This window comes from Crinia signifera, chromosome 11, assembly GCF_055691185.1.
Source record: "Crinia signifera chromosome 11, ASM5569118v1, whole genome shotgun sequence".
In the NCBI taxonomy this organism is placed as follows: Eukaryota; Metazoa; Chordata; class Amphibia; order Anura; family Myobatrachidae; genus Crinia; species Crinia signifera.
Window position 1 is genome coordinate 35,454,445 of NC_139227.1, and position 144,179 is coordinate 35,598,623.

General features: G+C 45.8%; 3 protein-coding genes and 1 non-coding gene across 7 annotated transcripts in view; 1 reads left to right on the forward strand and 3 right to left on the reverse strand.

The window, feature by feature from the left end:
- Positions 1-9,827: 9,827 nt before the first annotated feature.
- On the reverse strand, positions 9,828-76,461 carry KIAA0513 (KIAA0513 ortholog). 3 transcript variants are annotated; one of them, XM_083165007.1, is made up of 13 exons: positions 76,305-76,461; positions 34,459-35,006; positions 30,331-30,430; positions 30,179-30,252; positions 30,020-30,090; positions 29,488-29,701; positions 28,607-28,644; positions 28,413-28,488; positions 27,576-27,653; positions 23,953-23,982; positions 20,756-20,836; positions 19,183-19,277; positions 9,828-12,737 (listed from the first exon to the last, which is right to left on the reverse strand). In XM_083165007.1, exons 2-13 carry the CDS (start codon positions 34,803-34,805, stop codon positions 12,688-12,690), a joined length of 1,254 nt encoding a protein of 417 aa, XP_083021133.1. In that variant the 5' UTR covers positions 34,806-35,006; positions 76,305-76,461; the 3' UTR covers positions 9,828-12,687. The 3 variants fall into 3 exon arrangements, with proteins under 3 accessions (XP_083021133.1, XP_083021134.1, XP_083021135.1); XM_083165008.1 differs by lacking the exon at positions 76,305-76,461 and adding an exon at positions 64,282-64,398; XM_083165009.1 differs by lacking the exon at positions 23,953-23,982.
- A 17,180-nt stretch (positions 76,462-93,641) lies between these two features.
- On the reverse strand, positions 93,642-120,212 carry FBXO31 (F-box protein 31). 2 transcript variants are annotated; one of them, XM_083165375.1, is made up of 10 exons: positions 119,857-120,212; positions 109,016-109,087; positions 108,395-108,481; positions 105,303-105,379; positions 99,996-100,163; positions 98,822-98,896; positions 98,628-98,737; positions 96,206-96,359; positions 95,299-95,639; positions 93,642-94,162 (listed from the first exon to the last, which is right to left on the reverse strand). In XM_083165375.1, exons 1-10 carry the CDS (start codon positions 120,155-120,157, stop codon positions 93,940-93,942), a joined length of 1,608 nt encoding a protein of 535 aa, XP_083021501.1. In that variant the 5' UTR covers positions 120,158-120,212; the 3' UTR covers positions 93,642-93,939. The 2 variants fall into 2 exon arrangements, with proteins under 2 accessions (XP_083021501.1, XP_083021502.1); XM_083165376.1 differs by lacking the exon at positions 108,395-108,481.
- Positions 120,213-120,420: 208 nt separating this feature from the next.
- TRNAM-CAU (transfer RNA methionine (anticodon CAU)) lies at positions 120,421-120,493 on the reverse strand. Its single transcript has one exon. It is a non-coding gene; the product is annotated as a tRNA-Met (tRNA).
- Positions 120,494-136,980: 16,487 nt separating this feature from the next.
- The window catches only part of MAP1LC3B (microtubule associated protein 1 light chain 3 beta), a 15,880-nt gene continuing 8,681 nt past the window's right edge, over positions 136,981-144,179 (forward strand). Inside the window, exon 1 of the mRNA XM_083163873.1 lies at positions 136,981-137,139. Coding sequence (XP_083019999.1) covers positions 137,100-137,139 — 40 coding nt within the window. The 5' untranslated portion in view covers positions 136,981-137,099. The remainder of the gene's footprint in view (positions 137,140-144,179) is intronic.

Here is a 144,179-nt window from a genome sequence, read left to right on the forward strand (position 1 = left end):
GAAGAATATACCTTTGGGAAGAAGACATATATGTTTGATATGCGCTTATACTCCAAACCTTTGTGAGTGGAATGTCAAAAATAAAAAAATCCACCCTTTCTGTATAGTATTGCACTGTGTCTCTTCTTGTTTGAGTTTCAGAGAAAAATAAAGAATTACAAATTTTCCAATCAGAATTGTGCCATATTTAACGACCTTATTGTGCGAGTGGCGGATTCAGGGGGGGGGGGGGAGGGGGTCACCCAGGCACGTGCCCCCCCTGTCATTTTATTTTGTAGCTGAGGACCAGGGCTTTCCAACGAGCCCAGCCCCATGTCTCTAGCCCCCAGGGAACCAGAGATATCGCCTTGCAAAGCTGTAACGTTTTTTTCCCCATAGGATAATATGGGACCCGTCAATTCTGACCCCCACCCGGCTGCCAGTTCCCCCCCTGGCATCACAGAAGCTTGTGGTTGATCTCATTCAATTCCAAATCGCTGGGCCTTCAATATGATACCAGGCAGGTCCATATCGGTCAATCGGTTCCAGAAATATTTAGTGTAAACTAATTTTTTTATTTTTGAAATGTAATTTCATGGCTGTTCATGTTCTTTGAGGGCAGATTACTCTGGAACCAAACGTTCCAGTTTCACTAGACCAAAATCATTCAAAGCCCACTCAAAAGTTCTTTAAATATGATACTTGTCTCATGTAAATGGATCAGTTGGTTCCGAAGATATAGCCGGTTAAATAAGATAACTGGTTAAAGGGGGGGAGGGGTGGTTTTCTCTCCCCCTCACACCAGAAAATGCAGGGACTAGGCTGGTGTAAAAGGGACCGACCTGGGAATGCATTTTCTGGTGTGAAAGGGGTATTATTTCAAATAGCCGGGACCTGCAGTGCTCTGAATACAGCCAGGCTCTGCCACTGTCAGTGGCTATCACTTCTGCCTGGCGGCGGCTGTCCCCCATTTACTGCGAGCATGTATTCCCCTTGGCAAGGAGCATGTAATCCCACATGGCAATGAGCATGGAACCTCTGGCAATGAGCATGAAACCCTTGTCAATGAGCATGTAGATAAGCAGCACTTATGTAGCATAATTTTTAATAGGCATTATGGTGTTTGACATAATACATAATGGACATAATGGCGTGTAACTTAACGTGTAATGGACATTATGGTGTAAATGTTTACTGCGCGCCTTTGGTGGATAATGTTCCTGTTTATGAAACATATTGCGAATTTTGGCTTAATCTGTGTGGCATTATGTGAATTCTGGCTCAATCCGTGTGGCATTATGTGAATTTTGGCTCAATCCGTGTGGCATTATGTGAATTTTGGCTCAATCCGTGTGGCATTATGTGAATTTTGTCACAATCCGTGTGGCATTATGTGAATTTTGGCTCAATACGTGTGGCATTATGTGAATTTTGACACAATCCATGTGGCACTATTTGAATTTTGGCTCAATCCATGTGGCATTATGTGAATTTTGACACAATCCATGTGGCACTATTTGAATTTTGGCTCAATCCATGTGGCATTATGTGAATTTTGACACAATCCATGTGGCATTATGTGAATTTTGGCTCATTCCATTTGGCATCATGTGTAAGGGGCAAGTATAATGGGGTCTAGTATTTTGTTGCATAATGTGTAGAAGTTGTATATGGTGTTGTACACTACACTCAAGGACACGCCCCCTGTTGAGTGGCCACACCCCATTTTCCGGAGTGCGCCTTCGGCGCGCGCACAACTACATCCTTCCCTTTTGTCGCCATGGTGGGCCTGCATACTTTAAATGCCAGGGCCTATTTTTAATCCCATTCCCACCCTCTCTCTCTCTGCCGCTCTCTCAGCATGTACACTGGCACCACTAACACCGCCCCTCCCCCACCTAAACCCTCTTTTATCATGGTGCCACCCCTGTCATTTTATCCTGGATCCGCCCCTGCGAGTGGTTGCATGTTTCATGAAATTTCGCCAGTGGGTGTCACCATTTTTTTTTTTCTATATAGTTGAATTGAAGTTTTTTTGTGAAGGCTCTCGTGTGTCACCCTGGGCTGAATATATATATATATATATATATATATATATATATATATATATATATATATATATATATATATATATATATATATATATATAGCGCTGAGGTATCAGTTAAATTCTTGTTTTTTTGTAGATAAAGTACCAACCAATAAGATCCTCCCACCAAGCTTTTATAAATCTGCCACTATGCCCAATATTACACAAAAGCCACAATCTGTTCATAGACCTCAGCTGTATGTCAAAAAGAAAATACTTTTTTTGTACAAAAAAAAATACTGGGATTTTGTACTTACCGTTAAATCCTTTTCTCCGATTCCAAAGGTGGCACTGGAGCTTACAGTGGGGAATAGAGGGCGACTACTAGGAGCTTGGGCACTTTAAGAAATTAGAAGTGTGTCTGGCTCCTCCCCTCTACTTCCCCCAGCCAGGCAGTTCGGTATTGTGCCCGGAGGGAGCTGGAAGAGAGAAAAAACACACTTCCGAGAGGAGGTTACGCATCTCATGTCCATATCATACAACAGATAAGAGAACAGGAGAAAATTAGAAATTCAAACAGAAACAACCACACATATAAAATGGCAAGTGAGTTCCCACAAAACGATTCTGGAAAGAGCCCAACCAGGTAACATAACAACTGAAAATAGCAGTAACACATCTGGATAGGAGAAAAGGATTTAACGGTAAGTACAAAATCCCATTTTCTCCTTCATCCACTAGATGGCACTGGAGCTTACAGTGGGGATGTCCCAGAGCTCCCCAAATGGGAGGGATGGCGCTGAGAGCCTTCCAACACTGCCCTGCGAAGCTGGGACTGTAAAGGTATCAAACCTGTAGAATTTGATAAAGGTTCACTGTCCGGACCAAGTAGTGTCCCTACATAGTTGCTGAACCGAAACCCCTTGGGCAGCCACCCAAGAGGGACCCACAGACCATGTGGAGTGGGCCGTAATGAAGGGAGGAGGCACCTGTGATGCCGCCACGTAAGCCTGTTTAATTGTAAGATGAAGCCATCTGGCTAACGTCTGTTTGGAGGCCGGCCAACCTGGCTTGGCCAAGTCGTACAGGCTAAATAACACATCAGATTTGCGTAAGGAAGCCCTCCTTGAGATGTAGATCTTGAGGACGTGTACTACATCCAGAGTCTTGGATTCACTGGAGTCCTCAGTGAAAGCAGGCACAATTGGCTGATTGACGTGGAACAAGGACACGACCTTAGGAAGGAAGGACGCTTTTGTTCTCAATTCCTCAAATCCTCATGAAATATAAAAAAAAGGAGGTAGGCAGGACAGTGCACTGAGGTCAGAAACCCTTCTGGCTGAGGCTAGTGCTAAAAGCAGATCCATCTTCCAAGTAAGGTATTTGAGCTCGACTGACTCCAAAGGCTCGAATAGAGGAGACTGTAAGGAGAGACACAAATTTAGGTCCCACGGAGACGTGAGAGTGCGGAATGGGAGGTTGAATTGGCAAAACCCTCTGAAAAAAGGTCTTTACCTGAGGCAGTAAAGCCATTTTTCTTTGAAAGAAGACCGAAAGGGCAGATACTTGAACCTTTAAGGATCCAAGAGGAAGACCAGCAGAGAGGCCTGTTTGGAGGAAAAGGAGAATATGAGGCAACTTGAAAGCCCTGAGTGAAACTTGGCGACCTTCACAATATACCCTCCATATTCTATAGTATTGGACGGAGGTCACTTCCTTTCTAGCCCGTAGCATAGTAGGTATTACTGCCGCTGGTATTCCTGCCCTTCGGAGGGTCAACCTCTCAGTAGCCAGGCCATTAAATGAAGCTGCCCTAAGTCTGGATGGACAAAGGGGCCTTAAGACAGTAGGTCGGACTGAAGAGGAAGAGGCCAGGGTTCATCTACTAGGAGGGACGTTAGAATGGTGTACCTGCGAGGCCAGTCTGGAGCTATAAGAAACACAGTCACTGGCTCCCTGCGAATGCGTTGTAGATCCGTGGTAACATTGGGAACGGAGGAAAGAGGTAGACAAACTAGGGATTGTGAGAGCATCTACTCCTAGTGCTGCTGGATCTCTTGTCCGAGCACAGTAAAGAGGAAGTTGATGGTTGTTTCGAGATGCCATCAAGGTCGATTGGGGGCATCCCCATCGATGAACAAGCCTCTGAAACACCTGAGGGTGAAGACACCACTCTCCCTGATGGACCTCTTGGCGACCGAGGTAGTCAGCTTCCCAGTTTTCTACCCCTGGTATGAATACCGTTGAGATCACTTGTAGATGATCCTGAGCCCAGAGTAGGATTCGGCTGTCCTCTTTCATTGCCGCATAGCTGCGAGTTCCTCCTTGTTTGTTGATATATGCCACTATTGTGGCATTGTCTTACTGGACTGACTGCTTTTTTCCTGTAAGTAGATGGATAGCCTCCTGTAGCGCATTGTATACCGCTCGGAGCTCCAGGATGTTGATCGGGAGACGTTACTCCTGTGGAGACCACAGGCCCTGAAATTGACACCCTGACGTGACCGCTCCCCAACCTCTGAGACTGGCGTCTGTGGTTAGAAGAGTCCAGTCCCAGACCCTGAATAACTTTCCCTGGAGGAGGTTGCAGGTGTTCAGCCACCAAGCCAGAGACAGGCGGGCTGGTGGACAAAGAGTTACTCTCCGATGAAGGGTGAGGTGAGAGCCCGACCATTGTTGCAGGAGACAGAGCTGAAATGGGTCTTGATCTGAAGCGACCATATTGAACAGCCTCGAAGGTAGCCACCATTTTCCCCAGGAGGCGTATGCACAGGTATATGGTCACCTGTCTGTGCTGGAGAACTAACCGAACCAAGAGTTAGAGAGAGTCGATCTTGTCCTGCGGTAAGAAGATCCTGCGCTGTACCGTGTCCAATAACATTAAAAACAGTAACCGCTGACAGGGTTGAAGCTGGGATTTTTGATCATTTAGAATCCAGCTATGCTGTAGAAGAATGGTCTGGGTCTGTTGCAAGTTGGAGACCAGCAGTTCCGGAGCAGCTGCCTTCAACAGAAGGTCACCCAAGTATGGTACCACTGTGATTCCCTGTGATCTGAGTAGCTGCATCATCGCAGCCATGATCTTTGTGAAGATCCTGGGAGCTGATGACAGGCCGAACGGTAGAGCCTGAAATTGAAAGTGCTGGTCTCTGATGGCAAATCACAGGAACGCCTGATGAGCTGGCCATATTGGGACATGAAGATGTCCAGGGACACCAAGAATTCCTTAGGCTCTAATCCTGCTATCACAAATTGTAAAGATCCAGTTTGAACTTTACAACTCTCAGATAGGGATTGATGTCCTTTAAATTGAGAATGGGGCGTGATGAGGGGTCCAGCTTTGGCACGAGAAATCAGGTGGACTAAAAACCCTGTGTCCTTTGTTCTGGAGGCACAGGAATGACCACCCCCATCTGTAGCAGCTTGTGGACCGCAGTCATCAAGGCAGTTCCTTAGGCTTCTTTTGGAAGTCTATTTTACAGCCGAAGGCTATAGAGTCTATGACCCAGGCATCATGACAGGATAGGGACCATGTTTCTTTGAATAGGTGCAGACGTGCCCTTACCCTGGGATCTCCCAAGTAGGTAGCATGCATGTCAAGAAGAGGGTTTTGTGGCAGCCTTGGGATCCAGTTGCGAGTCCCCGGCCCCGACCTCTGTAACCACGTCCTGCAGAAGAACCAGCTCTGGAACGTCGGTGGTATCTAGCCGTAGGGTGAAAGAATGGCCTCTGAAAGGAGCGTCTGGGTGGAGGAGGTGGGGCTGCAGAGGGAAGAAAAGGAGGAGATTTTCCTCTCGTTGCCTGTGAGATGAGTTTGTCCAATTCTGGAACGAAAAAAAATTATGGTATTTGTGTATTATAGCGGCGCCCCCGATGTGCATCGCGCAATGTTTTCATCGCATGGCATGCTATGCGATGCGACGTTTGCCCCCTATGCGATGAAAGATCGTATAAGCACCCTAATGGGTGCTTACAATGTGAAATGCACCCCCACGCCACCCCCCCCCCCATATATATATATAAACGTGAACCCGAAGCGTGGCGAGCGCATCGAGCTCGCGAAGGGCGGCGGTACGCATCCTCCGAACTTTTCATACCCCCACTATCCACGTCGGCGTGGAGTAGAGAATAGAAAGTGTGGCAAGCGCAGCGAGCCACCGAGCCCGAAGCGTGGCGAGCCCCGCTAGGGGACGCGTATACCGTCACAGGTATCGGAGTCCCCTCGCGGGCTTCACAGGTATCCGGGTGCGCTCGCCACGCTTCGGGCACTTTCTATTCTCAACTCCACGCCGACGTGGATAGTGGGGGTATGAAAAGGTCGTAGGACGCGTACCACTGCGCTCGCCACGCTTCGGGTTCACGTTTATAGTGGAGGGGTGGCGTGGGGGTGCATTTCACATTGTAAGCACCCATTAGGGTGCTTATACAATGTTTAATCGCATCGCATTGTATGCCATTGTACAGTATCGCACGATATCGCGTCACATCGCATGCCTTATGGTATGCGATGCGATGGGCGCCGCCAAAATACACAAGTACCAAAATTATCCCTGGAAGGGGACTGCCTCCACTGCCCTTTTGGATTCTGTGTCTGCCTGCCATTGATGCAGCCATAGAGCCCTGCGCGCTGATACAGATAGCGCGGAGATGCGCAAAGCTTATTCTACAATGTCGGTATAAGAGAGAGATAAAGTAGCGGCTTCTTTAATGTGGCCTGCCAAAACCACTAACTCACCTGCCTTTGGATCTGCACTGAGTTCTCTTGAGATCTGTGCAGCCCAGGTCTCCATGGCCTTGTTCACCCAACATCCCACTTGGACGGGGCGGCCTAACATGCCTGCAGCTGTGTAGATAGTTTTAAACGCAGCTTCCAGCTTCTGGTCGGAGAAGTCCTTTAGCGAGGAGGCTCCTGGAATGGGCAGTACTGTCTTTTTGGAGAGGCGGCATACCGACGGAAGTGGTCTACAGTCATTAGGTCGACCCCAGAAGGTCGACTGTCCCCAAGGTCAATAGGGTTAAAGGTCGACATGGCTCAAGGTCGACATGACTTAAGGTCGACATGGGCCAATGTCGACAGTCATTAGGTCGACATGAGTTTTTCACAGGTTTTTTTACCCGAATGTCGACACAGTCGACATGGACACAGTTGGAGTTGAACCGCAGTCGCTCGCCATGCTTCGGGCACTATTTTATTCTCCCACCACGCCCTAGTGGATGGTAGGGCATGAAATACCGCCTGTTGGCACGTCAGCTCAAAAAACAGTGAAAAACTCATGTCGACCTAATGACTGTCCACCTAAAACCATGTCGACCTTGGCCCATGTCGACCTTAAGTCAAGTCGACCTTCCGGGGTCGACCTAATGACTGTCGACCTAAGTCTGGTCTGACAGATGACCGTTTCCCATACCGACGGATCCACAGAGGGTGGAGTTTTGCATGCTTTTTTACTATCTGTAGGAAAGGTGTATGCTGTTAAACGTTTGCTTGACACCTGAAACCGTTTATCTGGGTGAAGCTAGGCTTCCCTCAGAAGATGGTCTAATTCATCGGACACTGGAAAAGCCGCAGTTTGTCTGCAGCGTTTTGCATACTTTTTTGTGGAGAATGTAGCGATGAATCCTCATCTACCTTTAAGGTAGTTTTGACCATAGTAATGAGGTCTTCCAACCCCTGTGCAGCTGGTTCAGGAGTTAGAACTACCTCCCCTAACTCTTTAAGTTCATCAAATTCACCCTCTTCCAATGGAGGCATGTCATCATCTGACCCATATTCCTGTCTGTCTGTTATCAGACCTCTTGAGTTAATTAAAAGAGGGGGCGCTATGGGCTCCGGTTCTGCCGGGGCAATCGCCCTGGTAAGAGATTGTACAGCCAACGATAAGGAGGCTTTCTGGGTCCTAGAGTCCTCTCTGTCTTTTTGAAAGGCTGACATTTCAGAGGATAATTTGGTAATAACCTGTTAACTGAGAAGCCCCAGCAGGAGTTACCTGTTGCAGAGGCAACGCCGGGGACACTGTACAGTTTAAGCAATTAACTGAGCCCTTTGAATGAGGAATAAATTTAGCATTACATCTTCTACAAGCAACCTTCTGAGGCGCCCTGGAGGTACCCCCAGCCATAGTAAAAACTTCTCCCCACTCACACTTATGCACACAAAAGAGCAGAAGGTAGGGGATGACACAAGAGAGAGACTAGTCAGGAGAGTAAAGAAATAGAGCTGCCACTAATCTGTACTGCGCTATGGACTACAGTCAGGAGTGATATGACTATACTTTATGCACAGCCCAGACTCTCCTAGCATGACTTCCACATCCCCACTGTATAACTCACAGAGCCTGGGGAAGGTTGAAATCAGTGGTGCAGCAGCAGGACCCTTGAATGCGGCAGGAGAGGTCCCACTCAGTAAGATGGCGCCGCTGTGAAGAGTGCAGAGGAAGCCAGGAACCTGACCTCAGTGCTAAGCCCCACCCCCGTGAGGAAGGCATGCTTTATGGTCTCTCTGTACCGCCAAATACCCGGTCTTCCCTGCTAACAGGGAGCCTGGATTATACTCACTGAAGCCCGTTGGCCGGTGGCAGTAAGTCTCTGAGGGCTGGGATGCAAACTGCAGGCAGTGGCGTCCAGCTTCTCTGGGGCAGTGGTCCCAGGAGCCGGGGACCCTGGCGCAGACCGCAAGCAGTGGCACTGGGGTCCCCCCAGCAGCTCCCACGGCGCAGCCAGCAGTTGGCTAGACTGCTGGCTGTCCTCAAGTTGTAATAAAAAAAATAAAAGTTTAAATTTCGATATTTTGCCCTGACTGAGCACAAAGCACCCAGCTCCTGTAGGGCACAATTGAAGACTGCCTGGCTGGGGGAAGTAAAGGGGAGGAGCCAGCCACACTTCTAATTTCTTACAGTGCCCAAGCTCCTAGTAGTCGCCCTCTATTCCCCACTGTAAGCTCCAGTGCCACCTAGTGGATGAAGGAGAAAAGGAAAGACTGATGACTAAGCTCTCACGAGCAGGGCCCTCTATCCTCTTCTGCGGTTTCTTCATCATACTTCTACTACGTTCTGGGCACAATGTTAGCACCAAACATCACACTGCAGGATGCGATTTTATCAATGCTATTAAGTGGCACACACAGGGACTGGGGCTCTTCATTTGTGCAATACCTTACAGCAGCGGTTCCCAACCTTTTTTCTTTCCCATACCCCTTGGATTAGGCTTTTCATTCAGGAGTACCACGCCTCTCAATTTGAAATCACCACAGTACTTACGAGTGGAGTGGCAGCGGTATGCGTGACCTTATATTAAGGAGTAGTGTGCGGTCAGGAATCGGGTCACTTTGTGTCTGGCCGTTGGCTGTGTACGGTCTCCAGGGTTCCCGCTAACGCCTGTAGGACTAATGCCGCTGCTTCCGCCACCTGTGCCAGTGCAGGGCAGATGATCGTTGATGTCTGAGTGCATTGCGTGTATCTCCCAATGGATTGCTGGTCAGGTAAAAGCATGAAGAGACTGATGATGGTGCAAACTCTACGGAAGTGACGCAACGTGGTTCATCTTCACAGCCACGGGAAACTACTTCCTGCATTGGCAGACTTCTACTGTTACCAATATTATTTTCAAGTACCCCAACAGGTCTGCAGTGTACCCCCAGGGGTACAAGTACCACAGGTTGGGAACCAGTGACTTTATGTATTGTGTATTTGCTGCTTTAAATTCTGCTGCAATGCTGCCAATTGCTAACACCGGTAATACAATCTACCCAACAGTAAGATTCACGTATGTGCAGGTGTATCGTAACCAATAATTCAACACCACAGTCGAGTCTGGACAAGAATTTATTACTCAACATGATTTTATTACTCAAGCCACAGCTAATACAGTGATACAATCCTCTCATTTTGCACACATACAACGTACCCATTGGGCACATGTATCAGGCCGTGCAGAGAGAGAGATAAAGTAGCAATCGTGATGTCAGTTAGGAGCCAATTGATTGGTACTTTACCTTTCTCCAAGATTTGATACATTTGCCCCAGAGTCTCTGCAGACAATAGCTTTTCCTTCTCATACAACACTGGGACTTCAGTAAGGGAGGTGATGGAAGGAGATGACCACACCACCTCCACAACAATCCTATATGGCTTCTGATGACTCCGGTTCATGCAAAAAACACAATAGAACAATTATTCCACCTTTATAATGAGAAATTTGACAAGAGAACCCTATTGCACTTTCTTCCGCTAACCCCAATGACAGCAGTTCCTCATACGGGGCTAAAACTTAAATATAAGGAGCAAAACAAGAGGGCACTAGTTTTCAATATAAATGTTAAATTATTCTTTAAAAATCAATTAACTATCAGTACAGGAGATGACGACACCAAACTACATTGTGAGACACTTTTTCCAGGCTGACAGGGGGCAGATGTAGGGTCAACCAGGAAAAGAATAGTTGCCACGGCAATGGTTGTCTGGACCAATCAGCAAAGCTTGCAACCAATGTAAGTCTTGAGTTATACTCCCACCCCTGGCATGGGGAGCGTGCCCACAGCAGTACCAGTGAGGACGAGATCTCCTGAACTATAGGGGGTACAAAATCTCCATGGCTCTAGTAGCGTGGGGAAAAGAATTAAGGGGAACATATTATATTTAAGTTCAAATAGAATATTATATTTATATATTCTATTTTAACATCCCCTTTAACAAGCTCAGATCTCAAGAGTAACGCCTCGGTCTATAAAATCTCAGAAATAAAGGATGTTGCATACAATAATGTACTAACACACTAGAATTATACGTATTTATGATCAGCCACAAAATTATTTAGCCCAAATAATTCAGAATTATTGCTTTTTCCTGCTTATTAAAGATGCAAGTTTGACAGAGAGTTCTCCAATCAAGAGCAGTGAACCAGAAGACTAAATATTGCACACACATCTACCAGCAATACAACACAAATGGTCACTCACCACCGTACTCACAGATCACTGCTATAACACAGACAAGTAATGTAACAGATACAAAATAACACAAACACAACAATGCACAAAGTGAATTACTCAATAATACTTAAAATGTCACATTTCACGCAAGTTAAACTTGGCCCCGAACACCAGTAGCAATGTATGAAAAGTAAATACAGAAAAAAAAACCAATGAACTAAAAATACACAACGCACAGGAACACAGCAGTAATAAACCAATACAAAAGCCCCTGTGTAGTTAACGTTCACCTTTACCCAGAAGGGGCAGCCTGTTTGTGGTCTCAACCAATGAAGTTACCAAGGCATAACCCGAGACCTCGTGCCTCACCAAAACCTCCAATTCACAGTAAACAGAGCATCAGTGTGATCATTGGTTCAGATCACAAAACAAAAGTTGCCCGCATTGTATGTAGTAAAAGGTGCACTTAAAGTTCCTATCAATGTAACAGGCAGTGTTACAGCGAGATTGGCTGTCACCTTGAATAAAGGTCCCAGATACAGTGTTCGCTTGGTTAGGGGTCGGAGAAAAGACTTTTAGAAAGATGCTGCTTTAGAACAGGTGATATAAAATGCTTCTCTCACTGCCTTTGCTGAAATACCTCACATTGCTGGGAGCTTGGCTATAAATTTCTGATTAGTACAAGTTATTCTTGTCCAGTACAATCCTATGGGTCATAGAACAAGACAAAATATATCAGGGGAAGCTCGCGGAACACTGGGTACAGAACACCATGAACACTCTGTATTCATGGTGTCACCAACTATATATTATATAGACTCATTTCCTATAGGGTATAAATTAAAAGGATGCTACCATACTTCAGAGGCCGGCTGAGCGCTTAATACACAGGTGATTTAAAAAGCCATATAAACTACAGCAGCAGCACTGGAATGATCATTGGCTACTTATACATACAATATATAAAGGGGTTCAGACATATATATATTATATATATATATATATATATATATATATATATATATATATATATAGTCACTGTTGTATTATAAATATATAATGTTTGATCTGAAGTCATCCCAAAAAAAACAGCTTAATGTAAAGATCCAGTGTTCCCTCTATTACATCTCCACCTGCTTTAAAAATATATATATATACACATTTATTTATATTCTCTAACAGCTTTATAACGCACAGAGGGCCAAGTATCTATAATAAATATACATCTCTAACACATTCAAACAAATGTATACATTATATATATATATATATATATCTTTCGGAAATAGATTCACTGCGGTAGGTATTGTCCGGAAATATCTACACATGACCCACACTGCACTTTCCTATTATAGTAGGAAATAAACACAAGAACCGTATTCCCAGCCAGAAACGGTAACGACGTGCAGCGCTGGGAGGCAAAGGGTTACACATTGGAACCCATTTCCTGCTTGTAAAAAATATGTAATCTAGAAATGAGAATATCTTGTACACGAATACTGTGGTTTCCCATCCACTAGGTATACAGACAACACGCTCATTAAATACTCGGAATTCCATAAGTAGACAATAGACTCCTTTACAAAATATATACTCTGCAGTTTTTCCTCCACATTTCCGTCGGTTACCCCAAGTGGTCACAGAGGTCATCATAAAGGTCAGCGACAGAAGCGGCGGGTAGATTTGCAAATCTTACGGCGCTCTTTATCCAATAATGGGATATAGGGCAGGTTTGCGCTTGCCTTCCCGGCCTTTATTCCAAGGCCATTTGCTCAATGTGGTCTGTCAGCTGCTTGAATTTATCTGAAAGACACAATGTGCAGGACATTAATGACAACATTAGAACAATCACGGACGGTGTAATGGTTAGCATTACTGCCTCACACCACTGAGGTCAGGGGTTTGATTCCCACCATGGCCTTAACTGTGCGGAGTTTGTATATTCGCCCCGTACACGCGTGGGATTACTCCGGGTACTCCAAAAATATACTGGTAGGCTAATTGGCTCCCAACAAATTAACCCTAGAATGTTTGCTTGTGGTACGGAATATATCCACTGGGGCAGGGACTGATGTGAACGTTCAAATATTGTGTGATGCGGAATATGTGTGCGCTATATAAGAAACGGTTAATAAATCAAATTCTTGTTCAAGCACATTAAAATGACCCATAGTATTTGGGTGTGGTCGTTAATAGTTCAACCCCAAAGGTCAAAATGCTATAGGTCAACAGGGTGAAAAGGTCAATATGGGAAAGGTTGACAGGGTCAAAAGGTCAACATTTACAATGTAATCACATGAAAAGATCAACAGAATGGAGGGTGTCCTGTACTGTATATTAGCTACCAGGTATGGAGAACGTCCTGCACTGTACTGTATACTAGCCACCAGGAATGGAGGTCGTCCTGTACATTATCTACCAGGTATGGAGGGCGTCCTGTACTGTATATTAGCCACCAGGTATGGAAGGCGTCCTGTACATTATCTACCAGGTATGGAGGGTGTCCTGTACTGTATATTAGCCACCAGGTATGGAAGGCGTCCTGTACATTATCTACCAGGTATGGAGGGTGTCCTGTACTGTATATTAGCTACCAGGTATGGAGGGCATCCTGTACCGTATATTATCTACCAGGTATGGAGAACGTCCTGCACTGTACTGTATACTAGCCACCAGGAATGGAGGTCGTCCTGTACATTATCTACCAGGTATGGAGGGCGTCCTGTACTGTATATTATCTACCAGGTATGGAAGGCGTCCTGTACATTATCTACCAGGTATGGAGGGTGTCCTGTACTGTATATTAGTTACCAGGTATGGAGGGCGTCCTGCACTGTATATTATATACCAGGTATGGAGGGCGTCCTGTACTGTATATTATATACCAGGTATGGAGGGCGTCCTGTACTGTATATTATATACCAGGTATGGAGGGCGTCCTGTACTGTATATTAGTTACCAGGTATGGAGGGCATCCTGTACCGTATATTAGCCACCAGGTATGGAGGGCGTCCTGTACCGTATATTATCTACCAGGTATGGAGGGCATCCTGTACCGTATATTATATACCAGGTATGGAGAACTTCCTGCACTGTACTGTATACTAGCCACCAGGAATGGAGGTCGTCCTGTACATTATCTACCAGGTATGGAGGGCATCCTGTACTGTATATTATCTACCAGGTATGGAGGGCATCGTGTACCGTATATTAGCCACCAGGAATGGAGGTCGTCCTGTACTGTATATTAGCTACCAGGTATGGAGGGCGTCCTGCACTGTACTGTATACTAGCCACCAGGAATGAAGGTCGTCCTGTACATTATCTACCAGGTATGGAGGGCGTCCTGTACTGTATATTATCTACCAGGTATGGAAGGCGTCCTGTACTGTATATTAGTTACCAGGTATGGAGGGCGTCCTGTACTGTATATTAGTTACCAGGTATGGAGGGCGTCCTGCACTGTATATTATATACCAGGTATGGAGGGCGTCCTGTACTGTATATTATATACCAGGTATGGAGGGCGTCCTGTACTGTATATTATATACCAGGTATGGAGGGCGTCCTGTACTGTATATTAGTTACCAGGTATAGAGGGCGTCCTGTACTGTATATTAGCCACCAGGTATGGAAGGCGTCCTGTACATTATCTACCAGGTATGGAGGGTGTCCTGTACTGTATATTAGCTACCAGGTATGGAGGGCATCCTGTACCGTATATTATCTACCAGGTATGGAGAACGTCCTGCACTGTACTGTATACTAGCCACCAGGAATGGAGGTCGTCCTGTACATTATCTACCAGGTATGGAGGGCGTCCTGTACTGTATATTATCTACCAGGTATGGAAGGCGTCCTGTACATTATCTACCAGGTATGGAGGGCGTCCTGTACTGTATATTAGTTACCAGGTATGGAGGGCATCCTGTACTGTATATTATATACCAGGTATGGAGGGCGTCCTGTACTGTATATTAGTTACCAGGTATGGAGGGCATCCTGTACCGTATATTAGCCACCAGGTATGGAGGGCGTCCTGTACCGTATATTATCTACCAGGTATGGAGGGCATCCTGTACCGTATATTATATACCAGGTATGGAGAACTTCCTGCACTGTACTGTATACTAGCCACCAGGAATGAAGGTCGTCCTGTACATTATCTACCAGGTATGGAGGGCGTCCTGTACTGTATATTATCTACCAGGTATGGAAGGCGTCCTGTACTGTATATTAGTTACCAGGTATGGAGGGCGTCCTGTACATTATCTACCAGGTATGGAGGGCGTCCTGTACTGTATATTAGTTACCAGGTATGGAGGGCGTCCTGCACTGTATATTATATACCAGGTATGGAGGGCGTCCTGTACTGTATATTATATACCAGGTATGGAGGGTGTCCTGTACTGTATATTATATACCAGGTATGGAGGGCGTCCTGTACTGTATATTAGTTACCAGGTATAGAGGGCGTCCTGTACTGTATATTAGCCACCAGGTATGGAGGGCATCCTGTACCGTATATTATATACCAGGTATGGAGGGCGTCCTGCACTGTATATTATCTACCAGGTATGGAGGGCGTCCTGCACTGTATATTATATACCAGGTATGGAGAACGTCCTGCACTGTACTGTATACTAGCCACCAGGAATGGAGGTCGTCCTGTACATTATCTACCAGGTATGGAGGGCGTCCTGTACTGTATATTAGCTACCAGGTATGGAGGGCGTCCTGCACTGTATATTAGCTACCAGGTATGGAGGGCATCCTGTACCGTATATTATATACCAGGTATGGAGAACGTCCTGCACTGTACTGTATACTAGCCACCAGGAATGGAGGTCGTCCTGTACATTATCTACCAGGTATGGAGTGCGTCCTGTACCGTATATTAGCTACCAGGTATGGAGGGCATCCTGTACCGTATATTATATACCAGGTATGGAGAACGTCCTGCACTGTACTGTATACTAGCCACCAGGAAATGAGGTCGTCCTGTACATTATCTACCAGGTATGGAGGGCGTCCTGTACTGTATATTAGCTACCAGGAATGGAGGTCGTCCTGTACATTATCTACCAGGTATGGAGGGTGTCCTGTACTGTATATTAGTTACCAGGTATGGAGGGCGTCCTGCACTGTATATTATATACCAGGTATGGAGGGCGTCCTGTACTGTATATTATATACCAGGTATGGAGGGAGTCCTGTACTGTATATTATATACCAGGTATGGAGGGCGTCCTGTACTGTATATTAGTTACCAGGTATGGAGGGCATCCTGTACCGTATATTAGCCACCAGGTATGGAGGGCGTCCTGTACCGTATATTAGCTACCAGGTATGGAGGGCATCCTGTACCGTATATTATATACCAGGTATGGAGAACTTCCTGCACTGTACTGTATACTAGCCACCAGGAATGGAGGTCGTCCTGTACATTATCTACCAGGTATGGAGGGCGTCCTGTACTGTATATTAGCCACCAGGTATGGAAGGCGTCCTGTACTGTATATTAGTTACCAGGTATGGAGGGCGTCCTGCACTGTATATTATATACCAGGTATGGAGGGCGTCCTGTACTGTATATTATATACCAGGTATGGAGGGCGTCCTGTACTGTATATTAGTTACCAGGTATGGAGGGCGTCCTGTACTGTATATTAGCCACCAGGTATGGAGGGCATCCTGTACCGTATATTATATACCAGGTATGGAGGGCGTCCTGCACTGTATATTATCTACCAGGTATGGAGGGCGTCCTGCACTGTATATTATATACCATGTATGGAGGGCGTCCTGCACTGTATATTATATACCAGGTATGGAGAACGTCCTGCACTGTACTGTATACTAGCCACCAGGAATGGAGGTCGTCCTGTACATTATCTACCAGGTATGGAGGGTGTCCTGTACTGTATATTATCTACCAGGTATGGAGGGCATCCTGTACCGTATATTATATACCAGGTATGGAGAACGTCCTGCACTGTACTGTATACTAGCCACCAGGAAATGAGGTCGTCCTGTACTTTATCTACCAGGTATGGAGGGCGTCCTGTACTGTATATTAGCCACCAGGTATGGAAGGCGTCTTGCACTGTATATTAGCCACCAGGAATGGAGAGTGTCCTGTACTGTATATTAGCCACCAGGAATGGAGGTCATCCTGTACATTATCTACCAGGTATGGAGGGCGTCCTGTACCGTATATTAGCTACCAGGTATGGAGGGCATCCTGTACCGTATATTATATACCAGGTATGGAGAACGTCCTGCACTGTACTGTATACTAGCCACCAGGAATGGAGGTCGTCCTGTACATTATCTACCAGGTATGGAGGGTGTCCTGTACTGTATATTATCTACCAGGTATGGAGGGCATCCTGTACCGTATATTATATACCAGGTATGGAGAACGTCCTGCACTGTACTGTATACTAGCCACCAGGAAATGAGGTCGTCCTGTACTTTATCTACCAGGTATGGAGGGCGTCCTGTACTGTATATTAGCCACCAGGTATGGAAGGCGTCTTGCACTGTATATTAGCCACCAGGAATGGAGAGTGTCCTGTACTGTATATTAGCCACCAGGAATGGAGGTCATCCTGTACATTATCTACCAGGTATGGAGGGCGTCCTGTACCGTATATTAGCTACCAGGTATGGAGGGCATCCTGTACCGTATATTATATACCAGGTATGGAGAACGTCCTGCACTGTACTGTATACTAGCCACCAGGAATGGAGGTCGTCCTGTACATTATCTACCAGGTATGGAGGGCGTCCTGTACTGTATATTAGCCACCAGGTATGGAGGGTGTCCTGTACTGTATATTAGCCACCAGGAATGGAGGTCGTCCTGTACATTATCTACCAGGTATGGAGGGTGTCCTGTACTGTATATTAGCCACCAGGTATGGAGGGTGTCCTGTACTGTATATTAGCCACCAGGAATGGAGGTCGTCCTGTACATTATCTACCAGGTATGGAGGGCGTCCTGTACTGTATATTAGCCACCAGGAATGGAGGGCGTCCTGCACTGTATATTAGCCACCAGGAATGGAGGTCGTCCTGCACTGTATATTAGCCACCAGGAATGGAGGGCGTCCTGCACTGTATATTAGCCACCAGGAATGGAGGGCGTCCTGCACTGTATAGTAGCCACCAGGAATGGAGGGCGTCCTGCACTGTATATTAGCCACCAGGTATGGAGGGCGTCCTGTACTGTACATTAGCCACCAGGTATGGAGGGCGTCCTGCACTGTACATTAGCCACCAGGAATGGAGGGCGTCCTGCACTGTATATTAGCCACCAGGAATGGAGGGCGTCCTGCACTGTATATTAGCCACCAGGAATGGAGGGCGTCCTGCACTGTATATTAGCCACCAGGTATGGAGGGCGTCCTGTACTGTATATTATCTACCAGGTATGGAGGGCGTCCTGCACTGTACATTAGCCACCAGGTATGGAGGGCGTCCTGCACTGTATATTAGCCACCAGGAATGGAGGGCGTCCTGTACTGTATATTAGCTACCAGGTATGGAGGGCATCTTGCACTGTATATTAGCCACCAGGAATGGAGGTCGTCCTGTACTGTATATTAGCTACCAGGTATGGAGGGCGTCCTGTACTGTATATTAGCCACCAGGTATGGAAGGCGTCCTGTACATTATCTACCAGGTATGGAGGGCGTCCTGTACTGTATATTAGCCACCAGGAATGGAGAGTGTCCTGTACTGTATATTAGTTACCAGGTATGGAGGGCATCCTGTACTGTATATTAGTTACCAGGTATGGAGGGCATCCTGTACTGTATATTAGTTACCAGGTATGGAGGGCATCCTGTACTGTATATTAGTTACCAGGTATGGAGGGCATCCTGTACTGTATATTAGCAACCAGGAATGGCGAGTGTCCTGTACTGTATATTAGCCACCAGGAATGGAGGGCATTCTGAACTGATTAACCCTTTGAGTGCGAAGGGAATTTGTTAAAACAGGTGTGAAAATTGCTTTATTACCCCTTTGAGTGCCAACGTTGCCGTGAGCAATCCTCAAAATATCTGCTAAAAACGCCCGCGTCGCTCACAGCGACTGTTCTTTCTTTTCTTTGGGTGCAATATTTAGCTAAACCCTCAATGAATTGACTTGGCTGTATTTGTATTTATTTTAATTTCATTGTATTTGTACTAATCTCTTCAACAAAGTAACATTTGAAAAATTCTGTTGAAGATCTCACCATCGTCCAGGCTCCCGATCACCGCCTGCTTCTTCAGGAAGTCGCTGCATAGTTTCTTACTCAGCCCAAACGCCACCATGTTGTGTGTGAACGTCCTATATAAAAGAGACCGTGATGTGTGAGAGAGACAGACAGACAGACAAGTGAGAGTGCATCTATCTATATCTGTTACCAAAAACACAGGCAGAAGTGTAATAGAAACTGAGCATCGGGGTGGAAAAGACCTAACTACTACTGTAGAATATACGCTGTATATAGTAATAGAAAGCATATTACTGTATATACTTCACTATTTCAAAGACGGACCCCTATTTACAGTGACCAGCCGGGAAGCATATCTGGTACACTTACCCTAGGTATTCAATGTTCATGGAATTACTTACTGTGCTACCCATGGTTATCTTGCGCAAAACATCAGTACTCCCAAAAGGTGTGGAAAACCAGTTTGACAATCATAATGCTGACATTTGCTATGTCGACACAAGAATGACGGCATGGTCTAAAAGTCGACATGGTTCTATCTCGACAGGGGCTAAAAATCAGCATTTTCCATATCGACACGGACATAACTTCGCCCTTAATTGTGTGAACAGTGAGAATCTTTGCCCCAGTACGTAATCCTAGCCCTAATCTCTTATATATTTAGCCAGATCTGTCACTTATCCCCTGTGTGTTTAACGCTGAGCGGGGTTACAAGAGTGATTGACAGCGTTATACACACATAGTTTGTGCCTTAGCCCCTGCCCCCCCGCCCAGCGTTATACACAAACCCGCCCCCCTAGGGAAAAGACCAACATTATACACATCCCCACCCCCTTGACATCACCTCCCCCCCGCCCAGCCAGGGCTACACTACACGCCCAGCATCCACCATTACTCCACAGCCACCAGGTGAGCAGTGGGTCTGCCCGCACACCAACAACCCACCCCCACCCCCGCGAGCGGGTCAGACCTGCCGCTCCGGGGGAGGACGGGCATATCCGCAGCTCCAGCGAGGGGGGGTGTGTGTGTGCAGACCTGCAGCTCTGGGGGAGGGGGAAGGGTGCGGTCAGACCCTCATAGCCCCTTACGACAGTGTGAAGTGCGCCCGGAGGGCGCGATGAATCACCTAGTATTTATTTATTAGCAGTTTGTTATACAGCGCAGCAGGTTCCGATGTACTTTACAATTAGAAACAGGGATAAAATAACCTGGGTAGTTACAGAAAGTCAAATGGCAGGAGGGTCCTGCTCGCAAGCTTACAATCTATAGAATCATAATGTAGAGGCGCATAACATCAATCATTTTGAATGTACTGACATTTTGTCAATGTTGACATGTCAGTATTCGAGATTGTGAACAAAATGGTCGACTTTTAGAACCACCGCACATTGCAATGACGACAATAACACTGCATACGCTTAATAAGTGGTGTTCAGACATGGCCACTTTACATTCTATAGAGCTTTCCCTTGAACAGAACAAATGCTGCCCATAAACTTTACTAAACACTTGCACAAAAATAAAATAAGAACAATTTCTGTAGGTAATTACATACGAGTTTCCTTAGTGTAAGCGTAACAAGAGAACCTACCCAAGCTGCCCAAATGTGATGTTCTCATTAAACTGCAGGCTGTCGTCCCGCTCCTCCTGGGTCATGTGATACCAGCGGTCTCTGCCGAGTTGTAAAACATATTACAGTTATAGAACAAGCAGATGCTGGACAAGGGCAGGTATAGACAGGCTGGCTCTGGCTGTTGTTACACCACAACTCCTATCAGGCTGAAGCAGCTTGTTGGGGATAGTAGTACGCTGAAACATGTAGGCAACTCAAATAGCAAAATACACTTGTAATAGAAAGGTGGACGCAATGTAACTGATGTGGAACGTGCCAGACAGATCAATACTAGAGCTAAAAATGGTTTGTAGTTCCCAAACTCTTTCCTCAAGGCACCAACACTCAAAGTTTTAAAAATATCCATGCCAGAACTCAGGTGGCTTATGGGGCTGTGTTTGAAAAATGACAGTTAGGAGCAGATTGTCTGGTACTTTGATGTAACCTGTTATAGTGCCTTGAGGACTGAGTTGGGGAACCACTGGCTTAGGGGTAATGAGGAGAAAGTTGAAGCATTGGGTTGTACAGTTAATATGGGGACACTGAGGCAGAAAGGGCGATATCGGACAACATGAGGTTATGCAGTTACCCCAATATATTATCTGCTGTAAAGATGGCAAAAACAATGTGAGATAAAAAGAAGATAATCTCCCTGTGCTTTGCGGGGAGGTGTAATTAGCGAGCAGCGCTGATGAAGGGCACTCATTACCATTGCTGCAGGCGGGCTCACATGCAGCTGTGTCACACTCTATAGGGGCTGTCACCGGCGATGTGGGTTTGTGTGGGGGGATAAATGGGAGAGGGGCCGACTGCTTGGAAACTGGCATTTATCCTCTCAGGGCCGTCTATTCTGCTGTATGAGTCACCCGGTGGCTTCGGTTAACCCTTCCGCAGTTGTAACAAGTTTCCGGAAACTAAAGTACAGTATATTCTATGATATCGTCAATACAACACCAGCGCAGTAAAATGAGTTCTAGATTAGGAGGTGGCCCTGGTATAGCTGAGGCCAGAACAAGCCTCATTACCTCACATAGGCAGGGAATGCAGAATTTACTTGTACAATGGTGTCTATCCTTACATGTGAAGTGCCTGACTTTTTAATTGGATCGTAACTTAGAGCAGGTGTGGCCTACAGTACAGTATATATCAATACATGGTTGCAGGTCCGGATTAAGGGGGGGGGTAGGTCAGTACCCCTGGTACTTCACCTACCTGCCAATGTGATGATGATTAATGGTGCTGAGCATTGGGGGCCAAGGCACACTGACTGCACAAGTGTGCAGTGCATTACTGGGGGTTGACTAAGTCCCATGAGAGGATTAGCTACTATAAACATAGGTTGAACTAGATGGACACAAGTCTTTATTCAGCCTCACCTACTATGTAACTACGTAACTTTGCACAAGAGGTCAGAGGCTGAGAGGCTTGTGATGAGCTCTGCTTGGTGGAGCTCATCATATGCTTCTCAGGCCCATGGAGGACCGCAGCAGCAGAGGCCTCGTCATGGGAGGGTTTTTAATTAGAGGCAGTGCTGAGCCTGTCAGGGCTCCTACAGAGTAAGGTACAGAGGGACAAACACAGGCTTTTCATGTGGTATTTTATATGTATATATATTTAGGTTTATTTTAATCCCCTCCCCCCCCCCTGCAGTTACCCATTGACCAAGTTCATACTGCCTTTACTCTGTGCTTTGACAATGTAATATTATCCCGTGCAGTTTGCGGCCACTAATGACAAGTGGGAGGGGGCCCCCTGTCTAAAGTGATCCCAGCCCCCCTGAAGGAATAATCCGGCCCTGCATGGCTGGGTTAAGGGTCTGCAATTATAATGTAACAAGTCAGTGACTAAACCTCTAGGGTATAGGGTCCCAGACACAGTCTTCAAGGCACCTCATCAGTCCAGGTTTAAAGTATAACCGCGACTCAGCACAGATGGTAAAATCAAATTAACTGTGCTACTAATTAAGTCACCTGTAGCCTGGGCTGTTGGGGTGCCTTGAGGACCGCATTTGGGAACCTCTAACCCAGGCATGGTCAAACTATGTCCCTCCAGCTGTAACTACTATTCCCATCATGGCTTGCCACAGTTTTGCTAGAACTATGGCATGGCATGCTGGGATGTGTAATTTCACAACAGCTGGAGGGCCACAGTTTGGCCATACCTGCTCTAACCATTCAGATTCGGTCTATGATTTCTGCATTGCATACTAGAAAAAAATTATAGCAAGAACCTGATTGGTTACTATGGGCAACATCACTTATTTTTAGAACCATTAATACACTTACTCCCTAGTGAGAGGCGGCAATGTTAGGCTATAGCAAACAATATGGCTGCCTCCAGCGTATACTGGCAGGAACACTAAGTATTGGAAAGCCAGAGTAAGGGATGCCTGTCTAAAAGGGAAATTAGTGCAGAATCCAAAATCCTTGTTATTTTAAGCCGTCACTGAAATGGTGTCATTGCTTTAACGGTTACTAACCCAAATCATTACTATTTACCTCAGAATATAGGGCACTACAAGTAAGCACAGGGATCTGCTGTCTGAAGGCATACCATATGCAATAAAAACTGTCTGCACACTTCAAACAGATTAATGACACATACAATAATAAGTATGACATTTAACATTACTAATATCATCGCCAACAACATTATAGACAATAAATTATAAATGATAGAAGTCAAACTACTTCACAAAATAATATACTGAGTAGACAGATGGACTTGAAATCAGAAAACAAATTCAAGTGCAATAGTTACCTACACTTAACAGAGGCAAACATTTATTGAGCTGAAATAATCTGTAAAAAAATGCAGCTTATCCAGTCACTAGGAACCAATGACATCACTGAGAGTGCATCCTATCCAGTCATTAGGAACCAGTGATATCACTGAGAAAGCAGCCTGTACATAAACCAGGAAGCAGTGACATCACTGGAATGCAGCCTATACAGTGACATAATGAGAACTAGTGACATAATGGAAACACTTTTTGCCTGAGTGATATCACTAGCTCCCAGTGAACTGATAGGCTAAATTATTAGAACAGTTTATTCAGCCCATAATATGGCAGCTTCCAATGTAAGTGCAGTTTAAACAAAAGCCTGTGTAAGGTGGGAAAATGTGTTGCACATATAAATGCAGTTAGCACGGCTGATAAACATAGGACAACCAACCTCTCGTCCTCTTCCTCCCCAGCATTTCCTCTGGTAGCAGCAGCAAAAACAGGGTCAGCAAAGGGCAAAAGTTAGAGGTCATGCCAACAATGAGCAGAAATAAAGAATGACATCACTGGCAAGAGAGAATGTAAGCTCTGACATCACTAGTGTTAAAGCGGTATGGGGCGACCTTCATATATTGGTCTATGTGTTATCTTTATTTCAGAAAGGGAGCAGTTTCCATTGGTGCGATCCATAGGCTTGAAGCACTACAGATACTTTCCAACCATAAACCACCACCACCACCACCACCCCTTACCACACACACACACACACACACACACACACACGTGCACTTGCAACCACCACTTGCAATTTCTTTTAATGACCGCAAAATCTAAAAAAATATATATACACATTGCCTTATATGAAATAAATAGCTGATAGTGACTGTCACATATACCTATGTTTTGTGGTACCATGGCACAGTCAGCACACCTTATTTATTTATTTACAGTTTCTTATATAGCGCAGCATATTCCATTGCACTTTACAATTGGAAACAACAGTGATAAAACAAACTGGGTAGTAGCAAACTGACATAAAGGTAGGAGGGCCCTGCTCGTAAGCTTACATTCTAGGATAATAGGAGGGACACATAAGGATAGAATTCCATAGCATGGCGGTCCCATCAGATTACAAGACGGTCCTGATGGGATGCAATTAGATATAAATGCTACTGAAGGTTGTGTGGGTGTTCCTGGATATGATAGGCTTGCCTGAAGAGGTGAGTTTTCAGGGAACGCTTGAAAGTTTGGAGGCTAGAGGAGAGTCTTATTGTACGTGTAAGGGCATTCCATAGGGTGGGTGCTGCTCGACAAAAATCCTGCAAGTGTAAGTAGGAGTGAGTAATGAGTGTGGAAGAGAGACGCAGATCTTGGGCAGAGTGGAGAGGTCGGGTGGGGATATATTTTGAAATAAGCAAAGAGATATAAGTCGGTGTCAGAGTAATGAACTATTTTTTATTGAATGCGGTAATACAGATGGAGCGCCTGTCAGCCAGCCTGAAAAATTGCCAGATCTCCTGAGCTGGTGCAAGCTGGCGGACAAGAGCTCCATCTGATGGTGATGCAACAGCGTCTCACACGCTCACGCGTCCCTCTCAGCACGGCAGCAGGGAGAGGATTCCCTGCCCAGCTCCATTGCGAGCTTATCCATCTGTATACAGGCAAACAATTGAGGGACTTGGCAGAGCGGATCATCAGACATTGAACGTCTAGCCAGGAAGATCGGACTAGCAGCAAAATTCTAAATGGATTGCAGTGGTGAGTCTTTTCTTAGGAAGACCAGTAAGGAGGCTATTGCAATGATCAATGTGTGATATAAGGAGTGCATGGATAAGAGCATTACGATAGGAGTGGTAGGTAGTCTTAAATGTGATGAAGTCACTTGGATTTCGAGATTTACACCACTGACGTTCAAATCTAGATGATAGTTTTTTCAGGTGTCTTGTTAATTTAGAGTGCCACGGTTGGCATCTAAGCCTACGTGGATTGTGAGGAGTAGCTGGAGCAGCTTCATCAAGGGCAGTTTGTAGAGTGTGGATCAGGTGGGTTACAGCTGTCTCAGGACAGGCAAGTGTAGAAATGGGAGAGAGCAGTTGTTGCAGAGAGGTAGAAATTTGTTGAAAACCATTAGCGTTAGTGTTTCTGCAGGTTAGAGGAGGCTTGCATGATTTAGGTATTATAGAGATTACCACCACTGGGCAGCAGTAAATCTCCAATATTCCACCATACCATGAACAAATAAGAAATACCTACGCAAATGATTCAGGCATGTTTGAGGGCTAAATACTCAAGGATTCCAGGAGGAGAATGTATCTGCCCCATTACTATGTAGAAAGTATTCCGGCATCAACATCCTGATCTATTTGGAGTACCGAAGCCAGTCTTCTGAGGGCAGCTGGGATGCCAGTGTCGTTATACTGAATGCTGGCATACTAACCGGTGCCATACACTATGATAATAACCACTTCCCGGTATTATCCTCTATTAGTCAGAAGGGCTCCACGTTGCACAAAACGAGTGTCTTACAGAGAAGTGCGGTCCCCTCACCATAATTCTCCTGAAACCTCTCTATATACTGTATTGTCTTATATGGTTGGGTTCCGCTAATATGACTATAGTCAATGATATACATGTTTATTACTTCTGGCAAAAGTTCCATTCTTTCTTCTTTTTTCCCTGGTCCGACGCACTTAACATGACGCGAGAGAAGGGCGCCATCTACAGAACAGCACTGTTTTACTTTAAATACCAATACCCAGCTCATCAATTCATCGGGGACTCGTTCCTAATGGTAGGCAGAATGCTGGCGATTAGAATGGTTTCAGCTCTGATGACGCCTCTATGACGCTCTTCTGCAACAATTAAGCTGGCAGTTAAGCACCTGCCAAGACGCAGCGGAACAGATGCGATCTCAAAGGATGGCAAGAGGCTAATTAGAAAAAGAATGTCAACAACTTTACAGAAGAGGATTATATTGCGGTGATTAAAGTCTCATCATCCATTTTCTGGCTGTAGGAAAGGTCAGACTGGTGAGGAGACCACACAGAATCTTCTAATGGGGCTTCAGAGTGTAAATCTCCACAGCTTTTCTATCTATCGCCTGCAGGAACATAACTTCCTTTCATTAACATATCACTAAGCAGTGACCATTTCCCAGAGGATGAGACGTTCTGACAGTCCCAGGGCAAATGATCAAAGCTGGGGGTTTAACGGGTAACACTTACGGGTTCTCTTCCACTACATAACCTTGTCACCACTCACAACACCAAGTCCACATCCACATATGCGTACCCTTCCACTACGTAACCTTGTCACCAAATTACTGACCCCACCAAGTCCCATCTACATACACATACCTCCTGTACTCAGTCTTATCTCTCTCCTAGATTGTAAGCTCCTGGGTGCAGGGTCCTCCTACCTCTCACTGTTCTCACAGACAGCCGCCTTCTCTCGCTCGTCACGGACACCCTTCATATACTCAGTGGCCATTTAGCCCAGAATTCCTCTCACTCATAGCCACTTGTGGCTCTACTGCTGCTAATCATGTGGTCATCATAGGAGTAGGTCTCAGCCTTCGATGATTACTCACTCACCTTACGTCCCAGCTGTATTGTGCACTGAGAATAGTGGGTGCTAGCTGTACTCTATGGTTTTGCTTACTGTAATGTAATCTTCTGCGCACCCTGCATTATCCTAATGTTACTTACTGTATGGTGATATGGACCATTGTGGCACCTAATCAATAAATTGTAATAATAATATTAACACTGGATCTCTGGGCTAAACAACTTAATAGACAGCGACCAAATGTTTCAACCTGTATGGGCTTATGCACCCCCTGCTGGATTTCAGTACGTACTGCAGCTCTGCTGTGAAAAGTGGATTCTGGGTTACCCCCCAAAAAAATTTACATTTGCCTGGAAAGGAATTTCCTATTAAACCAGTGGAAGTACTGAAATGTAAACCTTTCCGATACGATGATGTGGGATTTTTTACACTGAAGAACCTCCGAGCTTACATCAGTCTCTTGCCAGTTTTAGTTCTGTGCCTGCTCATTTTGTAGTGTGTTCTCACCTGGTTGTGGGTGACCGCTTCCTCCTCTCGCAGTGCACGGCATCGAAAAACGCAGCGTTCCAGAACCGCAGCGTGTGCCTGCAAAGAGACTGGTGGTAAGTGTGTGACATCAAGAAGAGATTGCGTTCGTTCCAGTTACAGACCGCCTAAAAATGTGCTTTTGTAATCGGTTTTAACAATTATTTTTAGATGGCTGAGCTAAATCATAATAATAATAATAAACAGCATCTTATACTTTGGTAAGGGAATTAAGGGCAGATTTATTAAGCTTGGTGAAGTAATAAAGTGTCTGGTTTTTATCACCGGCCAATCAGTTCCTAACTGTGAAGTTACAGGCTTGGTTTGAAAAATGACAGGTAGGAGCTGATTGGCCGGTGATAAAAACCAGACACTTCACCGAGCTTAATAAATCTACCCCTTACTTACAAAGCACTCCCCAAAAAATATCTAGATAAATTAATTTGTTGGGACTTGGCTAAAACAATATATATATATATATATTTAACAATGCGTGCTCCTGCGGATAGTTAATGATATGCCTGGTCCTCTGAACATGCAGTCCAATCTGACGATATCGCCAGTGACTGCATGTTCGGCGGGGGTCCTGGTGAAGCCACGGTTAACGATATCGTTCAGTGTTTAGACACGGGTCATTTGTTTCGATATCGGCGTGGTGCGCATATAGCACATTGTGTATGGGCCTTTAAATTATAGAATACCAGACTGGTAATAAGGAATTGCAGATCACGTGTAATGAGCTGATTAAATGGTCTCGTTTGCACCTACATTAGTAAATACCCCTGTCTGGTGCACTTTCAGGGCTTTCCCCTGTCTCACCATATAGGCTGCTGCTTTAGGTGTGTGTACAGATAGATCTTCTCTCCCTTCTTCTCATCCGGACTCTGTAGAGGGACTGCACGGAGATAGGAGATGGAACCATGAGACAGGAAGGAATAGAATCAGCATAGAACGTAACATACAGAGATGATCCCGGCAGAAGGTATAACAATAGGGACATGAGGCCCACTCACTGTCATTTGATGGCTCCCGCGAGGCGTCCTCGCTCTGCCTGTAGAGAATAAATCGCATGTATTAGCCACTGGCAGAATATTTGGGGCAGGGAACAGGTGACGCCACATACAGCGCAGTGTTACGTTATATACAGCAACACACATTCTCAGTACATGTACACTGATACAATGAGAACATGCATATTGCATATTCTAGCTACATCATCTAATTCTGAGCCCAATTCAGACCGGTTTGCTAGGTGGCGTATACTCTCCGCACCACCGAAACCCCCCACCACCGCCAGCGCCACCCAGATCCCCTCGCTAGCAGAACACATCCCCTCGCATGTGGTCAAAGGTAATAAAAGTCAGTCTAAACAGACTTCCGCCGCAGATCGCCAAAAAGGGGGCAGGCACTGACATCATCTGCCCGCCCCAAGCAGGCATCGTCCCATGGGGAATGTGCAGCATTTTCATGGGGACTCCCATAAAACATTGGGTGTTCCCTAGCTGCCGCCCCTTTCCCTCCTGTGCGAAACATCCCAGCAAGTGTGATACTCGACGAAGGCGTTTGCACATACGCATGTTCACGGATGCACAGACCCCCCTATCGAATACGGGGACAAATTTGGACATGTACGAACATGTCTGAATCGGTCCCTTAGAGTAAATGATGGCTCTCCAAATATTGTGCAACTCCCATTAATCTTAGCCAGCCAGAGGCAATTAGTGAGGTTAGAGACTGACATGGCATGCTGAGACTTGCAGTTCCACAGCCACTGGAGGGCTTTGGGTTTTATGAAATACTCTGTAAATCTGAAATGCTTGATGCCTGGGCAACAACGTAACAGGAACTGTGGGACGCGGTATGTACTAACCACTCAGCCCCAAGTGCTACTCACTCATTTCTCTTCGATAGGGGCCCCTTCAGCTTGCTCTCCAGACCCCCAAAGAAACCCTTCATGTTCTCCGTTGTGACCGACGTCGTCCTCAGCAGTCGCTCAACGTTGTCCTTCTTCTCGGACAGCCAGGAGTTGGCCGATTTCAGGTAGCCATCGATGCTGCCGGTGCTCACAGGCTTCTCCCGGGAGTCAGTGGGGGAGACGTGTGGCTTGCCTGTAAGGAGAGGGACATGAGAGCGGGCACCACGGCGGTACGATTCCCACTTTTTACACATAAAAAGGAATTGGAAAGATACAGAGAGCATTAAAGTGTTCATAATGGAGTGACAATAGCGTGGCTGGCCTGTTACCAGCTGCGGACACTTATACTGGTGCGGGAACCGAGCTGGGAACAGGCGTAAGGCTCATCTGTCCTGAGATGGGAGACTGGCAGGACAAATACAGATGGGAGTCACCGTCAGCAGAGGGCATGCTGCCAGCCCTAACCAGGGTACACAGAGGGGAAGCCCAGCAACATGTCTAGGTATCTCACCGATATAATAATAGGTGAAGCACATGGTCATCAGGTTCTTAGCAGGGCCAAAGTCATCCATCTGGTAGCACCTGGAGAAAGCAGAAGAGAAATGAAGCAGACGGCGGAGGAGTAGTCCACATACATTGGCCGTAATCAGCCCAGGAGGAGGGGACGTACTCAAACAGGACGACGGCGAAAGACTGCACCAGCCGGTAGAACGTCTGTTCCGAGACACATTTAGAATTGCATCGCTGCGGGGAGACAGATGAAATGGGTTAGAGAACTCTGTCGCCGTCCGAACTCTCCTCGCTCGCCAAATATACACTTACCTGAGCGCTGACAAACCGTGCAAACCATTCCCGGCCTTTGCCGTTCTCCATGCTGCAGAGCTCACCAAACTTGGCCTTCTCCTCCTGGTCCATTTCCTCCCTGCAGGAGGAACCACATAAACCATTAGGATCGTAAGTGACATCTATAGCAATAGGGATAGAATTTGGGATGTTGCTGTGGGCAACCAATCAGATCAATCTATTATCTTCTATCTAGAAAGTGCTAAATAAATAAGTAGATTCTGATTGGTTGCCTATAGCAAAATCCCATGTGAAATGGAACTCCCACCGTATTCAATTTGGACATAAATATCCCTTTATAAAGAAGGGTTATTTGGCCAAAATAAAGTGGAAAATTATTTAACTTTATTAGTAGTATATTAGTAAATTAAAGTATATTCCAACTTGTGGGACCAGCATTGTTCACATAATAATAATAATAATAATAATAATAATAATAATAATAATAATAATAAACAACAATAAACAGAACAATCATGTAATGTTTTACTGTTAATTGTAACATTACTAGAGACAGGATTATATGCATTTGCATGTTTGCATATGCATTTGCATATGTTGCCCATTCTCAATGGTTATTGCATATTTTACCTAAAATCTAGTGATGGTACATATTTTAGGCCCTGCCCCCTTTCCACCCGCGAGTCATAGCATTTCCCTGCTGCTGCTGGCCAGGTAGTGGTAGAGTGTGCAGGCTGGGGCAATATGTGCGCAATGTGGGGAACCTTGAATGTACACTATGTCTGACACTGCTCTAGGCTGCCAATCCATGTTGATAAAAGTCATTACGAAGCTCCTGAACCTTTGCCTGCCCCTGACCTGGGACTTTACACCAAGAGACAGACTTCTGCAGCAGAGGAGACGGGCAGAAGGGTTGTGACATCACGCGGCGCAGAGGAGATGCCGTGTCACAGTGAGTATGTGGCGCAGGGAGGAAGCCTTCCACTGCGCCGCCCTCAAACGCTATGCTGACATTTGATCCATCGGCGCTGGAGATGAGGGTCCGTGTAGTTGATGCAAGAAGAGCTTTGGACACTGCAGTCTGCTGTAGCAGCCAGGAAGAAAAAAAGTCCTGTGTACAGCACTAGACATCTGCAGATGCTGTGGGCCTATTTTTGAGGTTTATTTGCAACTAATTGTATGCTGATTTTTAAATAAATAAGTTAAAAATTACTTTTTTTATTATTTAATATAGCATATTTTAACACTTTTCATGCATATTTTAAATATGTTTTATGCATTTTGCATGCACATTTCAAGCTTTTTATGTTGCATATGATCCTGTCTCTAAACATTACATTAGTTTCTACTGCCATTGCAATTGACCACTAGGGGCGCTGTCCCATTAGAATCTGCCATTAACTTTGTTTGGACTAGATAAATCTTTACATATCACATAACAGATCCAGAATAAGGGGCTGCGCAGAATGATATACATCCAAAGGTTGTTTTTATTTATCTAGAATATGGTCTCTATAAAATTCATCTAGTCCACAGAAAGTTACTGTCAGATAAAGACTAATCTAGCCAGTTTATTCCCATAGCCCGCCCCCCCCCTTCCTGCTCCCTTTGCAAATCAAACCCCCACATAAAGATTGGGAGAGAGCTATCTGAATCCCCCCAGCGTCTGTAGGGCCCTAGGCATAAGCCTCGGCTGCATAATGGATGATCTGGCTCAGATACTCCGGTGATCATTACAGGCATTTGAACAGTTTGTGCATTGTTGTCGCAATTCCCGGACCCCCTAGTTGATCAATAATTCAGGATGTTACAGAACGTCCTCATATTCGTGTCTATGGCGGATTCTGGCCTTAGCGGAGGATTATGTGTCTGGCTTAGGATCCCTCTCCCCCCCCCCCCCCCCACACCCCCCACCCTTGAGCTTGTTCTGCTTCGTTTGAAGTTATTAGTTGTGGATGAGCGGATTCAGCGCTGAGTTTCAACAACACAGAAATGGCCCATATAGCCATTGCTGTGCCAGCCGGCTGTTCTCGCTGCTGCAAATATATACATATATTCATGTACAACAATTACTGGACATGCTGGTGGAAATGCCAAGTGAATGCGGCTTTATTACGCACAATTAACATTCCCATCAAATAAAAGCAGTCACCCGCGTAATAAATGTCCGTATCTTTTACAGGTGCTCGTTTTATGAGCTCTACTGTGGTGTAATTATATTAATCTGCGCAGACAACACCGTAGTAAGCGCTAAGACATTATCGCACCACGGACAAGTGTTTTATTAATAATTGAATGAAGCCCTTGTATCTGAAACTTTGTCACGCATACACAACAGGCACATTTTGGGCCTTATTCTCAATCGGATAAGTGTAAAAGCGGAGACACTGCGATTATTAGCAGAGTACGCATGCGCCGTGACATGCGTGCCTTGTTGGATCTCATCAGCCAGGTGACTCTCGTCAACGAACATGAAAGATCCATAAGTGTCTCATCGCCGTGTAGCCAGAATTTCGTGTGTACAGAGAAAGGACGCCGGTTTCTGACAGATCTTTTTTTCCCACCCAATGTGGGGTTGGTGTGAGGTCAGTTACGGATGATGACTGCTGTGAATGCAAAAACAATGGGTGCTCCGACCATATGCTAGTGATGACCATTGGCCATTGATGATTTGAAATACTTTTGCCATCAATGGGTGAGAACCAGATGGTTTCCTTCCATCAATCCCACTGCAGAACCTATGTTTTTACCAAGCTGCCGGGACACAGAGCATAGCTCCGCCCCCCAACAACCCTGAAGCCTCGCCTCCATGTTCTGATTGGTCCACGATCCAGTCAGTCAAAGAAAAGGATTCTTAACACCAGTCCTAGAGTTCCACCAACAGGTCATGTTTTCTGGATTTCAATCACTACACAGGTGAATTAATCAATTTTGCTGGGTCAGTACTTTCATCCACAGACAGAAATCCTGAAAACATGATCTGCTGGGAAAAATTGGAGAGTTCAGATTGAGAGCCACCTAAATATTTATTCGTAGATTAAAAGAATATTTAAAAAGTGACTGCATAAATATATGTATAAATATATGTATATAGAAATAGACCTGGACAAGTAGCACACGTTGGCTCATACAGGTCAATGTTAGCTGTATGGCTTGCTGTGAAGAACTGGGAAGCTGCCACACCATGTGCTACCTCTTCCTGGCAATGAATGGGTGAATCTGCTGCCACATTGGTCACCCAGTGTTTCCCCTCAGTGGTAGGGATACACATTTTACATACACTACACTGGAGTCCCTGAAGGAGCGGAGGCTTCAGTGACGGCACATGGCGGCAGTAAGAATGCTGGCTCGGCACATTTTGTGCCGTGACAGGAGAACTCAGGGATCTGCTTTATAATGTGATGCGCTTTGGCAGTCAGCAAACACACAGCCGGCCCCCTGAGGGAATCACTCTGCCGAGGTTTAGGATCCGGCCCCTTAATCATCCGGGCACGTTACTGCACTAAACAGGAACGTGTGTCCCTAGGTCACTGGGATATACCATTATTTCATCTAAACACCTGCTGACCTGTATGACCTGGCAATCCAAAGAGGCTGGCAAAGGGCAAAAAAGCACATGTGGTCCAATGCTATGCCAGCTATGTGCTAAAGATATTGCTGGCACCTGTAGTTCCAACAGCAGCCTTGTATGCTTAGCGCGGCAACACAAAAACACAGGACTATTCTCATTCCTGTGCACCACACGTCTCATGTCTGTATAACCCTGTGCTATCTGCTCACTCACATGTATGCCCGTCTCCGTGCTCACTGGCCCATATTTACTAAGATGGGGGCTTCTAGTTCACATGGGATGTTGCTATGGGCAACCAATCAGAATCTAATTCTTATTCAATTTAGCACCTTCTAGAAGATAATATAGATAGTATCTGATTGGTTGCCCATAGTGGAACAGAACTCCCATCTTAGAAAACTTCCCCCGCAGTATCCGCCTGTTCACAATAACCCAACTCGGCCCATTATTTTCATGTCTCTGGTTTGATATCTGTATTTGTTACTATATAGTTATAACGGGTGGGGATTGGACCAACTTAAAATGTGTGTACATCCTGCACCCAAACCCCCATCCCATCCCATCGCACTGCTTACCCCCCAGTGAAGATCTTCTCAACATATTGCCTGATAAACTCTTTCTGTTCAGACATTTGCTCATCCCGGGCAGACTCTGTGCTCTGATTGGAGGAGAAGGACTCTGAGGATGATCTCTGCGATAGGTTCCAGCGGTGGCGGTTGGGCGACGCATTCTCATTCTCACTGTCTGCCGATTCTGTGGCATCACTCTCAATCTCCTCCTCCCTCTCACCATTTTCCGGGGGGGCCTCTTCCAGCAGCAGGAGCCCGTCTGTATCTTGTTGGGTTGGGAATTCTGGTACCACCACCAGAGGTTCACTATCTAGATCTATCAGGTTCCCCACTGGAACATCGGGGGTCTCCATAGCGAATCCACCCACCGACTCCCCTTTCTGTGCAGTACTGGGTGACACAAGGAAGGACTGGGTCCAGGTTGCTGGCTGCACGATATATACCAGAGGATAAAACGGGTTCCGGGGCAATCTCTTCGGATAGCGATCAATCAGAATTACAGATGGTCACTTCTTAGTGCTGATGGCAGCCACATCTCAGACAAACTGAAGCACCTGAAAGAAGTAGACAATATTGTAGTCATAGAGATTGAAAACTTAACTCCTCCACTGAGAGTTGTATTGTCACTTATCAATGTCAATTAATATATTCTGTCCAATCTGCTGTGCCATCAATACCCCCCCCCCCCCCTCAATTCTTCAGAGACATAGATCTACTTTGTATAACAAACTAGAATATAATACAAGCTTTCAATGTTGACTTACAGCCGATGCAGTTGTATCAAATTAAGGTTTTAGGTCTACATTACAGTCCACATTCACCCAGATAGAGAAGGTCTCCAACATTATAGTCAAGACGGCTCAAACTACCACTATGTAGCCCCTCCCCTTCATTAGTATTTAGTGACTGGCTCATTTCAATTACTCATCTGGATCGGCAAACTGTAATACAGTATCCAAAGAAGGTGTTGCCTACCAAGGTCAACTCATATAGGCCAAATCTGTCGTCAATCTGACCTAAGCAAACCTGTTATTGGTTAGGATCCACTAGAACAGCAGCCACTGACTCAGAGGGAGCTTCAGTAAAATGGCGGAGGTGAGCAAGGGTCTACTTCATGTACATCAAAAAAGAAAAATTGCAGTGGAACCCACAAATGTTTAGCTACAACCCCGATTGAGGCCCACTATGGTAGCAAGTTAATGGGTTGAGCAGGATGACAGAACAAGTGTATTAATTCCTTAGAAACCAGAAGCATATTGAGGCTCAGTGATGTCACTAGTTGTTTGCTCTTATGTCACTACTTCGCAGTGAATGGATAGGCATGCCTTCCTCTGCCATACGCTGAACATAAGGCGGCTTGTGTCACATATATTTGTAGTCATTGCCATTGTAATCTTCCTAAACTCATTTGCCTAATATAAAAGACACAGCAATACAAAACTCCAGAATCCTTCCCAGAACCTCCGCCCACGCAGACAGATTAAATCGCTGTTACTGTGTGCACGTCAGAGCCATCGCCGTCTGTCTGGCTCCCCGTTACCAGAACTGATGAGCTGCAGAGTACGGGGATGGTCTCATTATCAGCACATGCTGACAGAGACACAGGGGGCTCTAATTATCCATCCTGAACCTAATCATCACCTGCAAGAAACTAACCCTCTGTCTTCAACCTCCATTTATCATGGCTTCACTATGTATAGAAGCAGTTTGTTTGCCCTGTGGAGCTCTATTTTCAAGGTTTGGCAATGAACTGGAGTCATGGGTTCCGATCCAGCCATGAGCAAAACTGTATGGAGTTTGTATGTTTACGCTGTGCTTGCGTAGGTTCCCTCTGGATGCTGCCACCCTCTAAAAACATACTGATAGGTTTACTGGCTACTGAAAAAAATGGACCTCAGTGTGTGCAAGCTAGGGAATTTAGATTGTAAGCTCCTTGGAGACCGGGACTGATAAGTTTGTAATAATTATTTTATTTGGTACTTGTGTATTATCACGGCGCCCGTTAAGTAGTTTACGTACTGTCCTATTCAGCGTAGTATGGCGGCACTGGGATCGCATCGCATGCAATTTGCGTGCGACGCGATGGTACTTGTGCAGTTTCACGCCACCCCTGCCTGCGTATCGCATCGCACATAAATCACATGCGATGCGATTTAGCACACCCCCACTATCCATGGCACCCCGAAGTATGGCAAGGGCAGCGAGCAACGCGAGGGGACGCGGGACGCGTCCTCCTGACCTGTTAATACCCTCACTATCAACATCGGTGTGGAGTTGATTTTATAAAGTGTGGCGAGCCTGAAGTGTGGCAAGCGCAGCGAGACCCACGAGAGGACGTGGATTATTTGACGTGTATTCCGCGTGCTCTCGCCATGCTTCGGGCTCGCCACACTTTATAAAATCAACTCCATAGTAGGGGGTGTGAACAGGTCAGGAGAACGCATACCGCGTCCGCTCGTCACGCTTGGGGGGTGCCGTGGATAGTGGGGGTGTGCTAAATCGCATCGCATGCGATTTGCGTGCAATGCGATCCGCGGGCAGGGGTGCCGTGAAACTGCACAAGTACCATTGCATGTGTTGCGATCCCAGTGCCGCCGTACTACGCTGAGTAGGACAGTACTCAAACTACTACGGGCGCCGTGATAATACACAAATACCTTTTATTTATATAGCACTCTTTCTCCAATAGGAGTCACTGGGGCAGATGTATTAAGCCTTAACAAGAGATAAATGCAAGGGGGATAAGGAGAGATAAACGTCCAGCCAATCAGATCCTTACTGACTTTTTTCAAACACAGCCTGTAACATGGCAGTTGGCAGGTGATTGGCTGGACGTTTATCTCTCCTTATCACCCTTGGATTTATCTCTTGTTAAAGCTTAATACATCTGCCCCATTGTGCTTAACAGATAGAATGAATGTAATACAGTACAGGAACAGTGAAGTACAGAAAAGCTTTTCATAAACAATACTTAAGGGAATGGAGGAAATGCTTGAGTAAACAGGAAAGTCTTGAGTATGTTTTTGAAGGATTCTAGAGTGGGGGCCTCTCAAACTGTGCGGGGAAGTGAGTTCTATAGAGTCGGAGCCGCTAGCATAAGATTGGTGCTATAACAACAACAATAGATCTGAATAAGCTCACAAATTACATTCCTTAAATTATATTATACACTGTATAAAACGAACACCGTAAAAGAGGACTAGATATAAATTATATGCGTGTAAGTTAAGGGACATGAGCAAATACTATGGTTTGCGTCCTGCAAACACCCCCCACAAGCCCATCTATCTCCAGAGCTGCTCAGCCCCGTTGTCAGGATCAGGAAGATTCTTGGCGCTTCACATGCTCAAATCTGCCGTTCCCAATTACTGTCTTTGTGCAAACGATCCCCGGAAGCAGAGAGAGAGAGAGCGAGCGCGGGAGTCCATGCCCCCTCTCCCTAGTGCCACGGCTGACAGTATCCGATCAGCACAGAGAGAGAGAGAAATGTCTGAAGAAATTGGTTAGTGAATAGGACAGGAGTGGCGGCTGCTGAGAGGAACGGGGTGGACTTGCCTCATTAGGCTACCACTGGCTTCAGTACATCAATATCCATCTCAAAGCGAGATCGGTCACTGTCTACAGGATCTCTCCGTATAGGGGTGTCCGCTGACCCCTGTTCTACTGGACAGTGGACAGGATGCATCAAGCCAACACACACATCAACACACTCTGGGGGGTATTCTGGTTGATTCGCAGCCGTGCGATTCCACCGAACCCTACCTCGCAGCGTGTGTTCCCACGCACATGTTTATGTTAAATATCCATTCGCATGCTGCCGGGAACGTCTACATCTTTCGGTGGTTACTTACATATGCGTGCACGTTGGGACGGAAATGGGCGGGCAGATGACATCTGGTGATGTCAGCTGCCCGCCCCCTGCGTCACAGCCTCATTGCCATGAGAAAACCCAGCATTCTCATGGGAACACCCATGAAATTCTGGGCGTTCCCATATGGTAATTGGGCTGACCGGTGCCCAACGCCCCTCTCCGCCCTCCACCCGCTATGTTGGGTGCGTGCACCTGGATAACAGAATGTTCAACGTGGGTGCATGCCCCTGCGTATGAAGTGCACTTCTTAGTTTTTAATATATGTATGATGTCTTCATGAATTTCTTTTAATACATTTTTTTATGATTAAAAATCAATTGTTTTCTTATTAAGCTGAGAATCACTGCGCCCCTTGGGAGTACATATTAGCATAAGCTATATGTCCTCTGTCCTCTTTTCTTCTTGTTTAGCTAGAGGTACACAACCTCTTGCAAGGGGCAGCAATAGTGCACAGCATTGTGGTAATCTTTTAGATACATATGACCAGCGCTCCTAGTAGTAGTAGTAGTACGTTTATTTATAAGGCACCTTGGGTTACAATTTCTTGGGTTTCCACACTTAAAAACCATCGGTCCCCCAAGGGCAAATTTATTAAGCCAAATGAAGTGATAAAGTGGAAGGTGATAACGCAGCAGCCAATCCGTTCCTGTGATTTTTCAAACCCAGCTTGACAGTTGGGAGCCTGATTGGCTAGTGCAATATCACTGGCCAGTTTATCACTTCATCGGGCTTAATAAAATCTGCCCATCAATGCCACATGGGGGCATTATTCCTTCCTTCAAACGTTAGCAAGGGAGGAAGCGGCCATTTTAAATCTTCAGTTGAGGTAACCTGAGGTATCAGAGAAAGTCCCCTGCTTCACATTTTATACTGGATCTAGCAGACTTTGGCTCTGTGCATACTGGCAAAAAGCGGGCCTAATTCATGTCCCAATGCCAAAAAATAAATCACAAAAAAGTATCGAAGTACTGACTCAGGCCCAGTGACGGCATCTACAGGTGGGTTCTGAGTCATACGCATCACCATTTGCTGCTGAAAGGGGCATAACTGGGTCGCAGTTGGGTGTTCACGCCTTTGCAAGGCTTAGAGAGGGCGTGTAAATGGAACTGCGGCCTGTGCAGCCTTGTGGGTAAAGCAGACATATGTATGTAGTGGTCTGATACATCTTATGCACTATGTACGGTGCTAGTGCAAGTGCGTCCTCAGATAATATTGGCAGAACCAAGGGTACAGCTGAGGAGATGCATAAAGGCCTGCTGCAGCTCCACATATAGCACAATATCCACATTCAGTTTCCTGCACACAATGCCAGTGTAATTGCAGCACCAGTAACCTAATACATCAGTACCTGCTGGGTGGTAGCTACTGTAGTACAGGGGAATGAGAGTGTAACGTTAAGTACTAGCTCGGTATACCAGATAGGCAGTACCAGCTCTGACGGCCTTCCTACAGGACAGAGACAGTTGCACTTCACCATTCTTGTCTACTTTTGAAAACTAGTTTCAGGGAGATTATAGTCGAGGGGGCATGTCATGCTCCACCCAAGAGGCGTGTCTAGTTCCTTATATGGAGAGATTGTGAAAAGAGATTGTGAACGTGGCACCTAGAAGCGTGGCCGTGTACTGCTACATCTGAGAGGAATCTTGTAAACTTACTTATGTACAACTGTAGATGAGCCCCATAGCAGTTAGTAAGAGCTACTATACTTGGTAAAGTGCAGGGAAATGACGCTGATGATTTAATGTAAATGTATCCGTCTCATTCCTTTTTCCCTAAAAATGTGTAATGTGGGCTAGGTGAAATGAGGGAGATTGCTAGACTAATGAGGGAGAGAGGGAGTCTCCTGCAGGAGGGTAGGCAACTATGGTGCAGGTTTTCCATTTTTAGCCTATGAGAAGTTTGTCCAGGCTTTGGGGATGAGGAGGGCGGCATAACTGTAAGGCATGGAGTAGGCACACTAGCATACATTTTTAGAACAATACGGAAAAGGAAATTAGTTTTGCACTGTACGTTCTTTTTGGTAATGTGATGACTGGAAGGAACAGAATGTTCCTTATGCCATGTCCATTCAGCAAACGGACCTTCACACCAGCTGAAAGCTCAGCGTCTTTAACTAGTTACTGGCTCATCAAAATGACAGAACATCATAATAATGATGTCAGCGCAGGAGACTGTGCAGGGATGAACGGAGCAACACTTGTATTGAGCCGTTGGGCGCCATCTAGTAGACGTTGACACTCAAAGCACTTGAGGTGAGGAGCAGCAACAATGTTTAATTATATAGGATGGGACCACTGTGCAGCCTCTGTAGATAGATAGATAGATACATACATACATACATACACTAATTGGGTTCCGGATTAAAACAAAAGGTCTACAGCAGGCATGTCCAACGTTGGCCCTCCAGATGTTGTGAAACTACACATCCCATCATGCATTGCCACAGTTTTGCTATTAAAGAATGCTAAAACTATTGCAAAGCATGCTGGGATGTGTAGTTTCAAAACATCTGGAGGGCCAACGTTGGACATGCCTGGTCTACAGTGTCTAGATAGACAGTCAATAGGTCGACCACTATTGAAAAGGTCGGCACAAGGAGTAGTTCAACATGGCAATGGACGACAAGTTTTTCACTTTTTTTGTCTATGTCGACATGGACACCATATTAGTGTATCCCATCTGCAAGTCATCTTTGGGAGTGGTACCCTGCGCTCGGCACACTATTATATTCTCTCTCTATGCCATGCATGTCCAAACTATGTCCCTCCAGCTGTTGTGAAACTACAAGTCCCATCATGCCTTGCCACAGTTTTGCTATTAGTGAATGCTAAAACTATGGCAAGGCATGCTGGGACGTGTAGTTTCACAACAGCTTGAGGGCCACAGTTTGGACATGCATACTGGGATCGTGAAGTAAGAACAATCTGGTTTATAATTTATTTTTCAATCATATAAACATATGTTGACCTTTTCCTGTGTCAACCATTGACATGTCGATCTTTTTTCAACGTCAACCTATTGCCGGTCATCTTAGACACTATCGACCCAATCAATGGATACCAAATAATTGGGGGTCCACATGCTCAGGTGTCGACATTGGCACAATTATTTATTTTTTTAAATGATGTCAACATTTTGCTTGGGTCAACCTTTTGACAATTTCGACTTTGTGCAGGTTTACCTTTTGCGGTTGACCTTATGACGGTCGTCCTAGACATTGTCTGACAACTATACCGCAGAAAGGGGAAAAAAAGTCAATGACATTTCCCCAGATTATTGTTACTATTACTGTCCGTTATTTTAAAAAAATGCAGCAGCAGAGTTTACTGCATCTGTCTGTGGAGGAGGTCCACTGGTAGGGTCACCGGAACGGGACAGCATCATTATAAAAGAACCTCAATGCACAGAACTCCTTTCTTGTGGATGTTATTATGTAAGCATTTATTGGATCACTAATGGGGGTTATTCAGACCGGATTGCTGGGCTACTAATTTACAGAGCCCTGCGATCAGGTAATCGCCACCCAGACAGAGTGAAATGCGGCCCTGTTCTAACCTGCAAACTGCTGTGCACGGCTTGCATTAGTTTGATCGGCAATTAGCTGCAAATCCATTTGAAACCTGCTCACAACGTGCCCATACACTCATCCGATTTGGGATGATTTCACCCGATCCCGATGGATTGGGCCAAGAAAATCGGCCCAAATCAGATGAGTTTGACATCCCATCTGACCCAATCCGCAGTCACGAGTGCATCGGGTTGAACCTTACAGTTTGAACCTGCTGCAGGTTCAATCTGTTGGATCGGACCCATCAGTGGTACATCGCGGGGGCTTTTTAGATCTGTATGTGCAGCTTTGGGATCTGAGCAGCTGGTAGCGGCATTTGCCTGGAAGTGGCTTCTGAATTTAAAAAAATATTTTGAAAAGACTGGGCAGATGCTGACTGGCTGAGAGAATTCTCTCAGCCAATCAGATGGGAGGCTGCTGCTTGGCTGAGAGAATTCTCTCAGCCAATAACCGTCCGGCCAAACTTTTCAAAATATTTTTTCAAATTCAGTAGCCACTTCCTGCTCCAACTCCGACGCCCACCCCAAGCTCCCCGGGAGTTCTTTACATGCAATAAATCGCATGCACAATCTATCGATTATAACCAGGCCTGCTAATTCACAGCCTTGCAATCAGGTCCGAATAACCCCAATGTTTGGAAATCTCAGTGATGTCACTGTTTCCTTGTGAATGGAGAGGCTGTGTTTTCAGTGATGTCACTGGTTCCTTGTGGTTGGAAAGGCTGCTGCATTCTCAGTGATGTCACTGATCCCTAATGTATGTATAGACTGCATTCTCAGTGATGTCACTGGCTCCTTGGGAACATACAGACTGAAATTTCAGTGATTTCACTGGTTCCTAGTGTAAGTATAGACTGCATACTGAGTGATGTCACTGGTTCGTTGTGAACGAACAGACTGAAATCTCAGTGACGTCACTGGTCCCTAGTGTAAGTATAGGCTGCATTCTAAATTATGTCACTGGCTCGTGAATGAACAAGCTGAAATCTCAGTGATGTCACTGGTCCCTAGTGTAAGTATAGGCTGCTTTCTCATATAGCATATCTGCCTCCACTGGGTATAGTTGACGTGCACTTTAAAAACAAAGGATAGAGGCTGAACACAACTGATCCTCCTACACAAAGTAGTGAGCTACACAATGCAGATAAATCATTTCACAGGAGGATTTCATTGTGTAAGAGGATTTTACACCCACGGATGACTTTGCTTCAAAAGAGAAGCGCTGGTCTAGGACAGAAAGACTGAGAAACCACAAGGAGGACGCCATGAAATGCCAACAAGTACTGTGCGCTGTTTGCTACATTAATTATTCAGTTTTTTGTTTGATTTTTTTCCTTATGTGAGGGAATACATGTTTATTACATCTGGTGTATAGAAAAACATGATCTAGCCATTTATTACTACACATATAGTATTATTAGAGCATTACCAATACTTAAAAACAAGTTGATCCTTAAAGTTCCACCTAATAAGAGGGTGTACAAGAATAATGCTGCTTTCCTACTGCCTAAATGGGTAATGACCCGGTATTTGTAAATGGGTCTTTAAACGGGTAAGAGCCATAAAGACCCTTTCCCACTACAGCTCTTAAACGGTGAATTGCCGTTTAAATACCGTTTTGTCACATTCACTTTGTACCTGGTAAAACCACAAAGCAACCCGTTTAAAGCCATTGTAAACATGGGCTGTCATAAAAATAGACTTTTCTTGCCCCACTGTACAGTCATCACATGCAGGAAGCCAATCATGTCCTTAACCTTTATTATTATTACTAAATACCATTTAAGAGCCTTTCCCACTGGCAAAAAATAGCTCTTAAACGGGTAAAACACTGCTTTTTACCCGTTAAACAAATACCGGTATTTGTTAAATGGGTAAAGCAACCTGGAGCTTTCCCACTGCAGCTCTACCCGTTTAAAAAGGCCAAAAAAAAACTGCAATTTACCGTTTAAGAGCTGCATTGGGAAAGGGGTATAAGCTGATAATGGCCTTTATTCTGGTTCCTTCTCAAATGGACAAAACCATGTTCACTGCAGAGGGGGGGAAGGGGGGGGGGGGGGGGAGAGAGAGAGAGAGAGAGAGAGAGAGAGAGAGAGAGAGAGAGAGAGAGAGAGAGAGAGAGAGAGAGAGAGAATTAGATTTGGGTGGGGTTTTACTTCAAAGTGAGATCTATATTGCAGTGTAAAAATAAAGCAGCCAGTATTTTCCCTACATAGAAACAAAATAACTCACCCAAATCTAACTCTCTGCACATGTTATATCTGCCCCATCTGCAGTGCACATGGATTTGTCAATTTGAGAAGGAATTTGCCTTTGTGAGTGTACCAGAATAAGTGCCAATGTCAGTAAGTGAATACTAGTAATTTTTATTTTGTCAATTTATCATTCAAAGCCGGCAGCCTATAATGTAATTTCATTTGGTACTTATAATTTTTGGTTGAAAGTATATGTTCTATGAAGGGGACTTTTTACGGTACCATGAAAAAAATGAGGATAATAACGGAGCGCACTGTTGGTGCGGAACCGGGATAATCAAATCCTGTGACCTGGTCGCAGAGAAAGAGGAAAGAAATTGATAGACAAATAAAATGGCCATAAAAACTACAATCAGCTGATCTCTACGGGGTTAATTTACCAAGATGGGAGTTCTTTTGAAGATGGGAATTTGCCCATAGCAACCAGTCAGATTGAACTTATTTATTATTTCTAGAAGATAATAGATTGAGTCTGATTGGTTGCCCATAGCAACATCCCATCTTCTATAGAACTCGCATCTTAGCTCTCCTCTGCTGCTGCCTGTTTGACAGACAGCGGCATTGTAGAGGGGGCAATAACGGAAATGGGGGCACGAGGACACCATTTTCTGGGAGGGGGGCACCTTGGTTCTGCACATTACCACACAGGCTTGCCTTTGTGCAGCTTAATATGAAGAAGCTTAATCAGCTGGCCGCCTGCAGGAACATCACCCCAATGGTCTGTAAGGATGATCCCAAATTGGGACGTCGCAGTTACATGCAGAAGGCATCTCTTCCACTGAGACATCTCCTGCATGTTCTGCCTTAAAAAGAGAGATGAATGGGTTTCCGGCTTGGTTTCGATCATGCCAGTGGCTGGCTAGTTAAATGAAATACCCAACTTACATGTGACATCACATTGAGGGGGAGACCCGGACATAAAACTTACATGTGACATCACATTGAGGGGGAGTCCCTGAGATAAAACTTACATGTGACATCACATTGAGGGGGAGTCCCTGACATAAAACTTACATGTGACATCACATTGAGGGGGAGTCCCTGACATAAAACTTACATGTTTGGAAAGCTTCCCAATGTAACATATAAACAGCACTACATTTCCTCTACTTGGTTGGCGCACAGCAAAACATAAGATCACAGGGACAGATGGATCGCTCTGACATGAAACGCGTTGAGTATTTGTGACAGAGCGTGGCCAGAAATAACTGCATGAAAAGTTCCTGCACCCTATTAGGAGTATAATTTCCCCCCCCCTGGCTCTTTCAGCTACTTGCTAATGTAAGCTGGGCCGTGGGCCGCAATATCTTCAATTAAAGAGTGGAACCAAGCTGAAAAGCTGCAGCACAGGAAAAATACAGCAGCACCAATATACTATGGGTTTGGGATGAGCAGTCAAGAGTGCAAACATTAGACAAACCGTGAAACATTCCCGATCAGTCCAAAATGTCAGTACTGCCAGGTAAGGGGGTGATGCAATTTGTCACGTCAAACAAAAGACACGGAATAAAAGTACTCCTGTCACCCACACATTGTAGCACCTTGCACCTGTAACAACCTGGGCAGTTCCTCTTTCCTGTCTGGGATGCCGCTCTCTGCTGCAGTGCTCCTAGCACACTCTGGGGCAGATTTATTAGGCTTGGAGAAGAGATAAACTGGAGAAAACGCGGAGAAAAGGTAAAAGGAGATAAAGCACCAGCCAATCAGCTGTGTTTGAAAAAGACAGTTGGGAGTTGATTGGCTGGTGCTTTATCTCCTTTTACCTTTTCTCCAGTTATCTCTTCTCCAAGCTTAATAAATCTGCCCCTCTGGCCTGTATCTCAGCACTGATACTGATATACAGACCAAACTGTGCTAAAAGCTCCACACCAAGCAGGGAAGAGGAACTGCATGGTAATTGAAAGGTGCAGGGTGCTAGAGTGAACACTATACACACACACACAGTCAATGTAATAGGTAAAACCAATGCTAGTGGCTTCCAATCCTAAAATATGTGGACAAACAGAAGTGAATCTTGTCTCTCCTCACATAATTAAAACAAAGGATGATAAATAAAAACAATCTACTTCATTTATACTGCTTTCACATTGCAGAAATGGGTAATGACACAGTATTCTTAAATGGGACTTTAAAACGGGTCTGAGCCTTGAGACCTTTCACATTGCAGGTGAAAACCGTTTTAAAAATCATTTAACACCATTCAAAATTCAACCCGTTTAACCCCCAAGGGACACGTTTCAAGCCATTGAAATAGAGCCATTCACACTGCCTAAAAAACGGCTTTAAAACGTGTAGGACTCTGCTTTTTAACCGTGTTGAAATACCGGTTATCTTGAACCGGTAAATCAACTTTGGCACTTTCACATTGCAGCCTTAAACGTTTTAAAATGGGAAAAAAACGTCAATATACCGTTTTAAAAGTGCAATGTGAAAGGGGTATTAATTATATATATGTTTAAATAAAAAAATAATAATTATGGCGTAGGAGTGCCGTGAAAGAAATTCTGATACCTTGGGGTACCACAGTTTAAAAAAAAGTTTGGAAGCCACTGCACTAGGAATTTGAGACATCACAAGCATGAACAATATGCTTCAGTCATTTGCTCCTCGTCACTAGATAGGCTGAACACTGGTTCGGTACACAAAACGTCTGCTTCTGATGCATTATACTGTCGGACCCCCCTCCCTGAGATAGCAGGTTCCTGAGCTATGTATCTGGCTACAGACATAGCTGGCACAGGGGCTGACCATCTGCACTGATTAAACCGGTCAGCAAACGCCTCAGGCATGATACAAAGATCTGGACACTCGACATTCGCTCAACTCTGATGCCAGAACACCTGCGCTGCAAGATGGCGGCTGGGTAACAGCAACCCCATATACCAATAAGAATATTTTTTTTTTCATTATACTTGTCCCTTAGGAGCCCGTTTATTGTTAAATATTTGCGGCTATAACCTCAAAAACACCCGTTTTCTGGGGGGTGACCACAAAAGTTTTGTATTGCACTAATGTATTACTGAGGGACTGCAGCAGGTATTATTATTATAATTGGTACTTGTTTCCTAGCACGGCCACAACGATCCTGATCGTGGGCATCGTGAGGTAAAATCGGGGGCATCGCATGCACTAAAAAAATCGGGTGCGATGGTACCGACGCGATGCCCGCGATTTCCCCATAGGGAACAATGTTAAATGCCTCAATTTACCCGCGATGCCCCTGATTTCCCATAGGAATCAATGTTAAATGGCTCAATTTACCCAAATCATCATAGGGAACAATGGTAAATGGGCCAGAAAACCCAAAAAACACTGCTGAACAGTGAAATGTCCCCCCAAAAGTCGTTTACGCGTCCTCCGACCTTTTCATACCCCCACTATCCACGTCGGCGTGGAGTTGAGAATAGAATAGTGTGGCGAGCGCAGCGAGCCCCGCGAGGGGACGCGGATACCTGTGAAGCCCGCGAAGGGACGCGTTTACCTGTGAAGATATCCGCGTCCGCTCGCCACGCTTTGGGCTCGGTGGCTCGCTGCGCTCGCCACACTATTCTATTCTCAACTCCACGCCGACGTGGATAGTGGGGGTATGAAAAGGTCGGAGGACGCGTACCGCTGCGCTCGCCACGCTTCGGGTTCGCGTTGATCGTGGGGTGGCATCAACTACTTTTGTGGGGACATTTCACTGTTCAGGGGTGTTTTTTGGGTTTTCTGGCCCATTTACCATTGTTCCCTATGATGATTTGGGTAAATTGAGCCATTTAACATTGATTCCTATGGGAAATCGGGGGCATCGCGGCTAAATTGAGGCATTTAACATTGTTCCCTATGGGGAAATCGGGGGCATCGCATCTGGACCATTTAAGCTTTTTTTAGCCGCATACGACGCGACCGACGCGATATTGACTTTTTTCAATGCATTTCAATGGGAAAAATCGGGGGCATCGCGTCGGTCACGTCGCAGACCACTAAAAATGACACCCCATGCCCGCGATTGTGGCCGTGCTAGGAAACAAGTACCTTATAATTATAGTTATAAGGAGCCACAAGTGTTTTGCAGCGCAACAGTGCAGGGAGAAAAACTTAGCATTACAGTAAATAAATAACAGAGTATAGGAAAAAAAGAGCACCACAACTCAATACACATTACAGATTAGGTGTAAGTAGTGAGGATGTGATCAACGTACTACAAGGGGCTGGTGGCCAAAGATGGAGATGAGGATGGTCGCTGAGTGTTTGAGTATGGGAGAGCTGTGAGTTGAATGTGAAGAGAAGAGAGCTTTGACAACAGGAGGGAAGAGGGCCCTGCTCGGAGGAGCGTAAAATCAAAGCATGAAGCTACAGGTGGTTTCCATGGAGGGAGGAAAAATTCCACTTTCATATGTAACAGCTGCAGTGGAGTCAAGGTAACACTAAACAGCGCATTTTTAGTCTCACAGGTGACCATTTACAGTATTGGGTTACGTTCAGTTCTATGTTAGGAGAAAGTCTTGTGTATGCATTGGAAAAACAGAGAAGTGGTGCAGAACTGCATCCGGTCCTTCAGCAGAGACTGATCACCTCCCCTGTGCATAAATAGACATTCTGAGGGGTACATTTACTAAGACGGGAGTTCTATTGAAGATAGAAATAATAAGTAGATAAAAAAATAAATAAGTAGATTTAGATTGGTTGCTATGGGCAACATCCCATCTTCAATAGAAAAGTACATCTTACTAAATTTACCCCTGAGAATCTTAAACCCAACTACTGTGTAATATTAATAGTAAATATTTTCCTTGACACTTGGAGCTGTAGCAATGCTGCCACGCAGAGGTGTGTGACCGTGATTCCTGATAGGCGGTACGGAACTCATAGTTGCTGGCGATAGCTACCGGGGCTGACACATGACTGCAGTCCGTATTTACCAGCTTAGATCTGGATTTTACACTTGCCTTGTGCAGCTACCAATGTCTTATTCTGAGCTCAGCTATCCTATAACGCAGGGTGCCTTAACCCTTTGAGTGCCAACATTTCTGTGAGATGTACAAAATATCTGCTAAAAATGCCAGCATCGCTCAGCTCACATTTGGGTACTTGTGTAGTGTCACGGCGCCAGCATGGCCGCGCGCTACTTCCGGGTTCTGCGCTCGCCAAACTTTCTAAAATAAACTAAATAAACTCCATGCCAACATGGATAGTTCATGCCACCACTATCCACGTTGGCATGGAGTTGATTTTTTAGCGAGCCACCGAGCCCATAGCGTGGGCGAGCGCAGCGAGCCCTGCAAGGGGACAGACGCACGGCCATGCTGCCGCCGTGAAACTACACAAGTACCCACATTTGTTATATAAATTCAAATAAAAAATGTTCCATACATCTTTGTCTTCTCCCTTGTCTTGTCTGTCCCCTCTGAGGGCCCCCTGGAGGATGTGACCCTGATAATAGCTGATGAAGGGGACTTGCTCCCCGAAATATTATTAAATGCACTAGGGTCTGTCTCAGTGCAAAGTCTTTGAGTGCCACCACCCCACCAGACAGATATTTTTTATATAATATTTCCTATATAAGGCAAACATTACAGGTCATTCTGATGCATACAAACAGTTGGTACTTGTGTAGTTTCACGGTGCCACGTTACGCTACGCTGTCAGCGTAGGCCAAGGGCAACCTAGCGTAGTCAGCGTAGTGTCTCCGGCGTCCCTGGCGAGCCTAGTGAGTGCCTCTCATACAGCGCCGCAACCGCCAGATCCCTGGCAGACACCGGCAGAGAGGCGCTCCATCGAGCGCCTCATACACAAGTTTGTCTAAGTCATTTGTACGGCAACCCTGCCCGTCTCCACTTCAGGGAGACGGTCAGGGTTAGAGGTTTGGTCGCGCGTTCATCACTTGCACAAAGGGGATGCGGGTGCAGGTGCGTCTCATGCACAATAAAGGACGCATTTTACAGTGCTCCATGTTACATACTGGCAATTGCCTCCATTTCAAACCCCCACTATCCACGCCAGCCCAGAGTGTGGCGAGCGCAGCGTGCCCTGTGAGTGGACACGGTACGCATCCTCCCGACCTGTTCATACCCCCACTATCCACGCCGTCGTGGAGTTTATTTCATAAAGTGTGTCGAGTGCAGCGAGCCACTGAGCCCGAAGCGTGCCGAGCGCAGCGTGCCCCGTGAGTGGACACGGTACGCATCCTGCCGACCTGTTCATACCCCAACTATCCACGTCATCCCGAAGCGTGCCGAGCGCAGCGTGCCCCGTGAGTGGACACGGTACGCATCCTGCCGACCTGTTCATACCCCAACTATCCACGCCGTCGTGGAGTTTATTTCATAAAGTGTGTCGAGTGCAGCGAGCCACTGAGCCCGAAGCGTGGCCAGCGCTGCAAGCCCCGCTGGGGGACATGGAATACATGTAAAGTAATCCGCGTCCACTCACCATGCTTTGGGCTCATTTTCCGCTACGCTTCCGGCTCAGTGGTTCGCTGCGCTCGCCACACTTTATAAAATCAACCCCACGCCGACGTGGATAGTGGGGGTATGAACAGGTCAAGAGGACGCGTACCGCTTACGCTCGCCACGTTTTGGGCCGACGTGGATAGTGGGGGTGTTTCAGGAACACATTCACACCTGTCATGTCAGGCAGGTTAATGATGGTCAATGGTTCCCACACAATGTAATAAGCTGTGACACAACGTTGACTGACTGCACTAACTGCATAAGCTCTGGTTAGCTGCGAACGTACACACAGACGCAGATACAAGCTGACTACGCTGGCCGCGGGGACAGGACGCTGATGCTGACAGGGACACTACGCAAGTGGCACCGTGAAACTACACAAATGTTGCTTGCCAATTTCTACACCTATTTTTACAAATTTAGCACTCAAAGGACTGAGCTTGTGAAACTCTAAAGCTAAGTCCACATTAATAGCTATATCTGCAGATCAACTGATCTGCAGATATAGCTACAGACGGATTGGGCAGTGTGTTCTCCATACACGCTGCTCGATCCATCGTGACTGAAAATACAAGTGGGCAGGTGCATTTGCCTGCACCCACCCACTGAGCTGTCAATCAGCGGCAGCTCCTGGCACGGCTGTTCACAGATATATCGTTCGTACACACTATCCTATGGTGTATCAATATATCGGCCAGTTTGTACACACGTTTACAGTCCAGTGGATAAACATATCCGTGCCAGTGCACAGATGGTATAAATCAAACTGACTGAGGTACTAAGGGGCAGATTTATTAAGCTTGGAGAAGAGATAAACTGGAGATAAAGCGGAGAAAAGGTGAAAGGAGATAAAGCACCAGCCAATCAGCTCCCAACTGTCTTTTTCAAACACAGCTGATTGGCTGGTGCTTTATCTCCTTTTACCTTTTCTCCGCTTTATCTCCAGTTTATCTCTTCTCCAAGCTTAATAAATCTGCCCCTAAGTCACCTGTGCTTTAGAATGGATATCCTTAAAACCCGGATGAACGTTTGACAATCCGTTCATGGTGTTCATTCACCTTCTCCATGCAACAGCGTCATTGTCTGAGGATTGGCGTCCTGGTGAGTATTCAAATAGATACCCCCAGACCATGCTGTCAATGAAATGCGCACTGCACTCCGCGCCAGACAGGACCTCAGACATGGAGATTGGGGAGGAAGCATAAATGCTGGGTTAGCTCTAGGTCTTGCGGATGATACTCAAATCTATCTATCAACACCAGAGTTGTCAACAGTGGTTTTGGCCGAGTCTCTGAATGCCTCTCATCTTGGATGTCTTCTCGCCACCTCAAACTCAATATTTCCAAAATGGAATTACTTATATTCCCACCAGCTAAGAACAGTTACCATCCTGACATCTCCATCGCGGTTGACAACTCGACAATCTACCCTACCCCACAGGATCGTTGCCTAGTGGTCATCCTCGACCCACATTACATGCATCTAAAAAACATATCTAAAATACGACTATCTCACACAAGACACTACTAAATCTCTTATCTGTGAACTCATATCCCACATTGATTATTGCAATAGTCTCCTAACTGGTCTTCCCAAGAACAGACTCTCTGCAATCCATTTTAAATGCTGCTGCTAGGCTGATCTTCCTAGCAAGACACTCTTCATATGCTGATCCGCTCTGCCAGTCCCTCCATTGGTTGCCTGTATTTTACAGTATTCAATATAAAACCCTTCTGCATATAAAACTATTAACCATACTGCACCAGCGTATATCTCTCTACTTATCACAAAATATCTCCCAACTCGACCACTCTGCTCTGCACAAGATCTGCGTCTCTCTTCTGCACGGATCACTAGCTCCCATTCACTATTACAGGACTTTCATCGGGCTGCTCCTATCCTATGGAATGCCCTTCCACGCACAAGAAGACTCTCCACCAGCCTCCAAACTTTCACCTCCAAACTCCCCTCTACAGGCAAGCCTATCTGAGGCACTTATGTATTATATAGCTTCCCTTCTTGACCTACAAGCTATGCTATTACTGGTGCCTGTCCTTGTGTTTCCCTCCTATATCCCTATAGAGTGTAAGCTTGCAGCAGGGCCCTCTTACCTCCAAGTCTGTCTGTTGTTACCCATGCTGCTTTCCCACTGCAGACCAGTTTAAAGTACTGGTAATCTTAAATGGTATTTAAAACGGTATTAGCATCCCCACTGCAGCAGATTACCGTTTTAAATACCATTTAAGTACCACCCCCCCCCCCCCCAGTGTAAAGAGTGCCTAATCCCTCCCCCCCCCCAAGTGTAAAGAGTGCCTAACCCCCCGTACCTGCCCTGTGCCCCCACCTCCCCTCCCCTTGTACTTACCTGCACGGGGATGCAGGGCAGTGGGGGTCCATGCAGGGTACAGGCAGTCCCAGTGCCTGATGAGAACTAGTAGTTCTCACTTTGCGCATATGTAATGAGTGCACGTGCATAATAATGAGCCGCTCATTACATATGCGGGTACTCTTTACCTAGCACGGCGGCCATCGCGGGCATTGAATGCACTAAAAAATCGGGTGCGACGCGACCGACGCCCGCGATTTCCCATAGGGATCAATGTTAAATTTCTCAATTGACCCGATTTTTCTGTTCAATGCCTCAATTGACCCGATTTTTCCATAGGAAACTATGTTAAATGGCCCACAGAGGCCAAATAGGCACCCTAAAGTGAGAAATTGCCCCCACAATTGTTAACGCCACACCACGATTAACGTCAACCCGAAGCGTGGCGAGCGCAGCGTTACGCTTCCTACGACCTTTTCATTCCCCCACTATCCACGTCGGCGTGGAGTTGAGAATAGAATAGTGTGGCGAGCGCAGCGAGCCACCGAGCCCGAAGCGTGGCGAACGCAGCGAGCCCCGCGAGGGGACGCGGATACCTGTGAAGCCCGCGAAGGGACGCGTTTACCTGTGAAGGTATCCGCGTGCGCTCGCCACACTTCGGGCTCGGTGGCTCGCTGCGCTCGCCACACTATTCTATTCTCAACTCCACGCCGACGTGGATAGTGGGGGTATGAAAAGGTCGTAGGACGCGTGGGGTGGCGTTAACAATTGTGGGGGCCATTTCACACTTCAGGGTGGCTATTTGGCCTCTGTGGGCCATTTAACATAATCGGGTCAATTGAAGCATTGAACAGTAAAATCGGGTCAATTGAGAAATTTAACATTGTTCCCTATGGGAAATCGCGGGCATCGCGTTGCACCGGATTTTTAGTGCATTCAATGGCCGCGATGCCCGCGATTTTTTTACCTGCGATGCCCACGATCAAAATCGTGGGCGCCGTGCTAGGTAAAGAGTACCTATATGCGCATATGTAATGAGCGGCTCTTTATTATGCACGTGCACTCAGTGAGAACTACTAGGTCTCATCAGGCACTGGGACTGCCTGGAGGCTAAATAACGTTTAAGAGGCATTCCCACTGCCTCTTAAACGTTATTTTAACGTGTAGGACTCTGCTTTAAAAACGGGTTGAAATACCATTTAGCTTTAAACGGTATTTCAACTCTGGCACTTTCCCACTGCAGCCTTAAAACGGTAAATTGCTCTGAAAATCTGCAATTTACCGTTTTAAGGCTGCAGTGGGAAAGGGGCACCAGTTTGTTTTATCTCTGTTTACAATTGTAAAGCGCAACAGAATCTTTTGCGCTATATAAGAAACTGTAAATAAATAAATAATAAAATTCTCAGTTTTCCTTTCTCCCCCCCTTCCCTGGTTCTTTAGATTCTGCCACAACACCCATGGCCCTAATACCCTTCCCAGAGGCCGAGGGACTTTCAATGATCTCTCACACAAGACTGATGCACCTACACTTACAGCCATTATTCTGCGGCTTCCAACATATTTCCAGACGTTACCCGCAGGTTTTGCTTAGAAAGCCGACCACAACCAAGCAAATGAGTAGCAATCCTTCTAGACAAACATTCAATTAGCGCAGCAATCCAGACATATTGATCCCAATGGTGGCTACTGCCGGCGGCCGCCTCCCGTCAGCCTGCACTCCGCACCCCACCTGGTTGTCCAATCCAGCACAAGCATTTCTCACCGCGCAACGAATGACAAAACAAACGCTGTCATTGCTGCAGGTAAAGTCATTCCTCTAACACACAGTACTTTAAGCAAACATCATCCCCACCAATACTACTCTATCACACAGGTTTCAGCAGTCTCGAAGGCTGCTAAATCATACAGCAATTGCCTTAGCAGTTACCAAGCACACACCGCCGTCCGCTGGGCATTGACTTAATTTGGTTTGCAAACACCACCAGACCTACTGCAGAGCAGAATTTATTGCTGCAGACATAAAGCTTATAGATGACATTAGACGCTGTCGTCATTTGTCCAGACCGTTCCCAGATACACATTACCTTCGCATACTGGCATGAGAGATATCAGGTTATTAGAAATGCAGAGATTCACTGAATTTTGTCACGTAACTTGTGTGTATGCAAAGTAAAGCAGGTATTACACGTGAGTACAGGTGCGTGTACATATCATGTATCATACCTCAGTATAGGATATATATTCTTGTGCCCGTGCTTTGTAAGGTATTGTACTTACCATCACAGACAAGCGCTTTCTGCGTTGTGGGAGGACAGGATGATTTCTAAGCATTGGATGAAAATAACATTAATATAATGTAAGGGGACAAAGCGCAGTCACCCCCTTCCAGCTTCTAAAACGCCCTCAGAGGCTTAGAGTCACCGGACGAGACACAAACATCTAACACACATTACGTGCAAATATTACTTATTCCCATTGGCGACATAAAAACGGTTTTGTTAGTAAAAACTGTAGGTCCAGCTCCAAAGTGCGCAGCGCTGCTTATATTCTGCAAGGGATTCATCAGGGAACGCTGTAACTTTTAGTCCTGCAACACGTAACACGCCACAGCCTGCCACATCTGCTCCCAGGGCAAGTGGGCATTAGTACCAGGCGCATAAATCATTTGCTGCGTGTGTGTCCTAGCAGGACTGCATAACATGGAAAAAAGAAAGCACACCTGCGGTCACTTTGGCAGCATCACAACTAAGACAACAAAACTACTTGAGGACATCTGCTTGGGGGAGTAGTTTTATGTGCTGGGAAGGACGCGGCCGATTCCTGCTGCTTCTCACAGCATAGAACGTTACCCACTGGCAAATGAAATTGTGCTTTCATTAGCAAGTACAGTGGTTCCCAAACTGGGTGCCTCGGGGCACTTGCAGGACTGCTCTGGGTTGGTGGTAAAAAGACCAACTGAAATTATTTATGGACAATGTAATAAGCCAAGCCTGTGCTTGTGGCTGCCAACGATAAAATATGTGGGCCAAACAGAAGCGAATCCTGTCCCTCACCACATAACTAGACCCTGGTGCAGCAACTAGTCCTCTCTACTGAAGAAGCGGGCGGACTTGGAGGCGGGGCCAGGGACATCACACAGGGAAGCGTGTTCTAGACAAAGGCCTGACGCTCTGCACTGCGTCAGGTCCTGGTATACTACAGTACTGTAACACACACAGCCGGGCATGCATATAGAATCTATATATAGATTCTATATGCAATGGAATGAAATTGATGGGGGTAATGGACGGTCGCGCTGCAGAGACACAGCCGGGCATGCATATAGATTCATATGCATGCCCGGCTTTGTCCCGGCAGCGCAAGCATCTACTACCCACAGGAATTTCATTTTTACCCCAATTGGGCTAATTTACCCCTGTTCCCTGACCACTGCACTAGACTATATACCTGCTGTGTCATTCCGATTCACAGGATCGGTCTGAATCCAGTCTAGTGTGTACCCAGCTGAAAATGCCTCAAAAAGAGAATACGGGAGGGGGTACTGTGCAGTTTTTGTACATAGATAATAGGAACAGATCTAAGGGGGGTATGCAATATGTGATCACGGCTGTCGATCCCCGCCGACAGCCGTGATCCAGTCCCATTTGCGGTCAGATCGACCGCAGAACGACAGACGGGATTCAATGTCCTGCCTGCCGATGGGCGCAAAGGGGGCGTGGCTGCAGAAACGGCCGTGGATTTCCATCTGCGGCCTGAATCAGGACAATCCACGGCCGTTATCGGCAGAACGGGCCCGTTCTGCCGTGATCCCGCATCAATGCTGTCGTTAATGACGGTATTGAATAGGGAGCCGCCGCTATTTCCCACGTCGGAAATAGCGGCGGCAGATTGCATACCCCCCTAAGAATTCCGTGAAGTAAACAGAACAATGGAAATGGCACTATGCAGCCGTTTCTACACATACAAGTAATAATAATGAAATCTGGTATAAAGACCAGTGAATTGTGCAACAGAATATGCATACATAATAGCAACAGATACTGGGAACCCCATACCGTAAACCAAACAACAACAAAAAAACATACATAGAATTGCATCCAGTATGTGAGCAGCTCATTATACACAGTCCATACTGACTGACGGGCATAATTAGAACATATACTGTACAGAGGTGTGGGTGTATGTGTGCACATAAATATACTGGGAATTGCATCCAGCATACAGGGTACTGGTTCTGTACACAGGTGTGGGTGTATGTGTGTGCACATAAATATACTGGGAATTGCATCCAGCATACAGGGTACTGGTTCTGTACACAGGTGTGGGTGTATGTGTGTGCACATAAATATACTGGGAATTGCATCCAGCATACAGGGTACTGGTTCTGTACACAGGTGTGGGTGTATGTGTGTGCACATAAATACACTGGGAATTGCATCCAGCATACAGGGCAGTGGTTCTGTACAGAGGTGTGGGTGTATGTGTGTGCGCACATAAATATGCTGGGAATTGCATCCAGCATACAGGGCAGTGGTTCTGTACAGAGGTGTGGGTGTATGTGTGTGCGCACATAAATATACTGGGAATTGCATCCAGCATACAGGGCAGTGGTTCTGTACAGAGGTGTGGGTGTATGTGTGTGCGCACATAAATATGCTGGGAATTGCATCCAGCATACAGGGCAGTGGTTCTGTACAGAGGTGTGGGTGTATGTGTGTGCGCACATAAATATACTGGGAATTGCATCCAGCATACAGGGTACTGGTTCTGTACAGAGGTGTGGGTGTATGTGTGTGTGCACATAAATATACTGGGAATTGCATCCAGCATACAGGGTACTGGTTCTGTACACAGGTGTGGGTGTATGTGTGTGCACATAAATATACTGGGAATTGCATCCAGCATACAGGGTACTGGTTCTGTACACAGGTGTGGGTGTATGTGTGTGCACATAAATACACTGGGAATTGCATCCAGCATACAGGGCAGTGGTTCTGTACAGAGGTGTGGGTGTATGTGTGTGCGCACATAAATATACTGGGAATTGCATCCAGCATACAGGGTACTGGTTCTGTACAGAGGTGTGGGTGTATGTGTGTGCACATAAATATACTGGGAATTGCATCCAGCATACAGGGCAGTGGTTCTGTACAGAGGTGTGGGTGTATGTGTGTGCGCACATAAATATACTGGGAATTGCATCCAGCATACAGGGTAGTGGTTCTGTACACAGGTGTGGGTGTATGTGTGTGTGCACATAAATATACTGGGAATTGCATCCAGCATACAGGGCAGTGGTTCTGTACAGAGGTGTGGGTGTATGTGTGTGCGCACATAAATATACTGGGAATTGCATCCAGCATACAGGGTACTGGTTCTGTACAGAGGTGTGGGTGTATGTGTGTGCACATAAATATACTGGGAATTGCATCCAGCATACAGGGCAGTGGTTCTGTACAGAGGTGTGGGTGTATGTGTGTGCGCACATAAATATACTGGGAATTGCATCCAGCATACAGGGTAGTGGTTCTGTACACAGGTGTGGGTGTATGTGTGTGTGCACATAAATATACTGGGAATTGCATCCTGTTGTCAGAGCACTGGGACTGTCCATACAGATAAAGGGATCTTGGCAGCTCCATGCCAGCGTGACGGATGCGGCCTGTACAGAAGTTCCTGGTGCTCCCATCAGGCATCTGTCTCCAGTCAGATTAGGAGAATGAGTCATGGTGTAAATGGAGCTCAGGCCGGAAGTAACAAGATGATAACATGAAATAGAGCAGCAGCTATCGGGAGCTGTTGTGTGGCAATGAACAGATGCCCGTATGCACAACATAAGTGGGCGGGAGCGTACACAGTACCCATGCCTGCCAACACGCCTGGAGAGCCACACTATGGAGTGTGAACAAACGCACGTTCTGCAAATGCCTTCCACATCTTGCAATTACTATTATAGTCCATGCTATTATTTATTACCAGTTATTTACATAGCGCATACATATTCTGCAGCGCTGTACAGAGAATATTTGGCCATTCGCATCAGTCCCTGCCCCAGTGGAGCTTACAATCTATATTCCCTACCACATGTACACGCACACACAGACATTCTAGGGTTAATTTTGTTGGGAGCCAATTAACCTACCAGTATATTTTTTGGATTGTGGGAGGAAACCGGAGTACCCGGAGGAAACCCACAGGGAGAATATACAAACTCTGCACAGTTAGAGCCATGGTGGGAATGGAACCCATGACCTCAGTGCTGTGAGGCAGTAATGCTAACCATTACACCATCTGTGCTGCCCACAATATATCTATCTATATTAAAAAGGATGCCAAAATATTGGAGATACTCCAAAGTACCGAGGGGGGATGTAGCTTTCTGCGCACATCAGGGAGCAGATTGGATCCTTGCACATGTGATTATAAATAGCAATCAGATATGTGCGATTTCCATACCCGTATTGTAACTCTGTAATTGATGGCATATGAGTGGTCAATAGATGTGCTTAGAAACCACTCGGATCACACAGTTGCAACGGAGGAGGCAACCGCAATGCACATGGCTGGGTCCATTGCCATCAGATGTCGGAGAACATCATTCTTACACATTCAGCTACCATCTCCATGATCGAGCAGATAGAATGCAGAAGGCGTCTTATATTCTCCAATGGATCATATGATGCAAAATAACCGTCAGCTTCTACAGTGGGAGAAAGTCTCAGAGTTCCAGTGCGTCACCCAAGCGTCATATGTCAGCCTCACCTCCGCACAAATCGTATTATTCTGGAGCAGGCAGCCCATCTGCATTCTCATACATATACTTCAATGCACGGTTACAGCCCCAGGGAGAACCAAGGCTAATAATACAGCCAGGGACAATGCCTCGAAAATTAGGGCCATATCCTTTTTTGGGGCTCTGTTCTATTCCTGTAAATGAGCGCACATCTCCCTGGCTCCTTACAAGACAGTGCTGTCTGGTGCATCGGATAATTGGCTTCGATACCTTCATTAAAACAAGCCACTGAGACAGGAGGACGGGCGCTGTTGGCCTCTATCAGATTTGAACACAAATGGGTTTTAGAGATGTGACGTGCGAGTCCTCACACTGCATCACGCAACCCAACGCAAATCAGAGAGCTGCGCGTTTCACTCACATCTCCACTTGCGGGTGAATGGGTGTATCAGAACAGCTGAGGAGCCTTTACACCAAAGCAAAGTATGTATGTGTGTGTGTGTGTGTGTGTGTGTGTGTGTGTGTGTGTGTGTGTGTGTGTGTGTGTGTGTGCGCATAGGCGTGCGCAGCTCATTTTATTAGGGGGTGCACCGTCAAAGGGGTGTGCCTAGCACCACCTACTGGGTGTGTCTTACACAGCCAATCAGGCCTGTCTACCATCATCTATTTGCTCTCCCTACAAAATAAAACATCTTTCAGACACACCGTAATCTCCTGCCTATTTCAGTTTTAAATTTATAATTACTCTGTGTAACAGTACATGCAAATAAAGTCAAAAACATAAATGGATGACGCAGGTGTGTAGTGATATGACAATGGTCTAGTACAAGTAACAATGCATAATTGATTGATGGGCGCTTCTTTTAACGGAATACAGTTCTAAAAAGCAAAATACATTGGTAAAAAGGTATTGCTGATTGCTATCGGCAGGGAGGTGTTTATAAAAAGGTGCCCACATACTAGAACGATTTTTGGGCCGATTTCCGATAAATCGGCCGTGGATCTTTAGCTGAATCTTCTGATCTTACGTGCTGCACAAAAGATCAGAAGATTTAACAAAAGATCCATAGGAACGCACATGGGATCTTAAGAAAAATCTTTGGTAAAGATGTGCGCTTGCCTGAAATCTTGTCCAGGACGGAAAAAAGATTTCAAGGCTAATGTGGAGTACACACCACGACGACCCGCTCACGATGCACATTGTGAGCGGTCGTCAGTGTTTCTTCAGACCCGCTCACGATGATGCGGGGGGGCACGACCCACTCACGATGTGCACCGTGAGCGGGTCCGATCCGGTGGCGACCCGCACCCGGCAGTATGGTCATTATTCAGATCCTACCTGCAGCAGGTAGGATCTGAATAATGACCGACCCGCGGGACCGCGCATCGGATCGGTCTCAGTCCACACTAGGACAGAAAAGGGCCCAATCACCACACAATCTACATCCAATTGGTCGGAATTGGATCTAGATTGAGGGGATCGGGCCCTAGTCGTCCTGGTGTGTACCAGGCATAGTTTATGCGCACATCTTACGATCGCAGATCTTTCTAGTGTGTGGGCACCATAAATCTCAATGTGCGCATGCCTATCAGTGTGTGTGTGTGTTCGTTCGGCACTCTGGAAGATTCAATGCCCAGGTGCCATCCAAAAAATCAATATCAACCGGCCCGTGGTTGCTGGCAGGCTTCCTTAGGGATGTAAGGTAGTGTCTTAGCACTGTATTTGACCTGATGAAAAGGCCGACACTGGCCTTGAAAGGTCGTCTTGTATTTATGATGCACCAAGATGCACTATAAATATTTATTGAAGACCCTTTGAGTGCTGCCTCTTTATCCTGAAGGAAGCCTGCCAGCAACCACGGCTGATTGAGATATATATATATATACCAGGGAAATTCGGTGGCACTCGCTCCAACAATAACTGACTCCAAAGAATCAATAGTATTCAGTATGACATGTTTCGGTTTTAATACCGTCCTCAGATGGTATCTGAGGACAGTATTAAAACCGAAACATGTCATACTGAATACTATTGATTCTTTGGAGTCAGTTATTGTTGGAGCGAGTGCCACCGAATTTCCCTGGTATATTACTGCGTTTGCACTGCGGAGGGCACCGCACTTGTTGTCTTGTGACTGAAAATTGGAGAGTGCCGGTTATTTACACGTGACATATATATATATATATATATATATATACACACACACACACACACATACACACACACAGTTGAATTCCCACAGACAGAGTGCCAGGCTGCGAGAGAGCGCGAGCGAGGAAAAATAAGAGCACGAGAGAGAAAAAAAGAGCGGGCGAGCGAGAGGAAAAAAAGAGCGGGCGAGCGAGAAAAAAAAGAGAGCGCGCAAGAGAAATAAGAGAGCGCGCGAAAGAAAAAAAACAGCGTGCACAAGAGAAAAAAAGAGAGCGCACAAGAGAAAAAAAGAGAGCGCACAAGAGAAAAAAAGAGAGCGCGCAAGAGAAAAAAAGAGAGCGCGCAAGAGAAAAAAAGAGAGCGCGCAAGAGAAAAAAAAGAGCGCGCGCAAGAGAAAAAGAGAGAGCGCGCACAAGAGAAAAAAAGAGCGCGCAAGAGAAAAAGAGAGAAAGCGAGAGAGCATGAGAAAGCACGAAAGAAAGAAAGAAAGAGCAGGGGAGAGCGAGCGTGAAAGAGATGCACACTAGTTAGCATGCTGAAAGCTAATCAGCTACCTTGTGATTGATTGTGATTGTAGTTTCACTTGCTGTCGGCAGATGGCAGCGCTTTGGAGACCCACACAAACAGACACTATATAGATATACACATATCTCTATCTGTAGAAGTGGGTAGAAAACACAGGAGAATTATACCCCTTTCAGACATGCGACCTGGCATTTTGAGTGCCCGGGTCGACGACCCTGGTAAAAAACAGGGTCGGTGACCCGGGATTTAAGACCCAGCTAGACCCTTTCACACTACACAAATCACCGGTCAGAACTGCTTTACCCGGTAATTTGCTGTTATGTCTGAAAGGGGTATAAATCAGTGTCCGGTACAACAGGAATAGGATACTGTATGTGATTCTGCATAGAACATTCACCAGACATTTCCTTGTCCGCTCAGTTATTCCGGTTGAGCAGCTCTCTTCCTGAGACTCTATTCTGTAATTAGCGCTTTCGCTCTCAGAATGTCACATTTTCTGCAGAACTTCTTAAACTAAATAAACTATGGAGATTTTTTCTCATACAATGCCTCCATGTCATAAGTATATACAACATTATAATGGCTTGTAAAAAACCAACAAATATCCACCACCCCCAAACAATAAAAAATAAATAAATCCCCATGCTTCATCTTTTCAAACAAAAAATTATTAACGTTTTATAGTAAAGTTCCGGACACACTACTAGACGATGTAGTAAAGAATATGCACAATTGAGTCTATCGTTAACGATATCTTCACACTTGCCAATACTGCCCCCCCCCCCTGCCGGATACCGTCAGGAATGAGTTGGTTTGGTTACACATATCGTCATAAGTGTGACCAGTTTGACATTTTGCACCAAAGTCAGAATACAAATAAAATTACATTTATTGCCTTTCACTATATCCTCAGGGCCTGATGTATCCAGCTTCAAAAAGTGATACAATGGAGAGTGATAAACAACCAGCCAATCGGCTCCTACCTGTCATATTTCAAACCCAGCCTGTGACATGGCAGTTAGGAGCTGATTGTCTGGCTGTTATTCTTCATTTTGTAAATTTTTGGAGCTTGATACATTTGGCCTTCAGTCAGAGCTGGAATCCCGGACAAGGCGCACACCTAGCAATTCCACCTCAAACCGTCAGTGTCCGCTGTATTTAACCAAAAATATGGATATTGCGCACTCAGTGCCTGGTTCTGCTTTGTTGACAAAGTACAAAAAGCATGCAAATATAAAAAAAAAAAAAAAAAACATGCTGCCCTGCAGGTAGGGCAGATGTAACATGTGCAGAGAGAGTAAGGCCCATACATGCTGGGTGATGCCAGCGTGTGACGAACGACGGCGGCAGGGAAGGGGAGCCGCCCCTTGTTAACGTTTCGTGGCGAGCGTGCATTGGCCGTCATGTACAGTGTACACACTGGCCTATAAAATGTGCTCATTTTATCACCCAGTGTGTAAAGGGCTTTAGATTTGGATGGGGTGTGCTCAAACTGGAAGCTAAATTGCAGTGCAAAAATAAAGCAGACAGTATTTATCCTGCACAGAAACCAAATAACTCGCTCAAATCTAACTCTCTCTGTACATGTTACATCTGCCCCATCTGCAGTGCAGCATGGTTTTGCCCATTTGTTAGTTTTTTTGCTTTGATAACACAGCTGAATCTGCCCTTAGTCTACAAACAAATAAATCTTCTGGGGTGATATGGTAGAATAATTATAATGCATGCAGGAGCACACCCACACACGTCATCTTCAAGGCCTACATTATTCATTTTGTATGCCACATACTCCTATCCATTTCTATACAGAACAAACAGGGGGACCATGTCTAAGCTGCCCCCCGTGAACAGGTCTGTCCCAGGCACCTGCCAGGTTCTCCCAACTAAGCAAGACGTAAATACTCCGCCATCTAATAAGCTCATGGTAATCCTGGCATTATCTATATCCCTAATGCATCGATGTTACCTGTTGAGGAGCGAGCGGTCTGGTTGTAGGATGCTGTAGCACTGGATGAAGAGATGAGTCACCTCACACAGAGAGCCAAGGCGGAGGGGTGAGGAGGGGGGTTAGGCTGGTAATCAGTGTGACAAGAGACAAGAGGATAATAAAAGAACAGCACTTCTTGCTGGGGAGATTACAGCTGAAATGTCAGAGAAATATAAATACAAAACGTTCCAATGTATAGTAGAGCCGTCCACCTCACCTCTGGGTGCATTCTAGAATTCAGACGTAGTGGTGAGGCAATAGGCCAATGTTTAAATGTCATCAGTGACACAGATACAGTATACAAATATATATATATATATATATATATATATATATATATATATATATATATATATATATATATATATATATATATATACACACACAGTGGTCGAAGTGGGGCGGTATACGGGGGTATGGCATACCCCCACTTTAATCTGAAGATAAAAAAAAAGTTTTTTTTCCCCCTCAGGGTGCTCTCTGATCACTCAGCCGCACATATTGTGCTTTTGTAATACCCCTGTACAACGGGGCAGTCTGGCAGGGGACGTTGATGGACAGGGGGGTGTCCGAAGGTGCGCACTATATTCACTCTTTACTTTTCCATACCCCCACTTCAAAATCTCCACTTCGACCACTGTATATATATATATATATATATATATATATATATATATATATATATATATATATATATATATATATATATATATATATATATATATATATATATATATATATATATATATATATATATATATATATATATATATACACATACATACATACATACATACATACACATTCAGTCAGCGGCTTGCACTGAGCAGATGGCACCATGAACCAATCGGGCTACCACCGAATTCTGCACTGCTATGCAATACCCTTTAGCCTACGCCAGCTGCTTAAGGGTTCATCCTGCAGCCATATAATGTCCCCCAGCCATAGATCTACAATGGTGCATACGGATCAGGGAGGACCACCACACATCCTCCACCCATGATCAATGACTTACCTCTCTGGAGCCCCGAGTCGGTGCTGCTGCAGCAGAAACAACTTGGGAAACGTTGCAGGGATCATTTTCTCGGTGGGGGGACCGTACAAAGTTTGCACACAGGCCCCCACCTCTCTGCGTTGTGTTTGAAGAACTTTACAAACAATATTCCATTGGCTATTGTAATAAGACGTTATGGGGTAAATTTACTACAATGGGTGTTCTATTGAAGATGGGATGTTGTCCATAGCAACCAGATTCTTCTAGAAGGTGCTCAATAAATAAGTGGATTGGTTTCTATGGGCAACATCCCATCTTAGTAAATTGAGGGTGTTCAGTGGTTATATCTGCCTTGATGACTCAAAATTGTAGTTTGCAAAAATAAAACCTAGGATTTATTTTTTAAAGCACTCGTTTATTTCTTCTAAACTGTATTTCTCAAGGTACACTGAAACATTACATCTACATCAATTTCAATACTTACAAGTCAAAAGTTTCAATACACCCCCCCCCCCCCCTCCCCATTTATTTATTCTTTTCCTGTTGTTTACCAGCCCCATGCAGACAACAAAACAGACATGTCGCACTGCAGGATGGGCACAAGTTCATTTGCAGAGATTTAGATTTTGGCCAGTTTGATTTTATTTTTTCTGTGCATGGTAAACAGAAGCTGCTTTATGTTAACACTGTAATCTAGAATTCATCCACCCGAAATCTAAATATCACCACACCCAAATCTAAATCTCTCTGCACACGTTACATCTGCCCCATCTGCAGCGTGAGAGACATGGCATAAATCCGGCTTTACCTCTGAAAAAGCATACCAGGAGAGTGAGAACATATCTCCTGTAAGCGTAGATGTGCACGGTTACATGAGAGAGAGGTTCATTAAAATGGCTTGCATCCCATTGTAATAGAGCCCCAAAGTAGTTATTAAGATCTTCTTGTTGTGTATAACTTGTAGTTTTATAAGTGGCCACAAGAAACCCCTTTTAGAAATACATGTAGCCATTAATGTAACCACATAATTGAGGTAAGCTGTAATAAGGGAGGTTGCTAGATTCTTCAGGGAGTTAGGGAGATTGAGTCTCTGTCAGGGAGCCTCCCTGACAAAGGCCCCCATACATTAGGCCGACTTGTCCTAGGGACAAGTCGGACCCAATTTACCTGCGAGCCGCCCGGCAGCTCCCCGGGAGGCTCACATACAATTTGGCACTTGATGTGCCATTTTTACATGGGATAAATCGCATGCGATTTATCCCATGTAAAAAAAAACCCGGGGAGCTGCAGGGCGGTGAGCAGTAGTGGGGGCGGGCAGCGGCAGTAGTGGGGACGGGCAGCGGTGGTGGGGGCGGGCAGCGGCGGTAGTGGGGGCGGGCAGCGGCGGCGGGGACGGGCGGCGTTTGCGGTGAGCGCAGTGTACTTACACATAGCAGCAGCGGCGGGGACGGGACGCGCAGTGGCGGCTATTATATTTTTAAAATACTTGTCAAATGACCGGCCGCTCTCTGATTGGCTGAGAGCTCTCCGGCCAATCAGAGAGCGGCCGGTCATTTGACAAGTATTTTAAAAATATAATAGCCGCCACTGCGCGTCCCGTCCCCGCAGCTGCTGCTATGTGTAAGTACACTGCGCTCACCGCAAACGCCGCCCGTCCCCGCCGCCGCTGCCCGCCCCCACTACCGCCGCTGCCCGCCCCCACCACCGCCGCTGCCCGCCCCCACCACCGCTGCCGCTGGCCGCCCCCACCACCGCTGCCGCTGGCCGCCCCCACCACCGCTGCCGCTGGCCGCCCCCACCACCGCTGCCGCTGGCCGCCCCCACTACCGCTGCCGCTGGCCGCCCCCACTACTCCCCCGGTGTCTGTATGCATATGCCTGTCAGGTGGCAGGCATATGCATACAGGGAGGTCGGACGTGATCGTATGTACAGACCGTCCGACCTCCCTGATCCGGTCCGATGCGCACGGGACCGCGCATCGGATCGGATCAAATGTCACATACCTACGATTTTGGCCCGATTTCATCCGATTATCGGCACAAAGTGCCGAAATCGGATGAAATCGTCCCAAATTCGCATAGTGTATGGGGGCCTTGGCAAGTATGAATCAGGCCCTATATACACTAATGCTGTGTACACACTGATACAATCTGCATAAGATCCAGATAAGATTTTGACTATATAGTCAAAATCTTATCTGGATCTCATGCAGATTGTATGGGTTTTATCCCAAGCGATCCAGATGCGTTCAAGATGCGCGCTCCCATATCTTAACCAGAAAGTCTTGGCTGCCCTGTCTATATAGTGCAGATCTGCACTATATAGTCTAAATTGAATGCAGATAGTGTAAATTGTATGCAGATAGTCTAAATTGTAATCGCATCTGGATCTTATGCAGATTGTACTAGTGTGTACACAGCATTAGCCTTGGAGATAGCTAGAGTCAACAGAGATAAAGCACCAGCCAATCAGCTCATAACTGTCATGCCATAGGCATGGACACCTCCAAAATAAAAATGTTCAAGTAAAAGTCAAAAAGTGCTTCAGCGGAATCGGACCTATAGGATAAATCATCAGAGGCTGCAGTAATGGAGATTACACAACAATTCCATGCTAATGCATCTGCGCTATCCAGCTCTCACTGTTTGATGTCATATCCGTGGGTAGCCCACAAATAAAGGCGGCTATTATTAGCAGATACAAGTGTTGTCGTCCGGACATGAAAGTGTAGGATAAAGAGAGATCTGAGAGCAAAGCAATGAGACCACTCCAGCAATACTGGCTGTGTCTCAAAGTCCCAGTATAATATGGTGTGTTCTCCCGGCAACCGACCAGGAGACAGGGCTCCCGGCCACCGACCAGGAGACAGGGCTCACGTTCCACCGGAGTTGTGGCTGAAGTCTGGACAGATTTGTGCACTCATATTTCTCTCTTCTGGGATCAAAGCTGGTCAGTTGCTCAATTTTTTCCCCCAGGCTCCCAGTAACTCACTCGCTACAATGCTGCAAAAAATGGGCAACCTAAGTTGTATAACTACAAGCCACACCAGTCTCACCCTCTGCAGGAGAGGCTACATCCTCGGAGTAAAAAACCCATGTCAACCTTTTGACTGTGGACCTAATACTTGTGTTGACCTTCCAACCATGTCGATCTAAGGAAGCATGTCAACCTATTTCAGATGTTGACCTAACCCATGTCCACATACAGTGGTGACTAACCATCTAATGATTTTTCCTCTGTGTGGGCGCATGCGAGCGTGTAAGCATACACATCCACTCGTAGTGTAGCGAAGGGATCCAGCTGGCCAGAGGGGGAAGCTTGTGTTTGGCGGGGCGGCATTAACATGCTTCCTAGGCAATGAATATACAGATCCTAGCAAGCAGATCTAAATTGGGCCCACTGTCTGCACATGTTACATCTGCCCCTCCTGCAGCGCAGCATTGTTATGCCCGGCTGCTTTACTAACAATCATGAAGGCCCAACGTACGGCTGGCATTAATGCCAAGAAGGCATGAGCTCCAGCGTTCAGTGAATGAGGGCAGTGGGACATGGATGTACCTCAGCACTGTGACCGGTATTGTGACTCTCAGCTCTCACTTGGTGACATCCCCCCACTGTAATCCCTGATGTGGCTAATTGCAGCCTGTCTGACCTAAACATGACACCATCAGCTAATCAGTGATATACAGCCGCCTGCAGTTTAGTGGACATGAGAAGGCAGCAAGACTGATGGAGGAAAGCTTCAGAGATAATAACGGTGTCACCTCACTTTATGGACTTTTAACTGTGTAACACAGCACAGCTAGATTCGTCCACCTCCATAATAGGTAGAATCATTAAATGCTGAGCTTTATAAATTGAGTTCTATAAGATATAGAGGGGTTTCGCATTCATAGGCGGTCTTCCGCCGCAGCCAAACCACATACACAATAGAAGGGTAAAGCAAACATAAATTGTGGCAGAACATGCCTTGAGAGATCTAAAACACAAAATGGGTCATCACTGGCGTTGTCCCCCCCATAGACAATAAGTAACAGGTAATATAATAATCCACTGAAGTGGGCACCACTTAAGGAGAAGGATCCCAAATGTTTTTTTTTCCCTTAATCCTCAGTGGTTAGATGTGCTAGTTACTGACCTTAGGTCAAAGCCCTGTTCACATAGGGGTTTCTTTACTCCGTGATATTACACTTCGCCCTCAAACACTCTCCGGTGCATATATGTACCGGCCTTCCTCCTCATGCGATAGACAGTGATGGACCACACTGACCTGTTGACAGTGCCCTATGTGCACATCAAGGTACTTTGATCTTCTATGTAGTGAAATGGTCAGTGGCCCATCCGCCCTTGAATCCTTGATGGGCCACTGACCATTCACTACATAGAAGATCAAAGTAACCTTGATATGCACATAGGGCACTGTCAACAGGTCAGTGTGGTCCATCACTGTCTATCGTATGAGGATGGAGGCCGGTACATATATGCACCGGAAAGTGTTTGAGGGCGAAGTGTAATATCACGGAGTAAAAAAAACCCTATGTGAACATAGGGCTTTGACCTAAGGTCAGTGACTAGCATAAACATCTAATGACTGGATTGAGGAAAAAAGAAAAAAAAAATGTTCGGCATCCTTCTACTTAAGTGGTGCCCACTTCAGTGGATCATTATTACCTTTTACTCATTGTCTATGGGGGGGGGGGGGGGGACAGCGCCAGTGATCACTCATTTTGTGTTTTAGATTGGTTTTGTGGTTTTGTGGATGTGGTACAATCACGGTGATTCATAGGCTGCAGTTCCTGGGGCGCAGTCAGTATCCTGTATTCCATTGCATATGCCTTGAGAGATGCACAACGTATTGCATCCCAACAAATGCTGGAAGTGGTCTCCTACTTCCTGCAGGCATACGGCAACCCAGCCGACGTGTTAAATAGCCGAGTGCTAATTTCAGAGATGTTTTCCTACAGTTCCTAGATTTTGTGTGGTTTATTGGCATAGGCCATTACCTTTAACATGCCCAATAAGATCTCTGGAAGGGACAAGTCTGGAGACCTTGGTTGCAGTGGTCCTATTGAGATCACGCTATCTTTTAGGAAACTGGTTACAACTACCTTAGAGGTTGCCTCGTCTTGTGTGGAAATAATCCGCTAGGTGAAAACATGCCTCCCACAAGAATATAGTACTTTGGTGTGTTTAATGAGTGGCGACCACAGCCATGGACAGTCACCAAAGTACCTGTTGTCTCCATTGTATCAACAACCTCTGCATCGCACTCTCGGAGGGTGCATTAACATTAACCTTTTTTGCAATTTGAGCGTGTACCCTTGATTGGACGCATGGTCTAATAGGATCTGACCAAGTTGACAGCTCTGAGCTTGCCTGCGAACTGAGCAGGGGTGGAACACAAAATTTTAAGCGGATGCCAAGAAGACGAGACACGTCCAATGCCTATTGCATGTTAACACGCATTTATCGTTGTCGTTGCATCCATAGCTACAGCCATCTTGTTTTTTATATTGGGTCTGTTGCGGAGGCAGCACCGGGCATAATTATCAGCCTCACTGGCTGTTTAACCACGTGCAACACCCTCCATGTAGTGATAGAGAAACATCAATATACATTACTCAATTCCAGAATATTAATGGTCCATGAAGAGCTCAAGCCATTGTAATCTCCCCAACAGGCCAGGTTTTGCATATTTCATCAATCATGCTCAGGAGAAACACAGGTTACTCGGCCGGATGGTCACACATGCTCATCTACATAGGCTGCGGGGCGCAGCCAAAGACAGGCATATGCCAACGAAGAGCTGAATTGATCCCCTGGAGATACAAGACCAATAAAAGAACAGGAGAGATGTATCTATTCATTTTTTTTTGTAGGAAATATCTGAAGCAAGCTAAATAGTGAATTATAGGTCGTTTTCCCAAGTGTTGTCTACTGGTCTGCTCCAGCGAGTCTTCCCAGACTAATAGGAAGAGACACAGCGGAGCCGTAGGTTTATTGTCATGTGAAATGTACAGTCTAGAGTTGAACTACAGCCAAGGTAATTCAGCCAGAGGGTTAACACGGCCTTGGATGGCATTGTTACCTGGAGTCACGCAGTGTACTGCACACCAAATACAATATACATCCTGCTTTTCAGATGAGGTCAGGTTAGATGGTATATTGTTGTTATCACCAAAGCAAAGCTTCCCCCTGACCGGGGACATTTTACCAGATGTACAATTCCTGTACCCCCTATAAGAAGGAAGTGGAATATGCATGTTTTACCATCTTTGAGGTTACCATGCCATAGGCTAGCATTGTATCTCCATTGTGATCATGCTGCCCTTTCCGGTACAATGTGCCCTATTACAGGTAACGGTACATAATGGTGCAAACGCATTCATTACAAGCCTGCTTATGTCACTAGTGTATCCATTTACACTAATCTCAGAAATAGACAATAAGGGGCTTATTTACTAAGATGGGTGTTCTATTGAAGATGGGATGTTGCGCAAAGCAGCCAACCAAATTCTATCTATTATCTTCTAGAGGGTTTGAAACTATCCCAAAAATCATAGTTTCCAGAATGTCACTTTTTTGTTTGTTGCTAAAAGCACTACTGGGGACATCATGACATGTGACCGGCACTACTGGGGACATCATGACATGTGACCGGCACTACTGGGGACATCATGACATGTGACCGGCACTACTGGGGACATCATGACATGAGACCGGCACTACTGGGGACATCATGACATGAGACCGGCACTACTGGGGACATCATGACATGAGACCGGCACTACTGGGGACATCATGACATGAGACCGGCACTACTGGGGACATCATGACATGTGACCGGCACTACTGGGGACATCATGACATGTGACCGGCACTACTGGGGACATCATGACATGTGACCGGCACTACTGGGGACATCATGACATGTGACCGGCACTACTGGGGACATCATGACATGAGACCGGCACTACTGGGGACATCATGACATGAGACCGGCACTACTGGGGACATCATGACATGAGACCGGCACTACTGGGGACATCATGACATGAGACCGGCACTACTGGGGACATCATGACATGTGACCGGCACTACTGGGGACATCATGACATGTGACCGGCACTACTGGGGACATCATGACATGTGACCGGCACTACTGGGGACATCATGACATGTGACCGGCACTACTGGGGACATCATGACATGTGACCGGCACTACTGGGGACATCATGACATGAGACCGGCACTACTGGGGACATCATGACATGTGACCGGCACTACTGGGGACATCATGACATGTGACCGGCACTACTGGGGACATCATGACATGTGACCGGCACTACTGGGGACATCATGACATGTGACCGGCACTACTGGGGACATCATGACATGTGACCGGCACTACTGGGGACATCATGACATGTGACCGGCACTACTGGGGACATCATGACATGTGACCGGCACTACTGGGGACATCATGACATGTGACCGGCACTACTGGGGACATCATGACATGTGACCGGCACTACTGGGGACATCATGACATGTGACCGGCACTACTGGGGACATCATGACATGTGACCGGCACTACTGGGGACATCATGACATGTGACCGGCACTACTGGGGACATCATGACATGTGACCGGCACTACTGGGGACATCATGACATGTGACCGGCACTACTGGGGACATCATGACATGTGTCCGGCACTACTGGGGACATCACGACATGTGACCGGCACTACTGGGGACATCACGACATGTGTCCGGCACTACTGGGGACATCACGACATGTGTCCGGCACTACTGGGGACATCATGACATGTGACCGTCACTACTGGGGACATCATGACATGTGACCGGCACTACTGGGGACATCATGACATGTGACCGGCACTACTGGGGACATCATGACATGTGACCGGCACTACTGGGGACATCATGACATGTGACCGGCACTACTGGGGACATCATGACATGTGACCGGCACTACTGGGGACATGATATGAGACCGGCACTACTGGGGACATGATATGAGACCGGCACTACTGGGGACATGATATGAGACAGGCACTACTGGGGACATGATATGAGACCGGCACTACTGGGGACATGATATGAGACCGGCACTACTGGGGACATGACAAGAGACCGGCACTAAATATGTGCAAGAAAATGATTGCTTGGTATTCAAATTCAGTGCCTGAGATAGTACACAAACTTAGTTTCATGCACAAATAAAATATATTTGTGTGTATTTCATGTGTTTGAGGTGTTAACACAAAATAAATGCAATATACTTCATTCAAATATAACAATATTTCGAAATATGGAATAATCCCTTATCCAAAAGGCTGGTGGTCCCGAGGATTTTGGATAAGGCATACTCAACCAGTATTTGAAATAGATTATTTATTTCAACACAGCTGAAATCAGTCCAATCACTCTTTACTGTACATAGAAACTGGATACATTAGCTGCGTAGCTCCATTGAACCAGACAGATAAATACACATCAGAGTCCAGTATCTTCTGTAATCTGTCTGCCCGCTGTTCTGTACATGATTTTATTACAGTGGAGGGTTTGGCGTAATAAAATAAAATTTATATAAAGCTGTTGACATATTAACATTTGTTGTCCCCAACATTCATGGTGTTCTCATATGCCCAGTGATGGCTAACCTTGACACTCCAGCTGTTGTTGAACTACACATCCCAGCATGCCCTGCTACAGTTTTGCTATTTGGCCATGCCAAAACTAATGCAGGGCATGCTGGGGTGTGTAGTTCAACAACAGCTAGAGTGTCAAGGTTAGCCATCACTGTCATATGCACAAAAGTTATTATTTCTAATTTGGGGGGGGTGCTTTTTAGACGCATGTTGTTTTAACTGGATTTTCAAGTATGGACTCCAGGGTCACGTTCAAGCATTGCTTAATTCAAACTTCACTCCCTCTAATACAGCCAGGGGAAGCTCTCTCCTACCCAGAGAAGGCTCGCAGAATGCTCAGACAATTCGGATTAAAAGACATTAAAATGGGGATTAACATTTTGTATTCTCAAAAGGACATTAGTACATAAACCCCCGCAGCTCTGGTTGCTCGGCGATTGGTTGTAATCCCAGCAATCTCCCCCTGACAGAGGGAACATAACATTATCTGGTTTGTAAGGAAATGTAATGCAGCACAAATAGGTCACGTTAGCTCACGCCACAATGGGCACATGGATGTAACCCTTTCTTAGGGGAAACCGCAAGGGGTTAATGCAGAATGTATAGTAGGCAGAGAAAAGGGGTAATGAAGCGGCAGATTGTACACCATTGAAAAGAACAAAACAAGAAAGAAAGAAAAAATATCCCAAATTCTAAATTCACCCAAAAGACGCGGCACCTAGAACTCTGGCATAGATGTGAATTAGTCCAAGGACAGATTATCAATGTGTCATTGTCCAGCAAACAAATCATCATTAATGACCAGCAATTAAATAAGTTGAACTGCAGCCCAGTATATACACATCTCAGTTGCAATGATACACACCATAACCCTCACTATGGCCCTTATTCTGATCGGTGCGGCCGGATCCGATTATGCGGCCAGGACCGTGCGTGCGAAACCCCGCCTTCCATACGGATCACCAACTCCGTCCGTACGCTGTAAGAAGCTGGCCGAACGGACCGCACGTGTATTTTACACGGAATACGCCTCCTCCATCTAAGGGAACCTCCCCCATCATTCGATGGTCGCAGACCATTGAATGCAGGACCGAGTGTTCCACCAGCTCCCGCAACCTCAGACAACACGGACATTTTTCCGTGCAAAAGCAGGGATCTGGGCGGGCAGCTGACATCCGGCGATGTCATATGTCCGCCCCCTACACGTGCGTCACGGCCGCATTACCATACGTACGCTCAGCGTTTGCATGGGAACTCCCATGAAACGCGGGGCGTATGCATATGGTAATGAGCCCAAATAGCCCTTCACGCCCCTCTCCACCCCCTGTTCGGAGTGTTCACATATCATGCGGGATTTGGCCGTACGCCCCGCTCGCACATGCGCAGAGACGCCTCTGCACATGCCAGACACAAAACATTGGCGGGCCAAACGCACGCGGATATATCCGCACCGACCAGAATAAGGGCCTATGTCTTGCTGGTCTATGAAAATAAAAAGTAAATGAGTGCACCGACTAATGTGTATGCACTCGCCCTGTGTGTGCTTACAGACACATGCCTGACATTCAGCAAACACACTCATAGAAGTCAGCAAATGTGGCTTCACTGCCCAGAGGGGGTCACACAATCTCCAACCTATGTAATGTGCAATTATACTAACTGTGTCCCACGCACAGCCTGGTCACCTATGTAATAAGCATGACACCCATGTGGTTATTACAACTGCTGATATATTGCTAATTATACACATTACTTATACAACTATCAGCAGCTGGAACACCCCCACACACACCCACCTGAAAACTAAAATGTCACCTTGATATAGTGACATCCCCAAGAAGCAACATAATACCTATTGTTGCAAATGAGTATTAGTAGAGGTGGCAAAGAGACATTACAGTACGTTACTGAACCACAAGTGCTGAGAGCCGCAGCAGCAAAGGAGAGATTAGGCTATTCCCTATTGCTGCATGCAACCGTCACTGTACCTCTAAGAATATAGGGAAACATTAAATGATGGGGCATTAGTAGGGAGCACAGAGTGTACTGGCCAGGTAGTTAGCTGACAGGTGAGGGAACGTATGTATACACTGATGTACACGGTGTGACACAGGGTATGCAGGAACTTAATGCAAATCAATGTGATACTTCCTGGTAATGCAGAAGCAATCATGTGTGGTAAGACCATTGCTGCAGCCTTATGCCAACTACTTGGTATCTACCATGAATTAGTGGCAATGCAAACAGCATAGGCATCAGAAACAGCTGTTAAGTGTCCCCCTCTGGCATGACAGGTGAAAGAGCGCCCCCCACGGACAGTGGGTCACCTTACCTGTTCCTGGCATTCTCTGGCACACCCCTCTGTCCATTCCAGAATCACCAGCTCTGCCTGCAGATAGTCACTGAACTCCAGCAGCCCAGGCACTGCCACTGACTGCCAGCTCTGCCTCCCTGGCCACTCTCGTGCACATAGACACACGCACAGCAGAAACGCATGCGCACAAGTGGCCAGCCAATGAAGCCGCCGGCGACCATCTTCCTCTACCCACATCAACTGCGTCGTTAGCAGGCGCAAAGGGTGCCGGGAAATGTAGTCTTTGGTCATTAACCATTGCGGAGTAAAAATATCAACCAGAATATACTGTTAAATAGTAAAGTATTCATGCCTGTTGTGAGGGATTTTTATTTTTTTATTTTTTTGTTGTGTGTGTGTGTGTGTGTGTGTGTATACTCTTAATGTAAGTGTGTGTGTGTGTGTGTGTGTGTGTGTGTATACTCTTAATGTAATTAATTTGTTTTATCGTCACTAAGACTCAATTCTCTGCATCATTTTTATTGGTCAGCAGTATAAAGGAAAATTGCTGTTCAAGACCCTATTGGCCACCCTTCAATTATATTTATAAGCACAGAATGCAAACACATTCCAATTAATAGTTTAAAAAAATTCTATATGCCCTTTCCACTTGTATTAATTTTATATTTTTACATGTTCAAGAACTTGCAATTATTATACAATAATTGTGTCAATGAACTGCGTTGGGTGTTAATTATGTTTACAACACATGCAGGGTGGCTTTAAGGTGCATGCACAGCCTGCCGCTGCCTCCATGAGTTGCATATTTTGCTCTTGGTGCTGCCCATTAGTGGCGCCAAGAAAGGGGGGATATTAATTACATATTTCCCAACATGATCCTCTCCAGGAGGGACACATTGCTCTGTTTCTGGACTTCTCTCTTAATGTATGATTGCTATCACCTGTCTGGAAACACCTTTCTTACCTATTTACCTGTTTAAAACAGGTGACAGCAATCATATATTAAGAGGGAAGTCCACAAACAGAGAAAAGTGTCCCTCCTGGAGACTGGAGAGGGTCATGGGAGGTATGTAATTATCGGGTCCAGGTATGTTTGATGGGCGCAGTGGGGCCCCTGTTACCTGGCAGAAGGCATGTCAACATGCATTTGGTTAATATGGTCATTAGGTCGACACAAGCATTAGGTCGACATAATAATGTTTGACATGAAAAAGGTAAACATGAGCTTTTCTTGTGTTTTTTGGGTGTGTATGTCCACCTAAATCGACATGGACACCATATACGTGTATTGCTCTGCTCACCATGCTTCCAGCACACTATTATATTATCACTCTATGCCTACTGACCATGTGACTGTCGACTTATAGCGATTGACCTAATGCTGGTAGACCTAATGAGCACATCCCGCTGCTTCAAGTGCTATTTTTTTCTGTATTTTAGTCTAAGGGTGCATGACCATGCCTCCTGTGATTAGGCTATGCCCCCTAAAAAGTACCTGGGCCCGACAGGCTCTCTACTGCCCTACAGCCCACCACTGTAGGTGACTCACTCAGGGGTAGATTTATTAAGCTGGATGAAGTGATAAAGTGCCTGGTTTTTATCACCGGCTAATCAGTTCCTACCTGTCATTTTTCAAACCAAGCCTGTAACTTTACAGGTAGGAGCTGATTGGCTGGTGATAAAAACCAGACACTTTATCACTTCACGAGCTTAATAAATCTGCCCCTCAGTTACATATTTACTTCCACCACTCGAACAATAGCAGCCACCAGAGTTTCTATTCCCGAACACTCACTATCCCTTCACTGCCTTTTAGGACACTGCACATGCGCAGCAGAGGCGTTTAGAGAACAACAATTATGCAGGAGGACAGAAGCTGAGGGAGAGGGATCACAAGAGCTCTCTCCTACAAGAATTCCTCCATAGGCTCAAAACGGCCTCTGCCATCGGAAGATAGGGGTTAACGAAAACGGCAAAGCTCAGAAACACTATGCTTTCTAGACGTTGGCAAATAAGTGCCAGACTGCATTCCACATAATGGAAACTGCAGTGCACGGCACCCCATTGTTAAAGATAAAGCTTAGAGAGATAAAAATGTGAGAGATAAAGTACTGTACCATCCAATCAGCTCCCAACTGTCATTTTACAAAGTGCCAGTTAAATGTGAATATCTCTCTCTCTCACACTCTCTCACTCATTGCTAGTTCCTATTATAACAATGAATCCAGTTGGAACAGGTAAATGAGGGCTCAGATTAGCAATTCCTGCAGCATAAACAATACGACCCTGAACCACCTTTCAATGATTACCAGGGACACCAGTCTTAACAGTGTATACACTCCGACATTTACCTAAGCCAGTCCCTTATCAGCCATTTAGCCCCTTATCTGACACTTGTAACTATCAATATTTATCCTGAGATCAGCAATAAAATAAATTGATCTGGTCACTCACATTGTAGTCTGTATGTTGGGTGGACTAAAGCGGCCTACACATGGGGAGATGTGCCACTGTGTGTTCTAAGTAATGCTAGATCGCTCAGAAGACTCAGCACACAGCGCTGTATATAGCGATGTGGCACTGAACGATCGGTCAGGGCCAGTGTTCTCTGGGGAGAACACTGGCCCTGACCCATTAATAACCTGCATGCTGGTTATTAATCGCCAGGCGATAGCAACGTGCCGGGCATCACTATCGCTATGGCCCATAAACACAGAGCGATGAAGTGGCATTCTCTACCAAATTTAGTGGGATTGCTTAGAAAATCTCCCTAAAATTGTGTCATTTTAGCCCCGCCCCCAAACAGATCAGCCTGGTCAAGGCTCCACCCCCGCACCACCCCTTTTTGCTCCCAGCAATGGCCCCGCCCCCCTGCCTTACTGAGCTGGCTGCCCTCTCCAGAAGAGGGCATCCAGAAAGACGGCAACCTTAAACTAGTTCCTATTTGAAACTGAACCTGTCACAGGACATTATGATGTCTTACAACAGAATTGTCTGCATTTGCCCTGGTGAGATCATTCTATGCTCTTGTCAAGGCACAGAACAGAGCAGGTATTGACCACTTTGAAACATGATGAATAGATTTCTCTGCTCAATATCGATCACTAATTGGAGAATTCACAAATCGATTGGCTATCGAATGACTGTACATACGTACCGTATGCATCGCGCATGCATGACAGAAAATATCGACTAAAAATGAATATAGATTATAAACGCAAAGTGTCCGCAGCATGGCTGACAGGAAGCTTACATTTGGGGGTGGTAACCTTACGTTTTGTGGGAGTGTCAGAACACAAACAAGCATGCTCAGGCGTTTTCAGGGAGTGTCTCAGACGTCAGCGCCAGCCTCTCGCAGATTAGTGGCTGCCTCAGACCATCTCACTTTTGCACAGACTGCAAAAACCTAATGATGGTCTGGGATTTGCGAGTGGATAGCGATTAGTGACCCATTTGCAGATTTGCACCAGGCATTTTCTTTTTCTGTCCCGGCAGCAGCTATCTACTCGCAGACAACTGCAACTTCTAAGATTAGGGATCGAGACTAAGGGGTTTATTCTGGTTCACTCATTCTGGCAAATTCCTTCTTAGAAGTAACATGTGCAGAGAGAATTAGATTTGGGTGAGTTATTTTGTTTCTGTGCAGAAAAAATACTGACTGCTTTATTTTTACACTGCAATATAGATCTCACTTTGAAGTAAAATCCCACCCAAATCTTAAGGCCCCCATACACTATGCGATTTTTGGCCGATTTCATCCCTTTGGGCTGATAAATCGTGTGAAATCGGACCAAAATCGCATGTGTTTGACATCTGATCTGATGCACGGTCCCGCGCGCATCGGATCGGATCACGGCCTTAGCAGCGCCCCCCACCAGCAGCCCTGTTCTGCAGCCCCCCCCCCCCCGCTCCCCGCTCCCCGGGTTTACATGTGATAAATCGAGACGATTTATCACATGTAAAAAATGGCACATCAAGTGCCAATCTTATCAAGCTCCCCCGCAGAGCTGCCGGGGAAGCTCAGGGGGAAGTCGGGGGCGACTTGTCCTCAGGACAAGTCGCCCTAGTGTATGTAGGCCTTAACTCTCTCTGCACAAGTAAGATCTGCCCCACCTGCAGTGCACATGGTTTTGTCCGTCTCAGAAGGAATTTGAGTGAACCAAAATAACCCCCTAAATCAGGCCGGGGGTTTGGAAACCTCTCTTAAGAAATCCTGTGTATGCCCCAGAAACCCTGTACAGACAACATTAATTAACACAGGGAGAAATTACAAGTCCGCTGTAAAGGTATGAGTCATAGGGTCGACATGGCTACGGTCAACAGGGCCGGAAGGTCGACACAAGCATTAGGTCGACAAATGGGAAGGTAGACATGAGTTTTTCACGTTTTTGGGCCGAATTTTGCCGTAAGTCGACAAGGACACTGTACCAGTGTATCACGTCCCCTCGCATGGCTCACCATGATTCAGACACGGTGCCTCGCAACATTATATTCTCCCTCCACTCCCCTTAGTAGATGGTAAGGTATGAAATACCACCTGTTATGGAACAAAACTCAAAAAAACGCATGTCGACCTTTTGACTGTCGACCTTCCCATTGTCAATCTAATGCATGTGTGCACCTTAGCCATGTCAGCCTATTTAATGTGTCGACCTAAGTCCGGTGAACCTTTGATGGTCGATCTAATGTATGTCGACCTTTATAGTGTCAACCTAGCGACCGTATCCCGACAGCGTGCGGCGCACAGTATATAATAAAGTACAGGAATCTGGTGTAATGAACTGATGTGTACGTACAGTGTACAGTAATACATCAAAGCACTCTAATATCCCTATATTCTCATAGTACATTATTTATTATATATAAGTTTCAATTAAAAAAAAACAATCCTATTCCCCCCCCCATCTGTTCTTGGGAAAGGTATTCTGCGTTCCAATGCTGGAAGTTGTGGATGGTAGTATATATCATCTATATATATATATATATATGTCTAGTGTCTGTGTGTCTCTGAAACCCATGGGTTTACTGGGGGAAGATCATGTCAAACAAATCTTATTGACTTTTTTGACTGGGTGACTAAAGTTATAGAGCAAGGTGGGGCTGTAGATGTAGCTTATCTAGACTTTAGTAAAGCTTTTGACACTGTCCCACATCGCAGACTGTTAAATAAACTTGAAAGCTTGGGATTGGATTTTAAGATAGTTGAATGGATAAGAGCGTGGTTGCAGGACAGAAAACAGAGTGTTGTAGTAAACGGATTACAGTCAAAGGAGGGAAAGGGAGTACCCCAGGGATCTGTACTTGGACCTGTGCTTTTTAATATCTTTATTGGTGATATTGCAAATGGAATTGAGGGTAAAATGTGCCTTTTTGCAGATGACACAAAGGTATACAACAGGGGGGTAAAACAAATGATTGAGGATCTAGGTAGATTAGACGAATGGTCAAGAGCATGGCAACTACAGTTTAATGCCAAAAAATGCAAAATCATGCACTTGGGTCTCAAAAATCCAAAGACTAAATATAGTATAAATGGCACTATAATGGAAACTACTGAGGAAGAGAGGGATCTAGGTGTCACTATTTCAGGGGACTTAAAGGCAAGTCAGATGCTTGGCTGCATAGGGAGAGGTATCAGCAGTAGAAAGAAAGAAGTAATAATGCCACTGTATAGGTCATTGGTACGGCCTCATCTAGAGTACTGTGTTCAGTTCTGGAGGCCATATCTCCAGAAGGATATAAATACATTAGAGACTGTACAAAGAAGAGCAACTAAAATGGTGCATGGCCTACATCACAAAACGTACCAGGAAAGACTAAAAGATCTGGTACTTGTGTACTTGCACGGCGCCTATCGCATCGCAGACCATAAGGCATGCGATGATATGCGATGCGATGTTACGCGATGGCAGGCGATGTTATACCATTTTAAATTGTATACCATCGCATTGTATGGCATTGTATGCCATTATATCGCATATACAATGGTATGCGATTTAAAATTGTATAAGCACCCTAATGGGTTTTTTTAATGTTAAAAGTGCCCCCTATAACATAATTAAATGTGATGGGTGCTTATTATGTTAAAAGCACCCCCACACCACCCCCACTATCAACGCGAACCCTGAAGCGTGGCGAGTGCCGGCGGTACGTGTCCTCCGACCTTTTCATACCCCCACTATCCACGTCGGCATGGAGTTGATTTTATATAGTGTGGGGAGCGCAGCGAGCCACCGAGCCCAAAGCGTGGCGAGGGAATGTGGAATACATGTAAAGTAATACGCGTCCGCTCGCCACGATTCGGGCTCGGTGGCTCGCTGCGCTCGCCACATTATATAAAGTCAACTCCACGCCGACGTGGATAGTGGGGGTATAAAAAGGTCGGAGGACGCGTACCGCTACGCTCGCCATGCTTTGGGTTGGCATTCATAGTGGGGGTGCATTTAACATTGTAAGCCCCCATTAGGGTGCTTATACAATTAAAAATCGGATAGGGGGCTTATACAATTTAAAATCGCATCGCTGTGCATCAGGTGTATGGCATGCGATGCGATTATATATCGTACGACTTAATATCGTGGGCGCCGTGATAATACACAAGTACCAAAGATCTTAATATGTATACTTTGGAACAGACAAGGAAAGGGGGGACATGATAGAAACTTTCAAATATATCAAGGGCTTTAACAAGGTACAGGTGGGAGACATTATTCACAGGAAGAGGAGCAGCAGAACACGAGGACATGCACTGAAACTAGAAGGAGGAAGATTCAGGGGAAGAATTACTTCACAGAAAGAGTAGTAGATAATTGGAATAGCCTCCCATCAGAGGTGGTAGAGGAAAATACAGTAGTACAATTTAAACATGCTTGGGATAGGCATATTGATATCCTTACAAAAAAATTAGGATCAAATATGGTTTGAGGTAACATGTTTAAAAAAGGGGCAGACTAGATGGGCCAAGTGGTTCTTATCTGCCGTTAAATTCTATGGTTCTATAAACACTGCCATCTGTTGGCAGCGAGTGAAACAACATCTCTCTCTCTCTCACACATGCACAAACACAGAGGGAATCACAAGGTAGCACACTAGCTTTCGAAGCATTGGCTTTGTGCAGGCTTACTAATATACAGTATAGATATATATACAGTACTATTTTTCTGGAAAAATGGGTCCAGGAACTCCTGGTCTGCGGGTGGATCAATTAAATTAAAAATATATATATAAAACAGAGAGAGGGAGGGAGAGATAGATGTATATATTGTATTTAGAAACAAAGGCACTCACAGGTGACTTTAACATAAAACTTATCTTATGGAAAGTACATTTTCAGTTCCTGATGATGTGATATTTAATTAGAGGTCCAGGAACTGAGTTCCTGCTGGTTCCTGCTGAAAAATATATATGTATATATATGTATATGTAAATGAGAGAGAGAGGTGTGGCCTTTTACTGCTTTGATGTCAGGGCAGCACTATCTATTGTGCCTAGCTGTTACTACAGGCACCAGAAAATAGAAATAGAACAAAAAGAGGGATAGATGTGCGCCCTATATACTATTCACCTCAGAATTTACACAATGTTTAAAAAATGGTTTTATTCAACACATTAATACATAGATTTTCAATTAAGAAAATTATTTTACAATCCAGAAGATAATTTTATAAATAGCAAGAAGATCCAAACACCAAAAGGTGTTCTCATTGAGGACTTCACAGATGCGTCCCTACGCGTTTCGTCCCTTAGGACTTCCTTGGGGGTGATCTGGATCATAAATAATACGAATGGTCTTGGAAGTCACCGATGAAAATGGAACAAATATACTATAACCAGCTGCTGAAGGTATCAGGTTCTATATGGGAAAACCTTTTTTAAACCCACAGTAGGCTCCAGAATTGCCATGGATTACACCCAATATCGTACATAGGGACTGTCCACTTAATGGAGTGTGTACCTTTGAGACAGCCTTTTTATGGAAGTGTCACTTCCAAACAGGAATAAAACAATCCGTGGTATAGGAGTGTAGTGTCTCCAGAAGGAAGCAGCATCAGGGTAGGGTATCTGAACCGCGTCCATTGTCTGGCGTTGTCACAGCAACTGAGAATCCTGAGCCGGCACTTGTCTAAATGGGGCGGAAGTGCGTCACTAACATCGTAGTCACGGCAACGTCGGAAAACATCCGGCTTCTGCCGTAGCATACATAGGAGTATACGCAAACTGGCCACCACTGTTCTCACACGGGGATTGGTTTATCACTGGTTGCCTAGGCAATCGGACATACGGTCCAGACGAGTCTACATCGGCGTGGAGTGGGCGGAGCAGGGAGTAGCCATGGCAGCCAGACTCGCCACAGTATACAAGGAAAAAATGTATATATGAAAACAAATGAATGCTGGCTTTGGATGTCATGTGAAAAAACAAGTTATGTGCAAAATAGATAGAGCTACCTGAAAAAAAAGGTCATAACAAAAAAGAAATAAGTGGTGAAAAAAGTATGATAAAAAGGGGGGGGGGGGACACTAATATCAAAGGAAAAATGTGACCAATACATATTATAAAGGAGACCCAATTTCTTCATGTGGCTCTATTTTCTAAAAGATACTTCTGACTTCATTTTGAAGTTGGAGACACTTGGCACGTTACCCGCTTCCAGTCTGTTGGTTACTCTCGACATTACAAGTCTGTATGCCAATATAGAACATGAGGATGGGATGGACTCGGTCAGGACACTGGTTGCCTCCAGCCCCTACTATTCAGGACCACCAGTTGATTTTCTTTTACTGCTTATGGATATTGTTTTGAAAAATAATTATTTTTTGTTTCAAAATTAATTTTATTTACAGTTAAGGGGAACTGCCATGGGTTCCAACATGGCACTCTCTTATGCTAATTTATTTATGAACATGTACAAAAACAACATATTTTGTCACATTCTATTTTTTCAAAACACATCCACTTTTATGTTTGTTATATTGACGATATCTTTATTGTTTGGACTGGGGACCCCAGCTCCTGACCGAGTTCATTGACATCCTCAATTGTTTGGACACCACGATTAAATTTACCCTGGCATTCAGTAATGTTACAATAAGCTATCTTGATGTTAACATTAATTGCATAGATGGGGTTGTTTCTACTAGTATTTTTAGGAAAAGTACAGACAAGAACTCTATGTTATCGGCTGATTCTTTTCACCCGTTACCTCTTAAAAGAGGCTTACATCTTTCGCAACTACTACGTGTAGTGCGAATTACTTCCGACCTTACAACTCTCCCTGATGCCTTGGAAGAAATGGGCAAGCGCTTGTTTCAAGAGGGTATGCGCCAATTGAAATTAAGGAGGCTGTGGCCCATTGTTTTCAGCTATCAGGCAAACAAACATTTGAGACCAAGACTAAGGACCCGATGGCAGAGAGACTGTTTTTTTCCTCTACCCCCATTGTTAACGCCCCCCATTGTTAACGCCACCCCACTATTGATGGCAACCCGAAGCGTGGCGAGCGCAGCGGGCCCGCGAGGGGCGGCGGTACGAGTCCACGACATTTTCATACCCCCACTATCCACGTCGGCGTGGAGTCTATTCTATATAGTGTGGCGAGCGCAGCGAGCCACCGAGCCCGAAGCGTGGCGAGGGGACGCGTAATACCTGTGAAGTAATGCGTGTCCGCTCGCCACGCTTCGGGCTCGGTACATAGAATCAACTCCACGCCGACGTGGATAGTGGGGGTATGAAAAGGTCGGAGGACGTGTACCTCCGCCCCTCACGGGCTCGCTGCGCTCGCCACGCTTCGGGTTGCCGTTCATCATGGGGTGGCGTTAACAATGGGGGACCATGTCACCCATGAGGGGGGCTATGCAATTAAAATTGGGGTTTCGGGGCCTTTTACCATTGGGCCCAATGGTAAAATGGTCTCAGGGACCATTTTACATTGATTCCAATGTAAAAATCGCGTTGATCGCATCACATGCAATTTGGTTGCATGCGATGGACGCGATTTTTTTGGTCCCGATGCTTAAGATAAAAATCGTTGGCGCCGTGCTAGGAAACAAGTACCAAATATTTTTAGTAGACAATGTCCATTGACAAATGCAGGGTACATGCATAGAAGTTAACGTTTCGATGCTGCCCGCATCGTTATCAAGACATCTGATGTATGTTATTGGGTTACATGCTGTGGACATTATCTACTAAAAATATTTAACACAAGACCCCTGGAGTGACTTTTTGTTCGTATATATATATATACTGAGGAAAATTCGTTGCTGAATTGAAACGTTAAGCTTCCATCTTGCGTCTGAGTCGTTTATTATCCGCGAGTGCCATCATCTTCTTTGAAAACTATATATATATATATATATATACATATATATATATATACACAGGCCTATTTTTCAGTAGGCTCCAGCAGGAACTGAGGCCCTTATTCTAGTTCACTCTTTCTGACAAAATATTTCTTAGATGGACAAAACCATGTGCACTGCAGGTGAGGCAGGTGTAAAACCCCACCCAAATCTAATTATCTCTGCACAAGTAACACCTGCCTCACCTGCAGTGCACATGGTTTTGTCCATCTAGAATAAGGTCCTCAGTTCCTGCTGGAGCCTGCTGAAAAATAGCCCTGTGTATATATATATATATATATATATATATATATATATATATATATATATATATATATATATATATATATATATATATATATATATATATATAGGGGCGAATTTAGGGGTCAGGCCGCCCCTAGGCACAACATTTTTGTGCCCCCCCCCTCCCCCTATTTTGAGCCTGAGCCATTTCCGGACGCGCATGGGGACAGTCGGACCCAGCCACTAAGCGGTGATGTAATGTGCATGGCAGAGTGGGTGGGCAGTGGCGGGTGATAAGCGGCGCTGCCGCCTACATATGATAATTCATGTCTGCGGCGCTCGTCACTCGCCGCTGCCCACCCGCTGTGCCATTTAACAGAATGTCATCCTGCCTGCCGCCCTTAATTGGTGCCGTCCTGAGGCCGGTGCCTCACGGGCCTAGGCACAAATCCAGCCCTGTATATATATATATATATATATATATATATATATATATATATATATATATATATATATATATATATATATATATATATATATATATGAGGAGATATTGCATAGTGGGAGAAGGGTATCCATTATCCAGCCACCCTTCACATTGGAATCTCTTTTATATTTGGCTACATCTGTCACTCAAAGTGTGTGAGTGTGTCTGTAACGCTGGGTGGAGCCTCTGACTCACATGACAGAGAACCAGCCCAGTGAAACCACAGTTCCAGACACCCTCTGCCTCCCCATGCTGCCCAGAAACTACTCCACAGCCACCAGATGAGCACCCCCCCCTCCCGCGATTCGCGGCAAACCACCCCCCCCCCCGTGACCCCCCCTCTCGCAATTCGCGGCACCCCCCCATTCCCCGTGACCCTGCCGCGATTCGCGGCAAAACACAACCCCCCCCGCAACCTCTACCATGATTCACGGCAAAACACCCCCGACCCCCCCCCCGCGATTCGCGGCATCCCCCCACCCCCGCAATTCGCGGCAAACTCCCTCCAACGATTCGCAGCAAACACCCCCGCGCCCCCCTCCCGCGATTTGCTGCAAACCCCCGCACCCCCCCCCCCCCCGCAATTCACGGCACCCACCCCCCGCAATTCGCTGCACACACCCCCCTCCCGCGATTGGCGGACCCCCCCGCGATTTGCGGCACCCACCCCCCCCATCCCCCGCGACCCCCCCTCCATCAACTTGGTGCACCACCGCCCCCCCCACCCCCCGCGCGATTCACGGCAACCCCAGGATTAAATGGCACAAGCAAAACACTGACATGGCTATGGTCGACAATGAAAAAGGTTGACATGAGTTTTTGAAGATTTATTTTTCATTTTTTGAACCAATGAAGTGCCACACTTATGTCAACATTTACATGTGTTGACCTTTCTGTATTTATTTTTTCTTGTGGCGATTCGCGTCCCCCCCCCTTCCCCGCCGCAATACAGGGCATCTTTCATACAATTCTAACCATATTTCTCATATACAAACGTTCACAAATTAAGGGGGCGCAGCCCCTTACGACGGTGTGAAGAGCGCCCGTAGGGCGCGATGAATCACCTAGTATGGAAATAAGTGAAGTAACTTCTAGAATCAGTTTAAATCAAGCATCCCCACCTACCAGACCCTGATATCTGCACTGTCCAAGGCTGCCAGAGAAAATTCCTCTAGGTCTGACAAGAATTTTTACAAGTGAGTAATAAAATGTCTGTGATCTGACAGGAATTTTGTGTAGTGATCACTATGCTGCGTACATGTGTGCCAGGCTTAAGTGATTACTCACTAACATTATCAGGAGGATCTTAAAATAAAATAAAACATGTCTTATTAATTGCCACTGGATGTTTTACTACATAGGCCAGTATTCAATGAGAAAAATTCGCCTTGTTTTATGGCGAGTTTGTGCTGTTTTCGCGTTGGAAGGAGCATTTTGCTCTCCAAAAGTGAACCACCCTATTCAATGTGATATTTTCGCCATCTTTTTAAGTGATTTTCGCCGTGTCTCTCCGTGTAGCAATTCTCCATCTTTTCATGGAGAACTGGAATTTGAACTTTTAAACTAAAAGGTTTTTTTTAAATTTTGGTGTCAAAAAAAATCAGGATTTTTTTTCTGTGAAGGGGCATGTTATTTTTATTCATGTGCTTATAGCACATGAATATATATTTTATTTAAAAAAAAAATTATTATTATTTTTTTTTTTTACACAGAGCAGCCAGCAGGGGGCCGGAGCTCTCGAGCCGCTTATTAGATATTCATATATTCACTGCATCCGATCATTACATATGCACGATCGGGTGCAGTGAATACTGGGTCCCCCGCTGGCTATAGGGGGGGGGGGGGGCAGCTTGTGCTGCCTGGGTCCCGGGGAGCCCACCTCCCCTCCACATATGTTCTGGGGCAGCCAGGGAGACTTTAATCTCCCTGGCTGCCACCGTCCCCCGGCTCCCTGCCAGCTCCCTGCCGCGGACGCTCGTCCGCTGCAGGGGTTAAGACTTGCCGCAAGTGGCGTCGAGTCTTAACCACATTGAATAGTGGGAACAGGAGTGGCAGCGAGCCCTCCGGAACAGGGCGAGTGCATGGCGAGAGAAAAAAATCTCTCGCCATGCACAGAGAATTTTTCACATTGAATACTGCCCATAGTCTAATAGTTGCTGAGAAACACAGACTACTTACTCAAGCACCCAAGCCCCCCTCCTCGCTGCCGCCGCTCCTCCTAGTCCCCGCCACACTGACAGGCACCGGGACTGTCACACAAACCTCTGTACCGCGCATGCGGCCAGCTTCGGCAACAGCCCATAGAAGGGAAATCCCGGTCCCGGGACCTGAATAATACAGATGACAGGCATGTGCGCAGTACCAACGTAGGTACTGCGCATGCACAATCCCCAAATTTTAGAGCCGTTCCGTAGTGAGGAAACACCTCCCAATGGGACTGCCTTGGTGACTGCCAGGTCGGACTTCCAATACGAAGTCAATGTCAGTCACAATGAATACAGTGCAGTCTCACAGACCATCTGGCTTCACTTCAGTGGCGGATTTCACCTGGGGGGGCTGCAGCCCATAGGTAAAAAACCGCCACCGATAATAATACATACCACTATTAATGAGTCATTTATCACCATAACTTATCATATCTAAGTACGTCCTCCCAGGTAAGTTGTGTTAGTGCACAGGACTCTTACCTTATAACAACACAAGCAAGAGCCAGGGAAGGAAGAAACATTTCTCAGAACATTCAGTGACTTTTTTTTTATTTATGTTGTTGTTCTATAGTGGTTTTAAAGTGCACTTGATAATTGCTCACAATGCTACCACGTCTCAGTGATGTCACAGGTTACGTCGCCATCTCAGCGATGTCACTGGACAGTGATGTCACCAGTTCCTAGTGACTGGATGGGCTGCATTCTCAGTGTTGTGACAGACTCCTAGTGGGTGGATAGGCTGCACTTTACGTGATGTCACAGACTCCTAAAGAAAGTACAGATTGCATTTTCAGTGAGGTCACTAGTTCCTTATCGGGTATATAGGCTGCATTCTCAGTGATGTCACTGATCCTAGCCTGCACTGCCAGTAACATCACTGATGCCTACAGAATGGATAGGCTGCATTCTCAGTGCAGATAGGCAGCAAGAACACACCCCTGTTTGGGCTGCGCACCGCATGTGTGCACTGTTTCTATTTAAAATATTGTGGTTAGGAGCACCAAAATGATGACTGCTATGATGAGGGTTGATGGTGCTGGGAAAGGGGAGCAGGGTCAGAGGCGGAACTAGTGGCGGTGCTAGGGGGCACCAGCCAAAATCTTGCCTAGGCTAGGGCCGGCTCTGCCCATGGAAACGCTCTAATTCTTTGGGAAGCGTCCATGAGAAAAGGAAGTATAGGCTTACTTTAGAGGAGAAATCACCCGATGGTGAGTACCTATTCGTCCTCTGTGCGGACGAATGCGAGTGGATGTGTGAGTGTACATAGCCGCTCGCGTAGATGCGCATGGATATGGGCAGAGGGGTGGCTTTTACCTGCTCATTAGGCTGTGAATATACGCAGCTAGCGAGCAAGTCTGAATCACCCCATAGTGTGTATGCACCATCATAGGCGTGCGCAGCCCGTTTTATTAGGGGGTGCACCATTGGAGGGGGCGTGTCCATCACTATCTACTGGGCGTGTTCATCATCTCCTATTATTACACATAATGAAACACACTAGACATAATGTCAGGCACAATAATGCCCATCACACATGCCACACACCGTAATGCCCATTACAAATTATGTTAGGGCTTAAAAAAAATATTATTAAAACAGGGACAATAGGGACTGTGCACGTCGAAGGCGCGCGCCAAAAATTAACACATACTTACATGCATATTACACATCACACAGCCATTACATAGTATACCACATTCCATAATTCCCATTACACGTTACGCCTCACACCATGATGCCCATTACACGTTACGCCTCAGACTGTGATGGCCATTACAGATTATGCCATGGGGGGGGGATGTGAAATGTTCTTTGCCAGGAGTCACATGCTCCCTGGGAAGGGGGTGGTTAAATGCTCGTTGACAAGGGGAGTTTCATGCTCATTGCTGGGGGTGCGCATTGCACACCAGCGCTCCCGTGAATCCGCACTTCCGGGTAGCGCTGTGCACTCTTCTTATAAGATGCCCACCGGAGCCGCAGCCTCCTTCCCTTTTGAGCCGCTGGCCGGATGCTGCACGCCGCACACTGAAGCTACTTTACCTGTCAGCGGCAGGCAGCATCTGGTCAGCCGCTCAAAAGGGAAGGAGGCTGTGGCGGGCACGGGACACTTGTACCCCAAGTGCCCAGGGGCAAATGCCCGCCCGCACACATAGTATACACACACACACACACTTACAAAAAAAAAAAAAAAAAAACGGTTTAACCTCAATATCCCTGGAATCAAATAATCCATATGGATCCGCCTGGTATCAGATTGAAGGCCCAGCGATTTGGGTTCGACTGAAATCAACCTCGAGCTTCAGTGATGCCGAAGGGGGAACTGGCAGCCATTGAACTGGGTGGGGGTCGGAATTAGCGGGTCCCATGTTATTCTATAGGGAAAACGTTCCAGCTTTGCCTGGCAGTATCTCCGGTTCCCAGGGGGCTAGAGACACGGGGCTGGGCTCGTTGGAAAGCCCCATCCCTCAGCTATGATTAGGAGGTGCCTGTGCACCCCCGGCACCCCCCTTGCGCACGCCTATGTGCACCATTAAACTAATAGCCACTCTTCATTATTTGATCAGCTGCGCCATCTTGTGGCAGCACATGGTTCTGCAGGGAGTATGAATGGAAAAGTCTTTTATTTACAAAGAAAAAAAAAAGTAATGTTTATAATCTGTAATGTTGTTCATAATTAATCTAGAGCAGGGGTCCTCAAACTATTTTGCTCTGGGACCCCATCAGACAATACAAATTATTACGGGACCCCAGCAAGTTACTGCAGAAGGTCATCACGTGTGTAGTCAGCAAACATCATATACTGTACATGGCAGCATTGTGGAGGCACAACATGATGGGAGGAGTCTAAAATAACAGACAAATCAACAGATATTTCAGACTCTGAGGGGTAGATTTATTAAGCTCGGTGAAGTGATAAAGTGTCTGGTCTTTATAACCGACCAATCAGCTCCTATGTGTCATTTTTCAAACCAAGGCTGTAACTTCACAGTTGGAGCTGAAAAAAAAAACAGACACTTTATCACTGTTTAATAAATCTGCCCCTGAATCACTGACTGAGATTACAAAAATCATCAGCCTGATGATCAGCAACATGGAGTCGTGACCCCATGCTGAGAAGGTCGGGACCCACAGTTTGAGAACCGCTGATCTAGAGCACAGGTTTGGAAACTCGGTCCTCAGGACCCCACACACGTTTTCCAAGTCACCTGTTATACACAGTGCACCTGCCTGGAAAAAGTGAATTGTGTGGATTTCTGAGGACTGAGAACCCCTGATCTAATTCAATAGGGGAATGCCTGGTCTTTGCAATGGACCAAGTCATTGACACATGATAGTTGCACTGGAATAAAGATACGATTAGCAGGTCACTCAAACCTAAGGGGCCCACACACAGGGCAATTTCAGGACATCTTCTAAGCAATTTCACTAGATCACTTAGAAAATGTCCCTACATAGCTCCGTAGCGATGCGCCCCTACACTACACCATTCACCGGTCAGGGCCAGTGTTCTCACCAGATCCCTGACAGATCGCTCAGCACACAGCGCAGACACATCACTGTGTGCTGAGCGATCTTGCTGAGCATTCTGAGAGATCTAGCATCACTGAGAATGCTTAGCAAATCTCCCCGTGTGTAGGCCTCATTAGTTAGATTCATAGGCAAAAGCAAGGAGGGTTTCCAGGCATGTGGCCACAACAGCAGTGGTATATAATAAACCATGCAGTTTAAGGGACAGAACGGAGATGCTGCACGTGCCCAGTTGTAGCATCTTCTACCAAGTTTGCAGTGTGTGTGGATCGGAGTCCTCAGTCAGTGCACTGGACCAGGGAGCAGCTGCCGGTAAGAAGAGATTCCCAGTCTTGCTTCAATGTTCCGAAGTGTGGGAGATTGTGATCTGCATTTAGAAACCCCCACCAGAAATCCTGCGTTTGCTACTGAGATATTAAACACAATGATACTATCCTTCTACAGGCTACTGGAATCTACTGCCTGGTTCCTGCTATACAGAGATGCACAAATATATGATCTGTACACTAAGCCATGATAACTGCATGTGATTAATACATAAGTTAGGCACAGCCATAAATTAATATATTTATAGATTATTACATTAGGCTGATTATATACATTAAAAGAGGTTTGTTTCATTCTTTTTTTGTTCTCGTTTTAAAAGCATCACTTCAAATTCATAAGTATTCTATTTTCATTTGGCAATGCGTAGCAGGATCCTCTGGTACACAAAGGCTTAAAAAGTACATGCGCTGATATATTTCGCTCTCCCAAGATTGCAGCATTCACGCCTCCGCAAACACTGACTTGTCCAGTTCCAGCCATCACCTCCCCCCACCCACCCATCCACCCAAACCCACACTCTAGGTTGTCCATAGTTGCATAGCTTGGAGCATCTCTTCGAAGGCCTCTAGTGATGGGGGCTGGGAGTTCTGAAACTTGTCCCGTATCCGGCTGTACAGGCTGAAAGATTTCAGTTCCAGCCATATAAACCCAAAACGATCATCATCAAACAGTATAAACAGGCCAGGAGTTCTCTCTGGGCTGCTAAATCCGTGTCCGGCGATGAGGCCAGTTCCAAAAAAGCTACCAAAGTGAAACGGGGAAAAGTTAGAGGAGATTCAAAAATTCAATTTTGCTTTCTAAATAGATTTTAGAGATATGAGATTTTTTCAATGTGTGGAAAACTTTATGAATATGAACAATACATTTTAGAGATATGATGAGATTTTTTCAATGTGTGGAAAACTTTATGAATGTGAACTACAGATTTTAGAGATATGATGAGATTTTTTCAATGTGTGGAAAACTTTAGGAATATGAACTACAGATTTTAGAGATATGATGAGATTTTTTCAATGTGTGGAAAACTTTATGAATGTGAACTACAGATTTTAGAGATATGATGAGATTTTTTCAATGTGTGGAAAACTTTAGGAATATGAACTACAGATTTTAGAGATATGATGAGATTTTTTCAATGTGTGGAAAACTTTAGGAATATGAACTACAGATTTTAGAGATAAGATAGGATTTTTTCAATGTGTGGAAAACTTTATTAATATGAACTTTAGGTCTGTTCAACTGAATGAACATTTTCTATGGATTTAATCTGTGCCAATCACGCTGTGTGCAAATGTACATTTTACACAGTTGAGCTATTTCTGAATGGGACAATAAGGCAGTGACTTCATCTCCAGATACAGGGGAAAAATAAGTTAAAGTGGGTAAGATGGATGGGAAGGGGTGATCACGGAAAGAAGGGGGGTAGATTTATGAGGGTCTGGCAGGATGCGAGTCAATTTTGGATGTGAATTAGGTGGCAAAGTCAATTGCACCTTGGATGACATTAACCTCTGTCGCCATTCCTATTCATCCTATGTGATGATTTCCCTTCCGAAGGGGTGTTCCCTTCCGATGGTGGTTTGTCAGGTGTTCATAAATGGGTACAGCACAGTCCAAAAATCAAATAGGGGAGAAACTGCCATTTCAAACTGACTCGCTGGCAGTTGCTGCGTCTCCTTTATTTGAATTTTGTACTGTGCTGCAGCCCCTCCTCTAGAACTGCCACTGGCACTGGTAGTAAAGCTTTAACACCATATACCAACTCTGATTTTCCCATTTGCGATCAGGGAGTGATGATGTCACCAAACATACATGATAGGAAAATAGATGCTTCAAAACATTTTCACAATGGGTGCATTAGTTGGACATCTCCTTACCACATCTTGCAGGTACGAGGATAATCTTCATTGCGTGCCATCACCTCCTCTGGAAGGGCAAAAGCCTGGGGCTCCTGGGGCTGAGGTTCCCCTCTCTCATCTGCTTGTCTCTCTGCTGGCCTCAGGCCGGGCAATGATTCCGGGGGTTGTTCTGCATCGCGGTTCGCTGCCTCCTCTTCTCTGCGCGCCAGCCTCTGCTCCCTGTTTATCTGAGTGTGGATATCCAGGATGAGCATAGACAGCACATCCAGATTCCGCAACTGCTCCAGGCTAGGCAGCAGGACAGGCCTGGAGAGGTCAACTTCAAGTGTCGGCTGACCGGCTGGGACGTTGGGATCTCCCTGCACACAAATGCAACATACTATGAATGCCAGCAAAGAAGGCACCACAACTGCCACATCAATCAACTTTTGAAGAGGAAGGAACCGAAGGCCATAAGGACCCTTCATGGTGCACAAATATGAACATCTTTGCGGTGGTTCTGGCTAATGTGGTGTTGGCTGGGGGGGGCTTGAGTGTCAATATGTTTGTCAGTCTAGTGGCCACCAGATTTTTAAGCTGCTGTGAAGTATCCCCACCCTTTCCCCAGTGGTGCCCAGAAACACCCCATAAATTGTAACACCCCAAGATAGCTCTAACTCCTGCCCCTTTAACAGATGTCACAATGGATATAGAAGGGTTCCAGCCTTAGCTGAGTATTTCAAGCGTCTGGTACTCTGCACTGTGAACCAGCAAAGGCTGTTTGTGTGGGAGACAGGAGGAGGACAGTGGCACTTCTTTGGGCAGGGCCACCTCTAAAAAAATTTAAAGTTTATAAGTGGCCTCGCCGGTGCGCCGGCCTACCGGGACTCTGATAGACAACGGGGATCAACGCTCTTGTTCGGAAGAGAAACAGTAAAACGCTCACCGTTATCTTTGTTGTCTTGGCAGTCATTCCGTGAAAACTCAACATGACAATCTCCAGACCATGGCTCCCGTAAGTGCCCTTAAAGAAGCCAGGTTTCAGCAAGTCTCCCGGCTGGCTTGGGGGGTGGTATATGCGTCGGTAGGTAAGGCAGTTACTATGTAGCGGGAGAAGGACAGAATTTAGGAGAAGTTGGATAACACGACATTACATAGTATGCTATACATATATCCCAGTTATATCCAGCAGCATTCTAACATTATAAGCTGTAGCGTTCTACAACATCCTACTGCAAAAATACATCTGGTGCCCCATGTCTACTGTATCTTTGAGTAAATGCCACCCGTCAGCTGCCCATTAGACTTCCCTTAGTCCTCAGATGCGCAGCCTATAATGGATTAAAACCTACACACAGGCCAGCGCTGCAGCACGAACCATAAAGGATCGGACATTAACCCTTTAAGTGCCAGAATCTCTGTGAGAGATATGCTAAATATCTGCTAAAAATGCCAGCATTGCTCACATTTGTTATATAAATGCAAATACAAAATTGCTGGGTGTACAGATTAATGGCATCCAATATTAGATATTAGCATAGTCAAGTCTCTGAACAAAGTGAAGTATCTGTATACAGTATGCGGTATGTTCCATCTCTTTGCAGAAGGTAAAAGCTATCTAACTTACAGTCTTCTAGGTAACAGTCTGGCTGCATGTATCACTTGCTGCAATCTAGTGCATGTGAACAAACGTTTTTCATGAAAAGACCAGTTATATTTATAGAAAGGTTTGGGCTAAGTCCTGCGCTGCGAGCGGGTTGACCTTACTAATACGTTATAATTTAGTCAAATAAAGCACAGACTATTACACCCCGTTAACTGCTGCTGTTCTGTGGGGGGTAGCTCGGTTCCCCAAGTTGATTACCAGAAAAAGAACAGAATAGAACTGCGCAATAAAGGGGGAAATAGTACATGCAATTTATTTATGTACCAATATAAAAAAAACACATATAAAACATACACAGAAAATGAAAACACAATTTAAAAAAAGAAAAAATTACATATAGGGGGGTTATATAAAAGATTATTGCACAACCGGTCGTATCAAATTAATATGTAGGTTTAAAACCAAGTAGATTTTGCTTCCCTTTAATTGGTCGCGGTCATATTAGTATGTTAGTATTGGTTTAGAATGCTGGTTAAGTAACAGTCTTTGTTTGGTGGATTAGTAGAATTAAACTGTCCAGGTTTTAATGTCTGGCCAGACAATATTCTATTTGGGGTACCTTACAGCTGCCACCTGTAATTCCTCCGGTCTCCCAGTGGATGGTGCTGAATCACCTTTCTTGGTCCAACTATATCTGGAGTCACCTTTGGGCTGGTGGCCTGATGGTAAGCCTGTATGGTATCCCCTGTGGTGCCAAAAGAATTGTAGTTAACCAACGCGTTTCCCCGCCTCCGGTAACGGTCTCAGCGGCTTTTTCAAGGAAAGAAAGGAAGATGCTACTCTTCCTTTCTTTCCTTGAAAAAGCCGCTGAGACCGTTACCGGAGGCGCGGAAACGCGTTGGTTAACTACAATTCTTTTGGCACCACAGGGGATACCATACAGGCTTACCATCAGGCCACCAGCCCAAAGGTGACTCCAGATATAGTTGGACCAAGAAAGGTGATTCAGCACCATCCACTGGGAGACCGGAGGAATTACAGTTGGCAGCTGTAAGGTACCCCAAATACAATATTGTCTGGCCAGACATTAAAACCTGGACAGTTTAATTCTACTAATCCACCAAACAAAGACTGTTACTTAACCAGCATTCTAAACCAATACTAACATACTAATATGACCGCGACCAATTAAAGGGAAGCAAAATCTACTTGGTTTTAAACCTACATATTAATTTGATACGACCGGTTGTGCAATAATCTTTTATATAACCCCCCTATATGTAATTTTTTCTTTTTTAAATTGTGTTTTAATTTTCTGTGTATGTTTTATATGTGTTTTTTTTATATTGGTACATAAATAAATTGCATGTACTATTTCCCCCTTTATTGCGCAGTTCTATTCTGTTCTTTTTCCAGTTACATTTATAACTGAACCGACAATGTTATTTCTGTATTTTTTTTTTTTTTTATAAACGTTTTTATTAAATTTTTCAATGTAAAACATTTCAAAGTAAAACATTTTCTGTACATTGTAATGTTTGTTTCGCAGAACAACTCAAAATATTTCAAAATAAAACATAACAATTGTATATAAAAAAAAAAAAAGAGTTTTGAGTCACAGTTATTTCGCTTACTATAACATACTATCAGGGTTTTCTATCCCCTATTCAAAACTATACAGGACATAATATCTTAGATTATCTAAGTCCCTGTGTTGACCCCAACACTTTCTTATTTCTGTATTTAATGCCATCTTCCTTACTCATATTGGCAGATATAGATGAATTTCATCAGGATTAACTCCTGCATGTGTTCATGGAAAATATCATCCAGTGTACGGCCCAGGTCATCTCGTAGCCACGTCCGGAACTCCTGCAATCAGAGCACAAGATCCTTATTACATTAACAGGGAGGGGCGAGTCTGCAGCAGCTCCTGGGAGAAGAGACGTCGCCTACCTCCTGTCTTCCTCCGGACATTCGGTGGTAATCTGTCTGCAGGCATTTGGTACAGAACTGGCCCTTATTCTCCATCTGCAAGGACACCGGGAATGAGTGAACATGAGAACATCCCAACACAATGACGTCATAAGTAATTTATGTCCAGGCAGATAAGACAGGAGAACATTGAAAAAAAAAAAAAAAATTGTAAAGTCATTGCCGAGGGAAGGAAGGTGGATTCCTAAAAGTGATGTACAAATGTATAAGATTAAATAATTGTTTACTTGCAATGCAATGCTTTAATAAAAAGTTTATAAAAAAAAAATATATATGCCAAGTAGGTCCGTGTGATATTGTAAGTTCATGCATTGTACATACAAAACAGCAGTGTATAAAGACCCCTTATTTAATTCCTGGACGTATTTGCCATACAGACAAATGATGTTTATATCTAGCACAGAGAAGTTACTGGGAACAAATATGGGGCAGGATGTACTAAAGTAAAAATGTTTAAAATGTACTAAGATCAAATGTAATTGTTATGCTTTATTCTCCAATGTTCTGAATTGTTCTGTGAAACAAACATTGCAATGTACAGGAAATGTTTTACCTTGAAATGTTTTACATTGGCAAAAAATTAATAAAAACGTTGAAAGAAAAAAAAAAAATGTACTAAGATCCGGCCACCGCCTTTTCGACGCCCACCTTTGGATGGTGATACCCTATAGAAGCCAATGGAGGGGGTGCAGTATTAGGTTGGAGAAAGATGAACAGTAATTTAGGGTGTATCCTAATCTAGGGCAACTATAACCCCAATTTATTCTGGTTTGGGTCATAGGGTTGACCCTATGAAGGTCGACATACATTAGCCCCACCACTAAAGGTCAATAGGGCTTAGGTCGATGTATGAAATAGGTGGACATGGCTAAGGTCGACAGTGTCAGACTGTCGACACAGGCATTAGTTCAACAATTGGAAGGTCGACAGTCAAAAGTCTGTCATGAGTTTTTCACATTCTTTTTTTGTCCCCAATTTCCGTGATGGGCGATCACCTGACCCTTCTCTCCACAGGTAAACGTCATGGTTAATATAAAAACCGCCCTGCAGACCACGGTCACTCAAAGGTAGGGATAACCAAAATGAGCAGGATGGGAGGAGCTACCCTGTATCCTATCACAATTCAGCTTCATACCTGAATCTGACCGTTGTGAGGCCCCTTTGGCCCATACATGCATTCTACCGTGGCGGATTTCTTCTCCATAAGGTGGATACGGAACACAGGCTTCAGCCTCATTTGCTCATCCACGTGGGGGTCATGAGGAGGTAGGTACATCCAGCCAATAATGAAAAAACCATCTACCTGCACAAGAGAGAGAGAGAGAGAACCTTTAGTTATATCCAGCTCCTTATCCCTGGTGGCCACAGGCCATGTAATCATGGTGTCAGCTGGCCAACACACAGTACAAGGAATACAGTAGCCTAACCCTTGGCACGGATGCTGAGATCCTGTAACTGGGGCTGAGCGACAGGTCACTGACCAATACGGCACACATGGGCGGCCAATCCTGGCTACATCTAGCCAAGCCATTCTGGCTCTTTTGTTTGATGCGTTGATTATTGGGTTTTGTGGTCATTTGCGGGCCATGCGCTGCATTTGGCCTTACATCTGCTGCATAGTGGCCACATTACAAACCACCAACGACATTTCTCAGAGTGGGCAAGAGATGTCTCAGCAGAAGTTCTGTCAATGACCAAACCCCCAGTGACCAATCAAAATGATTTATTCTAGAACATACATTCCTTCATTTTCATTTTTCAATTATTTATCTCCTTAGACAAACTTCCTTTGGGTTACAAATATAATGAGGCGGAAGGGGCAGAGAGACAAAAGTGACCCAAGTTTCCAATAAGGTAACTGATCATCATCCTACGTACATTAATTCTGCACAATCTGGTACAGGACAATGTCATCTTCATTAACATTGTAGCAGTTGGCAGTATGGGAGGATTATACAGTAGTTCATGAGTCATGTGAGTAATTGTCAGTATTTAGCTAATAGCACTCAGGTGCGGTGTAATATTCTGCTGATCAGCATCTGTTTTGTGTAACGGCAGAAGCCGCAACAGGTGTTCCCAGGGAAAGATTATGACAACGGATAACTTATAGTCTGGGCGTTTATTATGTGGTTAGTTTTGCAAACGACCATTATTTATTTATTTACAGTTCCTTATATAGCGCAGCTTATTAAATTGCGCTTTAAAATTGGAAACAAAAGTTATTAACCCCTTCCCGACATTGCCTTTTATGCAAATTTTTTTTTTTTTTTCCTCCTTGCGTTCAAATAAGCGTAACTTTTTTAATTTTCCGGCTATATAGACACATGAGGGCTTTTTTTTTGCGGGACAAGTTGTACTTTGTAATGGTACCATTTACTATACCGTATAATATTCTGGGGAATCAGGAAATAATTCAATGTGGGGTAAAAAAAAAAAAAAACGCCATTCCACAATTTTGCGCTGGTTACGTTTTTTTTGGAGTTCATAGTTCGTTTAAAATGATGGGTTATCTTTATTCTATGGGTCGTTACGATTCTGGTGATACCAAACTTATATAGTTTTCGTTATGTTTTACCACTAAAAAAAAAAATCGCAACTTTTACGGTTTTTCTAATTTGCGTTGCGTCGCCATGTTCTGCGGCTTATAACTTTTTTATTTTTCCACCTACGGACCTGGGTGAGGGCTCATTTTTTGCGGGCTGAAGTGTACTTTTTAATTAATTTAATTATGGGATATGGGCGACTTTCTGATCTCTTTTAGTTATTTTTTTTTGGGTACGCGATGCGACCAAAAAACGTAGTTTTGGCGTTTGGAATTATTTTCCGTTTACGCCTTTAACCGTGCGGGATAACTAATGTTATATTTTAATAGATCGGACTTTTAGGAACGCGGCGATACCAAATATGTTTTTTTTTTTTTTTTTTATTTATTTTTATTTGTGAAATGGGGAAAGGGGGGTGATTTGAACTTTTAATATTTTTTTATTTTTTTTTTATTTTTAAACTTTTTTTTTTTTTTTTTTTTACTTTTACTACAAGGCCCCCTAGTGTACTTGACCACTAGGGGGCGCGATCGCCTGTACTAGGTTCAGCCATAGAGCTCTATGGCTGAACGTAGTGATTTTATGCACTTCCTATTACATCCTGCCTGAGGCAGGATGTAATAGGTATGCATACACGGCCAGCACAGGGGTCTACATTAGACCCCTGGCTACCATGGCAACCGATCGGCACCCTCCGATCTCGCTGCGGGGGGCCCCGATCGGCGCCGGAGGGGGGCGCCCCCCCTCCGATCAGCTATTTAAGCACTGCGGTCGCTTTGCCCGCGGTGCTTAAAGGGTTAAACGGCCACGATCGGCGAACTCGCTGCTCGTGGCCGTGAGAGCAGGGACCTGGCTGTAATATACAGCCATTACCTGCTCTCTGTCAAGCCAGCTCACTCCGTGAGCTGGCTTGATTCCCCCGCACCCGACATATGACGTAAATGTACGTCATATGTCGGGAAGGGGTTAAACAAACTGGGTAGTAACAAACCGACATAGAGGAAGGAGGGCAATCTATAGGGATAATAGGAGGGATAAATAAGGATAGGATTCCATAGCATGGCAGTCCCACCAGATAATAAGACAGTTCTGATGGGATGCAATTCGATATGAATGCTACTGGAGGTTACGTGGGGTTCCGGAATATGATGCGCTTGCCTGAAGAGGTGAGTTTTCAGGGAACGCTTGAAAGTTTAGAGGCTAGAGGAGAGTCTTAGTGTGCGTGGAAGGGCATTCCATAGGATGGGTGCTGCCCGACAAAAATCCTGCAAGTGTAAGTGGGAGTGCGTAATGAGTGTGGATGAGAGACCCAGATCTTGTGCAGAGCGGAGAGGTCGGTGGGGGATATATTTTGAGATAAGCAAAGAGATATAAGTCGGTGTAGTCAGAGTAATGGCTTTGTATGCAAGTAGAAGTATTTTATATTGAATGCGGTAATATACAGGCAACCAATGGAGGGACTGACAGAGCGGATCAGCAGACGATGAACAACTAGCCTGATAAGTCCATTTACAATAATGCTTCCTCTAACATCGGTTTTCTGACGGAAGGTGGAATCAGGCAGCCACGATTATTAGCGTTACCTTATTTCCACGCTCCACTAAAAGTCATTATCCCTTCCCTGTACTTCTGAAACATTGAGCCTGATTCATACCTGTTTGCTAGGCTGTGTATATTCTCAGCCTGGCGAGCAGATAAAACCCGCCCGCCGCCCTGCGAATGCCAGCCACCCTAAAATCTCCTCTACTGTGCAAAGAACAAAGTGCAATGTTACAAATATTTTAACAGTAAATAAGATACTTGGACAAAACATGATGGGGGCTATTCTGTAGCCGAAACAGCCACCTGGCGGCTATACTCTAGCTGGAACAGCCACTTGGGGGCTATACTCTAGCCGGAACAGCCACCTTGGGGGCAATACTGAGGCCGGAACAGCAACCTGGGGGCTATACTGAGGCCGGAACAGATACCTGGGGGCTATACTGTGGCCGGAACAGCAACCTGGGGGCTATACTGTGGCAGGAACAGCAACCTGGGGGCAATACTGAGGCCGGAACAGTAACCTGGGGCTATACTGAGAGCGGAACAGTAACCTGGGGACTATACTGAAGCCGGAATAGTAACCTGGGGCTATACAGAGCCCGGAACAGTAACATGGGGGCTATACTGAGGCCAGAACAGTAACCTGGGGACTATACTGAAGACAGAATAGTAACCTGGGGGCTATACTGAGTCCGGAACCGGAACCTGGGGACTATACTGAAGCCGTAACAGTAACCTGGGGGCTATACTGTGTCCAGAACAGTAACCTGGGGACTATACTGAAGCCGGAATAGTAACCTGGGGCTATACAGAGCCCGGAACAGTAACATGGGGGCTATACTGAGGCCAGAACAGTAACCTGGGGACTATACTGAAGACAGAATAGTAACCTGGGGGCTATACTGAGTCCGGAACCGGAACCTGGGGACTATACTGAAGCCGTAACAGTAACCTGGGGGCTATACTGTGTCCAGAACAGTAACCTGGGGACTATACTGAAGCCGGAACAGTAACCGGGGGGGCTTTACTGTGTCCAGAACAGTAACCTGGGGACTATACTGAAGCCGGAACAGTAACCTGGGGACTATACTGAAGCCGGAACAGTAACCTTGGGGCTATACTGAGTCCGGAACAGTAACCTGGGTGCAGCACAAAAGTGTTGCACAGTTTTGGACTTGTGTTGCGACAGAATTTGCAGCACTATTCTATAAAGCTCTGGACAGCAATAACATCCTCTATTACTCAGCAGTCCGCTCCTGTCTGGCAGGATTCTCAGCTGCACTGTACAGTATTAAGTGCATAATTTACTCTGCAATTACTGGGTGCATTAATCAAACTGAGAAAGCAAACATTTTACTGTACTGTAATATTGTACTCTGCATTCCGAATCCCAAAATATGTCACCGACTGCAGGGGACAGATCCTCTGCCAGTTACCTGTAAAATGCAGCTTTGCTTCTATAAATATCTTGCACCTGTTTGAGCCAGAAATGCACGCAAGTCTGCTGCGGCTGTATCCTCCTATTCGCCAGTGTGTCGGAGCATGCATAAACAAGTATAAGCATACATAGGCCACCCGGAAATTTGCTAATCTCAGCTGCACCGCCACTTGCAGCTGAGTGGGGGTTACCGGATAGCAACCTAGGATAAGTCTTCCGTGGGCATGTCATGGGTGTGTGGGTGGCATTGTGGGCTTTTCAGTGGTGAGCATACACAGAGACATACCTTTATTTATGATGGATCTCTTGACCCAAGCATAGGGCTCGTGCAGTGCTCGTTATGCCTCCTATCCCGGTTTTCAGGATCAAAATTCGCCTTTGACCTTTTTCTGATGGGAGGGCTGAGCATCAGCAGAAATCGGCTCAGGTGTTGCCGAACAATCAGGTCATGTGGCGGTGCAGTTTAATGTTAGAGGTCCCGCTGCGCAGCCATGCACCTGCCTGCCGTCCGAAGGCCCATCCCAGGGATCCTGAGAATCCTGGGATTTATTTATTTGAGAGTTTTTCAATCCCCGGATTTCAAAAATGGCCCAGGACTGGCTTAGTTAGGAAAAGCGAATCAAGGTTCCTAAACCGAAGCAATGGCGGTGCGGGAGTACACTAATTAGGGGTTCTCAGGTCTAATTGACACCAAATAAAAATTCAAAATTCCTGTTAACCTTTTCATGTATCTACTTTTCCATGTCAACCTCTTGGGGTCCACCTAGACCAGGCATGGCCAAACTGCGTTTTAGCATTATGGCAAAGCATGCTGGGATGTGTCCTTTCACAGCTGGAGGGCCATAATTTGGCCCTGCCTGACTAGACACTGTCAACCGCTACCACACACACATATACATTCCCTGGGCTGGTTACTCACCACTACATTGAGAAGTCCTCCATACGGGCCCAGGTCTGGCTGCCACAGTCCCAGGATATCCCTATATTGGTGTAGTACTAAACAGGGAGACAGAGAGAACCATGGTGACAACATTCAACACAAACAACATGGAAAATAAGCGATCACATAACTACAAAAGTAAAAACACAAATGGGACTATTTATAATTAGCAGCAAATCCAGCTCCCGGGCACAACATTTGCATATGAAAGAAATAAACAATATTTATGGCGCTGATGGGAAATATAAAATGTACAACCTGAAAACGGATTTACTGTGCTGAGGGGTCCAGCCTTGCCCAGCGCTAACATACAGTGTAGTAATTCAGTCGCTCATCATATCTCCGGCATTTGCCCTGCATTTTCCCCAGAAGAATAAAACACTAACCAGAGAAACGACAGACTAATTCCCTCGTGCTCGAGATTATCAGAGCTATTCCGTATATAGCCAGGGACACTATTCTGCCAACTGGTACATTTCCTTTGTATTCAATTTAAAATCTAATTTAGGCTTTATTGGAGCAGTCTCGCGACTTTCAAATGATGATTAGAATGGGGCATTACTTGGCTAGGTTCAGATTATAATTGTTAGCAGCATACAGTATATAGAACAACATATCAAACACAGGGGTCAATTCCATAGAATCAGGAAAATTTTAATAATAATAATAATTTTTATTATATAGCGCTCTTTCTCTAATAGGACTCAAGGCGCTTAACAGATAGAATGAATGTAATAAAGTACAGGAACAATGAAGTACAAAAAAGCTTTTCATAAACTATACTTAAAGGAAAAACAGGAAAGTCTTGAATCTGTTTTTTGAAGGATTCTAGAATAGGGGTCTCCCGAATTAAATGTTAATCTATGTCGGAAAGAGAGGAATTATCTGACTTTACATGAAATTATTATTATTATTACATTTTAATTATAAAGTGCCACAAGTGGTTTGCAGCGCCGTACATAGGGCACACAATTAGAACAATACAGGGTACACAGGACTAACATCTCTACATCACGTGGCATCCCAAAAACTTCAATGACAACAACCATATGATTCCTTTGTCTTAGTTTCCCCACAATAAATACAATGGCCCTTATTCTGGTTGGTGCGGTAATATCCGCGTGCGTTCGTGCCGCCGATGTTTTGTGTCTGCGCATGTGCAGAGGCGTCTCTGCGCATGTGCGAGCCGGACGCACGGCCACATTCCGCATGAAATGTGTACACTACGAACAGGGGGTGGAGAGGGGCGTGAAGGGCTGTTTGGGCTCATTACCATATGTTTACACCCCGCGTTTCATGGGCGTTCCCATGCAAACGCTGGGCGTACGTATGGTAATGCGGCCGTGACGCACGTGTAGGGGGCGGACATATGACATTGCCGGATGTCAGCTGCCCGCCCAGATCCCTGCTTTTGCACGGAGAAATGCCCGTGTGGTCTGAGGTTGCGGGAGCTGCGACCATCGAATGATGGGGGAGGTTCCCTGAGATGGAGGAGGTGTATTCATGAGAAATACACGTGCGGTCCGTTCGGACAGCTTCTTACCGCGTACGGACGGAGTTGGCGATCCGTATGGAAGGCGGGGTTTAGGACGCACGGTGCTGGCCGCATATTCGGATCCGGCCGCACCGATCACAATAAGGGCCAATGTGAGATGTTGATATAAATATCACTGACTAAATAGTGTTCAGAAACTGTATTATAATTCTGCATATTTGCCGATATACGATGACTGAGGCAGCGCAGGGGGTGATGTCTGATGGAGCAAAGTAGTCATATCATTGTCTACAAATGTGTAATAAAATAAGTAATGCACTATGGGGGTCAATTTTCTAAGATCGGAGTTCTATGGAAGAGTGGATGTTGCCCATAGCAACCAATCAGATTCTATCTATTATCTTCTAGGTGCTAAATAAATAAGTAAGAAGTAGAAACTGGTTGCTACGGGCAACATACCATCATTAATATAACTCCTATCTTAGTAACTGTACCCCTATAACTCCATCAGAGTGGTCCTCTGCGTTCCATTTATCAGCGCAACCACTGTTTATTGAGGAAATACGCAGAATCTACTTTACGTCCTCTCTGACTACACCAGAGGTTGGAAGCCTTTAACGCCTCCATTATGGTTACCAATCCCACAAATTAACAAATAACGATATCAATACAAAATATTATGAAAGCAGAAAAAAGCACAACATACAGTTATCTAAATGAATCCATGCACTATGACTGGGACACATAACAGTTTGTTATTCCAACCTGGTTTTGCCTTATAAATGATTGCCTCTTTTAAAAAAAAAAAAGTCAGAGTTCGGCTGGTACCCCACTCCAGGGAACCGGAACTGTATTACATCATGCTGAAGGTCACGGAATATATTACCCGACATTCCACTGGACAGATGAGGCCCTGAAACGCACCCATTACTGTTCCCTTTTTACAACTTCTAGGCACTACAACAAGCCCAGCCAACCGGTGGCTTTCCAAACTAGAAGTCCCAGCATTCCCTACCACAGTTTTGCAATTAGGGAATGCTAAAAGTGTGGCAGGGTATTCTGGGATGTGTCGTTTCACAACTGCAATGGGCTTTTGCAATTGAATTTGTTATCTATTAATGCAAGGGTATAAATGTCCAATTTGCATAATGATAAGGGTTTCAGAATTTCCACATCATATTTATGGTATCAATGTCATCAATCTTTAAATAATAGAAATGAACGGTTGTAAAATACTGTGACCAAAAGACACTCTCAGCAGTACAAACACGATTTAAAGGCAACCTATTCCTGCAGACTACAGTGAAAGCCATTTGTGGGCTCAACCAATGAAGTCTATGAAGTCACGGGTAACTAGCGGCACCCACAAGGCATACGGTGCCTCATACCTCATGCCCCTCAGAGTTTCTCCCACTGTAGATCTTGCATGGGAGCTGTAGAACAATGTAAATAGTTGCAAAAGATTTGTTAGTCAGCGAACAGCTGCACCATACAGTGGCAGGGTAAGGGTTAACACAGATGGCGCATCTCTGGGGGCGGCACACGGAGCACACACACACCCTGATCAGATACGTACAGCAGGTATACACATCTCTGTAATCCATGTGCTCATAGTCAGGAAGGATTTTCATAAAGCGGCCGGATTTCACCCGTGGATTTATACCTGAACAGACAATGCAAGTTAAGCAGCACATCACTCCAATGGTTTCCTGCCCTGCTCTACATAAAAAAAGGCTGCAATAACACTGGAAAAATCACAGTTTTGGTCATCACATAGGGATAAGAGAACCCATTTGGCTGCATATTATGGGCGCAACCAGTAGCGGCTCCAGGAGAGCGCTGCAGCACAGTTCAAAATTCAAACAGGTTAGCCGCACCAACTGCCATGTCAAACTGACTCACTGGCAGTTGGTCTGGAACCCTATTTGAATTTTGGGCTCAGGAGCTGCCACTGGGCGTAACCAATATTTGGCCAATCAAATAACAGGGAACTCATGACGCTGAGGCAAGAAGTGTCATGCCTCAGTAAGGTCGTAATGAATCGATAGGCCGCATTCTCTGGAAAATCCATTCAAAATATGGTTGTGTATCGGAGATGGGGGAAGATATTTGTTAGAGGGGTTTCTTTTTTTCTGTGTGACCATATCTATAGCAATGAGACACAAAATACTTCATGGCACATGGGATATTCACTCACGTTTGACATAGACCTCTCTGCAGGACACCCCCGTGACATCCATCTTCCTCAGGTTCTCGTGTACCCCATATTCTGCAAAGACAAAGACTAGTTAGTCCACCCTGATACCAGAGAGAGCATAGTGTTAATGAGCACATTTACCGTAATCATTGCAGAACCCATATTGGCACAAAGAAGAAGCGTATAACAATGTTACGCAGATGTATGCATCGTAAAGCAGCAAATGCGGCCTACGCGTGCATTACACAAAGCGTAGGTAATAGCGAGGAACCCTACATGAGTGAGATCTTAGCGGGAAATTTACTAAGATGGGAGTTCTATTTCACATAAGATGCTATGGTCAACCAATCAGAATCTAATTCTTATTTATTTAGCATTATCTAGAACAGTGGTTCCCAACCCTGGTCCTCAAGTACCCCCAACAGTGCATGTTTTGCAGGTCTCCACACAGAATCACAAGTTCTATAATTAGCTCCACCTGTGGATCTTTTCAAATGTGCCTGAATAATGAGTGCACCTGCTGGGTGACCTGGAAAACGTGCACTGTTGGGGGTACTTGAGGACCAGGGTTGGGAACCACTGATCTAGAAGATAATAGAGAGTATCTGAATGCTCCTAGCAACATCCTATCTTAAACAGAACTCACATTTTAGTAAATTTCCTTCTTACCCTTCACTGAAGTTGCCATTTTATTGACGGCTATTGTGCAGTTACCGTGAAGACCCTTTCCGTGGGAATGCAGGTGCCTGTAGCCCAACCTCTGTGCTTGTTTTAGGGTGCAAGTGGAGGGGGGTGATGGAACAGCATGGGGTGGGTGAATTTGACAACACTAATGACGTCTGGTGATGGAACAACTATGTGCGACGCGATACATACATATTGAGCCCACAGATAATAGCATTGACACCGGCATTAGTAAACGATAGGCAATCCGGCTGATGCAGATTTTCTGTAATTCCAGCCAATTTCCGTCCGACTGATAAATCAGGCCCATTATGTGTAAACCTAGTAAATGATACTGTTTGTTATAGGAACAAGAGATTCTGGTACTTGTGAGTTATCTGGGCGTCCGATTTTGGATCCGATATCGTATGCGATATCGTATGCGATATCGCATGCAAATCGCATGCAAATCGTAAGTACAAAATCGGGAGCCTCACAAGTACCGATTTGCTATTCATTTCATTACCCCACTATCCCCAAAGTGTGTCTATCAACGTGAACCCGAAGCGTGGCGAGCGCAGCGAGCCCGCGAGGGGCGGCGGTACGCGTCCTCCGACCTTTTCATGCCCTACTATCCACTAGGGCGTGGAGTGAGAATAGAATAGTGTGGCGAGCGCAGCGAGCCACCGAGCCCGAAGCGTGGCGAGCGCAGCGAGCCCCGCGAGGGGACGCGGACACCTTCACAGGTATCCGCGTGCCCTTGCGGGCTTCACAGGTGTCCGCGTCCCCTCGCGGGGCTCGCTGCGCTCGCCACGCTTCGGGCTCGGTGGCTCGCTGCGCTCGCCACACTATTCTATTCTCACTCCACGCCCTAGTGGATAGTAGGGCATGAAAAGGTCGGAGGACGCGTACCGCCGCCCCTCGCGGGCTCGCTGCGCTCGCCACGCTTCGGGTTCACGTTGATAGACACACTTTGGGGATAGTGGGGTAATGAAATGAATAGCAAATCTGATGCAAATCGCATGCTAAATCGCATGTAAATCGCATGTAAATCGCAAATCGGATCCGATATCGTATGCGATATCGTATGCGATATCGCATGCAAATCGCATGCAAATCGTAAGTACAAAATCGGACGCCCGGATAACTCACAAGTACCGAGATTCTGGATGAATTAATCCTGTTGTCTCATTGTAGTTACATGGGCTGAATTAATTAATCAACGAAAAACATTGGATTTTCTATATTCATCGACTGATTGATGCAGCCCAGGTTACTGTAACAGCACCATGCAGAAGGAGGCACATAGAACATACTTGCCTACTTTTGAAAACTAGTTTCAGGGAGATTATAGTTGCGCACCATTGAGGGGGCGTGTCATGCTCCACCCAAAGGGAGTGTCTAGTTCCATATATGGAGAGATTGTGAAAAGAGATTGTGACTGTGGCACCTAGAAGCGTGGGTGTGTAATATAAAATTACTTATATCCAAATGTAGATGAACCCCAAAGCTACTATACTTTCCAGAGTGCTGGGAAATGGTGCTCATGATTCAATGTAAATGTATCTATCTCTCATTCCTTTTTCCCCAAAAATGTAATTGTGGGCTAGGTGAAATGAGGGAGATTGCTAGACTAATAAGGGAGAGAGGGAGATTGCTGCTATTTCAGGGAGTCTCCTGCAGAATGCAGAAGGGTAAGCAACTATGACATAGAATGGTTGTTTCCTGTGACAATCACACCGCAATATTCTGTTCTAGATAATGATAACATTATAATGCAGTCATAACGGGTGGCGTAACACAGGCTAATCACCGGCAGCTGTGAATTCACTGCATTTATTTATATAAGCAGGCAAATTAGGATAATTAAAAGATGAGTCAGGCGCATCTCAGCTGCAAAATATAAGACAGCAGCCAAACATCTACTATGTAATTGTCGCTGTGTTACTGTAACACATTGTTCTGGCACTTTGCAGACATATTCCGTGGGGTGGTACATTCAGGTGAGACCATTAATCCTAGATGATCACATTTCTCTGCTATTGCTGTGCAGTGATACCATACAACATCATGCCCAGCCCCAGGGTATTTAGCCATTTCCAAAGGGTTAATTCTCAGTGTATTTTACATGTTCTCACATCCTCACTGTCCCCATACAGTAAAAATGACTGGGGCAGCATAGTAGAACAGTGGTTAGCAATGCTGACTCACAGCAATGGGACCGTGGGTTCAATACCAACCAGGTACCGATCTGTATGGATTGTGAATGGGCCCCCATCAGCTAATGCAGCAGCCGGTCTAGCTACACAGTGACCCAGATTATCTCCAGCACCAATGACATATGTATTAGCTACTGGGACAGACAGAAAGCAGAGCAGCTGAGGACATAGCCATGAACGCTTACTATTAATTCAGCAGGATACGGTCATTAGGTCTACACCAACTAGGTCGACAAGCATTGGGTTGACACCACTAGGTCAACAGCCAGCAAGGTCGACATGTGTCTAGGTTGACACAAGAACAGTCAAAAGGTCGACATGGGTTTTTTCACTGTGTTTTGTGCTGACAGGTGTTATTTCATGGGATGCGGTCATTTGGTCTACAGCATGATGGTAGACAGTCATTAGGTTGACATGGGTCTAGGTCAACATAGGAAAAGGTCAACATGGTTCTAGGTCGGCAGGTCATTAGTTCGACAGTGTCTAGGTCAACAGTCAAAAGGTCGACATGGGGTTTTTCACTGTTTTTTGACCCGACATGTGCCGACAGGTGGTATTTCATGCCCTACCATCCACTAGGGCGTGGTGGCAGAATAAAATAGTGTGCCGAGCGTAGCGAGGCACCGTGCACGACAAGGGGATGCGGTGCACTTTACACTGTGTCCATGTTGACATTCAGGTAAAAAAACAGTGAGAAACCCCATGTTGACCTTTTCACTGTGGACCTAGACATTGTCAAACTAATGACCTGTCGAACTAGAACCATGTCGACTTTTTCCCATGTCGACCTAGACCCATGTCGACCTAATGACTGTCGACCATCATGCTGTAGACCAAATTATCCCAACCCGTATTTCATGCCCTACCGTCCACTATGGCGTGGTGGGAGAATAAAGTAGTGTGCCGAGCATAGCGAGGTACCGTGCCTGAAGGATAGCGAGCGAAGCGAGGGGATGCGGTGCACTTCAAACTGTGTCCATGTCAACTGTGTCCACATTTGGGTCAAAAAACCCATGTCGACCTTTTTGACTGTCGACCTTGACCCATATCGACCTAGTGGTGTCGACCCAATTGGTGTAGACCTAACAACCCACACCCAATTCAGCTACAACCCTACTTCTATTAGCACACTTCCATTAACCTTGTCACTGGGAACACAGTGCAATGAAAGAGATGCTTAGGATCAGTGGGTAAGAGCGCAAACTGCCTAACACTGACACCAAGAACCTTTTGGGAATGGGAATATAACTTTCCTGCCCATTGCACCTACTACACAGGTAAACTATGCGAGGGAGATGCTCTTTAATAAAGGGGTTGGGTCAAAACCAGAATGGTTCAGGCCTCAGAAGCCGGACCAGACAAGTTCCCAGAAGCAAACTCTGCCATTCTGGAGGTTGTAGTGCTTATCCACATCAGTCCGGTGTCCCTTATGGGTGGATGTCTGTGACGGCTATCACCAGGGAGGGAGAGATATTAAAGCCGTTTGGTATGGTCCAGGGATGGGATAAATTTCTCCCTCCCTGCTTTCCCGGTGACAGCTGTCACAGGCAACCCCCGGATGGGGAGAAGCACAACAAACTCCAGAATGGCAGGGTTTGCTGGTCCAGACCATTCTGGGTTTTTACCCAATCCATATAAATACCCAGTAGAAACTAAAACGGAAATAAATTGTTTGCACAAAGTTGAGTATTTTCTAACTCTCGCTGACATCATCTTTTTTGTTAAATCGCCAAAGAAAAAAAATTGATTCATGTCAGACGGGGATAAGACTGCAGGATAATTGGTTTCATGTCCTAACAAGGGAGGTGCTGGGCGATAAGAGCCCTTGGACAAAAGGGAAAGTGGGAAGGAGTCACTACCAGCTGCGCCAGGGAATATTTTTAGCCCAAAGCTTTGGCTGATTCCGAAGCTCTAATATCCAGTTGGAGGAACAGAGTATTTGCCCCCTCTCCCGCACAGATGAGAGAAGCACTGTCACTATTCCGTGCTGCTGTCTGCAAGATGCCTTTAATCCTCCGTAATTATCATGCAGACTCTGGAGAGGGATCTGTGCACATGAAAGTCACCCGTATAATTATACGGTGACACACTGATGAATGATAGAAAATCCCACTTGCCATGACATTATAATCAGATGGAAATGGAGAGAGCTGATCCAAACCATAACAATGGTACTGGGTCCCATTATACATGACATTATAATCAGACGGAAATGGGGAGAGCTGAGCCAAACTACAACAATGGTACTGGCTCCCATTATACATGACATTATAATCGGATGGAAATGGGGAGAGATGATCCAAACCACAACAATGGTACTGGCTCCCATTACACATGACATTATAATCAGATGGAAATGGGGAGAGCTGATCATAACCATAACAATGGTACTGGCTCCCATTACACATGACATTATAATCAGATGGAAATGGGGAGAGCTGATCCAAACCACAACAATGGTACTGGCTCCCATTATACATGACATTATAATCGGATGGAAATGAAGAGAGCTGATCCAAACCACAACAATGGTACTGGGTCCCATTATACATGACATTATAATCGGATGGAAATGGGGAGAGCTGATCCAAACCACAACAATGGTACTGGCTCCCATTACACATGACATTATAATCGGATGGAAATGGGGAGAGCTGATCCAAACCATAACAATGGTACTGGCTCCTATTATACATGACATTATAATCGGATGGAAATGGAGAGAGCTGATCCAAACCACAACAATGGTACTGGCTCCCATTATACATGACATAATAATCAGAAGGAAATGGAGAGAGCAGATCCAAACCACAACAATGGTACTGGGTCCCATTATACATGACATTATAATCAGACGGAAATGGAGAGAGCTGATCCTAACCACAACAATGGTACTGGCTCCCATTATACATGACATTATAATCGGATGAAAATGGAGAGAGCTGATCCTAACCACAACAATGGTACTTGGTCCCATTACACATGACATTATAATCAGATGGAAATGGGAAGAGCTGATCCAAACCATAACAATGGTACTGGCTCCCATTATACATGACATTATAATCAGATGGAAATGGGGAGAGCTGATCCAAACCACAACAATTGTACTGGCTCCCATTACACATGACATTATAATCGTTGGAAATGGAGAGAGCTGATCCAAACCACAACAATGGTACTGGCTCCCATTATACATGACATTATAATCGGATGAAAATGGGGAGAGCTGATCCAAACCACAACAATGGTACTGGCTCCCATTACACATGACATAATAATCACCCTCTTGCAACTTTGTCTCAAATACATTGCTGGATTTTTTCACCAAGATCTTTCTATCACACAGGCATCTGTTTTTCTTCAGGGACCTTGGATGAGCCCCAGATACGGACACAATAGTATTACATACTGACAGCAATGTGGACCTGTGTCACAACATAAACATCGCTGCCTGGATGACAGTGGGGCCTTGGGGAAAAGTACAAAAGGCCAGGAAATAGAACTTGGGGTACTTATGTAATATCTGGGCTCCCATTTTTCTTATGAGACCGCGGCCCCTCACCACGCTTCGGGCACGGTGGCTCGCCACACTATATGAAATCAACTCCATGTGTAGTTGGATAGTAGGGGTATAAAAAAATGGGGTGCATTTAACATGGGAGCCCAGATAATACATAAGTACCGAACTTGGATAAACAACTATTGTTCACTCTAGCACCCAGCATCTTCTAAAACCGGTCCAGTTCCTCTTCTCTGCCTGGGGTGTCACTCTTTGCTGTGGTGCTTATAGCACAGGTTTGGTCTGCATATTAGTGATGAAATACAGATCATGCTGTGCTAGAAGAACCACAGCAGAGACCGACTCCCCAGGCAGGGAAGAGGAAATGCTCCTAATTCCATGTTCTATTGTGTTTTCATAACACACAAATAACTTGTCAGGAAAAATTAGATTCAGAATTATGTCAGTAAAGATATATTTAAAGTTCGGAAACACTTGCCCCTCCCCCTTGTGATGGGTTGGGGATTTCCAAATATTGATTACTAATCAATATCATCTCAAAAACATTTCTGAAACAGATAGCAAATATTAATGATAATTGTTTCAGTTAACCAAGGAGTTCATTTATCATTGACTGCATTTGAAAGGTGATTTGGGTGCGATATTAGCACCCAAAATTGCATTGTAAAATGTGATTATACTGCTCATATGTAGGAAGGGACTCGTCCAGAGACCAGAGGAGGGATGTCATCGAGTCTGAGTTCACCTGGTGTTTTTTAAAGCACAAATCATTTACAAGGCAAAGCCACGTCTTGTAAATGATTACCGCATTTAAAAAAGCCTGAGTTCCGCCGGCATTGCAGTTATTCCTGCAGTCTGACCACGAATGAATGTCAACCATTGCTGGGGAGGGTTCCTGGGGAACCCTCTCCAGTGCTTTCTGCAAATAGTCCATAGACTACAAAAAAACGAATGCATTTTCCAGATGGCGTTAGCTATAGAGGCCATGCTTAGGAATTCTTCGCATTCTGGAGCTTGGTAGATCTGATAGTGTCATAGCCCCCATAGAAACCTATGGGAGCTGCAGCTGCAGTCAGAAATACAGGGTCTGTGCAGCTGCCCCTCCTCCCTATTTGGGGATGATAACGAACAAGCCATACATATTTAATAATAACTGGGCCCATAGCAATTACCAAGGTGATGGTGAAACACAGCTAAAATGTAAGCGAACACCATATATTGGATGGAAGGTTGACACAAGCATTAAGTCGGCAGTCAAAAGGTCGACCTGGGGTTTTTTGCTTTTTTTTTTACCAAATGTCGACATGGACACCGTATAGGTCCTCTAGCACGGCTGGCTACTCTCAGCACACTATTGTATTCTCCCTCGACGCCCTAGTGCAGGGATGGGGTACCTTTAGCCCTCCAGCTGTTGTAGAACTACACATCCCAGCATGCCCTGCAACAGTTTTTGCATGGCCAAATAGCAAAACTAAGGAAAGGCATGTGTAGTTCAACAATAGTTGGAGGGCTGAAGCTTCCCCATGCCTGCCCTAGTGCATGGTAGGGCATGAAATACTGCATGTCGGCGCCCAATATAAATAAGTGAAAAACTGTCAACCTAATATTTGTGTCAACATTTCAACCATGTCGACATATTTCAGGTGTCGACCTAAGCAATGTCAAACTTCAGTGGTCGACCCAATGCATGTAGGCCTTTTGTGTGTCAACCCAATGACCATATACCATAAAAATACACAAAATACGTCTGCATAATCATCTTAAATGATCTGCACTGGGTGCCTCCTGCTTCAGTGCCATCAAAAGAGCATAAAATGTCTGCCTCAGCTGAGCAACAGGGACACTTGAAAACATTGGGCCATCTTCTCACTGTATAATACGGAATTCTATCTATACTCGTGTAAGATGACAGGATTTGTGATCGACTGGCCTATTACTGACCCAAAATCTGAGGGCTTTATATTTGGGCGGATCAGAGCGGACACGATGGCAATGGTGTATATAACCACAAACATGGTCACTAGCCGCCCGTCCGATGTCTCAGTAATCCTGTGCAGAAGCTATTAGGGATTGGCAGCCTCTTTGGGTGCGTACATGCTGCAGTTTATGGCTAAATATATCTAACATAATGCCACAAATGCGGCATGTATTGTCACAAGCTGGCCTGTAGAAGTGTATTAATACCAGAGTATTCATTGAATCCTTAAGTGCTATAAGGTATTATCTTATAACAGTTATATAGACGAAATGACTAATAACATTGGTGAAAAATACCCCAGAGGTAACACTCTTACCACAGGTATGTACCCTGGGTTACCGACATCCCTTGTTTGTGACCCATATTAATAGTTGCACACCCAACCTGTTGCCCCAGTGCGCTTCATTGCGTTCCCCCCCCCGCTGTGCAGTCGGGATTCCGACATCTGAGTAATGACTGTCGGGGATTTATACCACACCCGAAATACTAGCCCCAGAAGTCACAACCTCTGATATTCCATGAGCACTGGTCCCACTGAGATTACACCCCCTGATTAAAGCCCATCCCCCAGAGTTTTAGGGCGGGATTCTCTAAAATCCGCAGCCCAGTATCGCCGGCCACCGCATTTCTAATGACCGCATATTCTCTAAAATATGCGGTCATTAACGCAAGGGACAGCTCTTGCGGTAAGAGCTGTCCCTTGCGATGCGGCGCCGTTGCTGGACTTCCGGGTCTATGACCCGGGAGTCCGTCTGCGCATGCGCAGACTGACGCGCCGGCCGCAGGGCATGCTGGGAGGGATCCGTGATGGATCCCTCACACACCGCTGCGGTAAGAAGCCCATAGGCTTCTGCAGGGAACCGCCAGCTTTTGCTGGCGATTCCCTCCGCAGCGGTGACACTGCGGAGGGACATTAGAGAATACAGAAATGCGGTAAAAACCCTGATAACGGGGTTTTTTACCGCATTTCTGTAATAGAGAATCTCGCCCTTAGACTTATTGAATAATTAACCATGGTTGCCTACCTGACCCTCTCCATGAGGGAGAAAATGCTATGTTCCTGGACTTCCCTGGTAATGTAGGATTGCCATCACTTGCGGTGAAACAACATTCTTCTCATTTACCTAGCTGACCACAGGTGATGGCAATCATACATTACCAGGAAAGTCCAGGAACAGAGTATTTTCTCCCTCATGGAGAGGGTCAGGTAGGCAAACATGTAATTAACTGATTACACCCACCCATACCCTCCAACACGACCCATTGCATTCGGTACACCAGGCATTCCCAACCACGGTCCTCAAGGCACACCAACAGTGCAGGTTTTAGTGATATCCAGGCTTGAGCACAGGTGACTTAATTAGTATCTGAGTGATTCTGATTAAACCATTTGTGCTGAAGTCTGGATATCACTAAAGCTGTGTACACACGGGGGCGATAGGGGCTAAAATCTCTGGGAATATGGTTGCTGGTGACCATATTGCCAGTGATGGGAGTGTGCCCTGGCGATAAATCGCCGGGTGCACGCTCCCGGTTTCAGCCCCGTCCTATTAGCTGGCAAGCTCCTGCGACCAGCTGATTACCTCTGCGGCACCGCCCGGCAGAGGTTCCCTATCATCAGCGACCATCTCTGTTCGCTGATGAAAAGGAAAAACTGAGCAATACTTGAGGACCGTGGTTGGGAATGCCTGCAGTACACAATGCTCTATTCCTGGACGTCCCTGGTAATGTAGGATTGTCATCACCTGTGTTGAAACACCCTTCTCGTCAATTACCTAATTCCACATGGGTGCTGGTAATCCTACACTACCAGGGAAATCCTGGAGCAGAGCATTGTGTACCGAATGCAATGGGTCATGTTGGAGGGTATCTCTCCCCCCCCCCACCCCCATTACAACCCTCCCAGTGGATACACCCCCTGACTACAGTTACATCCCCCCCTCACACACAACCCAGAGGGAGTTTACACCTCCTGATTACAGTCCCCCCTCCCCCAGAGGGAGTTTACTTTACACCTCCTGATTACAGTCCTACCTCCCCCAGAGTTTACACCTACTGATTACACCCACCCCCTAGAGGTTACACCCCCTGATTACAGCCCCCTAGGTTACTTACACCCCTCGTATTACAGCCCCCAACCACTAGAGGATACACCCCCTGACTACAGTGTCGTCCCCCCAGAGGTTACACCCCCTGACTACAGAGCCCCCCCATGTTAACCACCTGATTACATTCCCCCCATAGGTTAACTTACACCCCCTGATTACAGCGCCCCCCCCAGAGGTTACACCCCCTGATTACAGCCCCCCCCCCCCAGAGTTTACACCCCCCGATTACAATCCGCCCCCCCCCCTAGAGGTCACACCCCACGATTACAGTCGCGCCCACCCCACCCCCCAGCCGTTACGACCATTGATTACAGTCACTCCCCCACCCCCGGTATCCCACCCGGCCTCACCCCGCTTGCAGCGCCGCCTCCAGATGGTGTCGGTGCAGAGGATCTGTCGGAACTTCCGGCAGACCAGCGCCAGGATGGGCAGCTCGGTTCCGGGCAGGCAGGAGAAGATCTCCACCAAGATCTCGGGTGGGAGCTGCAGGAGGTTCCGGGGCCCCCGTGGAGCCGGCTGCACCGCGATCCGCACCTCCTCCTCTTCTTCTCCATCCTCCAGCTCCGTCTCACTGCCCGCTCCCCTCCGCTGCTGCCTCCGCCGGCAGCCCCCGGGGTGTCCCACTCCACACAGCCGGGCACACACCGCCATCCCACGGCCACTGACAGCTAGGGATCCCGCCCACCCCAGGCCAGGACACGCCCACCGAGCAATGGCTGACAGACAGTAGCCCCTCCCACCAACCGGCGTCAGTGCCTGTGGGACCGCCTACTCCAGCCCGGGGATCTTCCCCGTGCGTCGCGCCTGGGTGCGGGGGCAGTCGGGGACAGGGGTTGCGGGGAGGACGCCGGGGCAAGTCCGGGGCAGCGGCTCAATAATAATAATAAATATAGTGGGTAACAAAAAATAATCTCTGCCCCGTGTGAGGATCGAACTCACGACCTTCAGATTATGAGACTGACGCGCTACCTACTGCGCTAACGAGGCTCTGCCTGTGATCCCTCCATCTGTACTGTGTAGGTGCTGGGAGGCACTGGAAATGTGCTGTGTATTATGTGCTGGGAGGCTGTATGTGTGCTGGGATGCACTGTACTGGTAGTCACTGGACATGTTCTGGGGAGCTGTGTACTGGGATGCTCTGGTTATGTGCTGGGAGGTGCTGTGTACTATTTACTGGGAGGCACTGGGTATGTGCTGGGAGGTGCTGTGTATTATGTGGTGTGTACTGGGTGTGCTGAGAGGTGTATTACTGTATATGCTGGGGAGCTGTGTGTGCTGGAAGGCACTAGGTATGTTCAACTATACTCTGTAAAGCGCTGCGTAATATGTATGTATATATAAGAAACAGTTATTAAATAATAATAGACAGCACATGTATTTATTTATTATGTGCTCTGTGTGTGCTGGTGGTGTGGTATAGGGTTCCAACAGTCAGGATCCCGATAGTCATTAGTCTGACGTCGGGATCCCGACTGGCCGGACTCAGACAGCATGCCGAGCGCAACAAAGCCCATTGCGGGCTCGCCATGCTGCGGGCACGGTGGCTCGCTACACTCGCCACCTATTCTATTCTCCCTCTATGGGGGTCGTGGACCCCCACGAGGGAGAATAGCTGGTGGCCGTAGGACCCGTCTGTCGGTGTTTTACCAGTCGGGATCCCGACGTCGGGTAAATGACTGTCGGGACCCCATCCGGCACCCTGTGCTGGGAGGTACTGTGTTTTATGGGGATACGGTCGGTTGGTTGACCTAAAGATGGTCGACAGCACTAGATCGACAGGGATCTAGGCTGACATGGCACAAGGTCGACATGTCTTTAGGTTAACATGGTCTAGGTCGACAGTTAAAAGGTTGACATGGGGTTGTTCACTGTTTTTTGAGCCGACATGCGGTATTTCATGCCCTACCATCCACTAGGGCGTGGTGGGAGAATAAAATCGTGTGCCAAGTGCAGCATGCCAAGCGCAGCGAGCCATGCGAGGGGACGTGGTGCATTTAAAACTGTGTCCATATCGACTGTGTCGACATTTGGGTAAAAAACCCTGTGGAAAACTCCATGTCGACCTTTTTATTGTCAACCTAGACCATGTCGACCTAATGCTTGTGTCAACCTTTTGACCTTGCGCCATGTCGACCTAGACCCCTGTTGACGTTCCAGTATGTCGACCTAATGACTGTCGACCATACAATCTATACCCGTTTTATGTCCTGTGTACTGGTAGGCACTGGGTATGTGCTGGGAGGTGTTGTGTATTGTGTGATGGGAGGCACTAGGTATGTGCTGGGAGCAGGGCCGGTGCAAGGCACCAGAGCGCCCCAGGCAAGTCGGGGTGGGGGCGCCCAGGTGTCTGCCTCCCGGGTACCTGTCCTGCGGCGCTGTAAAGCTGGCGGCGGCAGCGGGGGGGTCCCTGCAGTCAATAAGAAATAACGAGCGCTATCCGCCGGGCTATGCGAAAGCGCTTCTGTTTTGGAAACACTGGCCGCATGGCGCACGCTGATTGGCTGAGATTCAGCCAATCAGCGTGCTGCCAGTGTTTCCAAAACAGAAGCGCTTCCGCATAGCCCGGCGGATAGCGCTCGTTATTTCTTATTGACTGCAGGGACCCCCCCGCTGCTGCCGCCGCCAGCTTTTATGCACATATACGCTGCAGGACAGGTACCCGGGCGGCAAGGGGGGGCGAAATACCGCCCTCCAGTGGCCGGCGCCCTAGGCAAATGCCTAGATTTGCCTAGCGGTGGCGCCGGCCCTGGCTGGGAGGTGCTGTGTATTGTGTGCTGGGAGGAACTAGGTATGTGCTGGGAGGTGCTGTGTATTGTGTGCTGGGAGGAACTAGGTATGTGCTGGGAGGTGCTGTGTATTGTGTGCTGGGAAGCTCTCTGTGTGCTCTGTATTATATGCTGGGGAGCTGTGTGTGCTGGGAGGCGCTGTGTGTATGCTGGGTGGTGCTGTGTATTATGTACTGGTGTCTGACCCAGGTCGTCGTGTTGTGTGAAAGGGCCTTCTGAAAATACCCGGGTCTACTAAACCGGCATTCTGACCTGGGTTAAAAGAACGGATAATCCCGGGTCGCTGTCCAGTGTGATCGACCACCCTGGGTTCCGTTCACACTATAGGGAGGAGGCAGCATCCGCTCCAAGCACTGCCTCAAAACCCCCCCATGATGTGCCACACACCCCCCCCCCCCCCCCCCGATGACGTGCATTAGGGGTGTAATAATAATAATAGTAACTGAAACAAAAAATGATAAAGCGGCCTATTTATCTAGTGATATAATCATTTTTCTCCAGAATCATCATGGTCCCTCCATATGCAACAGCAGAAGCAGTCTTTAAGTTATGGGTTTGCTATCAGTGGGGGTACTGGAGTCCCAGGCGCAAACAGAGTGGGGGAGGGGCCTACCCCTGGCTCCTATCGCCAATACCTGGAGAGCTGCAACAGGCATGCTGCAGTCAGACAAATCTTCCTTCCTAATTTCCAGGAATAGCCACTAGGAAATTTGGGGCCCAGGTAAGATTTCCACTGCGCTGAAGTAAGCAGGTACCGGAGCACAGGCTTCGTCAACTCAGAACGCCTGCAGCAAATTAAACTGCAGAACCGGCTGGTAAGCCAATTAGAGCTTGTGTCCCGGCAGCCGCTTTGATTGGCTAACAGTACACAAGCTCTGATTGGCTCAAAAGCCGGTGCAGCATTTTAATTGCTCACCGGCCTCCTGCATTGAAGAAGCCTGTTTTCCGGGACCTGCTCTTTCAGTGCACTGAGCACATCACAAGCAGCACAGCGGAGGCAGTCGGGGGAGGGGGGTTTCAGTGGGCAAAATTAGTGGACCGGGCCCTTCCCTCTCTCTCTCTCTGAGAGGCCAGGCCTGTGATAGCTAGACCCACAGCAGCTCCCTATTTGCAGCTCTGATAGCTAATTACAATTATTGGTTCTTGGTTCAGGGCTGATTATCAGACACTTTTCAGGCTTCCAGGAACTGAGTTTGTACTACTGTCCCCCAGATCTAGAGATATCCAAACCAGTTTACAGCCACCACCAGTTCAACTGCTATTTACTGGTCTCTTGTGTTCATGTAAAGGGCCAATGTATTTTATTTTTGTTACCTGTGGGGACCTGTGTGATTTTTTTTTTTTTTTTTTATATAGAGCCCAATAGGTTTGTTTTTTTCCTGTGGAGGCCAATGTGTTTTGCCCTGTGGGGATCTCATGGTGTGCCTTGTGAATTTTAAAATCTTATTTAGTGTGCCGCAAGGTTGAAAATCACTGGTTTAATCTGTTCAGATCATTGTTTTTACTGTTTAATTTAATGACATGAGATGAGTGTTGTGGACACCAGGCTTATTCCTGGCAAAGATCTTTTGTTCCCAATCACTTCCCAGAAAAGGAGTCCTTTGGGCAGTGTAGACTGAAGCCTGATTTCCTCCATCTTGTGTTTGCATCGAGCAGGAACATTAAGGTGCCCACACACTAGAAAGATCTGCAATCATAAGATGTGCGCATAAATTAGCCTTGAAATCTTTTTTCCTTCCTGGACAAAAGATTTCAGGCAAGCGCACATCTTTACCAAAGATCCCCTGTGCGTTCCTATGGATCTTTTGTTAAATCTTCTGATCTTTTGTGCAGCACGTAAGATCAGAAGATTGAGCTAAAGATCCACGGGAGCGCGCATCGGACAAAAATCGGCCGATTTTCGACCGATTATCGGATTATCGGCCGATTTATCGGAAATCGGCCAATCGGCCCAAAAATCGTTCTAGTGTGTGGGCACCTTAATGTAGGGTACACACCAGGACGACCCGCTCACGATGCACATCGTGAGCGGGTCGTCAGTGTCTCGTCCGACCCGCTCACGGTGACGCGGGGGGGCACGACCCGCTCACGATGTGCACCGTGAGCAGGTCCGATCCGATGGCGACCCGCACCCGGCTGTATGGTCGTCATTGAGATCCTACCTGCAGCAGGTAGGATCTCAATAACGACCGACCGACACGCGGGACCGCGCATCGGATCGGTATCGGTCCACAGCAGGTCAGAAAATTGCCCAATCAGCACACAATCTACATCCAATTGATCGGAATTGGATCTAGATTGTGGGGATCGGGCCCTAGTCGTCCTGGTGTGTACCCAGCATTAGTGTGCACAAGCATGGGGCAGACTGCTGAAGTGTTGTAATCAGATGACGATCTTGAGCTACTCCTGCACTGATGAAAGTAATTATGAATATAAGCTTTTGCGAGCAGGGCCCTCTGTCCCTCTGTTACCCCAACATCATTCTGAAATCTGCAGAAAATGAATGTTGCTGTTTATATTTGTATAAAAGTTGTGTTATGTCAAAAGACACTTATCCTTCTGGCGCTAAGGCAAATAAATTGAATTTATTCATATAAATGCAGATAATTGTAAGATTCTAATTAATTTGTATAAAATCCTCTTGTGACCTCGCTGCAAGTGCTCAATGGGATTGGCCGTCTGAATATTAGTACAAGAAAAAATAAACAACAGGAGAGTATTGCGCCTTGGGATCGGTTCATTTTGTAGTAGTTACATATATAAATTTGGTTGTAGATCATTTAATATACTACTATAAATGGATAATTGCGTGCTTTGATATACAAATCGAACTCAGGCCTTTATTTTGATCTGATTGCAGTACAAATTTGTTTGGAAAATGGGCAAAACCATGTGCACTGCAGGTGGGGCAGATGTAACATGTGCAGAGAGAGTTAGATTTGTGAGTCATTTTGTTTCTGTGCAGGGTAAATACTGACTGCATTATTTTTACACTGCAATTTATATTTCACTTTCAACACACCCCACCCACATTTAACTCTCTCTGCACATGTTACATCTGCCCCACCTGCAGTGCACATGGTTTTGCCCATTTTCCAAACAAACTTGTACTGCAATCAGATCAGAATAAGGGCCTCAGTGTGATCCTTAAATGGATTTGAATAAGAAACAGGATAAACATAAAATGCATATAGATAAAAATGGTAAACAATACACTGGTATATTAAAATGGCATGTCCGACATAACGAGATCATGGTTGAATTCCTATTTATCTTGTTACCAATATATTAGCTGGTGAGAGGTAAAGTGTATTGCTGGTGTACTTCGTGTATACAGTTCTTTTCAATACTGATCCTATTACGTTCCAAAGTTTATGACAGTGTGTTGCCGGCATCTCGGCTAAAAGCTCAAAAATATATATGAAACCGGTATTAGTCCTTTTGTAGAACTGTACTCTCTGCACTATCACTGTAAGGTCAGCTTTGGTATTATCCCCTTGGTCCACCTGGATGTGGTGATCACTGTGCTCTGACCCAGTGGCGCAACTAGATACATGTGGGCCCCATAGCAAAAGTTTGTAAGGGCCCCTATTTACCACCTAATGCTGAAAAATGTGTACATCATATGATACTTTGACAGGCAACATGGGCCCCTCTCAGCTCTGGGCCCCATAGCAGCTGCACCTCCTGCACCTATGGTAGTTACACCCCTGCTCTGACTGCTAACAGCGGGAGCTATGCCGTGATGGCAGTCGGCCCTGTGGGTCATGGAGTCTCCGTGCCGGCAGCACAACTACAGCGGAGTGTGTGCTAGCCGGAATCTGGGCGCTCTGACCGCTTGCAGCGGGAGCATCAGCGGGGAGGGATGATGGCTCACCGATGATGATATTAGTCCCGGAACCTCTCTCCGGTGCGGCTGTGGGGTAGCAAGCTGACGTGCCTATAGGAAGGCTGATAGATGGAAGCGTGTTTGTAGGTGCTGTCTCCAAGCAGCCGTCTCGGTTTCAGCTATCTGCTGGGATCTTTAGTGTGCCAAATAGCGCTAAGCTGTAGATCTATCAGGCGTGCTTCTCCGTGCAGGTGGTGAGAGGGAAGCAGAAGGAAGGTAGGTCAACGTGTTTCGTCCCTTTCAGAACAGGGACTTTTTCAAGACTGTTATATAGCTTAACGATGTCCAGGGAATGAGGGGGATGGTGACAGGGCGGCGACTGACCATTGCGGCATCAGCGACCAACCATTTTGTTACGATATGTCATTATAGTACATATCATTTCAAATATTCTCTAGTATGTAGGCAGCTTAAAGTTGTGAACCTGTGCATAGCTGTTCTGTATGATCTCCCATGTACAGTACTTTCATACTTGCCTACCCTCCAGCAAAGTTGGGAGGCCCTGTCACCCCCTGTCACTCGCTGCAGTGAATAGACGCTGGCCATGCCACTCATAGTCACGAAAAAAGGGAGAAGTGGCTCATGGGAGCATCATTCCCGTGAAGCCACGCCCCTTTTGATGAGACCACGCACCTTTTCATCATCTTTACCACGCAGGAGTATGTTGAGTTGGGATGGCCATCGATGGCAAAAGTGCAACTGGACATCGATAGTGTATAACTATGCAATGGACGACCATTTATGGTTTTACATATCGATGGTCAACCATTTGTTTTGAAAGATTAGCCTGCAAGCCAATAAAAATATGGGGGTGGGGCTTCATGGGTGTTGGGGGCTGAGCTATGCTCCGTGTCCTGGCCCCTTGATAAAAAAAAAGAAAAACAAAACTATTTGTTTCGGCTTGACATCAATGGTGGGACACCATCTGGTTCTCCCCCTTCGATGTCCAAACTATTCGACATCGGCCATAAACCATTGATGATTTATAATCATCGATGGTCGATGTCCATCTCTAATGTTGAGAAGTATGTGACACCCTTCCAGCCCCCTGCACCTCCTGGGGGCAGCATGCACTGTTAGAATACTGTTACCATAAGGACCGAGGGAGCCATGTGTCACAGCGGCGTTGCAGGAATGCGCCTCTCCGCATTGCGGCTATGGAAATCCAAAGCTTCACCCAGTATATTGCCCCTGTTTGACAAAATAGGTCATAAAAAAATGGTATGTATCAGCTAAAATGGTATAGTTGGACGATAAGTGTACAGTGCTATGGTCCCGCTGTGGCATCTTCTAAATGGGTGTGCGTTGTTAGGTCGACATGGGTCTAGGTCGACAGGACATTAGGTCTACACAAGCATATGGGCGGCGCTCGCTATGCTTCGGGCCCACTTCCTCGCTACGCTCAGCACACTATTTTATTTTTCCACCACGCCCTAGTGGATGGTAGGGCATGAAATACCGCCTGTCGGCACATGTCAGCTCAAAAAAACAGTGAAAAACCCCACGTTGACCTTGCCCATGTCGACCTAATGACCTGTCGACCTTGTTGTCTGTCGACCCAATGCTTATCGACCTAGTTGCTGTAGACCTAATGACCGTGTCCCTTCTAAATATAATATTAATAATAATAATAAAAGTTTGCAAAAAAAATTATGTTTTAAAGTTTAATTGCCTCATTGTAATCAGAAATTCCATCCAAGCTACTATCAGTCATACGTCACTGAGTGCAATATTCTCTTTCATAACATTCAGTTCCTGCTTCTAAGACCAGGCAGTGTATTTTCTTGGAAGCTGCGACTCAGGCTCTGTAAATGTTTCCCCTGCATCCTGCCTCTCAGCAGTGAGGCGTCAGCAAAACCTTCCTGTCATGCTCAAGTTCCACCATTTAGGACATAGGAATAATCTCAGTGATTGGTCGGCGTCTTCCTTTCTCATTTACAGTCACAGGGTCCTGTTAAACTTACAAAGCAAGCAAGATGGGTTATGGGTGGAGCATGCACTCCCTTGCCCTTTGCACAAGTGCGTCCTCCATCTTGAGTGTGGCATTCATATGCAGTTCTGCTCAATGACCAGGATGTTGATCTCAGCTGTAGTATTAGAGAGACTTCAGTTATTCATGTTTACACGGTGGCTTATTTATAATGGCAATGTGCGCAGTGCACACAGGTCCCTGAGCCCCAGAGGGACCTGCAACGCACATACTGCACATTTTTTTTAATACTTACCCCTCCGGAGTCCCGTGATGAAGGCAGCAACACTGACAGAATCGCTGAAAAAAAATGGCAGAGGTGGCAATATTTTTCTGAATTTTGCGCATGCGCAGTAGGGTCTGAGCCCCGTAATGGGCTGTGCACTAGAGCTGTGCTGGCCGGGAGAGAGTATGGACGCAGGGAACTAGAAGCTTGTTCTCAAATTTTCCCGCACAGTATAGTGTAATATACCATTAATGAGCACTCACCGCACACAGAGTTTGTCCACTGTATCACACACAGCATTTATGCTGATGAACGCTGCAGGATACATTAAGAGGTGATTTTAATGCGCTCAGTAAGCTGCAAAGCCCGCAGCTTACCAAGCACCTGTGCCGCCTCCTCACCGAATCCCAGCCCCTTACGTTGCCCTTTCCCTTTGAAGACCGGGAAGGCGGCTGACGTTGGCCCACCCGCGTACCCATGGGAAGGTCCAGTGTTTTCATGGGGAAACCCAGAAAATGCTGGGTGTTGCCATGGCCCAGCGTCGCAACTATTTCTGCGCAAACCTCAACCATCAGGGTAGGGGCCGAATTCAGATTACTACCAGTGATCCAGAATTGGGCCTTAAAGTTAAAACCGTTGTGAGGATTCGGTACTCGTCTCCTTGGCCAGGCTCCACAGTGTGCAATGGTGTGATTTGCAAATCATGTAACAAAGGACCAACCCAAAGGGTACATTGTAAACCAATATGTAACCACCATCTAGTACTTTCCTCCATTATTGGGTACTAAATTTACTTAAACCCAGTGCAGGCATTTTGCATCTGCTCTGTACAGCATCCGGCAATGCGGTGAGTAGCCCATAATGACCTGTAATGTTACCTTATATAGGAATTGTAATATTTTTTACAAAACATTTTTTATTTGAATTTATATAACAAATGTGAGCGACGCTGGCATTTTTAGTGGATATTTTGCACATCTCTCACAGAGATGTTGACACTGAAAGGGTTAAACAAAGGGTTGACCCCATAGTTAGCATTGCGTGACATCACAAGGAACCAGCAAGTTTTTTGCAGAACCTGCTCATAATGTGAGCATTAATACAATGGGGTATATTCAATGGTTTTTGCAAGCTGTGACCGCTCCCACGGTCAGTATTCAACTGGTCCCCCTGCACACACTGTTTCCATGTTGCTGGGTTTTTGCAGTGACGTGGCAACTGCGTGTGCGGCCACTACAGCAGCGAGCTAAAATGCAGCAAGCTCCCTGCATTAACCACGAGCCTCGCTGTTTAGGGGAATCCTCGTCATCATGTGACAATGATGGTTCCCCCAGGAACATTGAATACGGTGAGCGGCTGTCGCAGGGGTTAAACGGAGAGGGTCGCTTGTTTTCAGCGATACCTGACATTTAACCCCCTTGCCGGCCGCATTGAATAACATAACATTTGTTGTATTATTGCTACCTCGGAGATGTATCAAACATTCTACCAACTCACTGCTTACTGCCAGCAATAAAGGAAACAGCAGACGCATGTGGGAAGAACTGATTCCAGTACACATACTCTATGTACAAACATACATACATACACCTTCCAGTCAGACCCATTCAGGTGATAGAAAATTGTGTAACCTCAGTAATTGTACCAGGAATTGGGTGGACCTTGAACAAGCAGTGTTGTTGTGCTAATGTCCCATATACACACCCCATGCTCCGCCTGTACGGCTAACATTGGCTGGATCCTTTACAATAGGGAATGTACACAGGATACACCCACAACACAGGCCAGTGAGGCCTTACATAAAATTACACAATAGGCAAATAGTCACTGCTTGCAGGGTGTAAAAGTCCAACTAGATTCAAGGTAATTAGATTTTGACACAAAAATGTCAACATGAACATGGTCTACAAGGTCGACATGTTGTTTGTGTCAACTTAAGTCGACATAGACAATAAAACATATTGTGAAAAACTCACGTCAACCTTTTTCACTGTCGATCACTTTTCTGTTGACCTTTTTCTTGTTTTGACCCTGTTACTGTTGATCAGACGTCGCCATCTATTTTAAAGCATCTAAGTAGTCGCGAGTCATTGTTGATGTAGACATTGCCGACCTTCTATTCCATAAGCACCCCCATACCCCGCCACCCAAAGCTACCCCCCCCCCCCCACACACACACACAGTCTAACCCTAACCCTACCCCCCCCTTCCTTCTAAGTGCCTAACTCTCCCGCCTTCCCTTAACCCACCCCAGAATTCTTACAATCGGCGTACCGGCAGTCAGGATTTCAGCACTAGCATCCTCATTGATGTCACGATTCCGGCTCTGGTCTCCCGGTGGAAGGCGGGATTGTGATTGCTGAATCCCATGTGATGATATATGTGTCAGGAGCCCATTTATCATTAAATATTTGCACCTTATTATGTTTTCATGAGGTAACCGCAAATATTTCGTATCCCCTAAATGTATTACTCAGAGACGACACTAGATATCTCGTATACCAAGAGCCATCCGGAGCCTATTTGTGCTAGGCGAGAATTAGGCTGGTACCCCCTAGCACCACCGCTGGTTTCACCCTGGACCCAGCATCCATCCAACTAGCACAGTGCCAATCACCCAGCAGCACAAATTGCAGCAGCCAGCACCCAATAGCAGTCCTCATCCCCAGTGCCATAACTGGAAGTTTTGGTGCCCTGTGCCAGCAACATGAGCTGTGAATTTGTCTCCTGCAGCTGGGCTGAGGTTCTGGACTTCAGCGGGATTTGTCCATGGTGTGAGTATATCTGCTAGAGGCCACAGGACCCAGGAGATGTGCGATCCTTACCATAGCTGTGAGGTCGCATGCTCACCACCAGCATCGCTCATTCAGGCTGGACTCCCCTGACCCAGGTCCAGATGCCCTAAGCTCCAAAAGTGATAAAATGGAGAGTGATAAACAACCAATTAGCTCCTACCTGCCATGTCACATACTGTGTTTGAAAAATGTGAGGCAGGAGCTGATTGGTTGGTTATTTATCACTTTCCATTTTATCACTTTTGAAGCGTTGTGCATCTGGACCCAAGTCTCCCTCTACCCCACAAGCTTAGATAACCCCGGACCATCACCCACTATCCCACCCTGGTACCACTCTCAGACCCTTCTACCCAGGCCCACTGCCCCTTTCCTGCTGCTGCCAGTGCCTGCCCTTTCTAGACAAACCAGGTACCATAATCCTCCTATTCCATCGCAGCACACACACAGTGTCACCTAAAATATCCTATCCGCTCCATTACTGATTCCATCAGGTCAGGTATCCTGCAAACATTCGCCGGCCTATCCAGGTCCAGCGTCTGGCTGCTGTCAGGCTGAGCCAGCACTTGGCTTGGAATGTGTGCCATTAGGCATTTGCCTAGTTTGCCTTTGCCTAGGTTCGGCTCTGCATATACCAGCTGTGATCCCTCCAATACTTCTGGCAGCTGCAACCCCATTGGTTTTCTATGGGGTTTGTGATGATACTGCCAAATTTACCAACAGAGATTGGCACGTGGACTCTGATTGGGAATGGTAGAAGTGCAGAGAGCAACAGTAGCAGAGCGAGCACCTTTCTCATACCAGAGGATACGGTACACTAAAATTGAAACCCCAAAAACCTAACAAAAATATATGTATAAAATCATGTTGACCTTTTTCACATTAGTTAGTTGTGTCGAACATTTTTTTCATGTCGACCTCTTGGGGTCAAACTGTTAACCTAATGAACCAAACCCATCCCTTGAGACGAGGACCCTCATGAATTACAGGTTTAGGGACAGATGTTCTAAGTTTGAAAAGAGTCAAAATAAAGATTGATAAACCTCCAGCCAATCAGCTCGTAACGTCACGTCACAGGCTGTGTTTGAAAAATGACAGTTATGAGCTGATTGGTTGGTGATTTATCACTTTGTAAAGCTTAGTACAGTACCTATTCTGTGAGGTAAAAAAAAAATCTCACAGACCTTGCGCCCAATCTTGATTACCGCAGGTATGCGCGCTCCCAATACCCGTGGTATCCAATTGTATCCCTAATACATTAGGTCGACCACTTAAGGTCAACAGGCCTTAGGTTGACAGAGTCAAAAGTTTGACAAGGTCATTAGGTCGACACAAGCATTAAATCTACATGGGAAAGGTCGACCATGTGTTTTTAACTTTTTTTTTGTTAGCGGACATGTGCCGACAGGCGGTATTTCATGCCCTACCATCCACTAGGGTGTGGAGGGAGAATAGAATAGTGTGCCGAGCATAGCGAGGCACCGTTCCTGAAGAACGGCGAGCCATGCGAGGGAACGTGGTGCACCAATACGTGTGAAAAAACCCATGACGACCTTTTGACTGTTGACCATCCCCATGTCGACCATTTGTCACTCCACGCACACTACACCTATTATAGATATAGATAGTAGAATAACACATTTATCAAGAAGCAGATGTTAAAGTGGTCTCAAACAAACAAACAAGGTTCCTATGTGCTTGAGAGTTTATGTGGTTATAATGCAGTATGCTGATTACTTATTTTGTTCATTGATTTAAATTTGTCTTCGACCAGATGTGTGACAGCATGGCCTCTCACCAACAGGAACCCGACCGTCGGACTGGACTGAAAGTATAGTGTGGCATCTAGCTGGAAACATACACCACCTACAGAAGTCCTTAGATCAGGCATGTCCAACCTGCGGCCCTCCCGATGTTGTGAAACTACACATCCCAGCATGCCTTGCCATAGTTCTGCTATTAGGGAATGCTAAAACTATTGCAAGGCATGCTGGGATGTGTAGTTTCACAACAGCTGGAGGGCCGCAAGTTGGACATGCCTGCCTTAGATGAAGGGCTGGAGATACTATGCAATGCATTATGAATGCAACATCCATTTTCTCTGACTGACTGGCCCGTGGGCCAATCAGAATGTGGTGGCGGGGCTATGCTCAGTATCCCTCCACATTGGAAAAAAAAACATTGGCTCTGCTGCACCATCGATGGAGGGAAATCATCTGTTTCTCCGGCCATAAGCCATCAATGATTTTGAATCATCGATGGTCAATGGCCATCCCTAGCACATAGGCATGCAACAACAAGCTGGTTACGCTGCACAAACAGGTGCACGTTCAACTCCGCACCTATTCTCTAATATAGGTACCGGCTCTATCTCTGGCAAGGTCACGCCACCCGTGTCCTCAACCAACAGAAGTCCGTGTGGGACTTTGGGAGGTTGGTGCCTCCTAATCAAGCTCTCTATAGACTTCTTTACATTAGCAAACACTTGCATTAACATTCACAAGCTTGAACATTCTGTAACATCTAAACATCCCAATGACATTAGTTACATACGAGGACAATGCAATGTCATTAGCATTCTCTGTATAGGCCAATAATCACATCCCTCAGGTATGAGCCGCCTGCAGTGTCCAGGACAACAACAGACTACTGATTAGCACACACATTACCATTCACACACACAGACCTGCTCAAACCGATTTTCTGCTGCTAATTTTAGCTCGGGGCATTAAATAGCTCCCTAACTGAGGTTTTACAGTTATTAAAGTGCAATGAGTTTACAAAGACTTAAATGTCCCTTGCAAAGAACCATATCAACTTTTTCCCACTCAAACCAATCAATTCGAATTGTATTTATTATAAATGTTCTTGGTTCATTTTATCTGGCAAACAGAGAAATGGTGTAAATTGGATGTATTTATCACTTATAGAAGTGTCAGACACAGTATACATGTCCAATGACACATTTCCATGGAGTATATTATTTGTCAGCCGCAAGGCTAGTCTACCCTAAATGGCCTTTAGACAGCTGCTTTGGGGCTCAATCATTGGGCACCCCTGAGTTTGACTATCGCAAATTTAAAGATGACTCTGACAGAGTGGTCCTTGTTGATTTTCTAAGACATCACCTCTTCACTTTCACCTGGGGGCCTGGAAAGTCGGCATTGGTGTTTGGGTGGTCGTGGGCAGTAAGCTGAAGTTTTGCCTGGGTTGCTGAAAAAAATCTGCACCAGCCCTGCTCAGCAATCAACTTAAAACGGTAATGCTGACCAACGGTACTGCTGACCAACGGTACTGCTGACCAACGGTACTGCTGACCAACGGTAATGCTAACTAACGGTAATGCTGTTTTAAATTTTAAATGATCCCTAAGTGACTTCTCTAAAGTCCCAAGGAGAGGTGACTGGGATTCAAACTATGGTGAGCTTTTGTCCTGCGCCATATCTAGGGGTGGGCAAGAAGCGCTGCCAAGATGGCTGTAGCATTGTTGCTCTAAGGATACTCAGGGCACATGGGGGCCGATGCAGAGCAGCTCATAACAGGCCCAATTCTTCCCTGTCCCTGCACAAATATGCGCATATGCAAACCCCAGGAGCTAGCAGCTTCGGCAACTTTAACACTCGCCAGTCCATTCGCTCCAGGAGGGGCCGGAAAGTGGGCGGGCGGAACATCCAGCATTTTATGGGTGTGTCCATAAAAACAGGACGTTCCCGCGGTAATCGGGACTTTTGGGAGGTATGAAAATCTCCATGTTGACCCTGTCGACCTAACCCATGTTGAACTTCAATCATGACAACCTTCCTGCATGTTGACCTTCAGTCATGTCGACCTTCAGTCATGTCGACCTTCAGTCACGTATCCCATTTAATTGCACATTTCCCCCTTCTTCTGGGGACAACCATTTAGCCTCCTCCACTTAACTGCAACAAAGACAGTATGAACTGAAAGACACGAGTATCAAGTGTATCTCTGCTCTTGTCACTTATTATTTCCAACCTCTTCTTCAAAGAATGACTTTATGACCATATAAATATCTTAAGGACCTTATTTTTTGTATTTCTTCAAAAAATTCCCATAAAATTGGGAAACGAAATCTTACCTGCGCAATTTAATAATCATTTATCCCAGTTCTCCCTGATGATTCCTAATTGGGTGGGTACAATGGGAGGGCAAAGATGGGAAGGTGGGCACGCCTTGTTATTTGTATAGGCCACTGTGATCCATACATATGACACCAGTCTTATGGGGCCTACACATGGGGCGATTTCAGGGCATTTTCTAAGGGATCTCAATAGATCCGTTATAAAATGCCCCTACATAGCGCCGTGTGTAGGGGCCATAGCAATAGCGATGTGCTTGTCACTATCGCCCTGGACGACAAATAATATCCAGCATGCTGGATAAATCTAGTTAATCGCCAGTCAGGGCCAGTGATCTGACCGGAGAACACTGGCCCTGACAGATCTCTCAGCACACAGCGCTGACACATCACTGTGTGCTGAGCGATCTTGCTGAGCATTTTGAGCGATCTAGCTTTGCTCAGAATGCTCAGCACATCTCCCTGTGTATAGGCCCCTTTATATCCTCCTACTCCCTACTACAGAGACACTCCTCAAGTTCTTCCACCCGATATACTTTAGCTTTTCCCTCCTAGCAGAGCATCAGGGGGGTACAGGTTGTGGGCTTGACTTGCAGGTTGTTTCGTAGCTGGTGCCACGTAACGTCATTGAGTTACATTCCAAATCCAAATTTGTAATACACGTTACATGGCCTAGAGCACAAGACCAGGCAAGCGGTGTAAATGACATGGGTGTGAATCAAGTGGTCGACAGCAAAAAATGTTACATGCACTAGGCCGATATATACAAAAGGTCAAGACAAGTAAAAGGTTGACATAGAAAAGGTCAACACGTGAAAAAAGTCAAATTTTTTTTTTTTTTGTCAATGTCAACAGCTGAGCACGTAGACCTCCAATTAGTGTGCGGCGTAGCCTGGCATGGCTCGGCATGCTTTGAGACCGAAGCCTCAGTTCACTAGCATTGCATACCCTCCAACATGACCCATTGCATTCGGTACATAATGCTCTGCTCCTGGACTTCCCTGGTAATGTATGATTGCCAGCACCTGTGTGGAACTAGGTAATTGAAGAGAAGGGTGTTTCAACACAGGTGATGACAATCATACATTACCAGGGACGTCCAGGAACAGAGCATCATGTACCGAATGGAATGGGTCATGTTGGAGGGTATGGCATTGTGCGTGGCACGCTTTACCGTTCTCAATCTATGGGGATTGTGAAGCAAAAGATTTCGACCTTGTCATGCCTCGACCAGTCCTATGTCGACCTTTTGCTTGTGCCGGCCTGTCGTCAATGTCAACCTTGTGCATGTCAACCGTTTTTTGACAAACTATCATCAATAAAATGGTACTGTATATTGCAAATGCGGATCCTCTTAAGCTACAGTGGTAATATGACATATGCCAGCCAGGGCGCTCCTGCCACACCAGGAGATAAAAATAAACAATAATATTAATCAATAATAACAACAACAACAACAACAACAACAGAAGGTAGAAGGATATGACATGCACCATGACAGTACAGAAGACCTGTGTGTGTCTGCAGTCACCATGTAAGTATGGGTATGTGGCAGTACAATTAAATGCATGATATAACCTGTGCCTGGCACATACTGTGCAGTGCCGGTCATGGTATGATTCTGCACACAGTGATATCAGTCACCACACATGTCCCTGCTGCCGCCACCTGCAACATGGCGGTGGGAGGCCCCCGTGTGACGTAGCGGCAGACGTCACGGGCCAGTGTTTTTGTTTTTGGGAGGCTGGGGCAGGTTCTGCAGACAGCAGCGCAGCTCGGGGGACACAGGCAGCGGCTCCTATCCGGGCACAGCTCACATTATAGCGGGGAACATGCCGTCAGAGAAGACCTTCAAGCAGAGAAGGACCCTAGGTAAGTGTCTGCAACAGCCGGGAGGGGCCCTGCCGAGACCTTGGGTCGTGTCCAAGGTGCTGGAACGGTTGCATGACAAAGGATCTGGGAGGATATATACGACATTATAAATGTAGAATATATATATATATATATATATATATATATATATATATATATATATATATATATATACCCCCTCCGCATACTGATACTTTGTTGTTCTCTCTGTGTATCGCATTGTATCTGAGATCTGGGTGACACAGTGTATCTGATTCTGCCAAAGGCTAATGACATGATGTCAGTATGTCCTACATAGTGGGGCAAGAAAGCTGAAGGGGGTACTGGGTCATTGGAACCAGGGGTAGTAAGTGGGGGATAAGTGGATAATCCAGGCTTCCCTCAAACCCCCCCCCCCCCCCCCCCCCCATTCCTTAAGCCTTATTTAATAATATCCAAAGGGAAAATGATTAAATCATCCATACCTGCACTGCAGAGCTGGGAGTTGGGCACAATACATAACCAAATTGCCACTGATGCCCCTAATAATCTGCAAATAGCTGACAACTCCCCCCCCCCCCCCCTATCCATGCCACACCATGCTCCAGGCCACCTTATGTGTTAACAGCTGTCTTATATGCCAGCATGACTTTCCTAGAACTTGTACTGTAATATGATGAATCCTATGACCCCCCCCCCATGCAATAACCTGCTGTCACCGTGTGTTCCGCTCTAAGGAACCCCCATATCACATCCTGGAAGTGGCACAGGCCTGGGCATTTTCTAGGTCGCCAGTGTTATCTGGTTAATGATTGAGGGGGTGGATTTAGGCCCAAACGGGTGGCTGTAGGATATCTGGATCACCAGCCCTAATGCTCTTTATGTGTCCGTATTTATTACAGCCTGAGGAACACTGTAGCCTTGTAGCGGGAGGGTGTGAGCCAGTCTGTCCCTCCCTGTGTGAGTGTGTCAGGCAGGCTGGGGGAACATAATCTGGGATAATGTATTTCGGTGTCCGGTTTTGTTGGGCGATTGCCTGGGTTCCTGTGCTGAGGGAGGTGGGGGTGGTGGCTGTTCTCCCTACATAATATAACCATAGAACACTAACTGTGCAGGGGAAGGAGCTGAATTTCCAACATCTGCTTTGCATGGGGCATTATCCATGCAGCACGGTTGCAGGTCACCCTGGCTAGGCCCAGATCTGCCTGTGTGAGTGGTAATGCAGGGCAGGCTGGTAACTGGCTATACGTCATCTGTTGCATGCTGCTAGGATGAAGTCATCATGCAGTGTTATCATGCAGTTTTCTCCTGCTGTTGGGAGTCCTATAAACCACATCCTACATTGGATGCTTCTCTTACTGTAGGGGAAACAGCGCCTGCAATCCTGAGCACCACAGACCCGACTGCATGCAGTGACTATTGAAATGAAACAAGTGTTTATAATACATCTGTAATAGCATATCATTGTGTGTATTGGTGCGGTACCCATGTAATAATCGCTCATCCGCCTGACAGCTGGCTCTGTTGTTGCTGTAATAAGACAATTGGTGACCTTTCTCTGGTTCACTGGACACTAGTCCTGGCCGCTCTACCTCTTTCAGGCCCAGCCATGTATTTTCTGTAGCACACAAAGAACTCAGTGTTCTGGACAATTAGCCTGGTGCCATCCTCATCAGGCAGGAAAGTGATCCGTGCTATTGGTTTTTGGCTAATTGCATAATGACAGCTCTGCATAAATGTACAGTCAGGACCAGGATTGGATTGTGGCAGTTCCATATCATGACATCACAACATGTAAGCAGCTGAATGCTATGTTGATGTCATCAGGGCTAACTGGGCACCTGTGTACGGCAGCTGACATATGGTTTAATAATAATGACAGTAATGTTTTTATTGTCCTGATGCTTCTTTCTAAATAGAAAGGAAGTAGGAGGGGATTGTGCTATGCCATCAGTAGTGGGGACTGTTGTTGTAGTGTGCAAATAAGCCACGGTGACTTCAGAGGCGTAACTAATATTGTGGCGCCCCCCCCGCCAAAAAATAACCTTACCCCTCCGCATGCCGCCGCCGGCCCCGCATTCAGTCCGGCACCGCAGATAGCCTCCGGGCTCCGTCTCCTGCAGTAATGAAAAATGACACGACAAAATGGCTGCCCCCGTACAGCAGACAGTTTTTTTAGGGATGTTAGAGGAGGCGGCGGCCTCCTCTAGCATCCGTAAAAACTGTCTGCTATTAGGGGGCAGCCATTTTGTCGTGACATTTTTCATTACTGCAGGAGACGGAGCCCGGAGGCTATCTGCGGTGCCGGACTGAATGCGGTGGCGGCGGCATGCGGAGGGGTAAGGGGGGGTCTGACCAGAGTGCCCGGCACCGGGGGCGCCCCGCTGGCGCTTGCTCCCCCAAGCAGCCGCGGTGGCTGCCTTACGGTAGCTACGCCTCTGGGTGACTTTATGCATAACTAGTGGCAGTGATGTTATCTATATATATATCTATATATATATATATTGTATATAAGTAAGATGACATGTATACTGTAAATAAGCAAGGTAATGACATTGTGCTCTTTAATAGAGAGTGGTCACATCATTAGACATATACAGTACCAGATAGAAGACAGACCAGTGGCAAACCTCTCACATCACTAAGGCCCGCCTCTGACACTTAATAATTACCTCACAGAAACATTAACATTTTTAATTATTAATCACAAAAGTCTCTTTCCCCAAACCTTCAATAAACACATGATCCCACACCCCTCAGAACCAGCAAAATTACCAAATTAGACGCCACCTTATTTCAGTGTCCTTCCTCTCAGGTAGAAACAAGATGGTGGCCGTGCGCTACCGGTCTGTGGTGGATCTCAATTTTCTATTTAAGCAGCAGTTAAATGTGGGTACTTAGTCCACATAACAAATAAAGATAAAAAAAAAGAAGACAAATCTGCGCTAAAATAGAGATATATTTGAATCTAATATTTTAGAGTAAAATATATTTCTATTTTAGCGCACTTTTGTCTTCAGGGGTGTACACACAGGGAGATGTTGTCTAATGGACAATTTTGACTAAGCAATTTTGGGAGAGATTTTGGCTAAATGCACTGGAGATTTTGACTAAGTGATTTTGTCTAAGCAATGATAGTCTATGATCTAGTCAATATTGCCTTGCCTGCACAGTCAATCTATACTAAGCAATTTCTGCTAGACAATATTGACTAAGCAGGAGAAAAATAGGGAGATTTTGGCTAACCTTCTAGGAGATTTTGACTATCTAGTCAAAAATCTCCTATTAAAAGTTCTCCATTTGTACACCCCTTTATTTTTTATATCCTTCCTCTCAGGCTTCATCATTCCCGCCATTCTGCAGGCTGTAGGGAATTGTAGTTTAAAACGGATAGAAGTTTAATTCTATTCACAGCACAAGTCACAGAGTTAGACTACAACTCCCAGCAGCTTCTTCCATACTAAGCAGCACACATCCAAGTTGTAATAGCCATTATGCTGTACCAGAAGCCTGGATGTCATGGTATTGGCTTGTTACTACCCAGTTTATTTGATCACTGTTTCCAATTGTAAAGGGCATAGGAATATGCTGCGCGATATAAGAAACGGTAAATAAATATATAAATTATAGGTGATGCGCTAGAACCATACAGTGCATAAAAAGAAGGAGGTGAAAATCTGAGTTCTGGGGGGAAATGTAATAATATGAGAGAGTCAGAAAGTTAGAGATTTGGTAAGAAATCTCTAGGTTTTTTTAAAGCGGCAATCATTTACACTGCAACGTTTGATTTGATTTTGCAGTGTAAATGATTGCCGCTTTAAAATAAACCCGTGAGAATTCTTACCAAATCTCTCACTTTCTGAATCTCTCATCCTATTAAATTAACCCCACGTGTTGAAATGCACAAGCGGGGCAAGGGAGGACCCGATAACTAAAATAACATGATTTTAAGATCACACACTTAAAAAACTCCATCAATCTTGTTGAAAAATTCCATCATAAAAAAAAAAGGGGGGGTGTCCTGAAGTTTAACCCTTTGACTGCCAATGTTGCTGGATGAGATCCTCAAAATATCCATAAAAAATTCCAGCGACTGTTTCTGTTTTTTTTTTGGGTGCAATATTTAACTGAACTGTTGCCAAACACTTGAAAACAGACAGTGATCAGTCAGACAAATTGTTTAAATCCTTCTGATCTAACCAATTTATCCAAGCATTTTTTTTTCTGTTTTCCTGCATTTGGGTGGAAATTTTTGATTGTCATATGCTCCCATACATTTCCAGGTTTTTGTTCCCACCAGATAGATCAACGTGTGTACGCAGCTTAATCTTCACTTCGTTGACTTGGCTGTGTTTGTATTTATTTAGACAAAAAGAACAGTCGCTGTGAGACATTTTTAGCAGATATCTTGGGGATCGCTCACAGCAATGTTGGCACTGAGAGGGTTAAAAATCACTAGTTTCATAGTAGATTCACCCTTGGGACAAACAATTCTATTTAGACTTCCCAAGTGTCAAAAGGACAGAACATGCTGCGGTGTAAGGGCAACACACGAGGAAGTCCTAGGGTGGGTGTTGTATACCCAGAGCAGACCTATGATACAGAAAGTGAAACCGCACCATTACTCAGCAGTGATCACTCATCCACAATACAAGTTTCCGTCACGTGCGCCCGTCTCACATTGTATCACTACACGCTAATGTTTATCAAACAATAATTAGCGTTTTACAATACGGTTGAACAAACCCACTTATATTTGAAACTACATTTAAAATACATTTCGTTATTTATTAATATTTACTTATACAGTGCCAGATATTAAATTGAGATTTACAACTGTTCAAACACATCCGATTGGCTGGTGGGAAAGAGACAACGAACCAGTTACGCGGGCTCATCCTCTGAGTCAGTAGCGCATGCCATGCCACCATCACTCTCTGAGACTTTCAGGAGGTCAGAGACTGTCAGGGAGTAATGGTCCAGGGCCAGGAACCTTTCTGATTGGCTCCTTATGCTGGATAGCGAGCGCTTTACATCCAGACTGAGCCTTACTTGTACAATATAGCAGGCAGTGGCATAGTAATAGTTCCCGCAGACCCCGCAAGGGCTTATATGTGCTGGGTTTATTGCCAGGACCTGCAGATCTACTTGTCTGCAGTCCTGGTGCTCCCATTTAACCCCTTCACTGGTAATCCTGAGAGGTTTCCGGGCTATGCCTTAATGCCCAGACTGGCAAACCCGGAAAATTCTCAGAATTGCCAGTGTTCAGCTGCCCGGCTCCCTCTCCTCTGCCACGCCTGCACCTCACAACACCCCCACCCCCCCCAGCTTTTGTATTACAGCCTGCGGCGCCGGCTTCTGACAAGCCGGGTTGGCGCATGCAGGAACGGGGCGTAGGGACAGGCAGTGGCTGACATCATGTTCAGCAGCGTTGCCCGAACCCTACACACAGCATGGTCGTTTTTTTTTTTAGGTGGTGCTCCTCCTAAAGAACTTGCCCAGTGGGGAGCGCTAACTTAAAAAACCCCCCCAAAAAACACCACTGAAAGCAGAAGCGGATTGGCCCATCGGTAAAACCGGGCCATTTCCCGGTGGGCCGGACCAGATCTCCCCCCCCCCCCCCCCGGGCTGCAGCGTCTCCCCTTCCCGGGCCGGATTTCAATCCCAATCTGCCCGACTGAAAGCATTAAAATGTTCCACACAAAATGGCCACCACCTCACAGCAGACAGTAATTAGAAATGAGTTATTAGGAATGCTAGAGGAGACACAGGGACAGCAGACAAGTACATCACAAGATAAAAGGCCCCTGTCTCCACAGTGGGTTTACTTGAGTGCATGGCAAGCACTAGTCAGGGTAGGGTGCAGCAGGGAGGTGGCCCAGCTAGTACCAATGGACAGCATTAATGTCTCTCCAGATTGCAGCATCAGCAGAGGGGCAGAGCACTTATACTTCCTCTCATAGAGCATTCCCCTCTAATGGCCTCGCAGATGTGCACCAGGCCCAGGGGACTCATAACAGCCCATATGAGGAGATGGGAAAGGCTTCTAGTATTGACAGTGGAAATAATGCAGGATAGAAAAAGGTGTTCAGGGTAAGAGGCCCTCATCCGCAAAGACAACATAGTGTTAACCAATCCCAGTAAGTTTTAAAATCAGGATATATCTTCAAAGGCCAAGAATACACTTTCTTCAACAATAAATAAATAAAAATGCATGTGAAGCCCCTATATCACTCTACTGCTTAGCAAAGCAGTGGTGTATAGATGCTGTACACATGCACACAGCATCTATACACCAGAAGAGAGGGACAAGGGACATGACTGCATCTCATCATTGCTGGACATGTCCCCACAGCTGCGGAAATGGGGCTTGGATTCATAGGAATTACCACGATAAAGGACCACACCCCATAATTTGCATATGCATATCCCCCCCCTTCTTCACAGCTGGGAAAAGATTGGAGGTATGTAAATCTCTCCCTAAAAGATAAAAAGGGAAGTTATATCAAGTAAAAAAGTCACCCATAGCAGTAAGTAAACTATTAGAACACTTAATTAACAAGACAAGCAGCAATGTAGGCATCTAAGGTCCATTTTAAGTACATGCACCATTTTGTAGGCTGAACCATTAATTTTTCATGCATCCTATACAATCACCAAGGAACAAATTACATTACTATAGCATTGTCTTGTCCAAGCAGGATGTAGCATGCAATCATACAAGCCCTCAGGAGCTTTTGTGGTAAACAATGGAGGCAGCCATTTTGTTATGAGAATGTAACTTATCAATTCACTAGCAATTGATAGGTTGGTAATGAGTTCAGTTCACAAAATGCCTATTTTAGTTCGGTTTAGTAGGGTCAGTTATTCCTACTATACCATAGGCTGCATTTTAATGAATAGTGGTTCAATCCCCACAGGCCTCTGTGCCATACTTGCCTACCTGACCCTCTCCATGCGGGAGAAAATGCTCTGTTTCTGGACTTCCCTGGTAATGTATGATTGCCAGCACCTGTGGGGAGCTAGGTAAAGGTGTTTCATCACAGGTGATGGCAATCATA

What these genes read in the sequence shown, in the direction of transcription:
- KIAA0513 (XM_083165007.1), bottom strand. Translation starts at nt 34,805, where the DNA reads ATGGAGACCCCCGATGTTCCAGTGGGGAACCTGATAGATCTAGATAGT. An exon ending in GCGGGAGCCATCAAATGACA is followed by an intron (nt 28,489 to 28,606) that starts GTGAGTGGGCCT and finishes ATCTCCGTGCAG; the next exon opens with TCCCTCTACAGAGTCCGGAT. An exon ending in AAGCGGTCACCCACAACCAG is followed by an intron (nt 23,983 to 27,575) that starts GTGAGAACACAC and finishes TGCTGCTACCAG; the next exon opens with AGGAAATGCTGGGGAGGAAG.
- FBXO31 (XM_083165375.1), bottom strand. Translation starts at nt 120,157, where the DNA reads ATGGCGGTGTGTGCCCGGCTGTGTGGAGTGGGACACCCCGGGGGCTGC. An exon ending in CAGAGATGTGTATACCTGCT is followed by an intron (nt 105,380 to 108,394) that starts GTACGTATCTGA and finishes CTCCCTGTTTAG; the next exon opens with TACTACACCAATATAGGGAT. An exon ending in CCAAGACAACAAAGATAACG is followed by an intron (nt 95,640 to 96,205) that starts GTGAGCGTTTTA and finishes ATTTGTGTGCAG; the next exon opens with GGAGATCCCAACGTCCCAGC.